Genomic DNA, 144,179 nt, shown 5'->3' with positions numbered 1-144,179 from the left:
TGTTCAACAAGAGAGAATTACGTTAGTAAGGATTCACCTGATGCTATGGTCTGAATGTTTGGCCCCTCCAGAGCTCATGTGGGAGTTTAATTCCCAATGCGGCAGTGTTGAAAGGTGGGGTCTTTCAGAGGTGATTGGATTGTAAGGACTATGCTGTCATAAATGGATTAGTCCATTCATGGAGTAATGGGTTAATGATTTAATGGGTTATCATGGGTGTGGACTGTGGCTCTATAGAGGGACCAAGTGAGCACATTAACAAGTGTTATTGCCCAGCCCTCATGATGTCATTGCCCACATTGCCACGAGACTCTGTAGAGAGTTCCCACCAAGAAGGCCCTCACAAGATGTGTCCTCTGGACTTTAGACTTCCCAGCCTCCAAAACTATAAGAAACAAACTTCTTTTCTTTATAAATTACCCAGTTTTGTGTATTCTGTTATTGGCAGCAGAAAATGAATTAATATGCCAAAGACAGAGAACGAACAGAATATATAAGTATATATAGAGAGAGAGATTTATTTTAAGGAATTTGCTCATGTAGTTGTGGGGATTGACACCTCCAAAATCTGCAGGGCAGGTGCAGGACAGTCCAGCAGGCTAGACCCAGGGAAGAGTTGATGTTGTAGTCTTAAGTTCAAAGGCAGAATTCCTTCTTCCTCTAGGAACCTCAGTCTTTTCTCTTAAGACCTTCGACTGATTGAGTAAGGCCCACCCACATTATGGAGGGTAATCTGTTTCACTCAAAGTCTACTGATTTATGGTTGCCAGGGTTTCAGGGGATGAGAAGGGAGTGAGGAATGAATAGATGGCACACAGAGGATTTTTAGGGCAAAAAACTATTCTGTATGATACTGTAAGGGTGAATACATGATATCATGCATTTGACAAAACCCACAGAATTGTACAATACAAAGAGAGAACCCTAATGTAAAATTGATTTGGTAATATATCAATATTGATTCATAATTGTAACAAATTTACCACATTAAGGTAACATGTCAATAGTAGGAAAAATTATATGTGGGGGGTATGAAAACTATCTGTAATCTCTGCTCAATTTCTCTGTAAAACTAAAACTTTTATAAAAATAAATTTTAAAATGCAAAAAAATTTTTAATAAGGAAAAAAAGCCTGCTAATTTAAATGATAATCATATCTAAAAATTACTTCCACAGAAACATCTAGACTGGCATTTGATGAACACTGAGTACCATGGCCTAGCCAAATTGACGAAAAATTAACTATTACAAGCATGTATCCAGTCAAGTCCATATGTTTGCATGAATCTCTTCTAAAAAGTTCTTCCTGTGAACACCAACCTTCTAGACCTACACTGTTTTTAACCAATGCTAATGTTCTGTCAGTGGGTCATGAATTTTGGGCTTTAAAAAAATAGTGATGGGTTGGTCACCCACCCAGATCTTTAACTGTGTCATGGATGGCAGGATTGTTAACTAGGATCAAGAACTTTCTTTGTTTCTGTCAAACTGACAAAGTCAACAAATCTTGTTCATTCATCCCTGTTAGCACTTGACTGACCATGTACCGATACCTCCTCCTAGAATTCTTAATTTTTTTCTTTGTGGGAGGGTGGTCATGGTTCCCTTTGACAAGCTCATGAAAACAATGGGCTTTCTCCCCAGTAAAGATGCCCAAACATAACATACACACAAAACATTTATCACCCTATTTCAGGGAATTCACAGATCCTAAAACCCATCCATGTATGAACTCCAAAAATGTTTCCTGATTATCCACACAGCAGATACTAGGTGCCAGGGATAAGCCTCACTCTTAAAAGCTCACAGTCTCTAGGGACCAGCAAGAACATGGGTTTTTTCAATAGAGAGACCAAACTGTGGGGGCAGGGGTTAAGGAGCACATTGAAGGGGCATCTAACCCAGGTGTAGGAGGCCAGGGAAGGCCGTCACTTACAATGCATGACTCTCCAGTGCAGTAGCAATCTCAGCTGCACAGGACCAACACAAACTATTCTCCTCTGTAAACTGATGAAAATTGTAGACAAATCTGCAGCCCTATGCTGAGAAACCTCTATGCTGTTTCAACCTTGAAATAAACATTCTTTATGCAGTAGTCTTAGTCATGGTCATTGCTGAGCCTTTCTAAGCAGTTCTTGTGGCTGGCCCTTCTGGGCTGAATCCTTGTTTGAGGATCCAAACTTCCTCCTCCCAGATTTGGATTCCAGGATGGAATTCAGTGCCAAATTTCTGAATGTTTTCACATCCCTGTTGCTGAATTGTTTTACCTACTTATATCTCTTCTCTCTCTCTCCCTCTCTCATTCTCTGTCTCCTGTCTCCATGACATCCCTGCTCTCTGAACTGAGTTTGACTTTCTGGATCTGCAGTTACCCTCCTGGCCATGACCCTCGGCACTCTCAGATCCCCAACATTCCCCTGCTGGGACATTCCCCACGTTCCTACCACCCATCAACAGTATCAGATTGCTCTTCAGCCCTAGGGGGGAGAATAAGGTGTTAGCATTTTGTGCGAAGTACAAGTTCCTGGAGCACTCATGATTTAAGACTGATCCTAAGGAAGGTTGGCGGGTATTGTGAATTACCAGCTGAAGTGGCGCCACCAAGTGGCAACAGTACAAACAGAGTTTAAGATTCACTCTAGCTTTGAAATTGTGTGGCTGGGACTCAATGCCACCTTATTTCAAACGTGTGTAATTCTAATTCAAACACTTTTGTCTGCACTGTGCCTTGACTTGACCAGGGCAGTCATCCATTTATTCAACAACAGTTTAATGTGTACTGACTCCGACAGGAGCTGTGAAGATTCCTGCAAGAGGCAGCCAAACACAGGCTCCCTCTAGGGGAGGGACCAAAAAAAAAAAAAAATACCCATGGGAAACGGACAGCAGGCAGGGAGGGCTTCCCGGAGGAGGTGGCATCTAAACTCATGTTAGGAGAATGAGGAAGAGTTGGTGAAGAGGGGAAGGGAACATTTCTGAGGCGGAGGACACACGTGCAAAATACCCAAAGGTCAGGATGCAGGCTGGAGGGTTCTTGCAAAACTGCAAGTAATTCAGCTGCACATGGAACCAGAAACTGTGGGATGGGAATTGGCAAAAGATGAGTCTGAAGAGGAACAATGATGAGGATAACTCACGTAGAGGCCTTACTTTGTGCCGGGAACCCTCGGCATGTTTCATACGTGTTACCTCAGCCTACCCTCAACACGACCTCTTGGGTTAGGTACTATGGTTACTCCCATTTTACCGATGAGGAGTCTGAGGCAAAGGGATATTAAGTAACTTGCCCAGGTCACGGAGCTAGGAAAAGGCAGAGCTGGAGCATGAACCAGGACCTTCTGCAAAGCTAATGAACTTGGGCTTTCACCTGAGAGCTACAGAAGACCTTTAAGGAGGGAAGGGATCTGATCAGGGTGTGCTTTGAAAAGGGTATAGGATGCCAGCATGTTCTCTGATGCCCATAACAAGATTGAAATGGAGGATGTCTGAGAGTTAACATTCGGATAAGATGCCAGGAAACATCAGAGCCAGTCCAGGAAGCAAGCAGGGGTGTAGGATGGAATTAGGGTCAACTGCCAGGTTTCCACGAACTGAGTGGGGCGCTGCCAGTATTCCAGCCAAGACTGCAGGAGACAAGGGCATGGGGTAAGCACCTAACAGCCCGGGGCTGTTTCTTAAAGGCAGGAACATCCACCAGCCTGCACGAGCCTGACCATACCCATGCCTGACACCAACTTATCTTTTCAGACTTAACTCTTACCTTTTCACATTTATCTTCTTGGTTTCACCCCCGATCCTCCCCCAACTGGAGCCTATTTTGTCATTTATACCCACAAACATTCACAAAAGGACTGAAGGAGTATTACAATAAATAAACACATGACAAAATTGTGTTAAAATATAAGTAAGAATAAATAATAAGATCAGGAAAAAACACACATAAGAGCAGAAATCAAGCTTTAGGGAAGGAGAGATGAAGTACAAATATTCAAGACATAAGGTTTTCCGCCTCTTGCTATAGTTATGCTCAAGTTTGACACTAAGTTTCCATTCAAAGTGAGAAAGGAGACCTGAGGTCATTTGCATAGTTGTTACTGACTGAAAAGAGGAAGTGCACCAGTTGTCCTTTTGTAGCCCTGGGCTAGCAAAGTACCAGCATGGGGTTTCAAACTGGACTGCTTTCCAGTCACTTACCATCCCCTCTGCTTCCCCAGCCATGCCTTTGCACCTGCCTAGTTTGTCAGTTTGCAACTGTCAGTCAAAATTCTGTCCAAATTTCAAAGCCCAGCTTAAGGAGTTTGGCATCCATGAAGATGTCTCTTGTCTCCCTATTCAAATGTTCTTCCCCTCCATTATTTCTCTGCCTTGTTTTCTTTCTTTCATAGCACTCATCACATTCTGTTATAATTCAATGTTGAGATGTCCTTTCTTAGTGAGGTGCACAGCTTAGGGGTTAGAGTGACAGCTCAGGAGTCAACCTACCTGGCTTCCAGCTTTGCACTGACTAGCTGTGTGACCTTAGGTGAATTACTTAATCTCTCTAAGCTTCAGTTTTCTCATCTGTAATATAGGAATTATAAAAGCATCATCCTTCTCTTAGCAAGTGCCTGGCACGTGGTGAACTATCCCATTTTTGTTAGCATCTTCATCACCATCATCTCATCTCCTAGAGTTGTCCGATGCAGTAGCCACTAGCCACAGGCAGCTCGTCAAATCTAAATTAATTATAATTAAATAAAATTTAAAAGTCACCTCCTTTGTGGCACCTGCCTTATTTCAAGTGCCACCTGTGGCCAGTGGCTGCCATATTGGGCAGTGCAGATATTCTATAATATTATAATAGTCTATAATATTCCCATCATCACAGGAAGTTCTACTGAACGGTGCTGCTCTAGAGCAGGGATTAGCAACATTTTTCTGTAAAGGGCCAAATAAGGAATTATTTTAGATTTTATGCCATGAGGTCATTGTCGCAACTACTCACCTTCATCACTGGGTATGAAAGCAGTTTAGACGACACATAAATGAACGGATACGGCTGTGTTCCAACCAAACTTTATTTGTGGACAGTTTAAATTTCACCTAATTTTCAGATGTCACAAAATATCATCCGTCATTTGAGTATTTCCAGCCACTAGAAAAATGTAAAAACTAAGGTTGCAAGCTCTACAAAAACAGGTGGTGGATTATAGTTTGTTGATCCCTACTTATATTTATTTTTTATTATTTTTTTAGTCATTATATGATCCCTACTTTTAAAGTATAAGCTCCATTTGGACAAGTATCCCTTCTGACTCCCGTGCTGCATAGCAGGCTTCTGTTACACATTTGGGACAGTGATGGATACATCGTGACCTCTGTGCTGTGAGAGCTCACAGATCATGGTCATAGAAATGATACCCCCCACCCCCCACCCCCACAAATGCCGACATCGTACTCCTCAAAACCTGTGAACACTTTATGGTACATGGCAAATGGGAAAGAATATTGTAGCTGGATTCGAGTTTGCTAATCAGATGACCTTAAACTAGAGATAATAATCCTGGATTATCTGGATGGATCCAATGTAATCACAAGGGTCCTTCGGTGTTGAAAAGGAAGGCAGAAGAGCCAGCGTCAGAGAGATGCAGATTAGGAAGACTCGACTGGCCATGGCTGGCTTTGAAGATGAAGGGAGGGGCCGTAAGCCAAGAAACGCAGGCTGCCTGGAGATGCTGTAAAAAACAAGAGAGTGGATTCTCCCTTAGAGCCTCCAGAAAGGAGCATAACCCTGCCAACAACCTTGATTCTCACCTAACGAGACCCATTTAGGACTTCCAACTTCCAGAACTCCAGATATTAAATTTGTGTGGTTCTGAGACACTGAAGTTTGTAGTAATTTGTTGCAGCAGCCAAAGGAAACTAATATGCAGCCTAGCAGAAGAGGCAGACATGGGAACAGATGTTCCACACACAGTACATGTGATGAGCAGATGTGTACAAAAGACGCATGTGCAATGTACAGCATTAGCGCAAAGGAGAAGGGGCAGGGTAGGGAAGAAGTCAGTCTTTCTAGACGCACCATTGGAATAGGTGTTGAAAGACGAATGGGAATTTACCAGGAGATGGAGGAGCTGGTGTGTGGTAGACAGGTGAGGACAGAGGGATCAAGTTAGATAGAAAGGGCAACCCAGGCAGCTGCAATAATGAGAAAAGGAGGCCAGCACAGAGAACAGCACAGAGGGCGAAGACCACAGGCAGGTAAGGAACCTGTAAGAAGACTGAGGGTACAGGGCAGTACCGTAGGAGGGGGAAGGCAGGCAGAGGCCAGATCGGGAATGATCTTAGCCCTGCTGAGAAGCCTTTCTTTGCCTAATGGAATTCCAGTTACCTGTTGCCACCTAACAAATTAACCCAATGCTCAAAGCCACGATCATATTATATCTCATGATACTGTAGATAGGAATTTCGGCGGACTCAGCTGGTGATTCTTCTGATCCTCTCATTGTCAACGGAGGTCACTGGGTGGTATTCAGGTGGAGGATGGGCTGGCTTGAAGGACTCCAAGTGGCTTCACTTAACACAGCTGCTCCTGTGGTGGGAAGCATTGAAACCCTGGGCCCAGCTGGGACTCTTGATCGGAGCATAAACAGCGTGGACATCTCAGGGTATCAGACTTTTCCATGGTGGTCCAGGGCTCCCGGAGAGAATGTCCAAAAAAAAAAGGCAAAAGCTTCATGGCTTTTTATGACCTAACCTTGAAGTCCCAGAACATCACTCCTGTCACAGTCTCTTGGTCAAACAAATGACGTAGGCCAGCCCAGATTCAAGGGGAAAGGAATTCAACCCCATCTCTCAATGGAAGGAGGTCATCTTTAATCTGCCACAGCTAGAAATAGGGAGACAGCTGAGGGCATTTTTGATGATATGTTTTTAAGCATCTTTAATATGGAAAAACACAAAAAAGAAAATTCAAATCACCCACAATCCTCTCAACCTAGAAACTATCATGCAACATTTTGAAGAATGTCCTTTCAATACTTCTGATGCAGCCTTTCCAGACTCTCCATAGATCTTTGTGCTTTTCCACTGAAGAGGTTTAAATAGGACATAGACATTATGAAATTTGTATGTTGAAAAATTACTTTGGCATCTGTGCAGAGAATAGTTTGGCAGGGAGACAAATTGAGAAGCTATTGCCACGGTGGAGACAGAGGCCACTCCAAGGCTTGGCTGTAGAAGAACAGGAAAGTGGGGGAGGGGTGGGGGCTGGGCAGCTATTCCATGAGCTTCTCCCTACTTTGTTTTCCACACTACTTTGCATCATTTTATACAGATATTCCAGAATCTAACTTGGGACGCTGGGCAAAGCAGCAAATCAAAGTATCACACAAAAAGGTTGGGTGGGGTTTGGAGGACATTTGTACATTAGAAAGAATAAATTTGTGGAATGAAAAAAAAAAAAGAAATCATTTAACAGTTAAGCATGTAATGAATATTTACTAAATAAATTTTTTAAAACCTCGAGTGTAAAAATGTAGCTGGAGGTAAAATTTATCTCCCAGCAGTTAGTTAAATTGCAGCTAAATTTAGTTATCTATATTTTCCTGATTTTTATGAATAAGACAATAGTTTGAGCTCTCACTATGTGCCTGGCACTGTGCTGTGTGTGAACACGGATGTCTTATTAAAAACACACACTGTCCCCTCTAGGAGGTAACTAGCATCGTATACCCATTATCACTTGGGTACCTACAGCATATTAGATGGGTGACTTCTGCCAGGTAACACAGCTCGTCAGCAGTGGACCCAGATGCCAAACTCAGCTTTGATTCCAGAACGAGTGCACATAGCCTCACCCTTGCTGCTTTCTACAATGAGCATAATTAATTTTTATGATATGAAGATGGAGGGAGAAAGCTTTTTTAAAAGGAAGAAGAGGGGCTGACCCCGTGGTGCACTCGGGAGAGTGCGGCGCTGGGAGCGCAGCAGTGCTCCCGCCACGGGTTCGGATCCTGTATAAGAATGGCCTGTGCACTCACTGGCTGAGCGCGGTGCGGCCGGTCACAAAAAGACAAAACAAAAAAAGGAAGAAGAGAAGGAGCTGGGCAAGGAGGGGAAGAGAATCTCATGATAAAGAGCTTGTGCCTCCTGATGCTATAACAGACTTTAGCCCGATGCCTTTCATGGAACAGTCCCCTGGAAAGCCATTTATGCTCTCAAGTCTCCATAATCATGCAGACAGTAGAAAACCTCGTGGGGTCTTCTCTGCTTAGTCCAGGCATCAGCCTAATTAATGCGACATTGAAACGTGGGCTGATTCCTGGGAGAATCTTTTCACTCGTTTTGATCAATCAACAGCTTACAGAATCACTACACGTGCTATGGACTGTAGGACTTGATCACGAAACTCAAAGCATGTTTCTTTAGAATCGGTGAAATAACAATTTTTTTTTTTTTTTTTAAAGATGACCGGTAAGGGGACCTTAACCCTTGACTTGGTGTTGTCAGCACCACGCTCTCCCGGGCCATCCCTATATAGGGATCCAAACCCATGGCCTTGGTGTTGTCAGCACCACACGCTCCTGAGGAAACCACGGGTAGGCCCTAACAATTTTTTTTTTAATGAAGAAAAGGTAGCTCATCAGACTTCGCAAGAATCATTGGAAGGTTTCTTTACTCACCACGACCCCTCACCTCCAAAAGTTTTAGATATAAAATGAAGTTTCTACTTGTGTGGTGCATGCATTAGCACGATTTTAAAAACACAGGGAGGGAAGTAGAAGAGTTTAAAGGGTCCTGTTTCCAAAGCAAAAGATCAAAGGGTCAAAATAACAAGCGGTCACTAAAAGAGAAATATTTTTAGAAAGCTTAACTCACTAGAAGTAACAGATGTCTTCCCCTTTTTACTTTGCCCTCTCTCTTGTATAAAGCAAAACTACTACTGCATTAGTACGACACAATCCAAGGACATGCAGTAACTTTGAGGTCTGGGATAAAATCTTCACACAATATTAACTCATTTTAGAGGTCACTCAGCATTCAACCATTTGTGGAATGGAAGTCAATCATTGTCTACCACTCTGCCTCTGTGTTGAGCTTACCTTCAAATTTAAACAAATAGTACCGTGTGCATTAACTACTGCCTCTTCCAGCATTTTCCCAAGACAATTTGGTAGGTAAAATAATCTAATTGGCAGAAAGGCAGCCCATAGTCTGCCCTTGAGTATAGCAAATCACAGAAGGTCAGGTTTTTCTTTGGGTTCTTGGTAAAACAGATACTCACGCACCTGCAGTGTGTTTATGTACTCCAGTTCTTTGCTATTATGTTAGAAAATAAATTTATTTTAAAGTGAATAGAGCAAATATAACTTTGCCTTAAACAATTAAATTTAACAGTGTTCCATCAATCACCACATTCACTTTCATGACAAATTCGGGGACATTTTCTCAGTTTGGGTTGTCCCCAGGATCTGAGACTTCACCTACACTTGTTTTCTGTATCATGATGGAAGACATTACTTCTTAATCAGCCCTTTCTTGCTGAGTTTGATGAGATTTCAAAACTGAACCAAATAGAGCTTCCTCAACATGATAAAGGGCATCTGTGAAAAATCTATAGTTAATACTTACTCAGTGGTAAAAGAATGAATGCATTTTATCTAGGATCAGGATCAAGATAAGGTTGTCCACTCTCATCACTTCTATTTAAACATAATGGAAGTTCTAGTCAGTTCAATAAGGCAAGAACAAGAAGTAAAAGGCATCTATATTCAAAAGGAAGAAGTTAAAGTATAGAAAACCTTGTAGAATAAAAAAAAAAAAAAACCACACACATATTAGAATAAGTAAGTTTAACAAGGTTGCAGGACACAAAGTGATATCCAAAAGAATCTGCTCTGACCAGGTCAGCTAAATTACAGTGTCTTGAAAGATCTGGGATAAGTAAGTAATCACATCCACCTGTCCTGGAAAACATTATCATTATCATAAAACCATTTTACTTGGAAGCAGCCGTAATGGCACCAGAAAACCATGAAATAACCTAGAATACTTCTTATTACCCCTACCCTAGATCTCTGTATGTAGGATGTAACGTAGTAACAATCATGTACAACCTGTAGAAAGTCTGATGAAGTAATTAGGCAGAGCTGTCTTTCTCTCTCTCTCTCTCTCCTTTCACCCTTTCCCCTTCTTGTGATTATAAAGTATTAAGCTCTGCTGGCCCTCTTTGGAACACATTTTCAGGGCAACGTGATCTGTGTGTCTCCCAGTTGCAATCATCATACTGGCTCAATAAATCCTTGCTATATGTATTTGGTCTCAGCTTTTTTTTAGGTCAACAAAAGTCAAAATATAAAAATTACTTGTATTTCTACGTACTAGCAATACAGAAATTGGAAATTAACATTTTGAAACTACCATTTATAATAGTATCAAAAATATGAAACTTTTAAAGATAAATCTGGCAAAAGATATGCAAGACCAGTACACTGAACACTTCAACACATTACTGAGAGAAATTTTAAAAGACCTAAATAAATGGAGAGCTATAACTTATTTGTGAGCCAAAATAGTCAATACTCCTAAGATGTCAATTCTCCCACAAATTACTGTGTAGATTCAATGGCAATCCCAATAAAAATCCCTGCAGGGTTTTTTTGTAGACATAGACAAACTAATTCTAAAATTCATAAGAAAATATACAAGACCTAGAATAGCCAAAACAACTCTGAAAAGGAACAAAGTCAGAAAGTTAATGGTACCTCATCTCAAGAGTTATTATAAAGCTCCAGTGATAAAACAGCATGGTATTGGCCTAATACAGACAAATGCAAGTAGATTGATGAACTGAATAGAGAGTCCAGAAACAAATCCACTCATACGTAGACAGTTGGTTTTTAATAAAGGTGCAAAGGAAACCTAGCAGAAAAGTTGGATGCATTTCAACAAATGATGCTGGAATAATTTGATGATTTATATGCAAAACTATGAACTTGGATCCACATCTCACATTGTATACAGAAATAAATTCTAACTAGATCATAGACCTCAATTTAAAACCTAAACTGAAAAATGTGTAGAAGGTAACATAGGAGAAAATTTGGGTGACTTTGAGTTAGGCAAAGATTTCTTATATATAACACCACAGCATGATCTATTTAAAATATTGATCAGTTGGACTTAAGCAAAACTCAGGATAAACAATTAACCACATCCAGATATGGTCAGATATCAAACCAGAATTATAAAGAAATACTTTTTGTTTAGAAAACTTACAGCTTGATCCAAATTGTCTATCACTCTAATGTCAGAATGGTTGGTATCTTTGCTGAAAGCAAATTGTTTATTTGCTGAAAGCAATTCCAAGACATCTGGCTCTTTCTCTGCCCACAGAATGACCTCAGTCAATGCTTATAAGGGAGATGATGATACACACAAAGGCTCCTATTCTGCCCATTCTTTTCACCTTTTTTTAATTATATGGACAATATTTAGTTTGATAACACTAAGTTTGGTCAGCACGTATAAACCTCACCCTTGGTACAGGGTAACTGCCAGAGAGCAAAGGAGGTACAGAATATGAAAACAAAGGAAAATTTAAATTCCTATTTGTTTTTTGCCATTTACGATATTTATTTTTTTCCTCTTGAAAAGCTAGTTAACGCTTCCTTATTACTTCACTTGGAGATGAATTCCCATAATCTCTTTTTCCTACACCATAGCATAAAGTTTTGGAGTCAGATAAAACCGTATTTGAATACCAGTTACATCCCCTAACAGCTGTACATCATTGGATAAGTTATTACCCTCTCTGAGTCTGTTTTCTTATCTGTCAAAGAGTAATAACATCTCCATAAGGTTTTTGAGAAGCTAAAATGAGGACGTGTGCAAACAGGCACAACTATGCCTGGCTCACAGTAAATGGTCAATAAATATCAACTATCATTTTTATGCATAAATTTTAAACTGTGTGCAGTCAAAGCTGTCTGTCTCTTTCCTTATGGCTTCATCTCGCCAATTGCCACTCATCTTTCAAGATCTTACTCAAACATCTCTGCCTTAGAGACATCTACTCTGACCTGCCCTGTCTTCTTGGTCCCTTGGCAGCCTGTGCAGACCCCCACTAAAGCACACAGCACTTTACACACTGTCATGACCCATCTCCTTGTCTGTCTCTGGCTGCACCCGCTCAATTATAAACTCCTTGAAGGTAGGTAGGTCTTTTCTCCCACTTTGTACCCCAGCACCTCGGGCAGTGCCGAGTGTATACTGAGCTCTCAATACACACCAGTCTCCTTTCCCATAATCCACACAGCTCAGTTTAAGTCCCATCCATCTAAGTTTTCCTCATCAACTCAAGCTTCTATTGGTTTTTATATGTCCTGTTCATCTGTGTATCTCCAGTGCCTAGCATATATTGAGTGCTTAAGTAATATCACATGAATGAATGGGTGAATGGATGGATGGATGGATGAGTAAGTATTCCAGGGCTCTAGAAAGATGAAAGACTATGATAAAGAGGAAAAAATCTCTGGCTATCTGGGAATTTGGGGTCAAACATAACATGCTTTAATACATAGGTAAGCTCTAAAGGAGGAAAGGGAAACGTCAGAGGCCCAAATCATGGCACAGGAGAACAGGGCAGATAAAAAGCACAAACACAAATGATGCTGAAAACCAGACTTGCAAGGGGATGAGCTGAGGCTATTACTGGGTAGGGAGACATGGGATCATTAGCCCTGGTAAACGACAGTCTTAGATTTATTGCCTACATAGACATAGAGGTCTAACTATGTCATAGACTAGGACCAACATGAGGTAAGGAATTGAAACCAAGACTTCTAAATAAAACTGAGTTCCTTGAAGATCTACCATCACAGTTAAAGGGTGGAAAATTATCCAATAGCTCCAGAAGACAAAGAGGTGAGTGTCGTCTGAGCTCTGGGTAAAATAGAAAACCTCCCCTGAGAAATTGAACCCCCCAGACTGTATTTCCAGTGGGTTTGGACCTCAAATGCATAGTTCCTGAGTTGTCGGGGAACTCTTGAGCTGGTAAATTAATGTTTAAAAAGATCCCAGGATACTGATATCTCTGGGACACCTAGCAGAAGAGGGAAAAACCCCCCCTGGAAGGACTCTCCCATAACTCAGGCCACAGGGGATTCCTACAGAGAGTGCTACCCAGAAAATGAGCTCATAATAGAAAATTAATGCACAAGGACTTTACATTATGTAACAATTTGGAAAAGACTTTCAATTAAGTATGTTTAAGTAATGAAAGATTTTTAAAATCAAAATTAAGAAAAAAGACTCTAGGATTTAAAAGAATTGCTATATTTCTAAAGAATCACATAACTGCTAGAAATGAAAAATAGAATAATTGAAATTAAAAGCTCAGTACACTAGTTATAAAGCATGCTAAATGCAGAAAAAGAGAAAATTTGTGAATCTGAAGGAAAGATTGATACAATTATATGGAATGCAGCACAAAAAGATTTAAAAATATAGAAAGGAGCAAAGAAAAGTTAAGAGCCGTAGAAGATAAAACAAATTTTTAAAAACATCATATGCCTAATAGAAACTCCAAAAGTAAAGATAAAGAGGAAGAAGCAGCATTTGAAGAGGTGCTGGCTGATAATATACCAGAATTGATAAAAACTATATCAAGTCCCATGAAGGATAAGTAAGTCCAGTCCTGAAATATATCAAAGCAAAACTGCAAAAAATACCAAATACAAAGAGAAAATGTAAAAAACAACAAGAAAAGACAGATGGAACAACAATTATATCCACAGCTGACTTCTTCGTGGTGCTGAGTGGAAGGAATAGAATGCAAGAAATAAAAATAAAAGAAAATGTTTAAACTGGGGATAAATCTAAACAAGTTTTTACTGTTTAAAAGTAATAGCTGTAATTACCAACTTGAAAAAGTGGAAAAATCAACGTAGGAACTAAAATACTAGACAAAAATGAAATATGTAAAATTCAAAGATACAATAACAAAAAATATATAGATATTTAAAAATAAATTTAAAAGAGGGAAAAATTTTTTTAAATGAAAAACAAAAAACATATTAAAAAACAAAAATTTTTTAAAAAAGAAAATGTGGGTAACTGGAGTTAAAGTATTCTAAGTTTCTTGGCTAACGTAGAGAACAGAGAAATCAATTAAGACTAACATAAGTATATTTAAACCACACGGTAACCCACCTAAGCATATTATTGTGAAAGTTCAGAACAATGAATATAAAAGGCACACATATGCAGATACACACACACACATTTCTAAATGGTCATTACAAAGGAACAGTAATCAGATTGCCATATGACCTTTCATCGAAACAGTGTATCCTAGAATGAAATATAATCTTGCCTTCAATATGTTGAGAGAAAAGTATTTTTAAAGTAAGTATCATATTCTAAGCCAAAATACCAACATAAGAAAACATAACAGTCCTTTTCAGGCATTGAAAGATTCAAAAAGTTGTGTTTTAAGTACAATTTCTTAAAGTTTACTTGAAAATATAATCCAGTAAAAGATAAAGATATACCTAGAAAGAGACTAAGACTGTGTTATACGTATTAGATAAGGCATTGGAAAAAAATGAGGAAAAGTAATTGAAAAACATCTACATTTGATCTCATGGGTAGAATAATATGGAAGGAATTCCACGGGGGGAGAGGGTGTATCCGTGCATTTGCTGGGTTGATAAAGAGATTGGAAAAATATCTGGAGTACCATAAACTGAAGAATCCATTTGAATTCAAGAGTTGAAATATTTTCCACTCTATGACATAAAGACTAAAAGAGTCTCACAATGAGTCTTGGTTCTGAAATAAATAAAATTTGCATGACAATAATGAAGCAATGGCAGAAAACGCAAAAGCAAAGATACAGCAGAGTGTGGTGACATAACAAGGTCAAGGGTTCGGATCCCTGTGCACACCAGCTGCCAACAACAAAAAAAGATACAGCTGGCAAAGAAAGAGAATTAGATGAATAAGGAGTGGAGGACAGGGTGTGTTCTGATATCCTCTAGTAGTCGATAAGATTCTGCGCATGATGAGAAAAGAATTCAAGGTTTAAGAGAGTTGCTTTCATATGCAAAGTTAATTACTATGGATTTTTTAAATTACGGTATTATTGAGGAAGAGGATATTTGGGAATCAAACACCAAAATGATACAAAGCCAAATAAAGTCATTGTCTAAAATTTGCAAATGAATAAATATGAAAGTCGTATTATTTAGATATTTTAAAGATTTCAGAATTCAGGAGAACCCAAAACGAAAGACATTAAAAGTAGATATGTACAGTGTGTGAGTTTAGGGTGGGGAGATGCAAAGTAGGGATCCATTCCTTCTCATTATTAGTTATTTTGTATCATTTGGTTTTTTGGATCTTGTACATGCAACACTTTGATTAAAAAAAAAAATAGGGTAATCTCTAATAGAGTTGTTAAAACGTATGAAGGTACTTTAAAAAGTTCATGGAAAAATAGAAGATAATATTAATCTTTCCAACTTTTTGAAGACCCCTCATATAACTTTCAAACCAAGAGAGGTTGAAAGGGGGTGAGTTGGGCAATAATGGATCTTAATCAATGAAATAAAAAGATGCATAAGTAAACATGGCAGATAAAAAGCACAAAATAAAATGACAATAATAAATCCAAACCTACCAGTAATCACATAAAGTGTGCATGAATTAAACTTGCCAGTTAAAAGACACAAACTCTCAGAATCTGTAAAATACAAACTAGCTCTATGCTGTTTACAAGAAGTATACCTAAAATGACATTGAAAAGTTGAAAGCAAAAAATGGAAAAAGACAGTGAGGTGAAAACTAACCAAAAGAAAGCTATATCAATATTGGAGATAGAACACAGTATTTAAGGCAAACAGTGTTAGGGATAAGGAGAGATATTATATAATGATAGAAGAATGAAGTACTGGAAATGTAGTAATTCTGTACTTGCACATACCTGACACATGGCCTGAACATATATGAAGCGGTGCAACAAAGAGATGAAGGACCTAAAATAGACTTAGCAAGAGACTTGCAAGATCTTGCTGAGATCATGGAGAAAACTAGAAAGCCCACTGAATGACATGAGAGAAGCTTTGAGCAATGCAAAGGCACATCATTGTTCTCAGAAAACAAGGCTCAGAAATCACAAAGACGTTGGTGCCCCTTAAATGAATTTATAAATTTAATTAATAAAGGATACTTACAAGGTTTTATATTTGGGTTTTATGCTTTGTCTGGTTTTGTTTTGCAAAACCGGACAAGCGAATTCTAAGGCTCATATGGAAAAATAAATGTATAATTAAGAATAGCCTGGAAAATAGTAAAGATAATAAGGAATTCTGCCCTTCCAGATATTAATAAAGCTACGATAATTGACACATGGAATATGAATATAGATGCACATACACACACACACACATCAATGGTTCTGAATAAAAAGTACCAAAATAGACTCAATCAAAGACATATAGAAATATTGTTTATGATAAAGATGACATTTCAAATAGATGATGGAAGAATGAATTAATAAAGAATTTTGAAACAATTGGCTAGACATTTGGAAAAAAAAATTAAGATGATCTACCTTTAACTTATCATAGGAACTTTTTTCTCCAAGTACAGAAAAGAATGATATATGTGCAAGAATATTCACTAGAAATATGAAAAATATCCATTAACAGGGGGTGGCAAGATAATATATAATGATATATAAACATATCATACATAAAGAATATGTAATATATTATATTACACATTACATATAATAATATGTAATATACAATACTATATAAAGATATACATGATATATAAAGAATACATATATTCCCACAATGGAAAAAGCAGCCATTCAAAAGATAAATGTTCTGATACGGTGGGATTTTTCACTGAACTTCTCTAAAGGATTAAAAACAAGGTAGAGAACAGAGAACAGTGTGTATGGTGTGGCAACATCTGTATTTTAAAAACTTTAAAAAAAGAAGAAAAGGAGAGAGACAATCTCCGGAAGGACTCGTAGGGAACTGGTAACGGTGCTTGTCCCCTGGGAGGGAACCCAAGTGGCCACAGCCCAGTAAAGAGGCAAAGACTTACTTTTCACTATGTGCTTTTCAGTATTTTTAAGTTTTGAATGATGTGCATATATTATCTACTCAAAAATATTTTTTATAATTAAGAAAAAGAGTGCTGGCCAGTTTGCTCACTTGATTAGGGCATGGTACTGATAATACAAAGGTCCGGGTTTGATCCCTGTACCAGCCAGTGCCAAAAAAGAAAGAAAAACTGAAGACTTCCATTTTCTGCAGCATGACAGACTAGACATCCTGAAATCCTTCTGCATCTACAAATACCTGATAATGCTAAACAGAATATGACAATAACAGTTCATAGCCATAGCAAGTGATCTCTTTTTTTCAATTAATTTATTTTTTATTTTAATTTATCAATATACAATGTAGTTGATTTTCATGTCCCTTTACTGATTCCTCTTTCCCCCGTCCCTCTTCCTCTTTTCCCTCGTCAACATCATATCTGTTCACTTGTCTTAACAAGTTCAAGGAATTGTGATTGCTGTGTTTTCTTCGCCGCCCACTGCCCATTTGTTTGTATATTTATTTATTTATTCATTCATTCATTCATTTATTTTTAGCGCCCACAAATAAGTGAGAACATGTGGTATGTGGTATATCTACACAATGGAATACTACTTTGCTATAAAAAAGAATGAAATACTGCCATTCGCAGCAACAGGGATGGACTTAGAAAAAATTATATTAAGTGAAATAAGTCAGGCACAGAAAGAGTGATTCCTAACATACTATCTCCTAGTATTGGTTTGATTGAGCAACCTGAAACATTAGCAAGGAGATACAAGGTTTGAACAATGTAATTTAAAAGCGTGATCTAATGGGTATATCGTAGAAAGCTCAGCACTCAACAATTAGTGCATCTAAATTATTTTTAAACACTATACAACATTTATCACAACTGACCAGGCCACACACCACAAAAATGTTTTAGGCTACAAGGTAAGCATCAACAAAATCTAGCAACCCCCCAAATCAACATCACATCACCACGTTCTCTGCAAAATCTGACATCAGCTTTAAAGGCAGCAACAACAACAAAACACTTGACATGTTTAGAAATGTTTTAATTGTCCATATATATGGAAAATTACATATATATATATATATATATATATATATATATATAAAACGTATATCAAAGAAGTGACCATAATGGAAATTAGAAAGTGTTTAGACCTGAGAGGCAATGAGAAATCTATTGAAGCTATACAGCAGGACTTGGAAAAAACTTTGTGGGTTATGCACATCCTCCTGTTGCTTTTGCTTGATTGGCTCAGTACTATGTTTCTTGAGATCTTAGTGACATATGAAGATTTAATTCATCCATTTAACTGCTGTGTAGACAAGGGCACAGACATCTTGCCTGACTCCAAGGAAATTGCTTCCATCTTTCCATATTAAGTATACTCTTTGTTAGAAGTTTTTGGTAGATACTTTTTATTAGGTTAAGGAAGTTTCCCTCTATTACCAGGTGGCTGAGAATTTTTTTTATCACAAACAGGTTTGAAATGCATCAATCTACTAAGACATCTGGTGAGAGGACTATATTTTCCCCCTCCATCCATTCATACGTCAACATTGTGTTAAATGTATTCATGGATTTTATTTCATTACAGAAATGAATCCAACATAGAATTTAAAATTTAAAACAGACATTTTAAAAAATGTTTATTTACTTATTTAAGCAAGTAGGAAAGCTTGGGGGTTGTGATTTTGAATGTGGGCGTTCTGTGATTTTTATCTGATAAGCTGATTGAGAAACCTTGATGCAGAGCTTCGAGAGGCACCATCTGACACGGTGCCCTGCTGACCACTCATCACAGGGCTGCCACACTTCCTGCTGCCAGCCTTCTCACTATGTGTGACATCAGACAACCGGAGATCACTCAGGCCCCCAGGCACTGCTGTACAACTCACCCGAGCCTCAGATTCCTCTTGTGCACGTACAGAGAGTCCAACTCAGGAAATAACCATCTGTCGGCATCTTCTTTATTAGTAAGGCAGCACACTTCACCTTTTCAAAAACGGTCACAGTGACAGCTGACTCCCTACCGCTCCAAAAACTTAGCCCCAGGAAAAAGTAGAGTTGATCTGACTTGGCGCTCTAAATCGGAAATTTTTCAGCTGAATTGAAGATACCCAAACTATATATAGCTATGTATAATATAAAATGAATAAAAAAATATATTTAATGGTTTTAGAAAAATTAGCAAGAACCATAACATTATCAATGATCAACTGAGTACAAAGATTTTGTCAACATGCATTTCTTTCTTTAAGAGTTCCTTTTCTTGTTAACAAGTTTTAAAACTGAAAAACTAATACATCCATATGTTTAAAAAGCCAAACGATGGCAAGTGGTATAAATAAAGAGTGAGCTCTCTCCCATCCATTCCCCTAATTTCCAAGGCTTTAGGAGAGAGAAGAGGCTTGGAAATCACCTTTCTAATTTTTCTCCCTCTTTCCAGAAATCAACAATACACATCAACACACGTACAATAGATAGGTCAATCGATTGGCATATAAACTGGTAGTTAGATCAGTAGTTTTGTCGCTTCATACTAATTAGTTCTATGTAAGTCCAAATTTAAGTTTAAATGCAAATGTGTACAATGACATTTTATTGATTCTTCTGATATCTGTAACTTGTGAAGGTCGTACAAGAAACCAAAAATTGCATCCACAGAATAATGCTCCTCAAAATTAAAAATGGTTTGTGATCCAGCAGCATTTGCCTAGGGCAGCTGAAATCTCTTTCAACCACCAAATTAACTGTTTCTGGGTTCCCCCCCCCACCATGTTGTGGTGATCTAGCATTCGATGGTAAAAAACAAACAAACAACAACAACAACAAAAACCCCACGTTTTTGGAGTAAAAGAGACTGGGTGTGGCAGTCATCACTCTATCCCTTATTAGCTTTGCAATCTTGGATAAATTATTTAGGTTTTCTGAGTCTCCAGTTCTTTTTTTATGAAATGAGGCTAATAATTCCCACCCAGAAATGTTATTATAAAGAAGAGAGATCATCTTTGGAATATATGGAGCATATAGTACATATTCAATAAAGACACACATTTTTATTATTGTTTTTGTGTGCAGATGTGTCTGTATGTGCACAAGAAATTATTAAATTTTGGGTTGTTTTTTCATCATTCATCATTCACTATGCATCTTGGCCACCTTTGTCAATCTTGAGGAATACGAATATATTTAAGTATTAAGCTAAGCAAAGGATATCGAAGAGAAAAATACAGTGTTTAGAGGTGACATAATTCAAAGGTAAAGAAAAGTATTCCTCTCCACTAATATCAATTATTTGTTCTCAAGGTGTGCTTCATGTATCCCTGGGACTACCCAAAAATCCTTCAGGGTATCTTTAAAGTTAAAACTTTGCAAAATGACACTAAGATATTATTTGCCTCTGTCATTCTTATTTTCTCATGAGTGCCCTGTGGGGTTTTCCAAAGGCTACATGATTTAAGGTATCACCACAGGTAAATTCAGAAGAAGATATGAGAATCCAGCTGGCCTCTGTTAAGCCAGACATTAAAGAAATATGCAAAAATGCAAAACGATGCCTCTCTTCTCCCTACTTTTTGTTTGTTTTGGGGGACAGAAAAAAAATGGTATTAATGTTAACATGTAATGGTTTATTATTTTTTAAATAAATTAATAAATATGTTCAATTCTTCTCAGTTTTAATTTCTATTTCTTAAAATAATGATATCTATAACCCATATAAACAAAAGCTCTTTGGGGCCCTCAATAATTTTTTTTGTTTATATTTAATGGAACAAATTTAAATAATTTTTAAGAGTATAAAGGAGATTCAAAAAGTTTGAAAACCACGAATGTAGTTCATTGACATTTGGTAATAACACTAGTTACATTTGGACAATATCATTGTTCAAGAGAGGCAGAAAAAAAGACACATGATGGAAAGCTAATTTTCGTATGATATCTAAACTATTGATTACGTAACTCAGCCAGCCAGCAAACATTTCATGAGCACCTCCCGCACGGTCAAGCATTGCTCGAGGCACATAAGACACAACGCTCGTGAAGCTTTACCTTTTAGATGAAGAAGACAGACAGTAAACATGGAAACAAAGAAGTAAACAAGATAATTTCAGGTTGTGATAACTTTTTTGAAGGAAATACAGAAGGTAATGTGATAGAAATTTCTAGAGGTGGAAAAAACCGGACTTAAGAACCTATACTATGTTCATGGATTGGGAGACTAGAAGAAAGGAAAATGATGGCCTACTGTGGAAATAGGCAATGTACTAAATGGTGTCAAATGAGTGATTTTTGATTAGGTGTGGGATAAATCTCTGTTGGAAGTGACTCTTCCACTATTCCCTAGGAGATGCCGAAGCAGGCTTCTTTTGAGAGTCCAGGAGAAAGAGACCCCATCAGGACCAACAGCAGAAGTGTGTGTTGACGTTCCCTTGGATGAACGTCATTCCAGAGAGTGACGTCAGATAAGGGGCATCTGCAGATAGAGGCTGACTTAAACCCCCACGTGTGGGAACAGATCCCCAGAGAGGAAGAGGAGAGAGAAGAGCTGAGAGCCTAGGGAAGAACCACTTTAAATATTTGGAGATATGTCTTGTTTGCTTAGTGTTTTTCCTACACACTCTTAAATAGTCTCTGGAACTGAACTCCCATAAAAAATTAGAAGCCCACCAAAGGACATTTCTGATCTCAGAGAGATAATGAAAAGTCCAATCTGCACCCACTTTAGATATGCAGTAGCAAAAACACTCAGCACGATTTTGGAAAGTGTGCATGCTTTTTATTCTTTGTGAGTATTTGCAATCAATAAGGAACACGGGAGATCATGGACATAATAGGTACCAAAATAAACTGGTGCATTCAGTTTTAGCCAATGAGCATTTACCACTTCACATTTCCATTTATAACAGAGGTTCTCACTCATCAGCAATGTGTGATTTAGAGCTGCTGCAGCCAGCTCAGCTCACAAGTCAGCCTCCTTTCTGATAGCGTTCCTAAAATTAAAGGAATACGTGAAACAACAAACCGGGACATTTCATTCCCTTTCTTCACCAGCTGACACATTTTTCCACCATATTTTATCTCCTCTGACAGGTTCAGCTACTGCCTCTTCCCCAGTGTTTGCTGGATCTCTCTCTCAATCCTGTGTACCTACCCTCAGCTCCAGTTACAGAAATCTACTGCCTCCCAAGACATGCTCTCTTTGATGTCACACAGGATCGTCATAGTCAAAGGGACCAAAGATTCTGTCCCCAAAGCTGTTTGTCTTTCTGTATCAGCTGTGTGATTGGCCGCACTCTCCACCCTAATAAGAAACCTGTATAGCAGAGATCCCCAAGCTGAACCTGAGCTTGGATTCTACTATGTCTCGTTGTGTCAGAAGAGGTGATGGTACATTAAGGGGGTTTAGCTAGAAGAATAAAAAATAAAGACGGAAAGAACAGGTCAGAGAGGGAAGGGTTTGCTTTGGATATTAATTACCTAACATGACCCAATGGACTCCCATTTGAGTTTCATGAAGAGAGGACTCTCTGTTGAAGCTCAAAAAGTTCCTATACACAAGGTTTTGTCACCCAAGTGTCCAGTGTGACCCAAAATAGGTATGGGGGCCTTGAGAACATAGTATGGCTTTGACTCAATGAAAGCTCTGGGGACCCACCACTGCTTGGATATTCCAAGGGCTTGCGATTTGCAGGCATTTTATAATACTTTAGTGTTATTTACATCCACAAGGATGGCTGCGGTAATTTGAAAAAAACAAACAGAAAATAACAAGTGTCAGCAGGGATGTGGAGAAATTGGAGCTCTCGTACATTGGTATGGAAATGGAAATTCTTGTACGTGTGAAATGGTTCAGGTACTGTGGAAAACAGTTTTGCAATTCTTTAAAAGGTTAAACATAGAATTATTCTATGGCCTAGGCATTCCACTCCTAGTATTCCAGAGAATTCCCAAGAGAATTGAAAACATGTACTCAAATAGGTACATGTACACACATGTTCATGATATTAACAATAGCTAAAAGGTGGAAACAACCCAAATGTCTGCCATCTGATGAATAAATAAAATAGTGGTATATTCATTAAATCTGCTATTATTCAACTATAATACTGATACATGCTACAACATAGATGAACCTTGAAAACATCATGCTAAATGAAAGAAGCCAGACACAAAAGGTTATATATCATGTGATTCCATTTCCATAAAATAACCAGAATTGGTAAATCCATAGAAACAGAAAGCATATTGCTGGTCGCCAGGGGCTTGGAGAGGATGGATGGGTAGGAACTGCTTAATGGGTACAGGTTTTCTTTTGGAGTGATGGGAATGTTTTCGAACTAGATAGAGGTGATGGTTGCAAAACATTGTGAATGCACTAAATGCCACTGGATTATTCACTTCGAAATAGTTAATTTTGGGGGCCGGTCGGTGGCTCACTCGGGAGAGTGTGGTACTGACAACGCCAAGGCCACGGGTTGGGATCCCTATATAGGGATGGCCGGTTAGCTCACTGGGTGAGCACGGTGCTGACCACGCCAAGTCAAGGGTTAAGATCCCCTTACGGTCATCTTTCTAAAAGAAAAATAGTTAATTTTGTGTAAATTTTATCTCAATAAAAAATTACTCACTGTAATTCACCACATTAGCATAAGATAGGAGGAAAACATAAACGATCATTTCAATAAAAGCACGAAGAGTACTGGGTGAAAACATTTCGGTTTTACCGCAGAGGATACCAACAGGTGGCAGTAATGAGGCACCACTTGCAAGGGCCTGCCATCCTCAGCAAGGGCCTGCCATCCTCAGCAGGAGCAAACATCCCCGCGGGCATACCCTAAAGGGCAGGTTCCTGGATGTGTGAGCCATTTCCAGGGACTCCAGTCATCAGTGGGAAAGGCTTTGAAGAGAGCTGAATGTCCTATAGAAGGTAGAGGCAAGAGCCAGTGAAATCTGCATAACTGGTAACACAATGCCATCTGCGTAAAGAAGCCAATGAGGAAATCCAAGTTACACTGACAACCATTCTACATGCTGACCCTTCTCTCCTCATTCCCACATCTAATAGGCTACTGAGTCCCATAGGTTCTACCTCCACCCCGCAGCCTGAGTTCAGGTCTCTAACTTGGACGGCTGCACCAGCCTCCCACCTGGCCTCTGCCTCTGCTCACCCGTCGTCTCCTACATGCTGTAATGAGCTGCTGAGATGCAAATCTGGTTCTGCAGATCACCACTGCTTACACGCCCACTACAATGCGAGTGAGCTAAGAAAATGTACTTTCCTTTGCCTCGAACCAATCTGGTCTTTCTCCAGACATCTGTGCATTGCCCGAAAAAGTCCAAGGAGGGGCCCTGGCAGCAAGGGAGGATTTTAAGCTCTGATCAAGCTAAGGGAGTCCATAGCACAAATGTTCAGCCAAAAACATGTTAGCAGCATAAGGAACCAGACAGACAAGAGGCAACTTATAAAAATAATACACACTTCTTATTTTTAAAATGTTTAACAATACAGTCCCCACTCTTTTCTTTCATAATATACTGTTTTCCAGTTGGTACATGAGACATTTTAGGTGAGATGCAGTATCTCAGCTTTAGACTCACAAACTTTTATAGTAGGAAGTAATCATTTCATCCAGCTTTTCTTGAACTTTGTCGTCTGGAACACTGGGCTCTGATAACACCTACAGGTAAAGATCAACAGGAATGAATCTTGTCAATGTCAGTTTTATAAACCTCCTGCAGCAAGGGGGTGTGTACACTAAACGAACCATGGGGGATCTCAGGAAGTGGCTGTGGGAAGGGGCTTTGTGTAGGGCTTGCGTTAAGTGATTCTAACTAGGGAACGATAAGAGAAACAGAAATCAGGTCAGGACGCATGTGTCATGAAGCAGAGTGGTTTAATAATTAGGTATCTCAGAAATCTTGGTTCAGGAAGTGGGAGGAATGGAGTGGGCCTGGAGATGGTTTTGATAAGAAAGAATTAGTCACTCAATGTCAGTAACGTTGCAGCTGTGGTGTGGCCTTGGGATAAATACTGATTTTTGCTGGCCTTGCACTGGCCTGGTTTATAACATCCCAGTCTGCTTGTCAGGGATTATTTTCACCTTCTCAGGTCCCACGTGAAGTTAGTAGGTGTTCCTGGAGGAAAACGATCTATCTTTAAGTAAGCCTGGAATGTGCTTGTTAAACAACATTAAATAAACATAATACTGGGTTCTCTACAGCCTTGAGCATGCTAAAGTGAAATGTGAATCTCCCAAGACACCTTCAATTTATTTTCAGCACAGCTGCCTGGGTGATTCTGTTTAAATATAAATTAAAACTTCTAGTGGTTTCTCATCCCCCTGCCCCAGGCCCCACACATCACCATTCAGGCCTCTTTTCCTGTCGTTCGAACCCCTCCTCTCTCTATTCTAGCCACCCTGGACTCAGTGCTGTTCCTTGAGCACTTGTGTTCCTGTGGCCCCAAATGCTTTTCTCCACCTGACTGCATGACCTGTTCCTTCTCTCCCTTAGGTCCTTGTTCAAATGGAACTTTCCAGTGAGGCCTTCTCTGCTCCCCCTATGCAAAATCCACCCTCCCCTCCACCTTCCAACGTGTCCAAACACCCTTCCACTGCTTTATTTTTCTTCTAAGCACTTCTCACCATCTAAGATACTCCATATTTTATTTTTCTTGTTTATGGGCTCTCTTGTCCACGTGGACAGGGATTTTTGTTTATTTTGTTCAGTGGTATATTTCGAGGACCTGGAATTGTAGCTGACACATAATAGGCACTTGATAAAGCTCTGTCTAATGAATGTTTACTCAAACCCCTTCCAAGCTTGTCCTGCAGAAGTGGCGAGGGAGGCCCAGATGTTTTCCATTTATATAGAGTGTAGAGATTTTGGAAAAACACATGAGGGAGCCTTGGGGACTCTTCCAGGGCTTTAGAATCACCTATCCTTGCCGTATCACTCAAGACAGTCCTTCCTTCGAGGTCCATCCAACCTGCGTGGAACTAAATACTGGAGATCACTAGATGGCACTGTTCACCAAGAATCTCAGGTTTCTCAATTAACAGAGTTAAAAGACAACCAACAGAGTGGGAGAAAATATTTGCAAAATATACATCTGACAAAGGATTAATATCCAGAATATATAAGGAACTCAAACAACTTTACAAGAAGAAAACAAGCAACCCAATTAGAAAATGGGCAAAAGAGCTAAGTAGGCATTTCTCTAAGGAAGATATACAAATGGCCAACAGACATATGAAAAAATGCTCAACATCACTCAGCATCCGGGAAATGCAAATCAAAACCACATTGAGATACCATCTAACCCCAGTTAGGATGGCTAAAATCCAAAAGACTCTGAACGATAAATGCTGGCGAGGTTGTGGAGAAAAAAGAACTCTCATACATTGTTGGTGGGACTGCAAAATGGTGCAGCCTCTATGGAAAATGGTATGGAGGTTCCTCAAACAATTGCAGATAGATCTACCATACGACCCAGCTATCCCACTGCTGGGAATATACCCAGAGGAATGGAAATCATCAAGTCGAAGGTATACCTGTTCCCCAATGTTCATCGCAGCACTCTTTACAATAGCCAAGAGTTGGAGCCAGCCCAAATGTCCATCATCGGATGAGTGGATACGGAAAATGTGGTACATCTACACAATGGAATACTACTCAGCTATAAAAACGAATGAAATACTGCCATTTGCAACAACATGGATGGACCTCGAGAGAACTATATTAAGTGAAACAAGTCAGGCACAGAAAGAGAAATACCACATGTTCTCACTTATTGGTGGGAGCTAAAAATTAATATATAAATTCACACACACACACACACACAAAACCGGGGGGGGGGGGGGAAGAAGATACAACAACCACAATTACTTGAAGTTGATAGACAAGCAAACAGAAAGGACATTGTTGGGGGGGAGGGGGGAGGGAGAAGGGAGGGAGGTTTTGGTGATGGGGAGCAATAATCAGCCACAATGTATATCGACAAAATAAAATTTAAAAAATAAATAGATAAAATAAATAAATAAATAAAAGACAAAAAAAAAAAAAAAAGGATCTCAGGTTTCTTAGCCACTTCCCGCCCCCCCACCCCCCCTTTTGAAATCACCTTCTTCCCACAGGCGATGAATTCTGAGGAATGGCCACCACTCCCTACACGATCTCTATACTAGGAAGAAACCTAAAATAGTACAGCACACTCACCAACTGGCCCATGCCCACCGAGGAGTGCAGCTTAACCCTTTGCTTAAGAGCAAAGGAGGTTTTTAAATGTTTCTAGTAATACCCTTGGCAAATGTAAGCAAAGTTTTGATCTGCTTTGAAAAGCTGTAGGACCCCACCATACCCTCTTGCTTGCACTTGGCCTATGGTCCTCTTGGTACAATCCTGCCTCTTTCTCTCTATCCCTTGACTTTTTGTGCCTTTATAGGAGGAAGCACAGGTTAAGAAGTCAAGGCTATTTCTAGCCTTGAGCAACAGCAGTCTGCGAGGCAGCATGAAATAGCAACCTGGGAGCCTCGGGGAAGGGACTGAGCGCAAACGACATCTCCATCACAAACTGTCCTGGGACCTTTGGCAACTTACCCAATATCTCTCAACTCTGGTTTATGCAGCTGTGTGACAGGGATAAAAACTGTTGGACCAGACAGACATAGGTAGCATTAAGTGAGAAGATATACGAGGCTCCAAGCCAAGCTTTCTATTAAGCTTTATTTTCCATTTCCAGGTATCACCTATAATGATACTCTAAAACTCAAGTCAGGATGATTGGCTGACCTGCTGAAGACTTATCTGTATTCTTGGCTGGTCTTAGGATGTCTTAGTGATCAAAAACTCCAGGACTGAACCTCTCTACGTTGTCTTGAGTAATAGACCCTTAGCTCGAGATGTATCAGCAGATGCACATGTAGAAAACTACTGTCTTCCCAACAGCACAGGCAACAAAAGAAAAAATAAACAAATGGAATTATACCAAACTAAAAAGCTTCTGCACAGCAAAAGAAACAATTGATAGAACGAAAAGACAACCTACAGAATGGGAGAAAATATTTGCAAACCATGCATCCAACAAGGGATTAATATCAAGAATACACAAGGAACTCAAACATCTTAACAGTAAAAAAACAAGTAACCCAATTTAAAAATGGGCAAAGGGGCTGAACAGGCATTTCTCAAAAGAAGATATACAAATGGCCAACAGACACATGAAAAAATGCTCAACATCACTAAGCATCAGGGAAATGCAAATCAAAACCCCATTGAGATATCATCTCACCCCAGTTAGATTGGCCATTAACTAAAAGACAGAGAATAATAAATGCTGGTGAGGATGTGGAGAAAGGAGAACACTTCTACGCTGTTGGTGGGACTGTAAATTGGTGCAGCCATTATGGAAAACTGTATGGAGGTTCCTCAAACAAATACAGATAGAACTGCCATATGATCCAGCAATCCTACTGCTGGGTACACACCCAAAGGGGGAATGGAAATCATCATGTTGAAGGGCTACCTGCACTCCCATGTTTATTGCAGCTCTATTTACAATAGTCAGGAGTTGAAACCAACTTAACTGTCCATCAACCGATGACTGGATAAGGAAAATGTGGCATATATTCCCAATGGAAGACTACTCTGCCATAAAAAAGAATGAATTCTGCCATTTGCAGCAACATGAATGCATTTAGAGAAAATTATGTTAAGTGAAATAAGCCAGGAACAGAAAGAAAAATACCACATGTTCTCACTCATAAGTGGGAGCTAAAATAAAATTTAAAAAGGAAAGAAAGAAAGATACAAAAATCACAGTAATACGCTGAACTTTCAAAAGGAGAGAACAGAACTGAGGTTACCAGAAGTGGGAAAGGAGAAGGGGGGAGTTTAATGAGAAATTGGTAAACGGCCACAAAAAATGATTACATTGTATAATGTTGACTATACCAATTATCCTGACTGAGCATCACATATTACGCACAGGTATGGATATTTAACACGGTACCCCACAGATATGTACCATCAATTACGTTTCAATGAAAAACAAAATAAAAACCTTTTTAAAAAAGGAAAGAATGCTACTGTTTTCATGAATGAATATCAGCCAATCAGTGAGTATTTATTAAGAATTTGTGGTTTGCCTTGGTGTCTTAGGAAAGTTATTCTGGGAGCAAAAATAAGACAGGTAAGGGAAGAGAATGCAGATAAAGACACCAATTCACTCTTTAGTGAAATGCCATTGTATCTTACTCTTGAAAGATACGTCAAGGAATATTAGAATGGTTGTTGAGTTTTGCTCCCTACTCCTCCCTTTTTATTCAATAAATCCAGAAATAATGGTTCCATTTTGGGGGTAAGGACACATGACAGGGATTGTTCACTCACTGCAGCCATGCTATCCCACACAGACTGTGCTTATAATTAGGAACCAAAAAGCCCAGTTGTACCTGCTGCTCGGACATACCTCTGGCTCAGGACTTCCTGTTCACCAATCGTATGGAATCATCCCCTTTCCCAGAAATCACCTTGTAACCCAACTCCTCCCCTCCTACCCTCCAACTGTCAAGGTTGACTCCTTGAGCTTCCCTCCCATGGTGACACACTTCCCTTCCTCCTCCCCCATCTCCAGTGTCCCCAGCCCTTCCTCCTTTACCCTTCCTCTCTAAGTGCTACCAGCCATGGGTTCATTATGGTTCAACTCCTTCTCAGTTCATGTTCCGAGTGTTGAGACATCCAGAAAAGAAAGGTAAAGTATTTCCTGTGACTCGATTTTATAAAAATAGAATGGATTTTATAAAAAGAAGAGAGGACAGGAGTGGTTTGTTCACCTAGTACTTACTCTAATTATAGTCGGTCAGGTGTCTTGGGCAACCCTATTGGGTGACAGGAGTGTTGCATCAGACGGGATATCTCATTTCCAACTTCCCCTGTGAATGCCCTGCGGGTGCCCTAATCAGTATTTTTAAATTACAACCTGATTGTTATACAGATAGGAAGTCTTCCCATTAGCAGAGTTGTGGCCTGTAATTTTGTGTTACCAAAGGTGTTTAGTTTCCAGTGCTTCTCCCAGACTTTGCTGACTTACTGTTTCTCTAGAAATAATGAATATTTTTTTCCAGAGTAAAGATAGACATTTAGGTGTTTCAATTGGAAGAAGGAGAAAAAGCCAAAATCTTGTTCCCATGGTGTCAAAGTGTTGTGTCCCCCCCACTCCAATATTCTTTGCCTTTGTTACTTAATAGTAAAAGTGCAGAGACTGGCCAGTTAGGCCAGTTGGTTAGAGTATTGTGTGGACAACACCAAGGTCAAGGGGTTGCAATTCCATAGCAGCCAGCCACAAGGAAAAAAAAAAAGAAAGAAAGAAAGTAAAATAGCTGTTGCAAGAATGTGGAAGGATTAGGATGCCATAAGCCCAACATTCCAATCAGGAGAGTCCTCTCTTACAGAACCTAGAACTAGAACTTAAAAAAAGAAAAATCAGCCTGACAAATGAATTCAGCACCTCTGAATTTACTTATAACCTTTTCCTTGGCTTTTTATACAAATGAACTTCTGGAAACTTTTTTTTTTTTTTTTGAAGGTGGAACCCCTCAAAGCAGCTGCTTATGCCTCTAACGGAGGTCACAAACTGGCCCTCCACATACCACATCCAGCCAGCTGATGTAATTAGTTTGGCCCACATGCTATTTTTGGAAAACAAGAAGTAGTTTTCAACAATTTGTACACAGAAATAAATGTACACAGAAATATAGGTTTATATGAAAATAAACATAGATTTATATAAAAATAGAGATTTAAGCATTGTCTTGGAAAAAAATAAAATCCGATGGGGCAGCCCTGGGATGTTATTCTCCCATGGGTGGTGTCGTGGACACAGAACATGAACCCAGGAACAAACACAGAAGGGGGATCATGCACAGGAAAGATGGGACTGGGAAGGTGACCAGGCTTCCCTCATGCCTGTATCTCTAGGCTTGAACCTTAATTCCAGTGAGTATTCAGTTCTGCTGCTACCACAACATGTCTGAAACTAGATACATCTTCCTAAAGACCTGCCCAGAGATCTGGTTTCTAAAAGCAGCACAATCAACTTCCCCTTTCCTAACCCTGAAATCAGCTTTGCCTCTTCCCCCTTCTTCTTTGCCATTCCCCCTCCCCACCGTTTATTCCCTCAAAACTCCATGGAGCAATGAGGTAGCCACCAGCCACACCAGCACTTGCAATGTGGTGCAGACAGAGGTGTACTGTAAGTGAAAAATACACACTGGATTTTAAATACTTATCTCTAACAAAAATAAAAATCTAATTTAACAGATTCATAATTTTATATTGATTACCTATTAAAATGATATTTTTGACATCGAGTTGAATAAAATACATTATTGAAATTAATTTGCCCATTTCTTTTTACCTTATTTAATGTATCTGCTAGAAAATTTTAAATTACATATACAGCTCACATTTGTGGCTCATATAATCTTTCTACCAGACAGCACTGCCTCAAAACATCTCTTAGATTCGTGCTAACCTTTCTGGCCTAGCTGCCATCAAAGTTATCTAGTGTCCTGCGTCCCTTCATTCCTAGAATTGCACATTAGTTCCCTAAAAACTTCTAGGCCTTTCCCCACTTATAATTTGTTTTGTACACCTTGGCCGAGTTTATCTGCATAAGACACTGCTTTTATCATGAAACACACTGGCTCAAAGACTAATACCAGCTCTCAACTCGGCCCCATAAAGTCCAAACTCTTAATAACAAACTGATAATAAAAGCTTCCACTTTAAAAACCTTATTGAGCACTTTATGCAATTCTCCCAACAACCTAACACCTAGCATGTTAGACTCTGGGTTTTCTGAACAGAACAGAAAGGATTGAAGCATTTAACTGAGATAGGAGCAGGGGAGTTGAAGCACCTTTGCTCTGAAAGGTTACAAAGATGACGCAATTAAAGTATCCAAACAGTTTTTTTATCTTACAATTATAGGACACCTCACAGTCGGCTAAAGATCAATCAGCAACTGTAAATCTATAAACTGAACTATTTTTTACGTCAGTGGAGAGAAAGAATAATAGAGTTGAGAAAAGAAACTGTTATATTTGCATTTCAGAAAACCCACACAGGAAATCCAACCAGAAAAGCTTAAGTGAAATAGTGATCTTTGCTCATCCATTCTAGGTCCAAGGTCCAAAAATATATATAGCTTTGTCATGAACTAGGTAAATTTGACTTATGCCCATTTGAAATGCTGTGGTATAACAATAATTAAAATATTTCATCTCAAAACTTGAGAAGGCATGAATTAAAAACTTGTCAGTAGTTATATAAATCCAAAGCTGGCAGAGTTCCTGTTTCACAAACTGTATTAATGGTAATTCCACGTGGCAACACGGACTTATTTGGGAAAAGAGAGCCTTTGTCAGGATTCATTTCGAATTATGTGAATTTTGAGTCGCGCTATGTCTTCGAGACTGTACCTGTATCCCTTTCATAAACTACACCGTCCTATATATTTTTTCTTTGATTTTCTCGGCTACCGATCAGATAGGTCTTGCCAAGTGCTGTTTAGCAGGATCGTTTAGTGCACAGGTCTTGAAAGCAGACAAATACACTTTCTGCCATTTATTGTTCCTTTAGACAAACTGTTCGGCCGTTCGGTGCTTCAAATTGCCTCTTCTGTAAATTGGGCACAATTACATTTTCCACACAAGGTTTTATACGAATTCGACAAGACGATACACATAAGGCAGCGCCTGGCATGCAGTGAGAGTTCTTAACCCCACGACCACGGTAAGATAACTTCCTATGTGGTCACAGCAGCCCCATCTTATAAACTCCTCTCAAAGCAGCTTCAGGACTCGACAAAAGGGTGGGGCCTTGGCGTCTAACGCTCTCTACTAAACTGTGTAAGTTTCATAGGCAGAGTTACACGTGACAGGGGGTTGGGTGGGGTGGAACGGACGCGTCCGCCTGTCCCGTCTGCGGCCCGGACGCAGATGCCGGACCGGAGCCAGCAGACCCGGCCCTACCGGCCCTCGTTCGTCGCTTCTCCCTCCCCGCTGGGCGTCTCTGGCAGTGAAAACACCACCACGTGGCCTGCAGCCTTTGCGTCATTAGCTTTCACCCAATGGCGAGCCGCGTCGAGGAGCCGGGGGCGGGTCGCCAGCGGGAGGTTCCGCCTACAGCCGCCGCTGATTGGCCAAAAGGGAGGTGTCCGCCCACCGCGGCATGGGCTTGTGGCCAATGGTGACCTGCGATAGGGGCCCCGCCCTGTCAGCCGCGCAGTTCCGCGGGATCAGCAGGAGGAGCACGGAGGGGCGGGGCAACGCGGGCAGGGGCGTGTCTAGGGGCGTGTCTGGGGCGTGTCTAGGGGCGGGGCGGGGCCGCGGACCCGGCCCGTGGAGCCGGAGCCGGCGGGCTGCTGAGGTGGCTGTCGCCGGCTCGGATCTGCGGCTTCCCGGGTCGAGCCCCCGATGGAGGCCGAGGCCGCGGAGGCCCCCCCGGGCGGGGTCGAAGCGGCGCTCAGCTGCTTTTCTTTCAACCAGGACTGCACGTAAGCCGAGGCGCCAGCCCCTTCCAGGGAAGTGGGGGACAGAACGGCGCGACCAAGGGGTGTTGTCCTGTACAACTTGTGGCCAGACAGGCACGGGCCTGCGCCCCGACAGGGCCTCTGCGGGACGGCCGGTGTCAGCCACCTCCTCCGCTCCTCCACTGACATCCGAGAGCCAGCGGGGGGGCCCTAGGGTGACGGGAGAAGGGCTGAGGAACATGGGGGAGAGGGGCGGTGGGACAGCTAGCGACCTAAGTGGGGGTCTGGGAAGGAGGGCAGTGGCCAAAGCAAAGGAGATGGGAGGGGAGGAGGAAGTTGCACATTGACCCAAGACGAAGTAGTTGGGCCCAGGAAGATGGGAACACAGGAAAAACTTTCCCATTTGTCCTCGAGCATCTCAACGTGGCATCTGGGCAGGGCCTCGGACAAAGAGGCAGCCTATCCCTGCGGCCAGCCAGCCCCGTCCCAGCCCCAGCGGAGGGCATCTGGCCTGTCCGCCCTGGATGCAAGAAACCTTTCCAAGTCTCCCAGTGTTGCACATCGCGCACCCAGCGAGGCAGCACCTCCTCGCCTAGTCCAGGAGCCCTTTCTGGGGCCCAGACTGCTTTCTTTCCCGAAAGCAGGAGCTCCACCCTCTTGCTTTCGAGTGGATTTTTCATGTTTTACTTTGATGTGCATATTTGATTATTTTTATTTTTATTGATTGATTGATTGATTGATTGATTGATTGATTGGCGGCTGGCCTGTATGGTAGGGGGACCCGAACTCTTGACCTTGGTGTTACAAGGCTGTGCTCCAACCAACTGAGCTGACCAGCCATCCCTGATGTTCATATTTGGACTTTGGCCAGGGAGCTAGGGATTGCTGAACTGTGTTTCAGGCATATGCAGGATTGTCTTCGAGAAGTACATGCCTATTTTTCCTTCTCTCTTTTCAAGGAAGCCAGCCCTAAGGTCCATATGGAATAATCTCTTTGGAATGTGCACTCTGAGCATCAGGCAGGATGACCACTTCCCAGTTTCCCACTTCCTGCTGTACCAGTTTCTGTGGTGTCCTTGTTCGGAGTCACATCAGGCTTGTGCCTTAGCTAACAGTGACTGAGCTGTGCTAATATTGAACATTCAGTGGTGTAATTAAGGCCATCGTGTACCATAAGCAACTCTGGCTTCCATTCCCTTTGTGTTTCTGTTTAAAACACCCTGCGCCAAACAACATGCCTTTGTTTGAAAAAACTGTATGTGTAATCATGTAATTGAGTAGCTCAACAGCTTGGTTAGAGATGTGACTGTCACGTTTTTCTTGACCACAACCCACAACACAAAGTACAATGTTACAACATCACCCAATACCCAAATACACATAATATCCACAAAATATTATGTGCAATACCCTTTGATATTTTCTATGTCATTTTTTTTGAAGCTGTTTGTGACCCACTGAATTGTTTTTAGGATCCAGTCATGGGTTGAAACAGGCAGTTTGTAAAAATGATAGTATAGATAAAATCCCAATATATCATAAGAAACATTTTGCAAGAGGGAATGGCTGTTGAAATGCTGGGTGATGTTTTCCTTCCCAATTGAACACAGGTTAAGAGGGGAGTTAGGCTGCTTCTAGGGAGCAAATGCTCTAAATTCTGCTTTGTAACATTATTAAATTTGAGAAAAAATTATGTTAATTTTTACTCTAGTTATTAAATAATAAGAGTAAGTTCCAGCTTTCTAAAGTAACTGGATAAAAATGTTATTTTCAAAACTGTAGGGTGCTTTGAAAGTTAATTTCCTTACTCCCTACTGTCAGTTCTGTTTTCTTGGATGAAGGCTCTGTTGGGCAGCTCTGTCTTACCTATAAATAAAAGTTCTTGTCACAGTCAGTTGCTCTGAGCCATGGAGGGCATGACATTGGATTTTAAAATACGTCTAGCCCCTTATCAAACACATTTAGATGTATTGATGTGTCTTTTTCTATAAATATAGGCTGAATTTGGCATCCAGTATTTCTGGAGAAGGTAAGTAGGGACAACTAAATTTTACCAGTCCCCTACACTCATACTTCATGCTTGGCACTGTGCTAAACACTTCGGTACATTTTAAGTTTTGGTTAGTTATATATATTTGTCCCACACTCCATTCCCGTGAAGGGTGATGGAATTTTGTTTCTACAGAAAGGCCTTATAGATAAAATTATATACCTATCTTAGATAGGTCTAAGCCAGAATTCCTTGATTCAGAGTCTTTTGTGGCCATTAATCAATCATTTAAAACATAATAGTGACTACTGTGCCATTTCTCATATATAAAACTCTTCTGTTCCAGGAGCAGAGCTTATGTTTGAAAATTACTTTAAATTGCTAACTCTTTTGGTTAACATTATAAGATTCTAGTTAAAGTTTTTTTTTTTTTTTACTTGCAAGCTTTACAAAATTCAGCTTGCTCCAAAATGTGTGTATATTTATGTGAAAAAGTTTGTGTGAATAAAGTTTAAAAACAGTAGCCACTACAGAGTATATTTTGGAGTTTTAAGCTGTTTGTCATTGTTAATACCGCAGTTCTGGACACGAAACCCCAGTTCTAACTGCACTGCTGCTGTTAGGCAAATGTCTAACACACAGTGTAACTACTCAGCAGGTGGGAGGGCTAAGGGATAGAACCAGCCACCTTGCTGATTAAAAGTTGACTGTAGTCACCTGTTCCTGTGTCCCAGAGAAGAACAAATGTTTGGGTACAAAAAAAAAAAAAAAAAAAAATCTAGGGAAAATCATGTGACCTTCTCTTTTTCAGGTTAGTGAAACGAGAGCCTTGGCCATCCAGGCTTGTAGTAGTAAGTTGCTTATTTTAGTATATGCTTCCCTGTGAAGAACGAATCTCACCTTTGCATATACTTGTCTTGAGTGAAGAAGTTGGACTAACCCATTTTAACGTCCATTGCAGCTCTGACATCCCATTTTCCCAGGTTGGAAGTGCTCAGGGTCCGACTGCTTCTTCTGGGTGTGCGCCGTGTAAAATTCTGTTCATCACTTAGGGGTCGAGGGCAAAGTGGGAGAGAGCTGGGTGGGGGTTCCCCGCGGCTGGACAAAGTTGACTTCATTTGCTGTGATCATGGGGCCAAGGAAACCTGGATGCACACCCTGCCTTGATCTATATGTTGAAAAGTAGAAAATTAAGAACGTCAGATTTTTTTAGCTCACATTTTCCCAGGTAAATGTTGAGTTTTTATTTTGTTGGTTGTGATGATAGCTTCGTCAACCCTGGCTGCTCATTAGAGTACTTGAACTTAAAAAAAACCCTCCAATTAAACTCCCCAGTTGAGTTTATTAAATCCAGGAGTGAGAGCTTCTGGTGGAAAGTATCTGGGATATTTTCCTGGAAACTGATAAAAGGAAACATCTATTAAATTTTGCCTGTTAATGATTTACTGTGCCTACTATGAACATGCACATTTTTTTAAGCAAAAAAAAAAAAAAAAAGTCACAAAGAAAGAAAAAATAATTTATCTTTTGGTAAAATGCCTCTCAAAGAACAAGACCACTAATTGTGTTGGAGGTGGAACTCTTATTAGTATTCTGAACCATTTCATTTTTTCTATATCTGCCCAGCTGGGAAAACATGATCTCTGGTAGCTTTGACATTTTGTTTGAAATGCGGTTTCATGTCTCTTAACCATGTCACTTTTTTAAAGTTGTCTTTGACCCTTTTCCTTTTACTGTTCTTGCCTGCCTGACAAGGCCTGCTTCACCATTCAGGAAGTTATCAAGTATCCAGGCTCCTGAAGATGTGTGTTTACCTGTACCTTATGAGGCTGAGGGGCTGGGGGCAGGGAGTGTCTATTTTTAGACAGCTCTGTGGTTGGGGTACCATACCTGTTGTCATTCCCAGGCTGTCACTGTCTTCCACAGATCCCTAGCAATTGGAACCAAAACCGGTTATAAGCTGTTTTCTTTGAGTTCTGTGGAACAACTGGACCAAGTCCATGGAAGCAGTAAGTGTGTATGTGTGACATCTCAGGAACACTGAATCCTCCCTCTAGACTTTCATCCATGATACAACAGAACTTTCTGCTTTTCCCTCCCTTGACCACCAAACTTGGGTCAGTATTTTTCAAATTTAAATACGTCTTTGACTCTATTGCTTAAAAAACCACTATGAAGCACTTACTAACATTTGGCAATAGCTTAAGTAATGTTTTCTTTTTATATTAAGAAATCGTTTGTTTAAAATCATATTACTGATATGTTTTCATATACTTATGTGCACAGTCATCAATTTTTATAATTGTCAAACCAAAAGGTCACTTGTGACTCCTCTTTGTCATTTTATTGGCAGCGTAGAATAGTGATTACATTCATTCAGTCACGGAAGTCTTTTCTTTGGATTATAAAGCAACACTATCCTGTTTACAGAGCCCATACCTAAGATGTGGAAGTATTTCTAGTGAATATTAAAAATAATTCAGCTTAGGAATGTGGCTCTTTTATTTTCCCAGGGTAATAGTTTATGCCATCATAATAGTGAAGAATATACAAGCTTTGGGGTTCCTGGAAAGAAAGTGGTTTGGCAAATAATATTCTGGGCTCCTATTTCATTTGTAAAATGTTCTTTTTATTATACTGTTTTCGTGAGTACTTTACTCTGTATCTGCCCATGTTACTCCCTATGGGACTTGCCCAGGCATAAGACCAATGTGCATAGGAAGAGAACGTTCTCAGAAAGACACTGAGGCATCACCAACGGCTCAGCAGGCTTGCTGACTCACCTTCTTCCTGAGTACGGAAATACTTTCCTGGTCCTGATACTGCTGTCCAGATTGTTTTCAACAGGAAAGGGGTTCCAGACATGGCTAGGGAGCACAGCAAGATGGGAGGGGGGCACAGACTTAATGATGTCACTGCCTCCCCATCGCAGTAGCCACCAGCAGGACAAGCAGAGTTCTGAAAACAGAGGCTCCCCACCGAGCAGTCTTTCCACTGAGATCTCTCACAGTGAAAGGGCAGACTGAGATGGCCCAAACCTTCCAGATATACTTTACAGAGCAAACTGGGGAGCCCTAGGGCGGGGAGGGGTGATCCCACCCTGGGGACAGCGTCAGAGGTGCTCTGGCGATGCTGAGCTTGTGTTCTAGTCACTAGCATCGTCTTTACTCTCGGTATCTGGAAGGGGTGCTGACGCTCAGGCTTAGCATCCTGAGTGCTACCTTGGGAGACGGTTGACGTTCCCCTGGTGGGGTGGGGGGTTGCACTAGAACATGGCAAGTGCGTGCCAGTGGAGGGCACCCTGTCAGTAATTCCCAGAGAACATTCCTAAACCGGCATACACTGTGCCTAGTGTCCAGGAGACGGAAATCCCTCTCTTGCCGTGGGCCACCCCGTGTGACGACCTGTCGCTCTCCCTCCCAGATGAGATCCCCGACGTGTACATCGTGGAGCGCCTCTTCTCCAGCAGCCTGGTGGTGGTGGTCAGCCACACGAAACCGCGGCAGATGAACGTGTATCACTTCAAGAAAGGCACGGAGATCTGTAACTACAGCTACTCCAGCAACATCTTGTCCATCAGGCTGAACCGGCAAGTGAGTAGGGGAGGTCCCTCAGGGCCTCGGGGCCTCTGCTGATTGGAGCCCAGGGAAAGAGTGAACCTGTTTAAAGATGAATGTCTTGAAGACAAGCGTCAAGTTCTAAAGAGGTTTGTAACACTCAGGCCTCGTATCCTCGGCATACTGTGAAGAGTCTACTCCATGAACTTGCTTTAGTGGCGTGTCTTTCCTGCCCTCTGCCTTGCATTCCCTCTCCAATGTGGGCTAACTACGCCCCCTCTCCTGGGTGCAGGCTGGGCACCAGTAGGGACCCATCATAGCGCTGGCCCAGAACTGTCCCATGGGCTCCTGCAGGGGCACCTCACACCAGAGGACCACCTCCTCTGGTTTGGGCCCTAGATAGTGGCGTTGACCCCACTATGGTGGTAATGGCTCTGAGAAAGAGATGCCTGAGGACGAGCGTGGTCCTCCGGGGTTAGCTCTGAAGCCGTCAGTAGAGCTGCCCCTCTCCCACCGTCCACCTGGGCTTTCCTGGAGCACCAGCGACTCCATCTCACACATCCATTTTTCTTTTTCCCAGCTAACCCTTGAAGATTTTTTTCTTGTATTGTTGTCTTTGTTGAAGAAAGGATTATTCTTACACTAAATATGGAATGTGTTCTCTTTGAAAATATAAATTCTTGTTAAATAAGTATTTGGGGTATTAGCAAATTTCCCCTTGAATTACCAGATTTTATGTCCTGTGACAAAGGGGACCATGTCAGTTCTGTTCACTGCTGTAAGATCTTTTAGAAAAGACAGTGCCGGGTAGCAAAGTGCTCTTAAATATCTGTTTCCTGACTGACGAATTCATACATAAGTAAACAAAGAGAGTCTTTGTGTGACCCTGCAGATCTATCTATTTAACCAAGTATTTCCAGGGGACGACGAGGTTGTTGCCTTCAATGAGGACAACGTTATCTTCTTTCTTTGTGTCTAAGCTAAGTGCTAATTAATTTTTTAAACAAATGAGACAAATAAAGTGCTTCCGTGAGTTTATGGGGAGGCAGAGATTGTTTCTTTAAGGTGATCAGCTATCTTGACTGCATGTCCACTTGAGTCCCTATAAGGCAGAGTGGTAGAAAAGAGCCTGAGAGGTACAAGGCGGGGATTTTGAAGTGAGAAGTGGAGGAATAAAGAAGGAAAGAGACCAGGGTCTTGGCAAGGGAGGGAAAGGCAGTTTGAGAGTTTTCTACTTGAAGGCTTTTAAGCGAAATTCTTGGTTCGAGTGCTTTCTCTGAAGTCTGTTGATAGCATGTTAAGTTTTGTTGCAGAACTTTTAATCTTTGCTTATAGTAGTAGCCAATATATGAAGGTTAAATGTCTTTTTTGGCACCTGATTACCTTTTTAAGATCATTTAGGCAAATGTTCTATATTGATCAGAACCATCAAATAGTATCTATTACATTTACTTGTATAATTTTTCTCTTTCTCTCTGGTATTTTCATTGGCAAATGGGACAAAGAAGGATCATTCAGGTGTCTGAGTCTGTTAACCTTTAGGTGCCAGCCTCCCCCCAATGGAACACTCATTAACTTTCAAGGCCCCCATCTTCTGTATTAGTCAGGGTTCTCCAAATGGACAGAACCAATTGGATATAGATAAAGATACATAGGTATAGATGTAGATATATGAGAGGAGATTTATTAGGGTAATTGGCTCACATGATGGAGACTGAGAAGTCCCGCAATAGGACGTCTGCAAGCTGGAGACCGTGGGATGCTGGTAGCATGGCTCAGTCCAGGTCTGCAGGCCTCAGAACTAAGGAAGCTGATGGTATAACTCTGAGTTTGAGGACAAAGGCCTAAGAATCCGGGGGGCTGCTGGTGTAAGTCCAAAGGCTAGAGAACTTGGAGTTCTGATGTCCAAGTATAGGAGAAGAGGAGTGTCCCAGCTCCAGAAGAGAGAGAGACTAGAAATCGCCTTTCCTCTGCTTTTTTTGTTCTACCTGGGCCCCCTCCAAGTGGATGGTACCTTCCCACAATGAGGGCAAATCTTCCCCACTTACTCCAACAGCTCACGTACCAGTCCCTCCAGAAACACCCGCACAGACACGTCAGAAACAATGCTTTACCAGTTTTCTAGGTGTTCCTTAATCCAGTCAAGTTGACACCTAAAACCAACCATCACACCTCTCTTTTTCTAAAGGACATTAGTGTACCTGGAACTACTCTGCAATTCATGGCAAAGCTGATCGCAACCCAGATCTAACAGTTCTCCCTTTTATTAGCACTTCTTCTCCTAAGAAAACGATTTGAAATAGGTTTGGAAAGTGTTTGGGGTTTGGTTTTCTTAAAATTCCTTAAAGCTTTCAGGTTTGGGTCTTAACTTTTAGGCAACCCACCTTCTGCAGCCCCTCCTTGCCAGGTAGGGGTCCTGCGGTGCCCAGCAGAGCTACCCACCTGCAGGAAGTGAAAAGAGGTCACAGCAGCGTGTCCTGCTATTCAGTGCTCAGTCCACCACTTCCTCAGGTCCTCAGACAGTGCAAGTCCTTTTTTGAAAAAACAAAAATAGGAAAAAATTAAAGATTTGTGTTGGGAGTTATGAGAAAAGAGTCCTTAGGAATTGATATGTTTTATTTTTAGTTGACATTATTTCCCTTTCATTTAGTTGAGAAAATGTATTTTATGGCACAAGACAATAAACCAGGTGTGCTCAGATGTGTGAACTTCTGCACTTCTAACATCTGCTCCGAGGGGCCCTTGTCACCCAGCTGCAGGTTGATTGGATCGAAACCTCTGAGGTCAAATCTGTGAGGCTCAAGGACAGATGCTACAATTTTTATTTTTAATTGATTCATGGAATTATCCCTTATAAAACCTAAAAAAGGTAGATGAAAGTGACAGGGAATGAACAGAGTCACAGGCAAGGCCGTGGTCCTGCTGAGACTGTAAACTGATTGTTAGAAAAGCAGTTGCCAGGGTGTGCTCCTCCCAGAAGCGTGCTCTCACGTGAACCTAGACGAAGCGCCTCCTGTCCCCTCCCCGTGTGTTCTGTCTGTCTCCCTCCCTTTTTATTCCTGTCTGCAGCCAATGTGGGGCTGACCTGAAATCCAGCTGAGTGGGCCACACAGAGCAGATGGTGCTGCTGCAGCTGGTGGGGAAAGATGCAGATCAGATCAGACAGGACAGATGTACACGCTATTCCTGCAAGAGGCAGACGTTGGGGTGCCGCTATCCTGGGAACTGGGTGTGAGGCTGGGAGGGGATACAAGAGGATGTCTGAAACCTCAGAGCATAAACCAGCAGAGAATAATATAGTCAGGACATGGTACGTGCTGGCCAAAGGCAAAGTGATCAGGTAAATCAGAGAACAAATATTTCATGAAGAAACACTAATATTTGTCATCAATTTGGAGACCCTGTTAGAATTGTTTTTACCTCTCAGCACCCAGTCTCAGACCTGTGGCCACATGGCCTTGGTTAAAATAGAGCAAAGTGTTTAAGCTTCATTTTTCTGCTTGGTTAAAGTTGATAGTCTTTGTGTTTCCGAGCTGTGAGGAGTCTTACTGGGAAAACAGTAGAGCAGACTTTTCCCAGGAGGAGAGCCTGCCACCTTTCTGTGGTATTTTTAGGTGCCTTCCCTTCCAACTGGTCTTCCTTGGAAAAAAAGGAGCTGGCCTGGGAGCAATGGTTCTCAGACCTTGGTGTGTATCGTAATCACCTGGGGTACTTGTTTAAAAACTCCTCGAACCAGAATCTTCAGGGAGAGTCCAGGCTTGTTTCCTAGGTGATTCCGATGCTCTTCCAAGTCTGAGAAGCACTAGCCAGGGGGAACCGAGTCAGGCACACGCAGGGGCTGTAGGCAGCTGCTCAGAGTGCGGAAAGAGCTGCCGGCCCAAAAATACTCTCCTGGCACCTCCCTGATCACCAGCACCCGACATCTGCACTAGTGCTGGCTGTGCATTAAATTCCCTTACGCACCCAACACATTAACCCCGTGGTCTGTTTTCAGTTAGTAGAGAGCACCACCATTGGGAAGAGGCTCTGAGCCTGACACGCTTTCACTTGAAGAAGGAGGGAAGGGCCCGACAGCATTGGGGAGGAGAGCCCAGGGAGAGGAGCTGAGCCCAGGGAAGCTGCGAGGGGACATGGGTCACTAGGGTGGGGTGTTAGTATGAGGCTTCTCCAGTCCCCTTCACCAGGGCTGCGGAGAGTGGTGCAAAAGTGTATCTGGAGGGGAGTTTAAGTGGAAAGAAGTTAAAGCTCATGACTGTTTGGAGAAAGGAAAAACGCAAGATTGGGTGATACAGAGACAGCAAAGAAACCTACATTTGTATAAGAGGGAGACTTTTGCTATGAATATCAAAAGGCAGCCTGTCAGATGGGAATAGGAACCAAAGAGTTTACCCGAAATTGTCTGAAATGGCAAGTGGAGTCTGATCAGGATATGTCCAGGAATCCCTATTCTAAACAGAAGGGAAAGTACGAGAGAGAGAGAGAGAGAGAGAGAGAGAGAGAGAGAGAGAGAGAGAGAGAGGAGAGAGACAGAGACAGAGAGAGAGAGAGAGAGGGAGAGAGAGAGACGGGGGGAGGGAAGGGAAAGGAAGAGAAGGGAAGAGAAAGAGAAAGAGAAAGAAATCTCAATCTCTAAATAAAATTTCTTAAGATCTTGTATTTTATGCTTCTGTTCAGGCAGATAATGGTGTGTGTGTGTGTGTGTGTGTGTGTGTGTGTGTGTGTGTGTGTGTGTGTGCGCGCGCACACGCGTGTGCATACATAAATATAATGTTCAAAATGCATCATTAAAATTCTTTCTCCTTTAGGGCAGAATCAAGTTAGGAGTCTTGAAAGATGAGTGGTTTGGATGTGTTCAGCCCCCTTTTAAGGAATCAGTCCAGTAGACTGATGAGTCTGTGTGATTACAGAGGCTGCTGGTTTGCCTGGAAGAGTCCATTTATATCCACAACATTAAAGACATGAAGCTGTTGAAGACCCTCCTGGATATTCCTGCCAACCCAACAGGTGAGCTCCAAAAACAGAAATACCACCCAAATCACACATTCAGGTGCTCCTTTCCCAAGCTGTATTTCCACCTAAATTGAGAGCCTGAGGCAGTGTTTGTGCTTTATAAGTCCTAGTGGTGTTTACCTTGAAGCTATGTTTTAATGGTGGCAGGTTCAGTTGTGTTCGCTCTGCATCCTGCACAAGGGCTGTGTGGCCTGCATTGCAGCCCAAGAGAAAGCCTTTTGTCTAGGACCCATTTTGGCAAAAATGCGTGGAGGTGTTTAAGGTAGACACAGGAGATTTCAGATGTTGAAAGATGTTGACCTGTAATTCGTTTTTGTACAGAGTAGTTGTGATCCTCAGAAGCAGGTTTTGACTTGGTGTGTCTGCATGGCCAGGAGAAAGACAATCCAACCTCAAAGAATGTGTTTTATTACATTGCAAAGAAATCGCTCTGCTTGGGTGATATGCTAGGATGCTGGACTTCACTAAATTCTCAGGATTTAACCCTGTTCAGTACATTTCTGGTGTTTAAGAATATGAATAGTTTGGATTTGTCAGTTTGAAATAGCAAATGATGACATTCTAGGAATTCTTTAAAGTGGACGTAAACAAGAAAGAATTCCTTTTTTGTGTGGTGGGGCGGGGTGTCCTCACATGAGAACAATTTCTAGTGTATGGAATGATTCAGGTTAATATTTGTAAATTGTATTTCGATTTAGTATCATTTAATGACCACTTCCATTTATTGTAGTTTCCTGATTTTTTGACTTGCACTGAATTTAAAGATCTGTGTGGCCCCACCCAAGTGATCTAGATGTTTTGAGCCTCGATTTCCTTATCTGTAAAATGGTATAATAACACCCACCTCACAAGAGCAAGTATTTCCTCTGCCTGGTTTCCTCTTCTTCATCTCAATTATATTGATGGCCCTTTGCTGTGGATGTCAGGGCTTTAAAATTTCAGCCATTGAGGCCGCTATAAAGTTCTATGAGATAATGACTTTGAAGGGTATTTTGCAAAATGAAAGACGGTAAGTGAAGGAGCTGGGCGTGGTCAGTTTTTTGTTTTGGGAATGAGAGGTTGAAGTAACCTGGAGAAGCGATGATTGAGGACGTTCTCTGTGTCTACTGCTACCACAGTGGACACCGTCAGGTGCAGACATGGCAGCCACACACCAGGAACCCCAAATCTAGCCGGCACTAGTTCCCTGAGACAGTCCGTTCTGAGACAGTACGAGACAGGCGCTCCAGCAGCCTTCGGTGGGGTGGAACCGGAGTCTTACTGTGGGGCACGGACAGCTGAAGGGAAGGTGTGATCTGCGACAGGACACAAGAGGTGCCCGAATCCCGGCAGAGCTGGCAGAAGGAGCAGACCTTGCTGCCCTTGACAGATTTGGAGAGACACAGCCCGGCACCCAGCAGGCTGCAAGCTGCCTTCGGCTCGCAGCTGGGCACGGTGAGGGTCCTGTCCAGCAGAGGGGTCGCGGGGTGAGCGCTGCATCCGCCTCCCCCCTCGGCCCTTTCAGGGACAGAGGACAGGGCTGCTTGAGGACTGAGCACACTGCCCCTGTGGAAAGAGAACTTTCCCCCCATTTACTCTTCATTTTTAGCAAATATAGTTGTCTTTCTTCAGCTCAGAAAACTCATTGGTCACTTCACTCTTGGCAGCTTAAACACAGAGAAAATAAGGTTTAAACGTGTGGGGCTATTTGTGTTTCATGCTAGAGAGAACGTGTATTGTTTGTGAAGGGAATGCTTTTCATCTTCAGAAAAAATGAGAAACAATGGGAGGCGTTCGTTTCTGTCTTGGATAAACATTGTAAAAGGATCCAGGGATAGATGGAGCATTTCCTTCTGAAAAAACGAAGGCAGGCTGGCCAAAATGTCTTTTTAGACTTCTGATGTTCCTTGGAGAGATGACCCAAGACTCTTTCAGATGCTCAAATTTGTAATCATCACCTTATCGTCTCCTGGGCTCCCTTTCCACTTCAGTAAAATGGGGGTGTCATGGGGAGATGTCATGGGGAGGATTAACTGAGGTCATGGCGAGAGCGAGCAAAGGCGAGTCTGCAGCATCCACACGGTCGGCTGGCTAGGTGCACTCACTAGCCCCACGTGTGACAAAGCTGCCTGTCAGCGACATGACCAGTGCCCAGCGGGGCAACCTTAAGAGGACCCTCAGCTGTCAAAACCACGAATATACAATGCTCAGAGGCAAGGGTCTGCTGTTCATTCTCATCCTCCGGTTTATCTTCTGAACAAAAATATGAGATGGAAACCTTGGCTCTTGACTTTATAAATCCTTACTGGATATACAAGGAAGATAGAATCACTTATCTAATTGGCTTTAGCACATGAATTCTGAATGTATCTCGGCCTAGTGAATGACAAATAAACTAGATACACAGAGTTCTCCCGTTGCTTCACATTCAGTATCTAATGCGGCTGTAAATTTCCTTCCTTCTGTCTGTGTTTGTGTCATGCCCATTCCTGTTGTGTCAGAGATTGCAGGCTGTTTCCTTTAAAGAGGTTGGCCAGATGGGGCTTGAAGTTAATTTCCTGCTAGCACAGCAGTCTGTGCCCTGAGCAACCCAGAGTAGAAAGCTCCCTGGAAGTCCTGCCAACTGCAGAACTCAGGGGGCGAAAGGGGGTGTCACAGACCTGACCACCTTTTATGGACTATTGAGAGAGCGTTCTGTACCACGCAGCAATGTGGATCACAGAACGGTGTTGTGGTTTATTCCGCAGCAAGTCCTCTTTCTGAAAATGGTAGTACAGGTAATGCAGACAGCTCCCTTTTGTAGTAGCGTAGAGCATTTGCAGTACAGGGAAGATTTCTTTCTATTTCTGAAAACTAGACAGCATATTTCGAGGCATTAATCAACTCAGAGAGAACTGCATTTTGTCAATTACTGTTAACTTGCCTAAAGTTTGACACGTAATATTATCAGTACCAACAGGAGAATGATTTGGAATCACAGAACTTCCTTCTAACTCCAGCTGATGACGCCACTGGTTCTTGAATTGATAGCAGGCACTTCTTTTCAAGCTATGGAAGAATTACAACCAAATAATTTCAGTGAAATTATAGCTGACAATGACTTATGAAAATATGTGCTGTCTAAAACAAGTCCAAAAGCCACATCAAAACCTCATTCCTATGTAGAAAAAAGACTGGAAGAAAATATGCTCATATGTTGAGGGTAGTAAAAAGCCTCCGGGTTTTAGAATTATGGGTAGTCTTTTTTTCTCTTTCTTCATATTTTCTGGACTTTGCAAATTTTCTACACCATCACTTTTATATTATAAAATAATATCAAAGAAAAAGCCCATGGCCTTCCTTAAAAAGGTGTCATGTGACACCTGTGACTGGAAAAGGAGACTGGTAGAACAGTAATAGCTACTAAGCCTGAAAAAAGTCTTCCTGCTTCACAAAGTAAAAGGACACATTTATGTAGCTAGTTGGATTTTCTGAGACTTGGACCATTGGAAATGGAAGGAACTCACATTCAACATTTCTGGGGACTTTCGTTAAGTCTGCGAGGGTTGCTATGCAGGATTCCTTGACTAAATCCAGATGGATTGATAGAGGAAAGATCCCTAGATCACTGTAACCCCTTCGTTTCACAGGTAGGAAACTGGGCCAGAGTTACACAGTACAGGGCAGACCTGGGTCTTGAATCCATGTCCTCAGCCTGTCTCTGCCAGATAAATATTCTTAAAACCCTGCCTTTAAAAATGAAAAACAAAAACTAGCTTTATTGAGTTAAAAGCACATGCACCCATTTCAAGTGCACTATTCAAGAGCTGTTAGTGTATTCAGAGTTGTGTAACTATCACTACAATTAATTTTAGAGCATTTTCATTACCCCCAAAGGAAACCCTGCACCTCCTAGCCATCACCCTCTATCCCCCCAGCCCTCGGCAGCCCCTAATCTACTTTCCATCTGTATAGATTTATCCATCTGCACACTTCAGATCAGTGGTCTAACACAATATGTGGTCTTTTGTGACTGGCTTCTTTCACTTATGAAGTTTCCAAGGTTCATCCATGGTGCAGCATGTATCAGCACTTCATTCCTTTTATTGCTGAATAATATTCTATTATCAGCACAATATTCTATTATCCGCATAATATTCTATTATCAACCACATTTTATCGATCCATTCATCAGCTGAGGGACATTTTGGTTGTTTCTACTTTTTGACTATTATAAATAATGCTGCTATGAACATTCATATGCAGATTTTTGTGTGGACATATGCTTTATTTCTCTTGGATATATACATAGGAGTGGAATTTCTGGGTCCTGTGCTAACTCTGTGATTAACTTTTGAGAAATCACCAGCTTGTTTTCCAACGCACTGCCCATGGTACATTCCCACCAGCAGTGTATAGGGTTCCAATTTCTTGATATCCTTGCCAGCCCAAGTGGGTATGAAATGGTTATCTCCTTGTGGTTTTAACGCTCCTTTTTTAAGCATATGTGCTCAGAGCCTTAGTAGTTACCCACTGCGTTTGTAAGATCTTCACTCTGTAGTTTGGTGCTCAAGTCCTTCTACAGTTGTCACATTCTATTTTAACATCTTTTCTGCTAACTGCCCCTATGGGAACTTACCACGCCAGCTAGCCTCGTCTCCTGATTGCCTTCCCTCCCCAGTTTCACAAGACCAGAATGCCTCTGCCTGCCTATCTGGTCTTGAAATTACATTTGATGGCAAGGAACTCAGATAAGTCAGGGAATTGGGGTTCCCAGAGCAAAACTGGGATGGTATGAGGGGCCTCTTCTAAGGCCAAGACTGGGAATGAGCTGTACAGGCAAGGGGGTTGCAGGGGTGCCAGAACACGCCATCGAGGGTGCTGGAGCACGACCCCTTTACTGCTGAAGTTCTGCGTGGCAAGCGATAAGAGCACAGCCCTGACTGTGTGCTCGGCCAAGCCAGAGCAAGAGGTAGGGCCCGGGTTCCAATCCTAAATGTTTGGGTTTTCTCTCTCCTCTCCTCCCCCAGCAGATTACAAAGGGTACATTTTAGCCTGACCTAAAGTTTTTCTTACACTTTTATAAGAAACATACTTAACAAACTAACGTGTAACAAAGATGTCAGTCACCTTTGTTTAAAAAGATGTCTTTCTTGCATAATCTTCTCAAAGTTCCTATTCTGGTCATGCTTTAGTTCTACAGAATTCCTTGAATTCAGTACTATCGTGCATACCTCTATTAAACTAAACCATTGTTGTGAAAGTCCTTTACTGAAATTTTAATGGGATTTCCCCACCTTGAATTCCCTGTAAATAGAAATAATTTATGTTGGTTCAATGGTTCAATTGACTGCTTACTCTTCCAGAATACTGTAGAAGCATCTTAAATCCTAAATGTCCCCTTTGTTTCATGTGTTTCCACAGCGAGGTACACCAGCTTAACTGCAGAGGCAGACCTCACATGAACATCTCCCTCCTTATCAAAGGAGAACATTCGGCTCAGAAATGAGTAGCAGTTTCTAAGTAGGTCCTTTGCTGCTCCTGTTCTCCAACTTGAAATTACTGGCCAACCATATTTAATCTCCTGCAGAACGGCTAACACATATTGACCTTTCACAGTAGGAAAATTTATTTCAGTTATGAGTAAATTCTCCTGTAGCCCTAGAGGGTAATGGAATTGGAAGAGAATTGGATGTTGTTTCAGAGCCCTGGGGTAAAATGTGAAGAAGAGCATTTTCAATATTACGAATTCTGATTGCTTAGCTGTGGAGAGAACATGGCCACTGTTAAATCAGGAGGTCTTCCCCTGTGAGTTTGCTTTATTGGAATCCTTGATTAGAATAATAACAGAAAGTAAATGTCTACCAAGCCGTTCCTCCCCTCACCAGTAGGTGGCACTGTAGTTGTACTGTTTTCAGATGCCCTTTCCAACCGCACAGTTCCTTGGACACTGGCTTTTCACCTCCTGTTTATTCTTTGTCAGGTCTCTGTGCCCTCTCTATCAACCATTCCAATTCTTACTTAGCCTATCCTGGAAGCCTGACCACAGGCGAGATCGTGCTTTATGATGGAAACTCCCTGGTAAGTTGATGGCAGCCCCAACTGACCCAGCCCACCTACCTGGGCTGCATGGCCAATGAAATGAGATAAGGGGGTCCTGTCGCGGTGGGGTGAAGAGCGGAGGCAGAAGCAACACTGGGGGAGTTTGTTCTGGCCACAGCGGTGGGGTGTGGAGAAGGAGGCAATGATCTTTGCCCTGGGACCTGCCATCAGTCAGCATAACCCTGAGGCAGCGTGCCAGGCCAAGTCAGGCATCTTCAGCATAATGGAAACCACTTGCCAGCTGGTGGCCGACCGTCTGCTTGCATGTATCCCAGTGCACCATGTCACAGGCTGAGACAGTATGCAGCTGTTTCACATTTCCTGCCCTCTGATCTCTCAGCTTCACAGAGCGGGACAGGATTGCTGTGGGAAGTCCCCTAAAGAGGCATGCAGGGAGAGCCTACCACAGCACCACGCTGCATCAGGCACACCGCTGGTTGTCCACCTTCCTGAGGGCAGGAAAAGGGACAGAAGTTTAATGGCCCTTGGAGCAGAATCTTGATACACCAGAAAAGTACATACAGTTTATATGCAATAAAATGTTCCTTTTCTGCTGGAAAGAGAGACAGAGGGAGCCCTGCAGACAAGGGAGAAAGGAGGAAGGAGAGGGAGATGAAACCCATCTTCTCTCTTCCCCAGCAACAATATCCACTTTTCCTTTTCACCAACAGAAAACAGTTTGCACTATTGCTGCCCATGAGGGGACGCTGGCTGCCATCACTTTCAACTCCTCAGGCTCCAAACTAGCAAGTGCATCGGAAAAGGTGAGTGATCTCCCGGTGCCTCTTCCCGTCTGGAGGTTACAGAGATCTGCTGGAATGAGACAAGATAGGAAAATCTCCTGGTCTCTGGCCCTACTCAGAATTTATTTTAGTGTGAGAATTTCCAGCCCCTGCGTGGTGTAGTACATCGATGCATTTGTTAATCAATAGGAGCTATGCAAGATGAAGACATTTGGTGTAAAAACTTGTGGTCTTATTAAGAAATGTACATGCATGTCATCCATAGATAGAGATAGATGCTATGTTTCATAAACACGGTATAAACAAAATGCTTTGCTATTTAGCAATAGAGATGGATCTCTTCTGACTGGAAAAATCTGGGAAGGTGGTCAAGTTGAATTTCAAATGCCATGAAAAGCAGGTGTATTATAATAGACAGCAATTGAATATTCTAGGAAGCCATACACACAAACACACACACACACACACACACACACACACACACACACATACACACATACAGAACCTTGGGCAGGATGGGCAGGGAAAAAGGAGACAATGTTTCACACCTGTTCCAAAAATTGCCTAATGACACATATACAAATAAAAATGCCTCGATGCCCAACACTCTGCGTTTCCTGCGCAGAGACAGATGTTCAAAACCAATAAAACCAAACTCCTCTCTAAAGGGACTTCTCCATGTGAAGTAATTAATAGTTAGGAAACGTCCGCCTGCTTTCTTTTCCAGGGCACGGTCATCCGGGTGTTCTCTGTACCTGATGGGCAAAAGCTCTATGAGTTCCGGAGGGGGATGAAAAGGTCTGTGTTCAATGTCAAACCCGTTTTAAGGTCCCCACAGAAGTCCCGCGGTGGCCACTGGCAGCCAACCAGGGAGGACAGAGAGTGGCTCTGTGCCCTCCTGTCACCTCGAGGAAGTTGTAACTGTATTTTCTCAGGTAACTGACTTTGAGGCTCCGCTCAGGGCTTAGTGAAACGGAAAGCAGAGATGCAGCTTTCACACAGGAGTTCAGCCATGACAGTCCTTTTTGATGTGTGCGTGAGAGGCCAGCACAGGAGAAATGAGAGCACCGGCCAGTCACGATCCAAAAATAATTTCTGATGTCCTTGCATGGAAGTAGAGGGCGATGTAACGTGTGATTGTTTGGGATGTTATCGGCTGTAGGGTTTGCCGCTGCATGGTGCACAGAGCAGCTGGAAGACCTCAAACATGACAGGAAGGAGCCGTTCTTCCCCTCTGCCAACAGAGAGGCAGGGCTGTGCCTTGTCTCTTCTCGCAAAAGACCGTGACCCCTTGTGAATCTTCCTGACATTAATTTCTAAATATGAATAACGTGGTGTGGAAGGGATTTTAGAATACACAGGCACTTCGAGCTACCTGCAGTTTTCTTATAAAGCTGATCTTTGAAGTGTAAAGCAACAGCCCTCATTTTTCTGGCTTACAGTCCCTGTCCTGCTCTGTTTCTAGGTACGTGACCATCAGCTCTCTGGTTTTCAGTATGGACTCACAGTTCCTCTGCGCCTCAAGCAACACGGAGACCGTGCACATCTTCAAGCTGGAACACCTCACCAACAGGCAAGAACGGCACCGGACATGACCCGTTAGACCGAGGGAGTCAGGCCCTGGGTATTCTGCCCCCAGAAGTGATTCCTTTCCTTTTTGAATACCATAAACTTGGCTTTACTTGTTAGGTCTTCACCAAAATAGTGGAGCGTGTGTTAGCAAAGCTTTTGCAAAAAGCACAAAATTGGGGGCCACACCCCTGAGTTCGCATCCCAGTTCTGCCCCTTATGAGCTGCGAGATCCTGGGCAGATAAGTTAGTATTTCTGTACTTCAGTTTTCTCATCTGTAAAACAGGCAATTTTAGTACAGTCATGCGCTTCCTAGGGACATTTCTGTGAACAACGGACTGCACTTACGACACGAAGGTGGCCCCATAAGATTTTAACGGAGCTGAAAAGTTCACATCGCCTAATGACATCACAGCTGTTGTAACATCGTGGCACAACACATTACTCGTGTGTTTGCAGTGTAAGCCAACCTACTGCAAAATATGCGGAGGACGAGCCCCTGGCTTACCCACAGGGGACTCTCCCAAAGGTAGTGCAGACCTTTAGGGTAGAAAAAGCCAAGTATTTGATGCACTAGGTCTGACCCCACGTGAAAGGGTGGTTATCTACTTTAGAATTTTGGCATTTTTAAATGGTTTTCACCCATCCCCATAGTCAAACAATGCCTAACAACAGTTAGCTAACACTCCCTGAGCACTTGCTGAGCCTCAGGCACAATTCCTACCTGTAATTTAATTTTCATAACTGTTTAGGGATGGTGTTCTCCTAATCCCCATTGAACAGACGAGGAGAGTGAGGCACAGAGAGACTTAGGAACATGATCAGAGGCCCACACTCATGCAGCCAGCATAGAGAATAGGAAGATTCATTGTCATTCCCTCTTACCATACACTTTCGCACGACACAATGACACAATTGCCTGACGACGGATTTTTCTCAGAGTGCGTCCCTGTTGTTAAGTGACGCGTGTCTGTATCTGCATTTTAGGCTTGCTGTGAGGACTAAATTAGTTTGTTGACCTAAGCATTTAGTACAGTGCCCAGCACAGGCTCACAGTGAGCACTAACAAGTGTCAGCCAGTATAGCCGTGAGTATACTAATATGTTTATTACTGCTGTTACTGCTTCCACGGAGTGCTTGGCAGACATTCCGTGCCCAGGAGGGTGACTGGCAGGAGCAGAGTGAGGGTTGGCCCTGTGTGTGTATTACTCTTCCGCTGCTGCTGTAACGAATCACCACAAACTGAATGGCTTCCACCAGCACACATTTGCTGTCTCACAGTTCTGTAGGTCACAAGCTCAGGATGGCATGGCTGGGTCCTTGGCTCCGAGTCTCACAGGCTGAGATGGAGGTGTCAGCCAGCCACGCTGTCCTCTGCAGGAGCCCCCTCCAAGCTCCTTCCTCTAACGGGCAAGCAGGCAGGTCCTCGCGGCTCTAGCTGTGAGGTCCCCGCCCGCATTCGCCTCTTCAGTCCTGTGCCACCAGTCACCCCCTCGGCCACGTCTTTCACATCTCCTGCTGCCCCCTTCATCACCTTCTATTTGGTCTCACTCTTGCAAGTCTCTTTTTACCAGTCTATCCTGTATCTTCTTGCTGCGTTAATCTTATGAAAATGCCCCCTTGAACGTGACACTTCCTCCTCCAAAACCTTTATTCCCCCTTGTCCCTGGGAATAAATTCCCAGCTCCTCTCCCTCCCGCCGGGAGTCAGGCCAGCCTGGAGACCCCCCGGCCACCACCCTGGAACCTCTCAATCCCACAGCCTCAGAGGCACCCACAGAGAACCACCTTTTCCATAGCCAGGCTGTACTCTTTCATTCTCCCAGCAAACCTGTCAGGGGGAGTCCTATGATTATCCCTGTTTTCCAATGAGGAAACATGGAAACCAAGGTCAAGGAACCTCCCCTTACCCCCCCCATCCCTGTGGCCCTGGAATAGCTCCTGCCCCACCATTTCTGCAGCACCATACATTGACTGCTCAGGTGATTCTTTTCATGTGTCTGCTGTGTCTCCACCTTGAATGCAGGGGCCGGATGTCACACATGTTTGCAGGGCTCTAGGGCAGTCAGTACAGGTACATCTCATGATGCTTCAGACCACAGAATCATAGTAGCACATCTAGAAGGGTCCACTTTCAGCCGAGAACAGCAGGGCTCAGAGAGGTTTGTCCAGAGACCCCCTAGCCAGTTGGTAACAGAGACCTAAAGCCCAGAGCTTCTGAGCTACCGTGTCAGTTTCCCACCAGGACCTAGTCCCGAAGACAAGCGCCCTCTCAGCAGTGCCCCGGGAATGCGGGTGGCAGCCCTGGTCCTCAGTGTGTTGCCCACTGTGCAGAACACAGAGAAGGGGTTGTCTCTCTCCAACAGAGCAGCCACCCCCTTAAATGATGGGGGCCTCAGGGTGAAATTTGATGACTGTAGTGGACGTACTAGGTCCCTTTGAATTCTCCCCACTGTTAGCCAGATACCTGGGTGGCTCCAGGGCTGTAATCAGACACCACCCAAAGTGTCTTGCCTGGACATTTGCTTCCCACTCCGTCTGGCTCAGGAGGCCTTCACGTTGAGATCTGTCTGTTCTTCCGTGAACCCAAGGCAGGCTTGAGCTTATTTTACCACGTCCAGTTATCGATTCCATCTCATTCTCTACCTTAAGCCCTCTTTGGGAGATCTAGGAATCAGATTAATCATCAGATACAACTTGCCTAATGTAGCAAAGCAGTAGCATTGGGAACCTTTTAACAGCTTTACAATGGCTCTCCTGAAGGACAAACAAGCCCTCAGTGCTCTTTTGTTATTGCCAGAATAGTATGTCCCGAGTCGTTCTGGGCGGCAGCACACGCTGCTGAGGCCTGGTTTCCGCCTGTCGCAGTGAGCGCAGCTCATGAGGCTCGGGTGTGTGGATTGCCGGGTGCCTGCCCAGCCCTGCAGCTCAGTCCCCTCTCTGCCTGTGTGTTGCTCCCCTAGCCGGCCGGAAGAGCCTTCAACCTGGAGTGGCTACATGGGAAAGATGTTCATGGCCGCTACCAACTACCTCCCCGCCCAGGTGTCGGACATGATGAATCAGGACAGGGCTTTCGCCACCGGCCGCCTGAGCTTCTCTGGGCAGAAGAACATCTGTGCCCTCTCAGTGTACGTACGATGCCACCCACCCTAAACAAGTGCACGCTTTTGTAAATTTATTTTCCCAAAGCCCAAAATCCCTCAACATGTGAAAAGAAAAAGAAAAAAATGGCCAGAAAAAAAGTGAGCAGAATCAAATCCCTGCTTTTCCTAGCTGATTTTAATATGACTGTCAGGGAGCAGCTGGAAGCTGGCGTGGAGATTTTAACCTTCGGGTTATAATGACACCGTCTTGAAAACAGTTCTTTTTTTTTTTTATGTAGTTGTACAAAAAGCCTCTAGTTCCATTGTCCAGGTTTAGACACCTATGGGGCTGACATGTTTTATCTAAGAAGTTTAAAGGAATTTATTAAGTGGAACATTTAAAATATTTTATAAAACTAACCCACAAAGACATGAGCCAGTTGGACACAGTCTGCCCTTCCTGTCAGCTACAGGCAGAGACACACGTAAGCAGAGACCTCGTCCCACTTTGTGGCTAATGTGTTTGCTGGCAGGTGCCTTCCACAGGATCATAGCATCTGCACGTTGTTTTGCCTTATCAGTTTTCGAACAGTTGTGTTCAAAGACAAGAAACAATCCTGAAAATAGGTCACTAGGTCAGAACACGAAGGAACAGCCAGAAGCCCAGGCTCTGGATCAGTGGGCTGAGGGCTTGTCGATGGCAGGAGGAGAAGCTGGTGACAGCTAGGGTCAGTTGAAGCTAGTCTAGGGCCCATCTTCACTATAATCATGTTTCACGTTTCCTTGACTCTTAGGATCCAGAAATTGCCGAGGCTGTTAGTTGCATCCTCCGATGGACACCTTTACATCTACAATTTGGACCCTCAGGATGGAAGAGAATGTGTCTTAGTCAAGACCCACAGGTGAAGACGCTAGTTTTCAAAAGACAGCCTTTCCAGAGCCGGTGTAGAGTTGTCGCTTCGCCAAGAACTAGGACGAGCTTCAGTGCTCTTGCTTTTATTTCCTCTTCGCTGGTGGTCTTGGTGGCCGACCTCTACCTAGCAGGCATCAGCCATGTGCTGGCCTCTAGATCAGGTGCCCTGGGCATGCTGCTCTCTTCTGGAAAAGTGACAGGATGAAGAACACGCAAAATGGAACGTCTCCCCGCTCGGCCTGCCCTCCTAGGACAGCCCCTAGTGTATAGTGGGTGCCCAGGACTGTCCACAGAATTGAGCTGAAAAGTTCTCATGACCTCTGTGACCAGGGGCAGGCTGACCTCTTTGCCTGCTGTGGACAGGTCGCCAGGAGCCACCACTGCCCCTTCGCTCACGTCTGGCGTCCCTGCCTGGGGGGGTCCCAGGAAAAGCAGAGGGCCAATCTTTGCTCACTAAGTGGAAGAGAAAGGGGCCGCTTCGAAATTGTGTGACTGACCCCTGGTAGTTCCAGGTCCCTCCACACTAAGCTGGCAGTGTACTGGGAGGTCCGTAATGTACACTCGAGTAGCCGAGCGCGAGCTTCCTTGTGCTTTTCCTGCTGAAGGTGGTCTAGATGTGTGATGATTTCTTTTCTCCCCCCACTCTCTCTTACCTGCTGCAAGCAGCTTGTTTGGCTCAGGAACAGCAGAAGAGAATAAAGAAAATGACCTCAGACCTTCCTTACCTCAGTCTTATGCAGCAACCGTAGCCAGACCAAGCACGTCCTCAGCCTCCACGGTGCCAGGTGAGTGGATGTGCGGGCCCACGGGGGAGCTTCTCTAACAGGGGACCTTCTCCTCCCTTCACTGCGTTCTGGGGATGGTGCACGCTCCTGGGATTTATCTGTTTCCTTACAGGTGAGGCCATGGTAGTGGCCTTTAAACTTGGGTCCCTAACCCTGTCAGGCATGGCACAGGATGGCCATTTTCCTAACCCTTTGCCTCTTCGAGAATTCCAAACAGGGGAAAGTCTCAGGCATCTGGGGTGGAATGGTTGCTGGGACCACCTGTATGTCTCTTAGAGGCTGGAATTGGTGGGGATTTGAACTCATTTGCAGCACAGTCTCTCCAGACGGAAGGCAAAGACGCCCTCCAGGGTGTCCTTCAATTCTCCCTTTTTCCAAGGTCCTGCTCCCAGGTCATGGCGTCAGAACAGACCTCGTGGCTTGTTTCACTTCTCATTCTTGATTTCCAGGGTATTCGGAGGACGGCGGGGCGCTCCGAGGAGAGGTTATTCCTGAACATGAGTTTGCGACGGGACCAGTGTGTCTTGACGACGAGAATGAATTTCCCCCTGTGAGCATTAGGAATCCTTAAAAGAGCGGCTCAGTCTGTATGTTTAGAAAGGAAACCTTCACCTCACACAAGAGGCGAAGTCACTTTCCCTGTCTTCTAGTCTATAACATCTAATCCTATTCTCTAATATTCAGAAAGCCATAGGATGTTTATTGTACTGTGTGCTTCCGACCCTACAGACTAGCCTTAGGTGTGGTGCTGAACACTGACAGCGTTAGAATAACCAAATACTAATCCAGGGAGTCTCCGGGCCTCACTGCAAACAGAGGCCTGGAATCCTTTCTTTGCTTCTGTAGCACTGACTTGCTGCTCATAAGGTAGGAACTTATGTCTGTGTAACTTATTTTCCTGAGGCTCTTAGGATGCTTTTGCAGAATGCTGTGTTCCTTGTGCTGGAGGTGCTAATTTAGCAGGGAGCTCGATCCTCACCCACCTCCGGCTCTGGCAGGGCAGACCAAAGCCTCCCCAGCAGCTGCAGGCTCTCATTAAGAATCAACTGTGGGGAGGGCAGGAGCCGAGGTACTCGTCTGGGCACCTTTAGCTGGGTTTCCCAGCATCCCGCTCCAGCCTTCTGGCAGATAGGTCCCCAGGGCTGGCTGAGTGAAGGCTCAGCTTCTTCTGGCATCTCTATCTGGAGAAAAGATTCTCTCCCTGGGTGGCTGCCAGGGCCCCCTCAGCTTCTGATTCTTCAAGCTTTCATTTGGAGCAACATATAGACCCCTCTTGTGAGCTTCAGTTAGAAAACATCCCAGATAGTCAACGTGAAATCATTTAGAGACAGAAGCAGTGTTTGGGCCAAGACTTGAGGACCAACTCCTGGAGCCAGAGAGGAGTAGCCATGTGGGCACTGAGGCAATGCCCATGAGGCCTTGGTATGGAATATTTTCTCCTGATCATTATTTGTGTCAGTTGGGATTCCATTTGTAAAAGGATGGAGTACAGGTCTGGCTTCTTTCTCCCACAGGTCCATGAAACAATCTAGTTTGCATATTTGGCAAAAAAAAAAAAAAAAAGAAGAAGCTGTCATGGGGTGGGGCCCTTTGGGCATGACTCGGGGGCGGTGTTGGTAGTTTCCCATATTGACTCTGGGTTAGAGCTGGAGATTTACATTTCTGGCTCTGAAACAGGCAGGTTGCCAAATACATTGCCAACAAGTGAAGTTTATATTTTAGTGGTGGAGAGTAGCAGTTCTTAAAAATACTAATATAAATTTAAAAACATCTGTTGGCTCTCTGCCTAGCTATAAACCAGCTGTTTTGCCTTTGGGTTCTCATGGCCCCAACTAGCCATAAAGGGAGTTTTTCTGTCTCCCCAAACATTAGTGGTTATTTACCCGAAGTTGCATCTTTCAGGAACCAGAGCACTTTAGGTCAGATTCAGTGGGACGAATGTGAACATCCTACTGCATCAAGGTTTACAGCTTCCAGACATTCATCAGGTTCCATTTCAGGAGTTTTGGTAAAAGTCTGTGACCACTATAAAAGATTATGAGGTTGTTAATTAGATTCTTAATACTAATCAGAGTAAATCTTACAACCTCTTCTATTTTCAGAATTGGGGTAATTTGGATATTGGCATTCAAGAGATAGTCCCTTGCCAAAGAAAAAACCTGTATAAAATAATAGGTACCCTATGTAGAACATTGGTTTGGGGTTAAAAAAGAGTTGGAGATACTTAATGTAAGAACGAGTGCTAAAACTTGTCACGAGGCCTGTTCACCTGTACACTGCCAGGAAGTTGGGTACAAGCCAGTTGTCCTGTCTCCCTCTTAAGGACCAAATGAAAGTTGGTTTAAATTATGTCAGGAATTTTTATTTACACACAAGAAATGCTTCCTGCCAATGAGAATGTTGGTCGCCGAATAAGACCCCTAGAATGGTTGTTGGATCCCTGCACGTGTCAGGCAGCCACTATGCAGGGCTGGTGCCAGGCGTCATGCCCTCGAGCCTGCGGGCAGCTGTGAGGAGGGGACAGCGCTCCCACTGAGCTGCTGACTCCGGAGCAGGCAGGGGCTCGGGGCATAAGTGCCACCAGGATGCTCTCTCAACACGACCCATCTCAGTCATGCCTACATTGGCAGAAATGTTCAGCTGGGGAGGCTAGAAAACGTCTTATCTCTGCCTTCATTCTGAATTGTCATGCCTATTGCAAATATTTGTACAGAATCCACATCTTTACTCACATTCCTTAAAGCTCCTGGGATCACAAAAGGATCTCAGAGTCTCAGCTTGGTTAAAATCACTTCTCTTTTTAGATATGAACCTAGGCTTGCCCGGGTAGTCCACATCAGTCAGGGGCTTCCTGGGCCTTTGATGTAAGCACATGGGTCATCACTAGTGATCTTTTTAAAAATGTACTGACACCTCGCTGCATATGATCACTCTGACCTCTCTGGGATTTACTTTGCTCCAAGAACAATGAAAGAAAGAGAATTGATCATTTCCGGAACCTTAGAAAGATGCCGTTTTCGGGAGGGTGAGGAGCTTTTGTTTCAGGAATAAGCCAGCCTTTACAAGTCTGCATATTTTGGGAGACCAGTCTCAATCTTGCGATTGACAGTAACTGACTTTTTAATAGTGATTTAGCCGTCTGTGTTTACAAGTAAAATGAGCCTTTTTAAAAACTACACGTATACATATAAATATACACACACACATATTTTATATACAGTCAGTATTTTCTGAAACTGTGCCATACTCATCTGCCCCTGACTAAGGTGGTTGAACTTTCTGTGGCCACAAGTGAGGGTCAATGCGTGGTCAGATGGCAAAGCTCCGCAGTGCCCAGCCTCTCCCTGCTGCCCCTGCATGGGCACAGACCTGCTGATGACACAGCCCACCTGCCAGCCTCTTCCTGGAGAGAGTAAGGCCATTCTGTTTTGATTTTGGTAGATAATCTTGTGCCGTGGAAGTCAGAAGGGCAAAACGAAGCAGTCATGATGAGACGCGCATCTCAGAAATCAGGACCTCCCCTATCAGGTGGTTTTGGAGAAAACAAGGAAGGTGGAAGAATGGAGAACCGTTGTGTGAGCAGAAAGGGGGGCAGGAGTCCCGGGTGCGGTGCTGCCTATGCCACAGGACATGGTTAAGTCCTCACCCAGGTGCCCTCAGCCCCAGCTGCCAGGGGGCATGGAAGACGTTATATACACATTATACCATTTAAAGTATGTTCAAACCAGAGTGCAAATGCTAACTAACCATATTGGTATATAACCGGAATTTTATATTAAAAAGGGCATCCTTTTTAAATGTATGCTGTGTAAAAATGTACGTATAGGAAAATCTCTTGGAATTGTACTTCTTGTATATTACATACATATTTAGAGAGACTATTTTAGCCAGGCAAAGTATTTTTACAGTGATTGGGATAAATCATGTATTACCTTTGAGTCCCATTTAGGACACTAATAATAAAATCATGGCAATGCATTTTTGAGGTGTTTAAAATGTATTTTATTTAATATGTTCAGTTTTTAGGGGGGTGGGAAGAGCTCCTAAAATCTTTAAAATATAGTCATTTGACCTTTATAAGGGGCTATGGGGACAGGGCCACGTACTCATCTTGGATTCTTCTGCTCTGAGACCTGGAAACAGACCTAACTTGGTCTAGTCTAGACTCACGCTACTCAAAGCCTCCCCTGGGAGCTTGCTAGAAATGCAGGATGTCAGGGCCCACTCGAGACCCACTGAGTCAGCCACATCTTCACAAGATCCCACGTGATCTGTGTGCCTATTAAAGATGGAGAAGCTCTGCTCCAGGTACTGGTGGGAATGAATCTGTGCTAAAATGACCAGAGAACTGGGGACATAAAAATGTACCGAGTATCTGCTCTGTGTCAGGTAACATGCCAGGCGTTTTCACGTATTGCCTTATTCAATCCTCAAGATCACCTCATGAGTTAGTGTAAATAGCCACCCAAGTTCAATAGCTGGCACCTGAACCTCGCCTGCCTCCAAAGCCCATGTGCTTTCCGCCACACCACGCTCACTATCCCGGGGCCAGCTTGGCTCCGCTGTTCTCTCTAGTTGGCATGGAGAAGGACAGGGTGCAAAGGACGTGTGCAGAGGCATGAGCAAAATTCTGAGACTTCTTTTTAAAGCATGTATTTGTAAAGAGGGTAACACTGAAGTTTCAGAGTGAACTTGCCCATCTAATTTCCAGATACTCCTGTGGAGAAACCGGTCTGTTAGGCGGTGTGGCAGCGGCAGGCAGTTTGGTAGGGATTACAGCAGGGAGCCACGGAGGGATCTTGAGTGTAATCCGCTCTGGAGATGTTGTCATCGGCCATGTCTTGAAGGACATCTGTGAGGGCCTTTCTGACCTTGGGCAACACCGTCTGGTACTGGGCACCGCCCCTGTCTAGAGGCACACGTTCTGCAGGATCGTCTTCTAGACTGAAAATAAGGGGAGGCTCATGGCGCTGCTCTGGCCCGATGCTCCCATCACAGGCTCTGGCTCCACCTACAGAGAGGATGACAATGAATGCCTCATTAAAGCCCACCGTGGCCTTATGTTGCAAAGAGAAGAGCTGTGATCGATTCTAAATTAATTCAAATATGCCAGAAGTTGAATATTCAAATGATTTCTCTCTGTGTCAAAGAAATTACCTTGAGAATCTACTGTCTTCTTCCACTGGTGAGCCCCCTGTCCAAAATGAATTGGAACTTCTCATTGGACTTGGCCTCAGAGCCCGGAGAACATCCTTTCACATATCCTTAGTCTCTTCCCTTTGGGAGTAAATTTGATCTTTCTGAAGACTGATTTCTTGAGCACCAATGGGTGAATTAGGTGAGAAGGCAAGGTGAGTCATTTTACTTTGGGTTGAAGATGAGCATCTTATACAGATTGTAATCTGGCTATTCAGGTAGTCCCAAAAGAAGTGTCAAAAGTGTTTGGAGCAATGACAGCTTGCTTGACTCTTAATGATTCAAGTGACAATTTTTTTTTTTTTCCTTTTCTATACAAAAAAAGTTAAGGTATCTGGTAGAAATAAATATAATATAATATAATTGAATAAACAAAGGGAATTAAGGCAAAGGATAGCCCCCAGAAATATAGGACTCCCTAAACACCTACTTTACAAACATTAATAAGAAAGCAGCTTATCAATTGCTCAGGAAGAAAGTACTTTCTCTGGCCCTGAGGTCTGAGAGAAATTTTTCCAATGGCTTCTCCTACAGGGGACCCCTTATGATGTAATGCCCAGTGACTTTCTTTTGAAAAACACAACCGTGCAATTAGGATAAACTAGCTGATGATATTTGAGCACACCCTTCACTACAAGAGGAAGCAAAATGGCAAAGTTCAGTTCAGTAAAAGGAAATCAACAGGGGTCAAAGCCATACTACCTAAGGACGCAGCTTTCTGGTCCAATCTGAGCAAAAATAAAATTCGAAATATTGAGAAGAATGAGTTGGTCACATAGCCTTTAGGCAATGCTCTATTAATGGTTTTCCTCCTGAGATTGAGATTCAGGTTGTTCAGCAGAGATGAATAGTTACTGTCTTTGCCTAGAGTTTGGAGTAGAATTTGGCTATTCTTCATTGCCAGTAAAGGGCAATGACATGAGCTTTGACAATCAGTCAAGCAAAAGTTGGGGCTGACACCTCTTATAAAAAATAAAGAACTCCACTCAATGAATGGCGGAATAGTTTGTATACAGCTAATCCTCCTCTAGATAATAATTATAAATTCTAGGCAACATATTTTTAATTATGTTAGAAATAACCATAGAAAATAGTTATTTTCTAGAAAATAACCAAGACAGAAACTGGAAGGATCTGACCCTTGAAGGAAGGAAGTCACACTGGTTTGAATCTGAGTTTCAAAATTTTTCCTCTGGGGACACAGCCAGGGGAAGTCAGTACAGCATGGAGCAGCTAGAACGCAAGAAGAAAGCTGAGGTCTCTTTGGCCTAGGTGTCAGGACAGAGTTCAGGGCCACCACAGCAGCTGAAAATTGACGGGGGAAATCCCAGTAAGAAGAGAATCATAGAAGGGAAGCATCAAAATCTGCATATAGACTCCCTTCAAATCCTTGGCCAACCCCTGAACTGCACATGCACAGGGGACAGATTCTAGCAAGAATGGACAGATTCCAGCTGAAATAGGCCAGCAGGCATTTCTGCTGCTACTTACTGCAGGGAAGATAGAGTTTAGAGTGTGAGTTTTATTAAATTAGAGAGGCTTGATAAATACCTCACATTTTCTACTGAAGTCCCAAAAGGTTCATGCTGGTAGTAGAGACCATGTCCCAGGACTAAGGGATTTGCCTAAGAGTAAAAGCAAAATCTGGAAGACCAGTCCAAAGTGTAAAACCGAGCCTTCACAGGTCCAAAGGAATCCACTACTAACTGCCTGTGAGAACAAAAATCAACACTCTCAGATAACAGAAATCAGAATCTCTACAATACATCATCAGCAATTTCTAGTTTGCAGTTTTTAAAAACTACTAAATAGGAGACTTCCAGTTTCCAGTCTGGCACATAAGGAGCTTGGAAGTCACCCCTGCATTCTAACAATAAGTAAAAGGCTGAGCAAACTAAAAATTGAGCACTCTTGTTAGATCTGTCATAGAAGTGAAGTCACAAAGCAAACCACTGCCCCCAAAATTGGAGAGACAGACAGGCAAATAGAATCACAGCTTACCAGAGTAGAAACCCACAAGCAAGAACCTCTGTGGGAACCAGTGCTAGGGGTAAGGAAGACCTGAACTGTAATTGACTAATTACTGGAGGCTCAGGGAGCACAGGTCTAAGAGAGAAAAACCCCAGGTGGACCCCATCATCATGGGTCCCCCACACTTTTGTGAGTTTTACCTCCAGGAGCTCAGCCATGTTCTCAAAGCAAATACTCCAGGAGGAGAAAGGCAAAAGTAATTCTTAAACACACCAGAGCATTCTATTCTTTTTCACAAGGTCTGCCCAAAGGAGAAAGTATTTTACCAGAGTCTAAATTATTGAGGCTTTCTTTTTTTCAGAGTCTCACTGACCTAGGGGAAGGGAAATACCCAAGTCCAGCTCACTCTAGCCATCCTGTTCTAAGGGGGTGGGAAGACTAAGAAGCACTGGCGAAGTTCATGGTCCGTGGCACAGGCTCACCGAAAGACTCAGAGCTGACCATAGGACTATAGAGCACTTCCCCTCCCCCCACACCTTACTACATCACTAAAATCCTATTTTCCACAGTTCCTTTAACCCCATACATTATGTTCAGCTATCAAGGAAAAAGTCACAAGCATACTAAATGGCAAAAACAGTTTAAAGAGATAGAGCAAGCATCAAAACCAGACTCAGACATGGTAGGGATGTTGGAATTATCAGACCAGGAATTTAAAACAACCGTGATTAATATGCAGAGGGCTCTAATGGATAAAGTAGACAATATGCAAGAACAGACAGGCAATGGAAGCAGAGAGATGGAAATTCTAAGAAAGTCAAAAAAAATGTTAGTGATCAAAACCCATTAACAGAAATGAAGAATACTTTTTGGTGGGTTCATGAATAGACTGGACATGGCTGAGGAAAGAATCTCTGAGCTTCAGGATATCTCAATAGAAACTTCCAAGCCAAAAAGGAAAGGGTCAAAAAAAAAAGACTAAAAGCAGAGCAAGATATCCAAGAAATGTGGGACAACTACAAAAAGTATAACATACATTTAATGGGAATAGCATAAAAAGGAGAAGGAAAGAAACAAAAATATTAGAAGCAATAATGACTTGAGAATTTCCCCAAATTAATGAAAGGCACCAACCACAGATCCGAGGAGGTCAGACTACATCAAGCAAGATAAATGCCAACACCAAAAAGAAAACCTACACGTTGGCATGTTATATTCAAACTGAAGAAACTCAATGAAAGAAAAAATCTTTAAAGAAGCAAGAGGGAGGGAAAAACCTTACCTGTTAAGGAGCATACATAAAAATTACACTTCTTTTCAGAAACTATACAAGCAAGAAGAAAGTGGAATGAAATATTTGAAGTGTTGAGAGAAAAAACCTACCAACCTAGAATCCTGTACCCTGAAAAATTAACTTTCAAGAATGAAGGAGAAATAAAGACATTCTCAGGCAAAAAATAAATTGAGAAGATTTGTTGCCAGTTAGACCTGCCTTGCATGAAATGTTACAAAAAGTTCTTCAGAAAGAAGGAAATTAATATAGGTCAAAAACTTAGATCTACAAAAAGAAAAGAGCATTGGAGTATGAATAAACGAAGGCAAAATTAAAAGAAAATTTTTTCTTTTTCTTAATAACAGTTTGTTCAAAATTATAATAGTAACAATGTATTTGATTAGGTATGCATATGTACACATATGCTTATGCATGCTTATTATGCTTATATATAACTGAAATGAATGACAGCGATGCTACAAGGGATGGGAGAAAGGAATTAGGATTATTTTGCCATTATAAGGTACTTGAGCTGCCTTTGCATTGGTATAACATTACTTGAAAATGGACTTGAGTTAGTTGTAAATGTATACTGCAAATTTTAGGGTAACCACTAAGAAAAAGAAAATTTAAAAAGAATAATTGATATACAAAAAAAAGGAGAGAAAATGGAATAACATAAAATGATTAACCCACATATAAAATGATTAAAACCACAAAAGGCATAAAAAGAGTGGAAGACAAAAACAGAAAAAAAGAATAAAGGCAACAAATTGAAAACAGTGACAAATATGGCAGATATTAATCCAACTATATCAATAATCACTTGGAACATTGATGGTCTAAATGCACCAGTTAAAATACAGAGATTGTCAGAGCAGATCAAAAAACAAGACCCAATTACATGTTGTCTACAGAAACCCACTTTTTTCTTCATCCGTGGATGAAGAGAAATATACCATGCTAAAACTAATCAGAAAAAAAAGCAGAAAAAGCTATATTAACTTTAGATAGAGCAGACTTCAGATAATAAAGGGGTAATTCTCCAGGAAGACATAACAATCCTTAATGTGTATGCCCCTAACAACGGAGTATCAAAATATATGAGGAAAAAGCTAATAGAACTGCAAGAAGAAATAGATAAATCCACTGTTACAGTGGGAGACTTCAATACACCTCTCTCAGAAATAAACAGACCTAGCAGGCAGAAAATCAGTAAGGATTTAGTTGAACTAAATCACACCATCAGTCTACTGGATAAAATGGAAATCTACAGAGCACTTCAGCAACAGCAGAATACACATTCTTCTCAAGCTTATACGGAACACTCACCAAGAATGTTCTGGGCCATAAAGTGTTCCTTAACAATTTAAATTTATAGAAATCACACATTGTCTGCTCTCAGATCACAATGGAATTAAACTAGAAATCAATAACAGAAAGCTGAAAAATCCCCAAATACTGAGAGTTTAAACAACGTACTTCTAAATAACACAAGTCAAAGAATGAATCTCAAGAGAAATTTTAAAATATTTGGAATGAAATGAAAATGAAAGTACAACTTGTCAAAATATGTGGGATGCAATGAAAGCAGTGCTTAGAGGGAAATTTATAGCATTAAATAGATATATTAGAAAAGAAAAAAGCCAGCTCCTCCCCAAAAAAGAAAAGAAAATATATCTAAAATAAATAATCTAAGTTTCAATATTAGGAATTTGGAAATAGCAGAGCAAATTAATTTCAAAGTAAGCAAGAGAAAAGAAATAATAAAAATTCTAGCAAAAATAAATGAAATTGAAAACAAGAAATCAATAGAGAAAAATCAATAAAATCAAAGCCTGATTGCTATGATTTGGATGTGGTCTGTCCCCGCCAAAATTCATGTTGAAATTTGATCCCCAAACTGGCAGTGTTGGGAGGCGGGATTTAGTGGGAGATGTTTGAGTCATGGGACCGGATCCGTTATGAACGGATTAATGTACTCCCATGGGGGTGAATGAGTTCTTGCTCTTAGGAAAATGGATTAGTTTCTGCAAGAACAGGCTGTTACAAAGAGTCTGGCTTCCGTGGCTTCTCTCTCTTGCTTCCTCTCTCCCCATGTAATCTCTTTTCACAAACCTGTTCCCCTTCCACTTTCTGCTATGAGTTTAAGCAGCATGAGATCCTGACCAGATGCAGCTGCTCAATCTTGAACTTTTCAGCCACCAGAACCATAAGCTTCATAATCCTCTATTCTTTATAAATCCCCCAGCCTCAGGTACTCTTTCTGTTATAGCAACACTAAACAAACTAAGATACCGATTCTTTGAAAAGACCAATAAAATTGATAAGCTTCTAGCCAGGCCAACTAAGAGAAAAAGAGGACACAAATTACTAATATCAGAAATGAATAAGGGGACATCACCACAGATCCCATGGACAATGAAATGACAATAAAGGGATATCTATAAACAATCTATGTCCACACATTTGTTAACCTTGATGAAATGGACCAATTCCTTGAAAGACAATCTGAATGCACATGTATCTATGAAAGAAATCAAAATAATAATAATCTTCCCAAATAGAAAGTACTAGACCCAGATGGCTTCACTGGTGAATTCTACCAAACATTTAAGGAAGAAATTATACCAGTTCTCTACAATCTCTTCCAGAAGATAGAAGCAGAGGAAATATTTTCTACCCCATTCTATGAGGCCAGCAATACCCTAATACCAAAACCATACGAAGATATTATAAGAAAACAGAACTACAGACCAATATCTTTCATGAACACAGATGAAAAAATCCTCAGCAAAATATTAGCAAATCAAATCCAACAATGTATTTTTTAAAAGTATATACCATGACCAATTGGAATTTATCCAGGTATGCAAGGCTAGTTCAACATTCAAAACAATTGAATGTAATCCATGACATCAAGAGGTTAAAGAAGAAAAATCACGTGATCATGACAGTAGATGCAGAAAAACCATTTGACAAAATCCAACACTGATTCATGATTAAAAAAAAAAAAGAAAGAAAACTCTAAGCAAACTAGGAATAAAGGGGAACTTCCTCAACTTGATAAAAAAAAATCTACAGAAAGCCTACAGCTAACTTCTTACTTAATGGTACTTAATCATACACATTCTTCTCAAGCTCTGTAAGCTTTATAAACTTTACTGCTAAGATGAGGAAAAAGGTACAGATGTCCTCTCTCACCACTCCTTTTTAACATTATCCTAGAAGTCCTGGATGATGCAATAAGAAAAGAAAAAAGAAATAAAAGGTATAATGATTGAAAAGAAAGAAATAAAACTGTCTTTGATTGCAGATGACATAATTGTCTATTTAGAAAATAAGAAAGAATCAACAAAAAATTCATGGAAGTAATAAGTGATTATAGCAGGGTTACAAAGTCAATCAGCATACAAAAGTCAACTGCTTTCCTAATATGGGCAATGAAGAGGTGAAATTTGAAATTAAAAACACAATACCATTTACATTAGCACCTCCTAAAAGAAAAAAATTACTTATATGTATATAAAAATACGTGTAAGATCTATTTGAGTAAAACTACAAAACTCTGATGAAAGAAATAAAAAAACTAAATAAATGGAGAGATAATCTATGTTCATGGATAGGAAGACTCAATATTGTCAAGATATCAGTTCTTCCCAACTTGATCTATATATGAGGGTACTTCAAAAAGTTCTTGGAAAATAGAACTAAAAGATAATATGAATCTTTCCATGAGCTTTTTGAAGACCCTCTTGTATTCAAAATCCCAGCAAGTTATTTTGTGGATATCAACAAACTGATTCTGGAGTTTATATGCAGAGGCAAAGGACTCAGAATAGCCAACATAATGCTGAAGGAAAAGAACAATATCAGAGGACTGACACTACCCAAAATTTACTATAAAGCTACAATAATCAAGACAACATGGTATTGGAGAAAGAATAGACAAATAGATCAATGGAACTAAATATAAAGCTCAGAAATAGACCCAAATAGATATTGCCAGCTGGTCTTTGACAAAGGAACAAAGGCAATGGAGTGAAGAAAATCTTTCAACAAATGGTATTAGAACAAGCAGACATCCACATGCAAAAATAGATCTAGAAGCAATCTTTACACCCTTCACAAAAATTAATCCAAAATAGATCATATACCTAAATGTAAAATGCAAAATTATAACACTCTTAGAAGATAGCATAGGAGAAAACTTGAAGACCTTGGATATGGTGGTAATGTTTTAGATACAACACTAAGGGCACAACCCATGCAAGAAAGAATTCATAAGCTGAACTTACTTAATTAAAATTAAAAATGCTTGCTCTGCAAAAGACATTGTCAAGAGAATGAGAATATTTTCAAAAGACATATATCATAAAGGACTGTTATCTAAAATATACAGCACTCTTAAAACTCAACAATAAGAAAATTAACAACCTGATTAAAAAGTGGACAAAAACCTAAACAGCACCGCACTAAAGAAGATATACAGATAGAAAAATCATATGAAAAAATGCTCAACATCATATATTAGGTAATCGCAAATTAAAACAACAATGAGATGCTACTACATACCTATTAGAATGCCTAAAATGCAAAACTTTAATAACACCAAATGCTGGCAAAAATGTGTAGCAACAGGAGCTCTTGTTCATTGCAGGCAGGAATGCAAAATACTATAGCTGCTTTGGAAGACAATTTGGCAATTTTTTACAAAAAATAAACAAACTCTTACCATATGAATCAGCAATCACAATCCTTGGTATTTATCCAGATGAGATGAAAAGATGTCCACACAAAAACCTGCACATCAATGTTTATAGCGGCTATCTTCATAATTGCTAAAACTTGAAAGCAACCAAGATGTCCCTCAGTAAGTGAGTGGATAAACTGTGGTACATCAGACAATGAAATATTATTCAACATTAAAAAAGAAATAAAGTGGAGGATTCTAGGCAGATAGTGAAGTAGGTAACACCAGAAATCTCTCTGCCCACCTAAAAAACAACTGTACTAGCAGAATCTGTCTGATGTGACTATTTTGTAACTCTAGAATCTATTGAAAGCTTGCAACTTCCTGGTGAAGGCTTGGACAGTAAATTGAAGTTAATTTCAGTTAATTCCAACTGTTAGCCCAGAAGCAGCTACCCATTCTACATCCCAGCCCTGTGGCAAGCAGATGTGCACATGTCCTTAGAGCAGCTTGCATGCAGCTTGCAGGAACCAAGGGGCACAAAAAGCACCCCATCTTCCAAATATCAGGGATCTGTGTTCTGATCACTGATTGCTGCTTCTGATCACAGACATGAAGACAAAGAGGCAGTGGCCATTGTTGTTGCACCTACCTTTCACTCCAGCTGAAGAGACTTCCAGAGGATTTAAAGGGCTTGCATTCTACACACACACACACACACACACACACACACACACACACACACACACACACACAGCCTCTTCATTTTTTTCTTTTTCTTATTTTGGGATCCAGACATTAAAGGCTAAGACATTCAAAAACACTTGTTTATATGGGTAAAATTAGGAAGTGAATGCACATGTCCAGGGAAAGGCACAGGCTCAGAAAAGACCTGAGAAGACCTTAAGATTGCACTTCAGGTTGACCCTTGGCAGAGACAGCCTACGACAATCAAAGACATAAAAAAATAAAAAAAATTAAAAAAAAACAGCAACAACAAAATAACAGCAAACTCTGGGAAGTATAAGAATATGATTTCCAAAATGACTACATTATTATAGTCAAATATCCAGTTTTCAACAAAAAATCAAAAGGCATAAAAAGGAAAATGGCCCATTGAAAGGAAAAAAATAAATCAACAGAAATTGTCTCTGAGAAAGAACTCATGGCAAATCTACTAGACAGACTTTAAAACAACTGTCTTGAGCATGCTCAGAGAACAAAAGGAAGATGTGGAGGAAGTCAAGAAAACAATGAGTAAACAAAATGGAAATATCAATAAAAAGATGGAAAACCTAAAACAAACAAGAAAAGAAAAGGAAGAAATTATAGAGCTGAAAAGTACTATAACTGAAATGAAAACTTCACTAGAGGGATTCAAAGACAGATTTGAGTAGGCAGAAAAAATAAAAAATGAACTTAAAGATAGGAACTATGGAAATTATCAAGATGGAAGAACAGAAAGAAAAAATACTGAAAAAAAGTGAACAGAGCTTAAGGGACTGGTGGGACACCATCAAGCAGACCACTATAAGCATTGTGAAAGTGTGGAAGAAGAGAGAGAGAGAGAAATGGGAAAGAGAATTTTTGAAAATGTTCCAAGTTTGATGAAAGACATAAATTTAAATATCCAAGAAATTCAATGTACTCCAAGTAAGTTGAAATCAAGACCCACACTGAGATACATTGTAATCAAACTTTCAAAAGCCAGAGACAAAGAGAAAATCTTGAAAATAGCAAGAGAGAAGTGACTCCTTAACTGTAAGAGATCCTCAATAAGATTATCAGAATATTTCTCATCAGAAACTTTGTAGGTCAGAAGGCAGCATGCCAATATATTCAAAGTGTGAAAAGAAAAGGAAAAAAAACCCTGTTAACCATGAATCCTCTATCTGGCAAAACTGTCCTTCAAAAGTGAAAGAGAGGGCCAGCCTGTGGCTCACTCGGGAGAGTGTGGTACTTGATAACACCAAGGCCATGGGTTTGGATCCCATATAGGGATGGCCAGTTAGCTCACTGGGTGAGCGTGGTGCTGACAACACCAAGTCAAGGGTTAAGATCCCCTTACCGGTCATCTTTAGAAAAAAAAAAAAAAAGTGAAAGAGAAATTAAGATGCTCTTAGATAAACAAAAGCTGAGGGAGTTCATTACCACTAGACCTATCCTGCAAGAAATGCTTAAAAGAACATTAGACAGTAACTCAAAGCCATATAAAGAAATAAAGATCTCAATAAAGGTTAATACATACGCAATTATAAATGCTAGTATTATTGTAACAATGGTTTGTAACTCCACTTTTTGCTCTCTACTTGATTTAAGAAACTAATACATTTTTTAATAAAAACATTTATTAGTCTTAAAGCTAGTATTATTGTAACTTTGGTTTATAATGCCACATTTTGTTTCCTAAATATTTTCAGAGACTAATGCATTTAAAAGAATTATTAGTTTATGTTTTGGAACACACAATGTGTAAATAGGTAATTCTGTAAAATCAACAACTGAAAAAGGTGGGGAGGAAGCTATAAAATAGCAGAGTTTTTGTATGTTATTGAAGTTAAACTAGTATAAATTCAAATCAGAGTGTTATAACTTTAGGACAATAAATGCAATCCCCATGATATCCACAAAGAAAATAGCTATAGAATATACACAAAAGGAAATGAAAAAGATATTTAAACATTTCACTACAAAAAAAATAAACTAAACACAAAAGAAGACAGTAATGTGGGGAATAGGAGATTTTTTAAAAAACTGTAAGGCACAAAGAAAACAAAAAGCAAAAATGACAGAAATCCTTCCTTAACAGTAATTACTTTAAATGTAAATGGATTAAATTCTCTAACAAAAAGAGATTGGCAGAATGTTTAAAAAACACATGATTCAACTATATGCTGTCTACAGGAGACTCACTTTAGATCCAAGGACAAAAATAAATTGAAAGTAAAAGGATGGAAAAAAAATTTTTAATAAAATTTAAAAATATATACATATTAATAAAGCAACACATGATTGACAATCAACAAAAAATAAAATAAAATAAAATAAAAATAAAGCTGTGATAAAGTTTAAAAATAAAAAAATTAATTGGACATTTAAAATAATAATTCTTTTCTATTCAATTTGTTAGATTAATTTTCTAATCATGTGAACATTTTTATTAAAAAAAAATGGTTAATTTAGGAACGAATGGCTCCACTTTAGAAATGTTTGTTTCATATGAAAACATTAGTAATTTTAGTAATGGAATAAATGAAACTCACAAAATAAAAATAAGTGTAATAGAATAAAGGTCAAGCATTTTCTTAAACCTTCATAATACTGAGAATTGCAAGAATCAAGCTAGCCATCAGGATTTTTACATTTTTGTAACCTGAGGAAATCTAAAATTGCAAAACATAAAGGGCAGTTCAAATAACAGGGGAATTAGAACTGTTGTCTAAATGAACAATGCCTTAAATTACAAAGATAAAAGTTCCTTTTTTCTACTAGTCTTCTCTGAGGCTAAACAAACAAACAAAAAAATACCACCATTAGAAAAATAATGCATGGCTTTGTTCAGTTTTAAAAATTAAATACAGTGAAAAAAAATTAAATACAGTGATAATTAATAATGTGTTTATTTAGAGAAGAATGTTTACAGTTCCTAAAAAAAAAAAGAAAGAAAACTAGAAAATCCACAAAGTGTGTAAACTAAGCGACACACTCTTAAGCAATAGCCAAAGAAGAAATCACAAGAGAAACTAGAAAATACTTAGAGGTGAATAAAAATGGAAACACAGCATACCAAATAGTACAGGACAAGGGAAATTTATACCTATAAACACTTGCAATAAAAAACAAGAAAGATCTCAAATAAACAGCCTAACTTTACAATGTAAAGAACTAGAAAAAGAAGAACATATAAGGAAATAATAAAGATTACAGCAGAAATAAATGAAGTAGAGAATAGAAGAACAATAGAGAAAAGCAATAAAACCAAGAGCTGGTTCTTCAAAAAGATCAATAAAATTGACAAACCATTAGCTAGACAGACTAAGAAAAATAAAAGACTCAAATTACTAAAATCAGAAATGAAAGTGAAGACATTAATACCAATTATAAAGAAATAAAAAGAATTACAAGAGAGTACTGTGAAGAACTGAATGCCAACAAACTGGACAACCTAAATGAAATGGACAAATTACTGGAAACACAAAACCTACCAAAACTAAATCATGAAGAAATAAAAAATCTGAATAGACCTTTAACTAGTAAGGAAACTGAATCAGTAACTAAAATCTCCTGGCAAAGAGAAGCCCTAGACCTGATGACTTCATTAGTGAATTCTACCAAATATTTAAAGAACTAATACCAGTCTTTCTCAAACTTTTCCAAAGAAGTGAAGAGGAAGGAACACTTCCTAATTCATTCCATGAGGCCAGCATTTACCCTGATACCAAAACCAGACAATGACAGTACAAGAAAACTAAGACCGATATTCCTTATGAACATTGAGGAAAAAAGTCTTCAACAAAATACTAGCAAACCAAATTTAGCAAGCTATTAAAAGGATTATACACCAGTTGGGATTTATCCCTGCAATGCAAGGACGGTCCAAGAAACATAAATCAATCAAGGTAATACAGCACATTAACAGAATGAAGGAAAAAACACATGAGCGTCTCAATTGATAAAGAAAAAGCATTTGACAAAATTCAACATTCTTTAATGATTAAAAAGCACCCTTTCATGGTAAAAACGCACAAAAATATTACTAACCATGTTTTAAGGATGAGGAAATTGAGACCCAGAAAGGTTAAATAAATCACCTGGGACAGAGATTCAAAGCTCTTTCTACTGTACCATGCTGCCTCTAAATGCAAAAGAAAACCAGAAAAAGAAGAAGAGAAAACAAGGAAAAGGAAAGGTGAGGGTAAAGAAAAAAAAAAGAAAAGAAAAAAAACAAAGTAGGAATAGAAGGAAAGTACCTCCACATAATAAAATAAAAGCCATATGTGAAACACCTACAGCAAACATCATACTCAGTGGTGAAAGACTGAAAAGCTTTTCCACTAAGGTCAGAAGCAAGACAAAGATGCCCAATTTTGCCACTTCTGCTCCACATGGCACTGGAAGTCCCAACCAGAGCAGTCAGGCAAGAAAAAGAGATAAAAGTCATCCAAATTGGAAATGAAGAAGTAAAATGATTTCTTTCAAAGATGATATAATGTTATATGTAGAAAACCCTAAAGATTTCATACACACAGACACACACACACAAAACCCTGTTAGAACTAATAAATGAATTCAGCAAAGTAGCAGGGTACAAAGTCAACACACAAAAATCAGTTGCATTTCTATACACTTACAATGAACAATCTGAAAAGGAAACTACAAAAACAATTCCATTTATGATAGCAACAAAAAAAAGAATAAAATACTTAGGAATTAATAAAAAAAAGTGAAAGACTTATACAATGAAAACTACAAAACATTGCTGAAAGAAAAGATATAAACAGAAACACATCCCATGTTCATGGATTGGAAGACTTAATATTGTTAAAATGTCAATACTACTCAAAGAGATCTACAGGTTCAATGAAATTCTTAACAAAATCCCAATGATAATTTTTGCAGAAATGGAAAAACTCACCCTAAAATTCACAAGGAATCTCAAGGGACCCAGAAAAGCCAAAACAATCTTGAAAAAGAAGAAAAAGGCTGGAGGACTCACGCTTTTTCATATCAAAACTTACTACAAATCTACAGTAATCAAAACAGTATGGTACTGGCATAAAGACAAACATATAAACTAATGGAATAGAATAGAGGTCCTACAAATAATCACTCACATATATGATCAAATGCTTTTTACCAAAGATGCCAAGACTATTCAATGAGGAAAGGACAGTTTTTCCAACAAATAGTGCTAGAAAAACTAGACATCAACAAGTAAAAGAATGAAGTTGGACCCTTACCTAATACCACATGTAAAACTTCACTCAAAATACATTGAAGACCTAAACGTAAGGCCTAAAACAATAAAATTCTAAGAAGAAAGCAGCAAAAGCTTCATGACACCGAATTTGGCAAATGGTTTTATGGGTGCATTGAATCAAACATGAAAGAAATAATACCAATCTCACACAAACCCTCTCAGAAAATAGTGAAGAAAACAGTCCCAAACTCGTTTTATGAGGTCAGCAAAACCCTAATACCAAACACTAACACAGACATTACAGGGAAGGAAAATCATAGGCAAAATCTTAGCAAATCAAATCCAGCAGGATATAAAAAGAATAACACAGTATCATGTCCAAGTGATGTTTATTCAGGAATGCAAAGTTGGCTTAACATCTGAAAATCAATCAATGGAATTCACAGCATCAAGAGAGTACATAGGCAGGTACATACATTCATAAAAATTCATCGAATTGTACATTTTAGATCTGTGCCTTTTGCTGTGTGTAAAGTTTGCCTTAATTACTTATAAAAAGGAAAAACAATAAGGTGCCTTAATTCTAGGCCACATACCAAAACAGACTAGTTTGTCTTTTAAGGCCATTCCTAGTTCGTGACCATAACATCACATCCTCAGCATAGAAGAACACATCCTTCTCTGATCTACTGTAGTAGATGTCAATTCCTCTAGCTTATCCAAAAGCAGTTTTAAGGAATTAAGATGCCAATTTTAAAAGGGAGATGAGGCGGGAGGAATCAGAACATATCTGTGTTTCATCTTTTTCCCAAATTTCTTCTGATGTGTAGAGTTCAGTGTCCCTCACCCTGATTCTCCTGCAAGTTTGGTGACTCCTCAGAAGAACAGATTTCCCCTGGGTATTATAATTCCTATCTGATTGTGATCATTTTAAACAGCCCTATTACTTCATAGTAACATTTAAGATTCCAATACTGTGGTGCCAAGGGCTTTCTGGCAGGGTTATTACTTCTGAAATTAACTCAGTCTGGAGGTCCCATACCTCTTAGATAATGTAATATAAGGACTCTAATCTAGAAACTTTTCATCTGAAAGCATAACAAATATCTGACCGTTCTGTGTTTTAGATTTCAGAGAATCAAAGATTCTTGTGACATTTTTAATACTCTTTGATTTATGAACTCCAAGAATTTGTTTTGTTTTGATGCCATGTCTTTTTTGGGGTCACTTATTTATACCAGGGAAAATAATTTTTGGTTTTTATTATAGAATTCTTTGAAAAGCTCCAACTTTAAATAACTGAATTAAATTGGAATCTGCCTGGGCTTCCAGATTGTGCTTTTTTTATCTTTTAATTTTCATTCACTAAGAACATTTCAGGGTTCCTACTAAGTGCAAGATATTGTGCCAAGCACTTCAGGACAACAAAAATTAAAGAGCTTAAGGAATTCTGAGTTTAGGGAGCTTAAAACTAGTAGAAGAAATAAAATGTACGTAGATGACTGACATATATAGTAGCATGTGACAGATATCAGAGTTCTCCTACCCAGCTGAGAAGATAAAAGAGAGTTTTATGATCAAGGTGGCATTGATTTGGGGCCTTAAAAGCTGAGAGGGATTTTAATATTAGAGGCCAACAAAGAGGGATGTTGCTCTTGGAGAACTAAGGCTGGAGAGGTAGAGGGATCCAGGACTGAGAGTCTGAATTCAGTTGGCAACAAGAAGGTATTGGAAGATTTCAAGAACCTTCCTGATCCAGTAGGACTTTTCTAAAATATGCCTTTAAGATGGTCACACAGTGGACCAAGAAACAGAGACTCCTGTCGGTTTGCTAACTAGACCTCCAAAGTCTATTTTCGGAAACAGTCTATTGTCAAGTAAATTACACTTTGAAATATCTCTAGGCTTGCATTTAAAGTTCAGCCAAACCAGCGCTGCAAGCATAACAATGGAATGACACATTCTCCATGTGAAAAGGAGCTGAGCAAGTGTGCTGAACAGGCTCTGGGCTTGCTGGAAATTGAGGCAAACAGTAGAATGTCCTTGTGTGCGTATTGGCAGGTCTGGAAGGCCTGAGTTTGGGGGTGGCACCGTCAAGAGATGCTGAGAGCTCCCCAAAGAAGGGCAGCCACGCTCACTCCCGCAGGCCTGAGTTAAGAGAACTAGGGGCCACCATCTAGGGAGCGTGCATGAGGCAGGGCTGAGCAGCCCCTCACTCACCGGTGACATAGAAGGCCTTGTAATGCTCCAGGCGGACAGTCTGCAGGGCTCCATATTCTCCAGCAGCCCCGCTGTTGGGGTGGAACAGCACCTGAGAAATAAGAAAACCATGCTAGATGCTCCCTGGAAAGCACCGCTTTCTTTGTCGTGTTGCACCCTCTCCATCTCCATTGTGAATTACAATTCTGGACCAGCAGGTAGAAGGTCACGTGGGTAGAAGTTCAGATTCCTAAGCCCAATATCTGCTATGTAATTTGCAGGATCCAATTCAAAATGCGAATGAGGGATACCTTGTTCACAAATTAAATATTTTAAGACGGCCACAGCAGAGCTCTAAACCAAATGCAGCATCCTTCTAAGCGTAGGCCAGCCCTGTCTGAGCCCCATCCTTCAGGTTCAGGAAGGGACCCGGGGATGTGCATGTTTCACAAATATTCCCAGGGATTCTGATGCACATGATCCTCAGATCTCTTTGAAAAATGGCTTCCTCCGCATCAAGTGGCTTTTCCAACTGTCCCTTGAGCAAGGATGGTATACGAAGGCATCTAGATTTCTCCTAGAACTGCACACGGCCTAGCCCCACGCCCACCTATGACTCAATCCTGCAGTACTTGGACTGAGAAAATCTTTCCTCATCAGGTCATAGATGAAAAACATTACCCTAAAGAATGGAAACACCAAATTCAGGGTTCCCAAGGGAAGGATTCACTAGGAAATAAAAGGCCTTGGTAGGTTGGTGGGTTTGGGCTGGAAGCATAAGGCTGCCCTGGTATGAATCATGACGGTATATACGGCTGGAAAGGCACTTCCGTGATTCAGAGTTTCCATGGGGCTTAAAAAAAAAATGAGAAACAGCTGTTGGAGCAGTAAACAGCTGTCCCCCCAAGTTTCACAGCTCTGAGACGATGCCGCCGAGGGTGGGGCTCCCCCACACCTGCCGCTTCCCCACTCTCGTGACAGTCCTGCAAATAACCCAGGCGCGCGTGATGACAGCAGAGTCCTTCCAAACAGGAAAAGAAACTGTAACTGAAAACCCTCACTTCTTCCATCCCCACAGAACGCCAAGCCTCTCACCGCAGGAGACCGTCTTGTTTCCTTCTTGAGATGGCAGGAAGTGGGAGACTTGGAAAACCTATTGTCAACTGATCTATGATATACTCAGACATGCAGAAGATGGGAGTCGAGGTTTGCCACTTCAAATCATTGATATTATTTGGGTATCAGTAACAGAAATTCCATAAGGGTGGACTGCCAAATTTGGAATATTTATGCGGCGTTACCAGAGGCAACATCCAAAATCCAAGAAGCAGCAAAACTGTAGAATGGCTCATTCTCAGAATCATGGATGGATCTTGGAGGACTCACACATGCACTTTTTTTTTCCTTTGAGCAGACTGATTATGGCTAGCTTGTTTATATCAACATAGGAAGGAGGTTGGCACATTTACACATGAATCACAGCTGAAGATATTTCCTCTCCAGATGCCTGGCCCGAATTTCAAAGATGACTTTATCTTCTGCAAACTAGTGCCTTCTTGGTTGTCTTTCTTACCTATGTGTCTACTTGCTTTGTTTTATTTTGTTTTTTTCTTTTTTAAGCATGCAAGTGTCCCCTTACATTTGATCCTGGAGGTCAGTCGAGGGTCAGCCAGAAGGTATCATTTCCAGAAGGTGGGGTCTTTCACCCCTTCAGGTGGGGGTGCACAGCTCCCAGCCTCCAAAAGGGAAGGATAAAGCATTCACCAGCCATTCCGAATGAAGGCTTTCACCACTAGGGGCCTCCCTAAGAGAGGTGATCGGTGTCCTGGAGACTAAAACCCAGCTTCTGTTTCCTCCATGTACGGGCTCCAGGGGTGTGCAATGCATTTTATGACCCACAGCAGCCCAAACTTGGTTGGGTTGGGCAGATACAGAGCTGTTAGGGAAACCTTGCCTTTGGTGACCATTTTTGGACCTGGTCATCATGACCTGGGGCTGAAATACAACTTGACTGGTAGTGACATTACAACCTCTAGCTTCCATCTGGGGGACACTTGTTTCTGGGCTTTGCAACCCACCTCTTCCAGGCTCTCATCTCTTTCCTTGTGGTTCCCCCACTGCCTAGACATGGACTCATCAAGATCAGAAGCGAGAGGTTGGGCAGACACAAGAATATGCAGCATGGTGCCAGCTGCTGTTGGTTTTGCACATCACAGATGCAATGTCCCTAGAGGTGGATGAAGCGCGTCCCGAGAAGACCCTCCAGTTTGAAAACAATTTGCAATACACCTCTCAACATAAGGCCTGGGGAGGTGGCCAAAGAACATGTGGCCCTACGTTGCTTATCTCTTCAACTCTCCCTTGCTAGATTTGCAAAATAGGGAATAACCCAATTGCTGAGATGCGTTTGTATATTTCAAGCTGAACATTGAGCAACTACTTTGAGCTTCCAGAAACTGAAATGGTTTTCTATACCAACCAATACTGGAATCCTTGTAAGACCAGGACATAGCTGAGGATGAGCACAATTATGTTTATTTAAAAATACATATGATGTATATATGTGTGTGTAGACACATGTGTGCGTATGTGTACATATACATATAAAATTATTCATATTTTTACCTGCTGGCCTCACCCACAGCTATTCCAAATTTGAAATAATTTAATCTTTTTAGTCCTATTACTTCACTTCAGGGCTAGCAACTACCCATGTCCTCAAACTGCAAAGAGTCTTATCTAAAGTGTCTTTCCCAACACTGCAGGAATCTACTACTACGGGAAGTTGGCTATGGCCCGCAGGTGCCAGCACCCATGTCCTTTTGAAGATAGCAGCAGCAGCTTCCTACGAGCAGTGGGTGTGGCTTTCTTTCTGGGCCATGGGTTTTGGTTAGGGAGCAAATCAGCCCCACTCCAGCTGCATTAGCACACATCACATGTCCCCAAACAATGTTGTGACTTGTATCTGTTCTCCTCCCTAGTTCCTAGGCCAAACCCTCTTATGCACTGGCCTAAGACAGTCCCTCCATGAGTCTGCACAAAGCTACAACTAGAGAGTTCTCTCGTCTGAGAACGGAAGTTAGCATGCAAAGGAGCTGGATTCCACAGGCAGGACAACACATCAAGCAGACAACAGTCCTTGAGGCACTTCCTGGTGACCCCAATTAGTCTATTAGTAGCCATGGTAATATGCACTCAGGAGCATCTCTCCACTGACGTCCTCAATCACCCCCCAGGGTCACAGGCTGCTAACTTCCAGCCTCAAGGCGGAAACCATTTTCCTGCTCAGCTGCTGCCCAGCACAAGGGCTGGGCCTGGAGCATGCTGCAGCTCTGGAGGTGCAGATATTCCGGGGAGAAGCAGGACTTCTTCAGAGAACCTTGCAGGCCTCATCCAGCAACCCCTAAAAACTGCATTAATGTGCACAGAAGCGACAGTGGCCCATTGAGGGCCCATGCTCTAGTTTGCTGGGGGAGGCTGGGTGGGAAGGGTGGCTTCAATAACCACCAGCCACCGTACACTTGAGCACATCTGAGTCACTTCCATGTAACCCTTGGCAAAGACATAAATAGATTCTTTGAAGTGTCTGTCCCTAACCGCAGAGCTGTGCGCTCACGGGGCCTCACAAAAGGAGCTCCGTGCTCCTCCGGCCTCCTTTCCTCCTCCCACTTCCTCTGCCTTTTGGTGAAAGGAAAACACATGGAAATGACAGGGAAAGGCCATCAGGTCTGACGTTTCCTGGATGTTGCCGCCTCTGAGTGCTTCGGAGCACACTGAGCAGGGGTCACGGAGGAAGTGATGCGGGGAAGCGGATGCCAGAAGCAGGTGCCGGGAGCTGCTTGGTCAAGAACAGGCTGCAGGGCATGTGCTGAGGCCCTTCCGGAGCTGGAGGAATGTTATGGGCGTGATGACCTTGCTGGTCCTGCTGCCCAAGAGGTCTTCCATTCATTGATTCATTGGTTCATTCATTTGTTTATCCAGTTTGCATGGACTGAATGCTGGCAGGGTGCAGGCGTGGGCAGACGAGGAGCACTGAGAATCCAGTGAGGAATCTGACAGCTGGGATCTGTGCCCTCAGGAAGCTTCCACCCTAGTTGGGGAGCCCCGCAGTAAACAAGATGCAGACACCAGTCAGACCTCTCATCCAACAAACACTTACCGAGTGCCCCAGTTGTTAAATTAATCACATGCGGGGGAAAAAAACAATCTGTTATAGGGATAAGCACCCAGGTACACCCACCCTAAATCAAATTGTTAAATATAAATCTGCTTGACAAACTGGCTTGATTGCAGGGGGAGGGGTTAGAAACAGAGGTTCATTTGAAAGAATTCACGCCCTGGGGTTTCTTACACTGGGTCTGAACGAGCCAGTTGCATGTATCTTCTGAGGATGGTTCTGTCTGCACAAAAGCAGCCAGGCTCCAATGAGTGGCAGCAGTTCAGCTCCCGAAGAGCCCAGGCACAGGCACATACCTTGTCCACTTACCGTGTGCCCAGTCTGCGAACGGCCAAAGAGTACCTCAGAGGCATCCCGACCATCAAAGTGCCGGCTTTGGGGCAAGCTGGCCCGGGCCAGGGCAACCACGGTGGGGAAAATGTCCAGCACACTGCAGAAAAAACAAAACAAGAGTTGGCCTCCATGCTTGCAACTCTCACCCTGGCCCGGCCGTGGTCAAAATCCACTTGAAGCAGCCCAGAACAAGCATCAACAGCCTCCCATCCAGCCCATCCTTTCTACCTGACTATCTTTCCTTCGGGTTCCAATTTGATTTCTGCTCCTAGGAGAGGCAGAAAGGGGAGGTGGTTCAGTACCCAGGCTCTGCAGCTAGATGTGACCTGGGCTCAAATCCCAGCTCTGCCACCTAACTTCTCAATGCCTCAGTTCTCTATTCTCTAAAATGGGCATGTTAATAATAGTGCCTGCTTCACAGGGTGGCCGTGTGGATAAAACACACAGGTAGGGCCCAGAGAAAAGTCTGGCACAGGTCTGGTACTCAGAAAGTGCTTATTGGATATTTATGTTATAATTATTCACTGGGGCACCTCTATGAATCTAAGAACTAAGGGGTTCGGCCTGTCACCAGCTAGGCCACAGCCACTGATGTAGAGGGAGCAGTGTGTGGCAGGTGTCTGCAAGAGAACATTCATTTCGTACTTCATTGGCTGGGTCTCTGTATTGTAAATACCTGGTATTTGTTTAGAACGCCATAATACGTGAAACGTTCACCTCCTTTATTTTAGCTCTTTTTGCCCATGACAAAATAGTGAAAGTTTTGGGCAGAAAAAAATTAAAACATCCAGAAATATAAAAGAGAGAACAACTCACAAAGAGTCCATCACCCAAAGGCAGCCATCATTCACACAATGGTGGATTTTGTTAATGTGATTGTTTTTAAAGTCACACGGTCAAATTTTACCTATCATATGACACATGTCCCTCCAGCCTGCGTGCTCATGTGGGAAAAAACTCTTTGGCAAGGAGAGGCTGCTTTTTCAACAGAGCTGTTTGTCTTAGGGCCAGGCCAATTGAGAACCAGTGGGACCGGCTGGAGCTGGGAGATCTAGGCCCACAGGAGGCTGGCATTGCTGCAGCTAGGCACTGTAGCCTCAGACTTCAGGCTCATGCTTGGGGAGGCCTCAAGGGCCACACCTGCCCACCCTGAGGTCTGGGGAGGGGCTTTCCACCCTCCAAGGGGACTGCAGGAGGGACCTGCCCTGAGGTGGCTGCTCCTCCAGTCGCCAGCCTCCTTCTCCTCTCCAGGGCTCTGCCTACGACCCCTTGCAGAATCGCCATGTGGACGGCAGTCCAAAGGTTTCTGTTTGCCTTCAGCTTTCCCAGTCCGCATAGCTGGTGGGTGGCTTATCTCTTGAGATCCGTGCCCCAGGAGCTGGCATCTCACATAGTCAAGGAGTGCCGAGTCAGCACCCACAGAGTACAGAACAGTCCAGAAACCTGTCCAGAGTCCAAGGTTCCTGCCACAAACCGGGAAGCACAGAGGACTGCAATGCAGTCTGAAAAGGCCACAGTGGTTTGGGGCTGTTTGTTCGAGTTTTCTCTAAATTGTGCCCCTAGAGAGATCGGAGTCAGGGATGGGTCAAATCAGTGAGCCAGAAAAACAGGATCTGCGTTAGGATTTTGGAAAAGATTGTGTGACTTCTTTTTCCATCTTGTTTTTCCCTCCACTGCCATGAGGTTTAGCATACTAATTATATAGCACTAAGTCCAATGTTCACGGAATCCTAGTGTCTCCAAGTTTGTTTGTGTGTTTTCTGGTGGCTGGCTGGTACAGGGATCGAACCCTGGACCTTGGTGTTATTAGCACCATGCTCTAACCAACTGAGCAAACCAGCCAGCCTCTAGTGTCTCCAAGTTTGGCAGGAACCTTAGAGATACCAAGTCCACCCATAAAGAAAAAGCTCTGGTGATTTAGGCTGCCCCAAGGTGGCCCAGTCCAGAGTTGCCAAGCCTGGCCTGTCAAAAAGTCCTTCCTTAAGTAACAGAGGAAGCCCAAGCCACTGAGGTTAGCCTGGAAAGATGGCAACGCTCCCTGGCACACAGTCCTGATGCCACCCCAGCCTGCATGTGAACTTGGAGAAAGCATCTGTCCCACAAAGACTACCAAGGTACCCCGACTACTCCACACCTCAAATCTCACCTAAGAAATTGGTCCTGGGAGTCTCTGAAACATTGGAGAAAGAGACAAAACAAAACAAAACAAAAAACCCCCGCACTTTCAAGTTTCCACTGTTGATTTTGATGCTTAACTTTCAGCAGAGCCGCATTCTGACTTTCCCAGGGCCTGGGCACTTTTGCCTTTGCAGGTCTGTTTCTCCATAAAACAATATTAAAAATTACATTTTACAATTGCATTGGTATAAAGATCAATATATAAACAGTGTTTATTAAAACATGTTATCCCACCTAAAGGTCCTTTTCTTCTTTTAGATTTTAAAATAAATTTAAAATTCATGGGCCCTGGCAGCGGGCCTTGTGGGCCTGATGGAGAAGTCAGCCCTGTCTTCTGATGGGAGGAACCCCACTTCAGTGAGCCTTTTGGTTATGAGAAGGGCAGCCAAGCCTACTCAGGAGAGGAGAGTACTGAGGTTGCCCTGCACAGTGGCATGGAAGGCTGTCCCAGAGTGGGCAGGGTGACGTCTTTTCAGGTCCCACTGCCCATATGGAAATTTTTTTTTTTTTTGTCTTTTTCATGACCGGCACTCAGCCAGTGAGTGCACCGGCCATTCCTATATAGGATCCGAACCCGCGGCGGGAGCATCGCTGCGCTCCCAGCGCCGCACTCTCCCGAGTGAGCCATGGGCTCGGCCCTGGAAATATTTTCTTTTTTCTTCATGGCTCCAGCCAGCCCAGGCTCTGAAGTTTGTCTGTAGGAAGTGCACATACTTGTGTCCTTATCCAAGGAGCTGCAAAGGAACCTGGGAGTGGAGGTTGGACAGCGGTGAGGAGCTTGCAGAAGCCCTGCCCTCCGGACTCCAGGTGTGCAGGCTGGGCAGGGAGCTGCAGGCCACGAGGGGCTCTCTCCAAATGGAGCAGCCCTGGGCTTCAGGGCATAGGTGATGGGAGTCGAGGTGCCATGCTGGGCGGTCCTAGGGTGGACTCCATCCTTGGTGAATGGAGGAAATGGAACGAGGGTATTTCCTACAAGCCAAGGACATCATATCTGGGGAAAAGGTGGATCTGATCAGGTAGTGAGAAGAACAAGGGGGTTGCTCGGGGATGGATTGGAGGCATTTGCACCTGGACAGAGACAGAGGCTTTTTGTCCCTCCTTCCTACATGAGGGAGCGGAGAGCAGAACTTCCTCCAGGGGGAGAGTCAGAATGGCCCCTAGGATGTGGGAGCAGCTCCTACTTAGCATTTAGTTGTAAGTTTCTTCCTGCATTGTCATGCCCTCTCATTATCCACCCCTTCCTGGTCACAGCCATGGGCTAGCCTATATCCGCGTTTAGCTGGACAGCTTCCCCCAGCACCCTCACCTCTCCACCCTCAGGTCCCTCTTAGAGTCCAGCATGGCTCCGAAAGCACTGACTTCAGGGAGAATGGGGTATCCAGACCATCGGGGGATGCCCAAAGCAACTGTGCATGTCCTCTCCAAAGCAGAGAGAGAAGCCATGAGTGGGGGGTGAGGGCAACACCACCTCCTTGTCTCCTGCGACCACCGTGCACTGCCCGATCCAGGAAAGAGGAGGGGACCTTGAAAGGGGACGTGGGGCTAGGTCCTGCCGAGGGGGTGACATCTAAACCATGGGGCACTGACATGAACATGGTCTCCTTGAAGCTTTTACATCCAAGACATGGTTCTGTGCTTTGTGGGAGGGTCATGTGCAAGACCTTCCTTTAATCTTATGACATCACCCAGCTGCCTGCCAGAATATTCACCTTAACCACTGGGATTGGTGTGGACCCTCTCCCCACTGTCATGCACATGCTTTTTTACTTTTCTGTATTTTTGTGAGTATTTATATCAACTTGACGACTCCCCGATGCCCATAATTTCTCAGGGCCATGGGAAGATAGGTTTAAGGGACTCTGGCCTGAGCTCTCAGAGGCTTAAGGGAGTTTTCAGTGACCTGAAAGAAGATCTCTATCTTTCTGAGGAGTAAAGTACTGGAATAGGTGATAAGCAGTCAGGGCGGGGTGCTGGGCTGGCTCCCAAGAACATGAAGTATTAGCATCAGTTTCTTGAAGTCAGGTCATAACATCACTCTCCTGAAGCTGATCACGAGGGAGTCACAGGAAAGGGTCCCAGATACATGGTGGCCTGTCCAGGCAGTAAGAAAGCCCCACCCCAATTTGTTTCATACAGAGTCACATGGGGAAATAGCAAGAGGGTGAATCTATGGAGGTAAAACTGCCTGGCCGCAATCTGGACTAATTTAACACCAAAAAATATCCTAAGAGGGGCTGATATGATGTATTAGTATTATCCTGGTAAGATTCCAGGGGCCCTCAATTATCCACGAGATGATGCCATTTTATCATGGGGCAGTCGCTGACTGTTGGTGCAAACACCGTTCTCCAGTGAGAAGCGACTGCTCGGTGTTCGGTGATGACACTTGACAGACGGCTGACTTGTTCGTGCATGTGCAGCCCTGCCTGTGAACGCTTGGCCCCTCCCGATGAGCACTCTGACTGTACCAAGTCAGCCCTATAAAAAGCAGCCCGTCTGGCCCTGGTCCTGGCCAGCCTGACATCACAGATTCCAGGCTTCGCTGTTGTTGTCACACCTGCTGGCACCCGCTGACAGCACGCTACCCCCTCCTGACCGTACAGGGCTGACCCGGGGTGCTGCCTGCCCACCCCCTGCTTGGCCATCAGTTGTTTAGCCTTTCTGTCCCCGGGGCTTGAGTCTCTCCCCTTCTTCCCCATGGGGTCTGGGGACACCAGAGGGTGCCGATGATGCTTGCTGCCTCTTCTCGGCTGTGCTTTTGATGCCAGAACCCAGTAGGCTAATGGTGAGGAACTTCTGAAACTAGGAAATTCGTCTTCAACCAGATCAAATCTCTGAGCACATGATCAAGCACTGGCTTCTGTGTAGAGGGTTCCCCTTGTGAGTAAACACAGGGCAGAACCACAGACAAGAAGTCCCTGTCTGAATTAGCAAGAAGTCCCCATTATAAGCCATGGTTCCATAGCTGTGATGGCATTGCTTTCAGACTGACACACCACAGCCAAGTTCTTTGCCAACGAGGTGACCTCCTGGATGTGCCCTAGTATGGAGATAAGAGTGACGGTGAGATATCACATGTACAGTGGTCCTTCTAACAAAGGAAGTGCTCCTCGCAGAAACTTAATTGCCGGAGATAGGACATTCTTTCACTTCTGGCCTGGTGGGGCCACCTTCCTTCTCCACCCCTCTCCAGGGCAAGTGGACATCTGGACTCCTTTCTTGGAACATGTGATTGCCAGTGACATGCTGGCTTCTCACAGCCACACCTAAGACACCTGCCCTACCCCCAGGGATGGAATAATTTGGGCTAAAATTATCTATTCCCTTCCTGCCCCTCTTCCCCCTGTCAGTTTGTCCCAGGGCAAGGAGGAAATGATACTGCTGCCTTCTGTTCAGCAGACAGAGCCAGGACTCAACACTGAAGGATGTGGAGCTGACACCATCCCTCTTCACTCAGGCATTAGCCCAGAGGACGGCTTGAGTCCCACTGCACTACTGCATTAACTCACACATGGAGTTGCCTACAGGCAGATCCACGCTGCTACAATCAGAGTTTTGGAAGTATCTGGGGACATCTGGCAAAGACAGGTGGCAAATGAGCTTCCTGAGGTCTTGGGACACCCAAGAGTCCATGACTTTTCTTGCTCTAAACTCCAAAATCTCAAGGTAGTTTGGGTCTCATACCTTAGCAAGGCAGTGCTGGTGACATTGACTGGGACTCTGCCAGGCCAGTAAGCCAGTGCTGGGACCCGGTGCCCTCCTTCCCAGGTGGTCTGCTTGGCTGGACTTCCCCCTGTGAGAGGAGGGGAGGCAGTTGGTTCATTAACAGTGATCACTCAAGACTTCTTTTAGCTAAGAATGAGGATCTGGGAGAACAGTCCCTCTCCAAGAGTTTCCAGTGATCCCAGCAAAGGAGTGACTTTTTTTTTGTTTGTTTGTTTGTTTTGTTTTTGGTAACCAGCTATTTTACATGAACTAACTAATATTTTTCAATACTTGCTTTTATTTTACTGGACTTAGCATATGTAAACATTTGCTTCCCTCATTCTATTAAATCCTGTCATTTTATCTCCTTTATGACACTGTCACCACTTTAAGTGATCTTGTATATGGGCTTATCCTGTGTCTCACACTATGAGACTTCATCAGTCTTGTGCACGCAAGACATAGCATAGTAGATGCTTAACAAATCTTTGTTGAATACATGAATTTGTCTTCCTGCAGATCATAATGTGACTGTTTAGGATGAAAAAAGGCAGAAACTTCCCCAGTTGCTTAATCTGCCCAATGCCCAACAACCAATCTGTCATGAATTTTATTGTTTTACTTTGCTTTTCTTTGTTTTTCTTTGAATTAATGATGTTTCTTGTTCTGATGTTGTGGAGACAGTGTCAATAATAGCTCCAACCTTTTGCCTCTGTGGGGTGGTGAAAACCATCTACGTGCAATCTATGAATTTCCACTTTGGTAATTAAAGGAATTATTTTTGTAACCACTAAGTCAAAAGTGACCACCAGTAGAATGACGGCCAGCGGGCTGGAAGAGATGAGGTCATGTTTTATGGAAACATCCTGAATACACGTTGCGTTGAATTAACCATGACCCTCCCCACCACTCCCACACATACCCCACCCTCATCCTGGTTGAGCCAGAGGCCAGGATTCCACATAGTTAGCGTGTAAAAAGCCCTTCCAAGGCACACGCTGAATGTGGCTCACACATACTGTGGACATGCAACTTCCCCATGTTTGGCTGGTGTGAATAATAAAAGCAATCGGGGGTGGGGGGCAGGGGGACAAGATGAAGGTTTCTGTCGCTCTGTGCTCACGCTGCCGCCAACAGGACCTTTGATGTCCCTGGCCCAGCACACCACACCGGAAATGCTCAGCATTCTTGGGACTTTCTCATAAACAGCTTTGGAGTCCCCCCAAGTGTTGAAGCAAGAAACAAAACACAAAACAACTCACGTCCTATGGACTGTTTATGTTTAAGGGTGTGGGGCTCAAGAAACCGATTGGAATCTCTGCAGGTTAAGTGAGAAGCTCTTTGATCTAGCCCAACATTTCTCAAATACACTCTTCCCATCCAGAGCCATATCTCCCATAAATACATATAGCGACCACTCCGATTACTCACGCACATGGAGCAGAGAATCCAGACCTTCAACAAGCATAAAACACATTTCCACGCAGCTCAGGAATGCATGACTTATGCTTCAGCTTAAGGCCAAGGAGCGGGGAGGAAGCATCCGCAATTGCACATATCCCAGTATGGAAATTCCACCGCCCCGAGGGGCATTTGCGTGGAAGCTTGGGGTATGGGTGGGTGAAAATATGGAGCTTGTTTATTTGCACGCTCATGGTGCACAACATTCAAACGGACTTGCTTAACCTTTGAGGCCAGATGCTAGGAAAGGTTAAAGCTTTAGTTCCAAGAAATTAGCCTTTAGTTCTGACAGTCAAGCAGAAAGCAAGAGCTATTTCTGCACTGTGGTAGGCAATGGGCAACACGGTCAGCATACAGGATTTGGTCTCTGGCTCCAGGATGTTTCCAGAAGGGGAAACCGGCCTCAAATTAATTTTCTAATTGGTCTTCACCCCTGGAGATTCTGCTCGCTTGCCTCGACCTTTCATGTTGCTCTTTTATAGGTGACTGGCTTTCCTAATACATTTTTCAGAGAAAAATATGTCCACGTGTTTGTCTTATTTCAGCAAAGAGCTGAAAGCTGGAGGGGTTAGGAGGAATTCAGCCAGATAGAAAACATGCATATGTCAACAAAATGGACAATCCACTTGCAAAGATTAAGAGAAAGAGAAAAGATGGGCTGAGACAAGCCTGTAGTGTGGACACTTAAGAGGCAGTCTCTTTCTTGTTGTCAAGACCGGTCAGCTCATGCTGACTGCACCTTGGATTCTGGCTTTAGCAGAAAAACACACATATATTCCAGCCCCGCAAATGATCACAGGCCCACAGACCTTGTACTCAAGGAAATTTATCTTAAAAGAGTCCAGAGTGGAGGTAAGAAAGTATTAAAAAAACACATATATCACCCTCAACATGGATATCATCCTGCTTCAAGTGCAGGTTTCTCATGGCACTGCGAGGAGTGGACAAAACTTAGAGAGATCCAACTCAGTTCTCCGTAGGTCCCCAGGGTTGTGGAATGTAATTATCAGATGCATGTGCCTGGATCAAACAGTGTTTGTTGTGGTTTATCTGCACCAGCAAAGGCTGAACTTCAGAATAGCTACCTCTCACTTCCCAGTCCTCTTCCGTGATACCTGCTCCTACTAATAGAAACTCATTCCAAGTTAAACGTAATAATAACAGTAATAATAATCATATCTCCTATTACTGAGCCCTTACTAAGTACTAAGTGAAGTGCTCCTGAGCACAGCCCTATGTGCTTTCCTACATTATCTCATTGTATCCTTATGACAATATTTTGAGCTAGTCGCTATTATCCCCATTTTTCAGATGAGAAAACTAAAGCTCAGAGAGGTTGAGTAATTTGCCCGAGGCCACACAGCCAGCAAATGGTAGAGCCAGGATTTGAATCCAGGTCTAACTATACAGCTAGCACCTTCACCCACTAAACCTTCTAGGGCAGCAGTTTCCTTCCCCAAATGCATATTAGAACAATCACTGGAGGAGTTTTTTAAAAATGTCCATGTCAAGGCTCCTTTCCCAAAGATTGTGATTTAATCAGCCTGGGCTGGGGCCTAGACTTCAATATCTTCTAGAACTTTCCTGGTAATTTAATGTGGAGAGCACCCATTCCTGGGGAAAGGCAAGATGGGGAGCCAGACGCATACATTTCAAAACTAAATGTAGCATATGTGCTTTTTAATCACAGGCTTTCTACTGCCTTTACACCTTTAAGCCACAGCATCATAAATGTGACCCTCTACGTTACATTAAGTAAGAACAACAGGGAAGTCCACAAATTAAACTTCGATGCACTTTTCAATTTCAAAACCTATTCGTTAGTGTAGATAAGACTTAATTCTTTGATCCGGCAGGTACTGGCGCATTAAAAGTGTGAGCTGCATTTGGCTTTCTCTTGAGAAATGCATGTCTTATGGCCGTGAGAATGCATTTCAATGCACTTGTGGTTAGTTATGACTGTAATTAAAGAAGAACTTCTTACTTAAAGCAATAAATATTTAGCCTCAGCAACCAAAACACAAACAGAACCATGATTCATGAATTTGCTTACTCGTTCTTCCCTGGCTGAGGAAGTGAAGTGGCATTTCATGATGCATCGAGACAGGGGCAGGCCAGGGAGTCTTCACCACTGCCCACGCTCAGGGACAGCGGCCTTTCTCGGAAAGGACCCACCTGCCATGTTTCACTGAGTCACAAAGGCAGCGTAGCTAATGAGGAGGTTCGCAAACTTCTCCATACAGTAGAATCACCAGGACGGAATTTATTTTAAATTTGGATTCTTGGATCCTAGCCCAAGACATTCTAATTGAATGTTTGGGGTGGGGCTGTGATTCTAGGTGCTTCTGATGCCAGTGGTCTGAGGACCAGAGTTGGGGAAGTATTTATTGGCAGAGTGATTAGGAGGTACCTTTGGAGCCAGGCAGATGCAAATTTCAACTCCAGTGCTGCCCCTTCTAGCCACGTGGCCTTGGGCAGAACTCCTAACCACCCTGGGTGTCTGTCAACTCAGCCATGCAGGGAGGGAATTGTGCTTATCTCATGGGGCTGTGGGAACAGTTCCATACGACAATGCATATGAAGTTCTAAGCAAGGTACTTTTGCATAGTACCTACCATGAAAGAGCCCCACAAGTGCAAGCCCAAAACAAAACAAAAAACCCAGGTTACCTATGGATAGAAAATAGCAGAGGTCACAACCTGGTGGTTGACACACTGAATTCAGCCCTCTGACAGTTTGGTGTGGCATACCTAGTATTGGTTTGAAACTAATTTTGAATGTCATTAGAGAGGGCCCTCTCTCTGGTTTATTGAATCCCTAACACTGCCCACAACTGACAAAAATGAACTTTTGTCCCTTTATATTACCTGCCTGGCCTGCAAAGGCAATCACGTTTGTGACCTGGGGAAAATAATTCCTGTTCTAAGGAGTGCACATTCTATGACCTTCTAAAGAAGCAGGCTTCATTTCTAAATATAAACATGTACCCTTGCCAAGGATGCCTGAAGCTTGCTAGTTTTCTAGAAACCAGGGCAGCCAGGCCTCCGTTCGGACCCAGGACTTGGCTGGCCTAGGATAACCCTGAGTATGGTGATGGGGACATTCCATCAAGTCCGGTGACCAGTGGAAGGAGACACAATCTGACTTCCCCTGGGTCCCCGCCAACAGGCCCTGCCCCCAATTGGGGCCAACAGCCAGTGTCCCTTGTCCCTCCTCTCTGACCCTGCAGCATCTCTGACCTTTCCCCGCCCCACCCCCTACCCCAAACTGGACAGAAAGCTGGGGATGCAGAGACCGCTTCCCAGTGGGAAAGGTTATGTAACAACCTGATAGCATCAAATTACAAACAACCAAGGTCTCCTAGAAGCGAGGATGCCAAATTCAACAGAATGTTTCCTCATCACCCAGGGAGAGGAAGGAACAGTTCTGCACTTCAAATAAAACACGAAAAGATTTTCCAGACAGAGAAGCAGTCAGTTAGGGGAAAAACAAGGTGTCAGTTCTGTCCTGGGTAGGAAATAGGTCTGGAGGGGAGAAGGGAGGGCGGCTGCCAGGAGCCTGGCTGTGGGCACGCGGCTCATGCCCTTTTTCTTTGAGAGAAGACAGGGCCGCTCTGCTCTGCCCCTCCCTGCCCACCCCCGTTCTGTCCCTCCTCACCCCTGCAGGGCCCAAGCCGAGCCAAGTGGAGCATCCTTGCTCCAGCACTGCATGGGGCAAAAAGATGACTCCAGGAGACGCTGCCTCATCCCATCAGCTGAGCTGGGCAGCTTGGCCAGGAAAGGAAGGGGAAGACAAGGAGGGGGCCTGGGGGCCCCGGGAACAGGGGAACAGCACGTGGCCTGACGTCGCAGGCTGGCTTCGGGAAGAAAGAAGGAGGGCTCCGGGTACTGTTTGTCCTGCTCTGTTGCAAAAACATTGACCATCTTCTCTCTCTCATCTGCTCTCGAGACTGGTCCCCTTACAGCAGGATGTGCAGACATACCACTGACGAGGAACCTGGGTGAGGAAGAGCCGGTGGTCCAGAGGGCCCCCAGCCCCCTTGATCTGCAGGGCTGGCCCCTACCCAGCTGCACACAGGACCGTGCTGGGCTTCCCAGAGTCCCCAGCAGTGTTCCAGGCAGAGAAGAGGAAGGAGGCTGTGGAATAGGTTGGCGGGAAGCTGGTTTAGAGAACGAGGAAGGGGAAGTGTTTACCCAGGCAATAGCCTCTCAGGCAAAGTTTGCTTTTAGACTCTCCTGGAGAAAAGATGAGGATGGCATCCAGCCCCGGCACTAGTGCAAATTCCAGTGTTGTCCCCTACAGATGCCATATCAAGCCACGATGTTTGTGCAAAAGCTTTGCCCCCAAAAGAGTGTTATCTTGAGATGACTGAAATCTTGCTTCAGGGCAAAGTTTGCCAAGACAGAGGCCCAGAGCCCTTTAAAAGTTATCCAAATATTATTTAAGTTGCCCGGTACTTTAGTAGGAGAATCTCTCTCAGGGCATTTTCCGATCCCCTTCCAACTCTCCTCTTGGTGGGCTACACTCAGGTTGTTTCGGCTAGGAATGAAGAAACTGGGTTTTATTGGGGTTATTAGCAGAGGCCAAGCTCAAGGCGGGGTGCCTCCTGGCAATATCCCTGTTGATTCCCCCAACAGTCCACGGAGCTGGGCCCAGCACCCCCCATGACAGAAGAGGAAACAGCTTCCTACATTGACTGAGTAGCTGAGCCGAGATTCAAGCCCAGCGTGGGTCTCCAAAGCCATTAGCTCTTCCCATCTCTCCACTCTGCCTCCCACAGATTTCAAAAGATTAAGACTGTCACGGGGGGCTACAGTCATTTTCCTTGACAACTATGAGGTTCAAAAAAGCAAAACAGGATTTTCCAGACGGCTGAGCAGTCAGTGGGGTATAGCCCAGGTCTGAGGAACAGCCATCATGGGGCTGAGCAATGAGCCAGCTGTGGTCAGACCACGCAGCCCCCCGAGCGCTGGCTGACCCTCCAACCTGCTTAGCCTCAGTTTCCTCTTTTGGTCAACAAGGGGTTGGAATGAAGATCGCTGAGATCTCTTCCGACTCTGGCATTCTTTGACTGTAGGGACATTCATGGAGATTTTGTCACTGGCTTCTCTCATTTATAATTTTTGGCTCAGGAGAAGTGAGTCTAGGACTTGCCCCTCTCCCTATTTGCCACGCCACTGATGTTAGAGGGACCTTTCAAAATTGAACGATGTGCGGGGTGATGGGGGGGGGCAGTGGGAAATGGGAGCAACTGTCCGAAGGGTGTGGGGCTTTCTTTGGGGTGATGAAAATAATTTGGAACTGCAGAGACATGGTGGTTGCACACCATTGCGAATGTGCTAAATGCCGCTAAACTGTGCAACTTAAAACGGTTAATTTTATGTGATGTGAATTTCACCTCAATTTTAAAAATCGAATAATGTCATTTTCATTCTTAAAATCCTTCCAAATTAAAGCCAGAATTATTTGCCTGGAAGAAAACTGGTCCTGTCTCTCTCTCTCTCCTACCTGATGACCACAGCTCCAGAAACAGACACCTGGGCAGCTCCAGCGATCAGCTCCTCCTCTGCAGTGAACTTCCCACCCCTGCTCAGACAGCTGCCTCTCCCAGAACCGCCTTCTCTACAAATCCCCGGTTGCCTCCTGCCCTCTTCAAAACCCAGACCACCTCAGGGAAGCCTATTTGCAGTGTCTAATACGGTAGTCACTAGCCACATTGAAGTGTAGAGAGCGTGACCAAGGAATTTAATTTTAATTTTAATTAATTTAATTTAAATAGCTAAGTGTAACAGACTGTGTAGCAAATTTTAACCTGCATCAGCATCACCTGAAGGACTTGTTAAAACAGATTGCTGGGACTCATCCCCAGCGTTTCTGATTCACTAGGTCTGGGGTGACGCCCTAGATTTGCATTGCTAACAAGTTCTCAGGTAGTGCTCACAATGCTGGCTCAGGGACCACACTTTGATAACCACTGGTCTACAGCTGAAACTTCTCGACTAGGATGATTCTAAGGGCTAGACAGGGATGTTCTAGATTGGTGGTTCTCAAAGTGTGGTCGCTGGATCAGCTATATCAGCATCCCCTTGGAGAGTCTTAGAAATGCAAAACCTCCATCACCTTCCCAGGCCTCCTGGGCCTCCTGCATTTTAGCAGGATCCCCAGGGGACTGTCTGTACATGAAAGTCTGAGAAAGCCTATTCTAGACTGTCATTCCTCAAGGTCAGGGGCTTTGTTGGTCTCTGTATCCCCAGCACTAAGCACAGCTCCTGGCACACAGTAGGGGCTCAACAAATAAGAGGAAAAGGAAAGAGTGGGTGCTCAACAAATACTTGTAAGAGGAAGGAAGAAAAGGACAGATGGAAGCTACCCAGCTAGCAAATGCATTTCACATAAGACAAGGTCCTCCTTCCTTGGAGAACTGTGCCCCAGTCCCAACCTGACTCACTGTTTCAAGACTGCCCCATAATGGGAGAGAGACAGAGAAGGCAGCTCTCAGGAGATCAGCAGGTCATCTCCTTAGGGGACTGAGAGCTCCTAGAAACTTACGATTCTTACCCCCGAGTCCCAGGTCTCCACCCTTCTGGCCTGTTTCCCTTGAGGGTTCTGATTCCTGGCTTTCTATCCGAGCACTGAAGATGGCAGGCTGGCCCAAGGGTGTCCCAGATACAGAGAGGAGGAAATATAATTAGCCAATGCAACAATTGTATAACAATAGTGCAATTTCTCTAGGCTATTGTTGCTTGTCGACATCAGACACATCTCCATCCACCTCCAGTCCTCTCTCGCATCTTCTACTGACCCATCTCTTTCCAGGAATCAGAATTAAATCACAGTATTCTTGAACTGGAGGGAACCAAAGAGATCAACAGGGAGAAACACCAATACCCCAAGAGATAAAACAGTCTGGTCACTGAGCAGGGTAGGGGGAGGTGGTACTCAATTGTCTTGACTAATTTCCAGACACCAGGCATGGCCACAGTTGGTCAGCCACTCACTTGTAAAGTTCTCAAGGGATCTAATCCAAGGGATGCCAAGTTAACGCTGAAAAATAAAAATGAATGATCAGCATTTCCTTCTTGCCACCAGACACAAGGTGCATGAATGTTTCAGTTTCTAGGGAACTACAAATATCCAGCCAGACTAACACAAAAGGGAGAGTGTATCTTCTGACCTGGAGACAGCTGGAGGCCATAGCTCAGGAGCAAGCTGGACAACAGGGAAAAGCAGTCCTGAGATTTAAAATTCTGCCGCAGACGTTCCTCAACAGGAATGATCCTGCCAGGCCCATCTCTGAACCTCTTAGATATAAGCACCTTCTAAAATTTTTAATTTTTTGTGATACAAATAATACCAGTTTCTGGTGGGAAAAATCACACTTAACCCTCCTTCCCCTGCCCAGTGGTAACTATTGCTAATCTTTTGTACCTTTCGTTACATTTTTCAAGATATTTCTGAGCATACGCTTATCTTTATAATAATAAAATGATACTTTACATATTGTTCTGTAATTTGCTTTGTTCATTGAAAACTATTTAATGTGAAAGTTTCCGGGTCAACAAATATGCATCATTTTAGTGATTTTTTTTTGGTATTCCTTTAAATGGATGGATCATAATTTCTTCAAGCACTCCCCTCTTTCTGGACACTTAGGTTATGCCCAACTATTAAAAACACCTACTGCAATGAGCATCCTTTTCTATACATCCCTGTGCACTTGGCTAATTATCTCCTTAAGATCAATTCTTACAGGAGGGACTGATGCATCAAAAGGCACACATATTTTTCCAGCTTTCAGTCCATATGCCACATGGTCCCCAGCATGGCTGCTCTCTCAGAAAGTGAAATCCAGGTCCTTCTGGGGAAGTTTTCCCACAGCAGACGGGAGCTGAGCCAGAGGAGAAGGATGCTTGAAGAGAGAGCGAGGCAGCTGTGAGAGGCAGTATGGTGCACTGGGGAGCACATCGACTTTAACTTCAGTGGTGTGCCTGGCTCATCCTCACAAGCTGTGTGACCTTGGGCAAGTTACTTAACCTCTCTGTGCTTCTCTTTTTCTTCATCTTTAAATGGAGCTATTACTACCTCTTTTTCACCACTGTAAGGTTCAGAGACAATGTATATAAAAACCTTGTATAGTTGTGCACTAAATATTTCTTGAAGGAATAAAGTAAATTAATGGTTGGATGGTGGAAGGAGAACTAAAAAAAAGAAAGAAGGAGACATAGCAAGGGCAGCAGGATGAAGGTAAAGGTGAAGCATATTTGCTGGAAGGTTCGTGGACTGGCTTGTCGGGGAGAGGGCTGGTTTCTGGGGACGTCCTGGGAGAAAAAGGGAGAAAGGGTTGGTCCAGGCTGGAAAGACACTTTCTCTCTATTCCAACTTGTTTCTTTTTCTCTGGGAGCTGGTGGCTGGTGAGCAATTGTGTCCCTGCTTCACAACGATGCCCAGATATAAGTTGGCCCTCCCAGAGGCAGAATCCCACACCCTAGCCTGGACTGAGCACCCGCCGTAGGATCCACCAACCCCAGCCGAGCCCTCTACCTTGATGAACTTGCCACGATCCAGTGAAGGGACCCACACTGCCCGCCAGCTCGCACTTCTGAGTCCATGGGCCGTTGTCTCCTAGAAACCAAAAATCCAACACATAATGGTCAATAGGCTGGGTAGACACTTTCACCAACTCTCCCTCTTTGGCCCCCTATCCATGTGCACAGCAGGGGTCTGGACAGAAGAAGGACTTGTAAAAACACACATGATCCCCACCCTTGAAGAACTACCCTTGATGTGTGGTCTGTCTCTCTTGCGCTTTCAGAGAAAGGTGGGCTTTCCCTGTCCCAAGCTAGCCCCATATTGAGCCTCCTGCTTTATATATCCCTTTGCTTTTTTATATAGTTTTAGCAATCCTATTACCATTGTCATCAGCACCAGCCCAGCACATAATGCCTCACATACATCATCTTATAATCCTCCAACATGCAATGGAGTAGATTCTATTATTAGCTCAGTTTGGCAGATGACGAAATGGAGGCTTAAAGATTAAAGTAACTCTTGCAATGGTGGAGTACAGATTCAAACTCAGGTCTCTACTTGATACAAAAGCAGTGCTTTTAACCACTGCCTTCACTCCAGACACAGGCATGAGTGGGCCTTTTAAAGGGGTCATAGGTCAGCCCCTCTAAGACCTCTCAGCCAAAAGATGTGATCTGGTGACTGATGGCAACTGTAGTCTTTGGGACCAGGAAGGATGGTGAAGAAGGAATCTTAGAACTGCCCGAGGACTACAAAAGTTCACAATCTCAAAGTCATTCATTGGCAATTAAGAGCAATGCCCTGATAGCCCTAACAATACACAAGGGACCAGCAAGGTGTCTGCTCTGTCTGCACACACATTTCCAGGGGCTCAGCCTTGGAGGACCAAATAGACAGGTGCTCAGCATTCAAGCCAACAAACACTACTGGGTCTCCAAGTTCAAAGTAGCCCTCTACCTTGTTAAAGAAGATCACTTGATCAGACTCTGCCCTTCGGGGGGTGTGCGCAGGGTTATCCATTAGATCACAGTCAAGCTGGCTGGTTTTTACCACTTTACCTGTAAACCAGAGGAATGTGCTTTCTTTTGCTGTGTGGTCAACTTTGTCTTTAATCTGGCCCACCAGACTGTCCATCTCCCGGAGACCTGCATTGTAAGGCCTTGGGCCCTGTGGGTCTGCTGATAGCTGGGTCACAGATAAGGGCACGTGCATGTGTGCCAGGCCCACATAGAGCAGAAAGGGTCTTCCGCTGGCACTGAAATGGGAGAAGCAAAAGGTCATTCTGCAGAAGGTGCTCCTGGCTTGTCCAGTGCTTCTCTGATCCTCCCAGAAAATCCCCAGAAACACTTCTTCCCTATGGGCTCAGGGAGGACACATTTATCTACAACCTTCCAAGGAAATGTGGAAATCATCTGGTTAGCCAATTAAAAATGAGAATCATTGTAATAATAGTTACTGCCCCTTAACATTTACTGAGAGCTTATTACATGAGACTCACATTGTCTGCATTCGTCCTCATAATAACCCCCACGTTCCCTTTTTTCAGATGAAGAATCAGAAGCTTAGGGGATTAAAGGTCTTGTGCAATTAGTAAGTAACAGCATCTGGATCTAAACCCAGATCTGGCTGAGAGCAAAGCCCTTGCTGTTAACTACTGCACTCTGAAGTCCAAGGCAGACATGACTTTAAATTCTGTCTACTGTTTTGCTGTATCCAGACTATCGTGTCCATTCCCAGCCTCATGCCTTTCTAAGAGATGACGGATGGTCAAGGTGACCACAGAGAATTCCAAGGACATACATGACTGCCAGAGAACCTCTAGATCAAGGCTCTGTCATAGGCCCAGGCACCTGGCTGCCTCTACACTAATCCTGATTCCCCTGGAAGGTGCAGAATAAATGGCTTGAAGGGAGCCGGGGTGGCCTCCAAGCAAAGGCCCTGTGGCCTGTTACCACTCAGAGTTCCCTGTCTGTCCCCACCCCCATTCCCAGGCAGTGGCAACCACAGAACCACAACCTTGTCCCTTCCACAGCAGCAGGGACCTTCATGGAGGCCCCTCGCCCACAAGCCACACCCACTGGGGGGTTCTTTCAGAGGACACAGAGTAAGTGAGGTGGGAGAGCTCAGTCAAGTACATCCAGAGAGTGTGAGAGAAGCGTGGCCCTTTTTACACCAGTTCACCCAGAGATTCAATTTTCAAATTGGCCCCAGGCCTTTCCTTAGCTCGCCCTGGTTTACACCACCCCACAGCCAGAGCTGTGCATCAGACTGTGCCCTTCAGAGCCCCCTGCATGCCACTTGCAGGGACTGTGCTCACAGTCAGCTCTCTTTGGCAGGCATCCAACCAGGACACAAGTCTGGAGACAGCGGCCACTGCCTTCCCCATTTTAGTCAACAGTTTCTCTGCCACATTTCTAGAGCCAGTGCAGTAGCCACAAGTCACGTGTGACTATTTAAATTTAAATTACGGAAAACTAAATAAAATTAAAATTTCAGTGCCTCACATGCTACAACATGGGTGAAGCTTGAGGACATTATGCTAAGCCAGTCACCAAAGGACAAATACTGTATGATTCCATTTGTATGAGGTACGTAGAGTAGTTAAATTCAGAGATGGAAGATAGAGTGGTGGGTGGCCGGGAACTGGGCGGAAAAGAACATGGGGGATTAGCGGTTACTGAGTTTCACTTAGGAAAGATGAAAAAGTTCTAGCGATGTGTGGTGGTGATGGCTGCAGAACAACGTGAATATACTTAGAACTGTGCACGGACAATGGTTAAGATGGTAAATGTTCTGATATGTAATGCATAGACACACACAATAAAATACACACACACATAGACATAAATTCAATGTCTCCGTTGCCCTAGCACATTTCAAATGCTCAGTAGCCACAGGGATCTAGTCCATCTTGGACAGCACAGATAGAGAACATCGTTGCAGAGAGTTCTGCTGGATGCACTGATTCAGAGCGTCTATCGCCCACTCTCCCAAGGCCGATCGTGTCCAGTTGTGTAGGTTGTGTCCTGTGTGAGGGTGTCCTGCTGAAGGGGTGAGTGGGAGCTTATGTCCAGCTCACAGTCCCCTGGCTGAGCATCCTGCAGAGGCCAGTGCCCACCCAGAGGGGCTGCCTTTTTCTAATTTGCTGGTGGCTATCATATTGCAGTGGTGCACGGGAGCTGGCTTAAATCTCAGGAACTTTATGAGCCAGTTGTTAAACATGCCTATCACTAAAAATTAAATTATATAAACTTATAATAATTAAATCAATTATATTGAAAACAAGGGTAATACATTCCCACAATGTAACACTTCTGATTCCTACATTTTACTATTATCTGTTCTCTTGAGGTTATTTACGTCTATTGTATCTGTGTGGTAGAAATACCATCTAAGGGTAGGCCACTGCCCTTCTCTTCTCAACTCCACGTTCACTGACATCTTGGTCGCTTGAGAGTATTTACACCACAGAAATTGGCACATGCTACAGATCAGGGCCGCTTTCTCCCAGAGCCGGTTTAAACATGTACCAGCTCACCACTAAGCATGGGTGAGGGGTGGTATCATTGCCCACCTTTGTCTCATCTCCCATCCTCCTCCTCCAAATTCCCATATATTATCAAAGTCCGATTAGCACCCCGGGCCAGAGGCTAAAGAGACATGCCAGAATGCGAAACAGGGACTGACGCAGAACATGGGCTTCGGAGATCTGCATCCAAATCCAAGGGTTTTTTATTTCGTGGCTGTGTAAACCTGGGCAATTAACACGATCTCTGTCCTTCAAAAGTGGGGACAATCATACCTTCCCAACAAGGTTGTTGTGATGTTTAAAGGCCCATAGTAAATATTTAACCAATGGCAGCTTTTTATTAATAATTATGACTAATGCATGCCAGCAGTAGTAAGGATAAACGGTACCCAAGGATCTACCTCTTTTCCTGCATCCTGATGCCAGGCTAGCATTTGCAAAGATGACATCATGCAGAGCCCACCCAGGCTGGTTCCCTGGGGCATCTGTCCCCTGAGACACCTCTTCATTACGCACCTCTGCTGAATGGAAATAGAGTGGGGTAGACCTAGTGCTTTTTTAAAAAAGCAGATTATAAGATAGTGTGATTCCATTTTGGTCTAAAAAATATGTTTACTTCAACTATACTTTAGTAGAACTGGGGGAAAATATGATTATGTTTTTGCACCCAGCATAGAATGAGGCTGAAATAATATATTCAGATCTATTAAAACAGGTTATCTCTGGGGTGTGGTGTAATTTAGGGTAATTTTTTTTTCTGTCTGCTTGTCTCTGTTTTCAGAGAATTCTAAAGGGAACACAAATTATTTGCATGGCAACCAAGTGGAGCTGCGAGCAGAGAATTTAAAAACAAGAAAGATGCTGGAGGGGACGTTCCAGGAGAAAGAGGGTGCGGCAAGGCGTGGAGATGATCCGAAGATTAAGACTCGGGAACAGCCAGGTCCTAGAAAATCACCTGGTCCACAAGGGAAAACAGCAGGCGAGGGGCACCCAAACTCTCAAGGAGCGTCCCCAGCTGATGCCTGGCTGGGGACAGACAGGCCTGGAGATGGAAAAAGGGCTGCCCTCCAGCAAGAGGATTGGGTACTTGTTGGCTCTCCTCAGCGTCTGACCCTCTCACCTCTACGACGGTGGCCCCCTGGGGTTGAATGGACAAGGGGTCTCTCTGGAATGGACTGCTGCAACTGTCCCATGCCCCCACATTTTGCCATCTCCCTCTAGGCTTTGGCATGACGACAACGTCCTCAACCCAGACTTGATCTGAGAGTTCCCTACTTAGACACCTACTGGGGCTCATTGCAGCCTGCGGGTCAGTCCCAACTCCTCAGCCTGGCATCTGTGACCTCCCTGATCTGGGTCTCTTCCAGTCTTACCTCCTTCTCTCTCAAAATACGCTCCTGGGTATCTTGCCTAAAATCACTTAATCAATTCTCAAGATCCAGCTCAAAAGCCACCAACTCTGGACACTGGAGACACTCGTCCTCTGCTCTCAGGTCATGGTTGGCTTCCTCCTCCTGCCGCCCACCCCTGGCAGGTCCCCTCCCCAATCCCTTACAGTATCGCTACGATACAAGCAGCTTGCTTGAAAGCCAGGTTTTTACATGTTTGCTTGTAGCCTGGGAGGTTCTCAAAGGCAAGGACACGTCTAGTTCACGTTTGCCTCCCTAACACTGGCACATCTTTGGGGCTGGGTAGTGTGACTCACTCATTTATTCATTCATTCAGTGAATATTTATTGAGCTTTAACTAAAACCCCAGGCACTGGGGCTGGAGCAGTGAGCACGATAGATACGATTTTCACCCTCTTGGAGCTTAACATCTAATTGGGAACAGAAAAGAGAAAAAAGCCAATGGAAAAACTAATGAGATGATTATTTACAAATGTAATAGGAGTGATGGAAGAGAAACACGGGGTGCTGTGGAAGGATATAACAGGGGGATCAAACCGGGTTTGGGATGAGGAGGTGCAGGGGGAGAGGCCTGAGACAAGAGACCTGAAGAACAAGAGGCTACAGGGGGGCCATGCATGGGGGCCACACGTGGCAGAGAGAACAGAAGAGGAAAGTCACTGCAGGGGGAGGCGTTCGAGGTGACCACGTGGCTGTTCATTAGTTCATTCACTCACTCACGCGTTATCCATCCCTGCATTCAAACAGGAGAGAGAAGAAGGGCATGGGGAGAATGGTCTTCAGGCTGAGCCTGGATCCCTCCTGTGGGTTGCAGGTTGGTGAGCGTTAGGGGGAGCTGAGTAGAGGGACAATGGGGAGGCGCAGCACTAAAGCTCTTAGACAAGACGGGGACAGCAATGGGGGGCAGGGGGAGAGGTCAAGTCAAAGAGAGAAGGTTGCAGGTCCTCAGCTCCAGCCCATGAAGGCGGGGCTTGTTTTTCATCTGTGCATCTCTGGACCTAGTTCTGAATGATGAACACCCTGAGCCTGAGTCAGCTCGGGCTGCTATAACAAACACATCACGCGTGGGGTGGCTTAAACAGCAAACATTTATTTCTCCCAGGTCTGGAGGCTGGAAGTCCATGGTCTGCTGAGGGCCCGATGACCGACTTGCAGACATCCGCCTGCTCACTGTGTCCTCACATGGCTGAGAGCCAGCGAGCTCTGGTCTCTTTCCCTTCTTCTAAGGACCCTAATCCCATCATGACAGCCCCACCCTCATAGCCTCATCTAAACCTAATCACTTCCCAAAGACCCCACCTCCTAATACCATCCTATCAGGGGTCAGGGTTTCAATGTATGAATCTGGGGGTGGGGGGTAGAATAAACATACCGTTCATAACATCCTGGAATAGTGACCATCTGCTGCATTTCCCAGACGGCTCTGATTTCAGATATCCTAAGCCACTGCTCATCCATATGCCCTACACACACATCCTTATCAAACCCTGTGTCCCCTACTGAGGTTCACTGCACAGTCACAGACCCTGGAAGGAGCCGAGGATGGGCTCGTTCTGCGACCCAGGAGCCCTGCCATCTGCCCTCTCCTTTTTTTCCTGTTCAGAGCTTTGCCTGCTGCTGACAAAAAACAAATGAAGGATTAGTTTTCAGCACTGCTGCTCGATTAATGGTCTAAACTTCAAGTAAAGACCCAAGTAAAAACTTTCAAAGACGTCCTAGGGTAGGCCCCCTTGCCAAGGAAGAGCAGGCAGCTGCACTCTGGGGACATGTGGTAGTCTTGACAAACAGGTCCAAGTGGCGGGAGGGGCTCCAGGTGGAGGCGGGGGATCACAGAGAAAGAAAGAACACAGATCTGGGGGCATTTTCTGCTGGTGCTCAGAAAATCATGAGTGAATTGGCACATGCAATTCAAAAGAAATCAGCTGAGGATTTTCTTCTGTAATGTTAAGAACTAACAGGACTCGTGTGACTTTTCACTTAAGAACTAACTAATAAATTAGCAAACTCTTTACTTTCTTTGTATGATAAGGAAATGGTTAGTTGATTTGTCTTCTGACCAATAAACAGGTGGTGGTCTAGGTGCCACGCCTACTTAAGAGCAGGCATTAAACCATCTCTTGTCCCCAGCCAGCTGCCATCCCTCCCCCTCAGGATGCTGTGTGGTTTGAGGCACTGTGAAAGCTGGAGCGGACTGTCCCCCCAGCCACGAAGCATCCACCTGCCAGGAAGCACAGGGGCCTGAAACGCTCTCAAAGCTCCAGGGAGCTGGGAGATGGTCAACCCTCCAGATGGGAGAAGGGGCTTTATGCTTTTTACATCAGCAATCCATGAAGGAAGGGCAGCGTTTCCCAAAAATCCCGACAAACTGTTAAAATGCAATTTCTGATGCCCTCAGAGGCTGCTCTTGAGATTAAGGCCTTAACTTGATTTTATCAAGAAAACATGGCAACTGGATCTCCTACACTGCTGCTTCTGCCCTCCCCGCTGTGGGGTGCACATTCAAGGAGCCAATGTGATCGTTGATCACAGTGGAGTCTATAATCCACTTTTAACTCTGCACCAGGAGACAGCCGTGCAGCACACTTTTTCTTGCCCGCTTAAGCTAAGGCTGTGGAAAATACCAAAGGATCTGCTGGAAACTACTCCATTGCCCTTGAGCAGTTTACAATCTTGGGGGAAATAAGACGAACACACATGGGGTCATTAGAGAGCAGCGCAAGGGCAGTTATGAAGGGTCAGGACAAGTCCTGGAGAGAGAGGGAGGAACGTGTGTGCATGTGCACGTCTGCGTGTGTGCACCCAACATGTGTGTGCACAAGTTGGGAGCTGTCCACTGTTTCACAAAGTCTGCTCTTCACCCTGATCCGACAGAGATTGCAAACCAACAGCCCTCACACATATGTGGTTTGTTTGAGGTAAACTGTGATAAGGTTTTGTTTTGCTTCTGATTATTTTGAATTATTTTTAATTAGTAGTTTCTAACATTTAAAGATCGGGAGATTTTACATATAAGAGCCAGGTATCCTGTCTCTCTTGTAAAATGGAGAGATCTGATATTCCAGGCTCACATGCCCACAAAGAAGCAACAAGCAGCTGGAGCTTGGTAGCTCCCAGAGTTTCTACTTAGAAATTTCAGCTGCTTACAAGTGCATCTCAGGCCCACCACTCCCTAACGCCTTATACTCAGCCTGCTTTCCTCTTTAAGGTGACCTTTTTTGGCCCCCTAGATGCTGGAATTTGTAACCTCTGTATGGTAGACTGAATAATGGCTCCTAAAGATAACCTAGGACCTAATCCCTGGAATCTATGAATGTTACCTGATAGGGCAAAAGGGACTTCGCAGATGCGATTAGGTTAAGGATCTTGAGATAGAGAGATTATCTTAGATTCTCCTGGTGGACTCTGAATGCAATCACAAGTGTCCTTATAAGAGGAAGACAGAGCGAGATTTGACTACAGAAGAGGAAATGGCAAGGGAAAAACAGAAACAGAGGTTAGAATGATGTGGCCATAAACCAAGGAATGTCAGCAGCCAGCAGCCACCAGAAATTGAAGAGGCACAGAACCATTCTTCTCTGGAGATTCCAGAAGGAAACAGCCCTGCTAGCACCTTGATTTTAGCCCCATAAGCCTCACTGTGGACATCTGGCCTCCAGATTTGTAGGAGAACAAATTACTGTTGTTTTAGCCACCAAATTGGTGGTCGTTTATTACAGCAGCGATAAGAAACTAACACAAGCTGCCAATTAACAAATTCAACAAATGCCTTGAGTGCCTGGAATACAGTGGACAGACCCTACCCTCAAGCAGCTTATACCCTAGTAGGAGACGACAAAGTGATAACACAGTGGTGCATAATCAAAGCAGGACATGGGTAAGCCCCAGAAATCCTGGGTGCAAACCTGACGAACCTCTAACCCAGAACTAGAGATTCCTGGGGGACTGTTTTCCAGTCGTATTTACAGGAGACATACATAACTCCACCTTTGTTGAGCAACAAAACTGCACGGCCTTAAGGTTGCAAAGGCCAGGGGCATTGTGTGTGGGGTGGGTGGGAGCAGGGGCCGGCACTGGGAGCAGGAGGCTGCTTACCTCGCATGCTGGATGAACTGGGTTGCTTTCTCAGCATACTTCTGTGCAAGGCTGCTCAGGTTCACGGGCTGCTCCACGATGTTGAGGTTTTCATAGAGAGGAAGGGCCACGTCAGTGTAACAGTCTCTCTCGGAGTTCCTGTGTGGAAACCACAGAGGTAGAGTATTCATTTCCACGGCCTAAGGAGTCATGGAGTAGAACAAAATGCTTTAATGCAGCAATGCACATGAATACAAAACACTCAACAGCAACCTGACCCAGATGATTTCACCAGTCTGCCATTTCCTCCAAGAGTAAAACCAATATATAATACTTTCATCCAGTCCCTTTAAATAGACGTGTATGCTCTTGGACAAGCAAACCATTCCGTAAAGCTCTCAAAGACTCGTGTGAGCTAGGAGCATTATTACTCCCATTTCCAGGGAGAGAAACTGAGGTCTAAACAGGCTAAATTATCAATTTTTTTTTTCTTTGAGTGGCTGGCCGGTATGGGGATCCGAACCCTTGATCTTGGTGTTATCAGCATGATGCTCTAAACGAGTGAGCTATCCAGGCAGCCTCCAGGTTAAATGATTTCAAACAGAGTCCCATAGCCAATCAGTAGCCCTGTTGCTAGTTTTCTCCCCTGTCCAACCTAAACGATGACCTCTGCGCATGACGGGCTGCACTTGACATTTTCCAAAGTCAACGATGGGGGACTGTGTGTGACACAAAGTCTGACAATAGGACATAATATATAGATGGCTTGGGACAATTTTAATTTTAAACCACGTATGGAGAATTGGGAGAAACTTTAGTGATTGGAAAAAAATGCGAGTCGAACCAATAACATCTCCTGGAAGAACACACTCGGCCCTTGGTCTTACAGACTGAAATGAATCTACACATGGCTGCCCCATCAATGCGGGCAATTACTCTGATCATGTTCTCGGGCAAGTTACCTAAACTCTCGGAGCTGGAGTTTCCTTATCTGTAGCATGGGGCTGCCTGTGCCCCACCTTACAGAGGTACTGGGGGATGAAAGGAGATAACAAATGGTTAGTGCTTTGCACACTGCTCAGCACACTAGGATTTCAGTAAAATCTCAAGCTCCCTGCCCTGGTTACACAGAGAACCAGGAAAGAAGCTGAGAGCAAAGGAGAGAGAAGGGGGTAAAAGGGGGCCTCTCCAGCAGATAAACTGGCCTAACAGAGCAGGAAGGACCTGTGAAGAAACCGCCACTCCCCGTCACACCAACGTGCACACACACCCCATGATAGCAGCTTAGGAGATAAGGTAAGAGTGGGCAGATAATTGCCAAGAACCACAATTTTTTTTTTATTATTTCTAAAAATTTTTTTGGATTTCTAAAATTTAAAAAAAAAATTTTTTTTTTTTTAGTACACATCATGACATTCAAAGGAACCACAATTTTTAAAAAAGAGAAAAAGAGCTCTCACCATGCTGGGCATCGTAACACTAATCCCATACTTGTGCTGAATTTTTCTGCTTTTTATTATCTCATTGCAAGTCCACCATCATTTTTTTCCCCAAGCCAACCCTTTTCTTTTTTCTGTGTGATTTAACATGGGTTCTTTTTTTCAGTATGATTTTAACGTGGATTAAAAAGAGGCCAGCTGACATATGTCACACCTTGATATGGCTACATGTGATTACAGGTGTGAGCCACCAAGCTGCCACTGGTAAGGAGGGCAGCTTCTTTAGCCTCCCTTCTCACACTGTAAAGTGCACACAAATCACCTGGGCATGCTAAAATGCAGACTTCAGGGTACGGTCTGAATTTCTACATTTCTAACAAAGTCCCAAGGGATATCCACAATGCTGGTTCATCGACCTCACTTTGAGTACAAGGATATGGAAGACATGGGTTCCGGACTAAGAGAGATCCAGACTGGAATCTCCATTCCTGCCTCTGACCAGATCCAGTACGACCTGGGCAAGGTCTGCTTTCTTAACTGTAAAATCTGGTATTCTGCCTCACACAGTGGTCATGTGGATGACAGATAAGTTTAGGGAGTGGCCTAGAATGTAACAACGTCTCAATAACTATTGTGCTATTAATTAATGAGCCAACCAAGACTCACTCCTCCCCACAAGGCTCCCACACCTGTGGCCCTAGAAATAACTAGTGCCCTTGGTCTAAGCAAGTGGAGCATATGGTTTGAGCGGCTTTATTACCTGAGTAAGGTCTACCATTTTTCTGATCATAAATGCAATACGAGCTCATTGCAGAATATGTGGGAAATACAATGAGAAAAAGGAAAATGAAAACCCTTCGTCCCACAACCAGCGTGAGCCCTTGAAAACATTTCGGCATATCTCATTTGAGTCTCTCGATGGGGCTACAAAGATAGGGATACAGACGTAGTTAAGATCAGGCTGTTGATGACTTGTTTCCTGCTTTTCTCACTTACTGTTATATCATGAGCATTTTCCCACTTCGTGGAATATGTTTTAAAAACATCCTGTTTAGTGTCTGCACAGCATTCTAACGTCAGAATGCTGGCTCACTTGTCCGGAGGAAAAGAAGCTCAAAAGGAGCCCTGTGCACTTTCTCTCTCTCTCTGTCCCTCCTTATGTCCAGCATCTGGGCTGGGGCAAAGCCAGCAGGCAGAGAAGGAGGTAATGTCCTACCTCCACCTGTGTGAGATCTTGGCAGCACAAGGCTGTCCCCAGCTGAGCTAAACAAGCCAAGAAACCCAGAAAATTCCAGTAGAAGAATTTGCAGACTTCATCTTTACTGAAAGTTTCCCTGCACTCTGTACAAATAATGCATTTACATTTGCACTGAATGAACACTCAGTCTTTTGTTCTCGTCAGTGTCCCCTGTCTGCATCTTTCAGTTACTCCTGATGGACGGAACCCTTAGGACTTCACAATGTTCTGGAGCCCATAGCAAATGTACTGGATAGCATTACCTTGATGGTCCATCACCCTGCGGACATGCAGGACAAGGAGGGTGGTTGTAGCCCGGGGTGTCCGTACAGCCCATATCATGGCTATATGGGATTCCGAAGTAGTAATCAAAACCTGAAACAGGAGCGACTCGTGAGCACCCCCAGTTGGCTGCCGATGCCCCCGCCTACCTTCTTACACCCACGACGAAAACCTAATTTCCCATGATTTAACATTGTGGGGCTATGGAATATGTAATTAAAAGAGGATTTGATTAATATCCCTTTGTAGTATGCAAAGAAAACCACTTTGCTGGGTTCTGGCCGTAAGACTAGATTTGCAAAACATTCTGTGATTAGAGTTAACTCAGACTGGGAAGAAGTGGTGAGAATTCCTGAACACCTAACATCCCAGTGCAGTAAGGACACATTCATTAAGCATTTGGTGAAAACGTACCACATTCATGACGCTTTCAGTGATGAAAGAATAAATTCTGCCCTCAAGAGACTTGCCAGGGAAAATATGATACATAGATCAAGCGATAAGAGCTGGAGAGCTGAGCCAACAAGAGAGATCAGAGGAAGAAGTCACTCCCAGACGAAAGGTGCGGGACAGGGTCGGGGCAGGAACCTCAAAACGCTTCTTGAAAGAAACAGCTGGGACTCGGAAGGATTAGGGCTTGGCGTGGTGGACTGGGGGTGAGGGAAGGAAGGATGTGAGCATTGACATCTGAATCCCGTGTGCTGAATTTTTTTTTCTGAGATCCTCTCCCATCCTACCTCTTCTCCAACCCAAGCTTTTATCCCAAGGATATAATTACACATGAAACTGGCGTGTACAAATTCTCCAGAAAAGCAAACCTTCCCCAATTACTGGGTAACTGCTTAAGCTTTATTTCCCTAGAGGTAGATAGAACTCAAATCTCCTAAAGAATTGCTACTTATCAGCACCCTCAAACTCTAGGCCCCGTCGACAGGGAGAGTATGTCCTGCCGTTCCCTATGCCTCTGGCCCTCTTATGAGCACATTGCCGAAGTTAACCAAGTTACCTTCAGTCCCCGCCACCCGCTTGCCTGGAGCTCCCTTCTCTGTGTCTCTCCCAGGTGCAATTGCATCAGTACTGTCCAGCCCAGTTCTAGTGGGAAGTTTCCTATAGAACTTCCTTACTCCTCACTGCATCCCACCTGCCCTGCCCTGCCCTCCCCTCCGTTCTATTCAAATTCCTCGTACAGCCCGTGGACTTCCTACGGTCATGGTGACACAGGTCTTTCCTATCAGTGATACACTCCTGGAGGTAGGACATTAACTCTTTGTCAACCCAATATGTGGTGTATATAAAACGGCTCGTAAATATTGGTTGTACTGAAAAAAAAAGTGATGTCTCCATGTTACCCTGGTCTGTACAAATAGTTTTCGGTACTTCATCATAGGTAAATGACATCGCCCTGAGACATTACTGCATTTGGTGTCAGGATGCAGCAAACTTTCCTGTAAAGGATCAGACAGTAAATATTTCAGGTTTTGCAGGCCATGTGGTCTCTGTTGAGGCTACTTAAACAACTCTGCCACTGTAGCTCAAAAACACCCAGAGATAATAAGTACGTAAATGTATATGGCTGTTTTCTAATAAAAATTTACTAGAGCAGGTGGCATGCTGGATTTGGCCGTAGTTTGTCAACCCCTGGGCTAGAGCATAGGTATCCTCAGACGCCAGAGTTAGGGAGAGGTCTTGCGTTGACTGGATCCCTGATCAGAGAAAGAACCGAGGACAGCAGGAGAAGTCTGGATGCATAGAAGGAATGGGTGACTGTGTTTGGAACGATCTAGGGTGGGTTTGGAGGGGAAGCCAGGAGGCCGATGGGGAGCCAGGGCAGTGCACCACAGAGAGGGCACAGAGGCAGGATGGAATAGCAATGAACTTGGAGAGGACAGCAGGAGAAGTCTGGATGCATAGAAGGAATAGGTGACTGTGTTTGGAATGATCTAGGGTGGGTTTGGAGGGAAAGCCAGGAGGCCGATGGGGAGCCAGGGCAGTGCACCACAGAGAGGGCACAGAGGCAGGATGGAATAGCAATGAACTTGGAGATGGAATCAGGAAGGCTCAGAATGTTCAAGCCAGAAGGCTTTTGGGGACTGTCTGGTCCAAGAACAGCAAATCCTCACATGCAGGAGGTGCTCTCTCTTCCCGCTTCTTATTGCCATGGCAGACACCACAAATCCATCATGGCACCACTTCCTGCTGAGCAGGACTAGTCTCAATACCCCCCAGCACAGGACTGCAGGAGTATGCACCCAAGGTGTCAACACCCTGACCTAGTCCAACCCCTCATTGCCAAGTGAGAAAACTGAAGACCAGGGAGGAAAAGGAAGTTCTGGAGTCGCGTTTAGTCAGTGGGGGGACCTGTTAGCCAGGTCTTCACTCCCCCCATCTGCCATTTTTTTAAAAAGCATGGAATCTGCCATTTTTTAAAAAAGCATGGAAGATGTCACGGCAGCCCACTAAGAAGTGAAGCCAAGGGAGGAGGACGGGAGAGATGAGCACCAGAGACGATGTGGGAACTGATGGGATGTCAGCTAATGGGGCTGCTAGCTGGGGGGCCCTGCTGAAGGCTGGCTCCAGGCCAAGCCTCCGAAAGTCATCCCAAGTGCAAAATCCTTCAGATGCATGCCTCCCGCCGGGTCTAGGACAGAGCAATGCAGCCCTTTCCACGGAGAAAGATATCGGGGCAGGGCAGGGGAGAAGTCTGCAAAATAGAGGACCGCATTGAAGGAAAAGACCGCCCTTTGCTTATAAAATGGCCGGAGAGGATGGGGACACATACATAGGGCCAGGGGCAGTGGAGAAGCTACAGAAGTTGAGATGATGGTAAACTGCTTTTCACAGAAAGTCTGTGGATTCCCATGTGAAATGGAGAAGGTCAGGGAAAGGGCAGTGGCACAAACGACAATTTGAAAAGCCATTGATTAGGTGAACTGGACATCCAGAGGATCCGACATTCAGCAAATGATTTCTCAGAGAATTGGTTTTGGCAGCTTGACCCTGGCCTACCTCTCCAAGGCCAGAGGGGAGAGGTCTGAGGAAGACAGAGGCTGCAGGAGGAAGCCAGAGGCAGCGTCTCCTGTTGGGGTCCTTGGCTGGGCTCCCTGCTGTGGAGAGCCCATCTGGCAATTTTTACTTCATACCAGATTAGCTGAGTCTGGACCTCGTGGGGGCCGGGTAAGTCCCCAAGGTGTGAAGACCTGGGAGACAGCAAGAAAATGGATGGGCCCACGTGGGGCAGCCACAGGACAGACAGGCACCCATGGATGGTGCTGTTGAGGTGGGGGACAGCCCCGGCATCCCAAATGCACCCCAGTGACCTTGTGAGCAAAGATGTCCTCACTTAGCGAAGATGTCCCCCAGGGACAAGATGGCTTAAATATTAACAGAGTCCTTTTACACAGAGACCTTTATTTTCCATTTCCCACCTAACAAATCCCCTAAAGAATTCTTACCACGAAAGTTGGGGTGGTAAGAGCCGTGGTGCCCAAGATGCCACTTGCCTGTAGAAAAACAAGAGCGATTTTCAGAGAATTCCCCATGGGGACCCCAGGCCCTCTGAGGAGCTGATCACACGCGCAGCTCTCCGTGGGCTTTGGCCTGTACTGAGGACAAGCACGGAGAGGCTGCGGGTGCGTCCTGGAAGCCAAGCCTTGCCCTTTGGGGCCAAGAGGGTGTCCACAGGGACACAGACAGAAAGCAAGCAAGGAGCCATGTAGGAAACCCACAGAGAAAGGGAAGACAGGCCGTCACCAGGAGCCCAGAGAAGCCAGCAGCTGAGCTCCTGCCCCTCCAAGCAGGGTCAGCAGCCCAGCCACCCACATAGCCAGTGCACCCTCCCGCTCCTGTGCTGGGTCCTGTGAAGGCGCCGGGTGGCTCAGGACACAGGTGCACCGCCCACAGTCTCAGAAATGCCCGTTTTCCGCCTGGTTTCATCATCTTCCTCTCTGACGTCAGCTGCCTGCAGAGGCTGCACGAGAGAGCGCCTCCCGCTGCAGTTCAGGCGTGGAGACACCTGCAGGGCAGCAAATGAGGACACACAGACACCCCACTGCTCCTGCTCCGTAGACGCCTTCCATCTGGGTGATCACTGGGCACTGGGTGGCAAGAGCTCGGACAATGTCGGAACTCTCTGATCTGCTCATTCGCTCTGCGGAGTAGACCCCAGGGGAGTCACCCCCCAGGTAAGGGGCCAAGAAAAGAATGTGGAACAAAGATGGAAACAGTAAACAACACCAAGGAGAGAAATTAACAGGCAAGCCAGGCGTGTGGATAAATAAATTATCTGATGTGGCCTCAATAAATACGGTACCACCAAACTGTCTCTTAAAGACAAATGCACTTAGGAAAAACGAATAATCAGTGAATCTGAATGAAGGGTACGTGGGAATCCATTATTCCCTTCTTATAACTGCTCTGTAGGATTGGGGGAAAAATGTATAAAAAATTGAGGGAAATGGATTAAGCATTCCATGGAAATACAACATTATATTAAAATTATAAAAATTATACTAAATACATGGGAATATAAAATCATGTGAAAGGGAAACAAAGCAGGGCCAAGTGGTAGCTAGGTAGCTAGGTGAGACACATAAATACAGGCCAAGATTAGAGGCATGATGTGAGTGGAGCAAAAGGACTTGCGATTCCTTCGATAGGTTTTTTATGTTTCCTCTAAGTGTGCTTTAGCTCATAATTTCAATAAGTGGATGTGCATAAATATCCTCTCCAGGACATGCAAAAGGCAGCGTGATGGGGGCGGCGCTAACAGTCCACGTGGAACCAGTTGCTTACTTGGAGCTTAAAGGCATGAGGAGTAAGGAGCAAGCAAGACCACGTCCAGCGGAAGCAGAACCAGCCCTACTGCAGCATAAGGCTCTGGCGTCAGGCAGCCTGGAACAAACCCTTCCTGGCTGTGAGGATGAAATGGAACAGGTCTAGTAAGGATCGTCAGCACAAATGGTCACTTTGGTGTTGACACTGTTAACATAATTGTACTTCAGGGCATGGGGAGAGAGGGGTTGGAAAGAGAAAAGGGTTGGCCCTTAACTCGTTCCTCCTCCTAATGACGGGGGGCTTGCCCCTCTGGGACGATGAATGCCACACTCCAATCTGAACGTCTGCAAAAGGATGTCAGGCTCTTTAACCCAGCGGAGGAGGTGGGGCCAACAACCAGGGGCGCCCGCCCTTGGTCTGGGAAGCACCAGATAACAGATAACACAGTTAGCCCCAGGCACCAGTGACATGCCCACAGGGACCCTCACGGTCACCTCTCCTGCCATTTCATGTATAGTGGAGAGAGGCAGGACCCAGCTCTTGGAGAGTTAGACTAACAAGCACGGGCAGCCTGAGGATGCTATTGGTACTGACTGCTGGGTTGTCTTGGCCTCTGCAAGGGAGACCAGCAGTGAAGCAATGCAGGAGGTCAATGCTGGGGCCAGAGACTCCCGTCTAGATCTAGTGCTGTGGGTGAAATGTGTCCCCCAACACCAGAGGTGGGAAAGGGGGACAGGGATGAGGGACTAGGGAGAAACTGGTAAAGGGCCACAAAAAATGTTTACATTGTGTAATGATAAAATTTTTTTAAAATGAAATTTTTAAAAAAAGTATTCCCCAAAAGTTTACGTACTAGAAACTCGATCTCCATTCTAACAGTGTTACAAGGATGGAAAACCTAATTACAGTATTTGAAAAGTGGGATCTTTAAGAGGTGATTGGATCATGAGGACTGTGCCCTCGTGAATGGATTAGCCCATTCATGGAGGAATGAGTTGTCATGGGCACGATTCTGATGGCTTTATAAGGAGGGCAAGTGAGAAGGTGAGCTCTCTCTTGCTTGGCCCATTCTCTTGCCATGTGACACCCTGTGTTGCTGTGGTGAGCTACCACCAAGAAGGCCCTCACCACATGTGTTCCCTGGACCTCGGACTTCCCAGACCTCAAACTGTAAGAAATCAATTTCACTTCTTTATTAATTACCCATTTTCAGGTATTCTGTTATAAGCAACAGAAACTGACCCATGCATCTGCCTGCACTGGCTCCAGGCTAGGCAATGTGAAGCAGGTCTCTTCACCCATGTGAAACTCAGTTCTCTCACCAACACAGGGAGGAAAATAATAATCTCAATGCAAATGAACACAGCCCAGTGCCTGGCACATAATAAATGTTGATAAGAGGTACCTTAAAAAAATGTAAAAGGAAAGGAAGTTGTTGGACAATATGGCAGAAGCTGCTGGTTTCCTGCCCAATGCCCATGGTTCCATTTATCCTGAGAACCGAACTTTGGTTTTGTTCAGGGGGTGGGAGATCACCGTGCCTACAGTCAAGTCAGTCATTATAATCCTGTCCCCAGTTTTCCAGCCTTTCTTGCAGCGGGGTGGCCATGTGAGCCGTTTCTGGCAATAAGACTTAATTGTATTTTGCTGGGGGTGGGGGAGGGTCTGAGAAAAGATTTGCTTTCCTAATACAAGTGGACGGATAAGGCCAGCTCCACCTTACCTCTCTTCTTCCTTCCTTGAGCCAAATCGTGGCGAAGGACACTGACACTGCTATTTGCAGCCATGAAGTAGTAAGCGGGAGGACAAAAGCCAACATGCTAAGGACGATAGAGCAGAAGATGAAAGTGGCTGGTGCCCAGTGTCATCTTTGAGTGACCAAGCTAACAAAAGTGACCACTTACCTCGAAGCTTGTTACAATGGGAGGAAGATAACTCCATATACTTGTATGTTTCAATCCACTGTTAGATCTTTTCAGTTACTTACAGCTGAAAGCATTTTTTAGTTAAACTGCAAGAACTGAACTAAAAAGCAGACATGGGCAGAAGAGACGACAGTGCACAAGGGCTTTGCAAACACAAAGCAGCCACCATAGTAAGTGCAGTGGGCAGGCGGGGTCCGGTGTTACCTATCATCCCGGTGACGTAGCCAGCCTGCTGCAGCACCTCTGCCAAGGTGGTCTCATTGAGCGGAAGGCCCCCCACAGAGGTGACTGCAAAGTTGTGCGTGACTCCATTGCGCAGGCCCAGGCGGCCAGTGAGCAGGGAGGCTCGGGAGGGCGAGCAGGTGGAGGCAGCCGAGTGGAAGTCCACAAACCTGCTCAGAAAAAAAAAGTGATCAGGACCCCGCCAGCCACAGGAGGCCAAACCTCGAGAAAAGGCGATTTCCACTCAGTATATGGTGTTACGGTGCTGGGGAAAAGCTCAAAGATCACCCAGTCATGGGGCGGGTAAGGCAAATTAAGTCCAGAGAGGTAATGCAACTAGTCCGAGGTCACACAGCAAATTGAAATGGATTCATCCAAGATATTCAGTCTATCCTCTTTATTCACAGATTCCATATTTCAAATTCACCTACTCACTAAAGTGTATTTTTTTTCACTCCAAAATCAATACCTGAGGCTCTTTAGGGTCATTTGCAGACATAGGTAGACCTGCAGAAAATTTGAGTTGTCCTGATGCACACGTTCCCAGCCAAGGCTGAACAATGTGACCCTCTGCCTTCTTGTTTTAGCTCTCATACTATAAACAAGTGTCCTTCAAGCAGTCTACTTAGTGCATGGTTTTTTGAATTTTTGTGCATTTTGTTGGTGATTTTACCACCAACAGAATGGCCCCCTATGTAGTGCTGACTAATATTTCTAAGCACAAGAAGGCTGTGATGTGCCTCACAGAGAAAACACATGTGTTAGATCAACTTTGTTCAGGAATGAATTACAGTGCTGTTGGCCATGAGTCCAATGTTAACGAATCAAAAATATATATTAAATAAGGTGTCTTTAAACAGAAACACACACAAAACATGGTTATGTATTGATTGGGTGACGAAAATTTTGTGACCAGAGGTCACTCAAACCTAACCCTGTATTTCCCCTAGGAACAATGGTTCTATATTCACTTATTCAGTGTTCACAATGACTTTATAGAACATAACTGCTGCCAATACATGAATTGACAGAATCTATTACATTTTACCATATGTCCAGCCCTTTTTAAAACATTGTGGAGAAATATAAAAGGAGTCTAGCCATTGTCCTACCCTCAAGGAAAATGCAGCCTCACTGAGAAACAAGACATGAGCGAATTCAAATAGCAACAACGCAAAACACTGTGTAATTGAGATCCCAAATGGGTGACAGAAACCATGGGAAATGGTGACAAAGGATACCCCAGGGTTGAGAAAGGGGAAAGAACTTGGTAAAGGTTCAAGGATCAGAGAAGGTTCCACAGAGGAGGTGGACGGAGATTAGAATCTAAAAAAAAAAATGGAACTCTTACAAACACTGTGAAAATCTCAAGGACAGGCATTCCCAGTGGAGGAACAGCAAGATATTCTTATTTTTGCAAAAGGAAACGGTGTAAGGATAAACCAGAAGCTAATAGAAAATGGTTTCCCACAAAGGGTGGGAGAAATGGCACGTGGGGAAGAGGGCTGGGAGAAGGTTCTCTGGGATACGCTTTTAGGCAATTTGACTTTTGCACCATGTCAGTGTTTGTTCTAGTCCAAAAGTAAAATTAAATCACAAAGGAAAAACAAGCCAATCCTACAAGAACAAACAAAATTGAAGCCAATGAATCCACTTATATGACAAACTGCTAATATGACCACACAGAGAAAAGAATCATTTCAAGTGACATTAGCACACAGCATTCTGGCTGTCCATCCTTAGTGGGATATAAGGTAAGGACAAGAACTGTAAGAAAAGCTTAAACTTCACTCAATAGCTGTGTATTGGTAGAAATATTGGTATTGGGATTTTGAAACTATTTTATGTATTTGGTAGAGTAAAAAAAATAAGCAATTGTATCAATGTTCCTAATAGGGAAGCGAGATTTTCAGCATAAAAGACAAAAATAGGGCCGGCCCATGGCTCACTTGGGAGAGTGTGGTGCTGATAATGCCAAGGCCACAGGTTCGGATCCCATATAGGGATGGCTGGTTGGCTCACTGGCTGAGCGTGGTGCGGAGAACACCAAGCCAAGGGTTAAGGTCCCCTTACCAGTCATCTTTAAAAAAAGATAAAAATATAAAATAAAAGAAGGAAAAAAAAAACCGTATGTTTAAAAATTAATAAAAATGTCATTATGAACTCATAATTTTTTAAAAAATATATTTCCTAGCTATTATTGTACCAGAAAGGAAAGACCCAGGAGCCAACTTGAAGGGGCTCCTGCAGACCAAATTTAGGACAACTTGGGCATCAAAAAGAATAATTACTGTAATTGATTGTAAGCCATTTTCTGTTTCAAGTCAGTCCATTTTCTATTGCTTATAATGGAATAACTGAAACTGGGTAATTTATAAAGAAATGAAATTTATTACCTATAGTTTTGGAGGCTGGGAAGTCCAAGGTCCAGGGAAAACATCTGGTGAGGGCTTTCTTGGTGGGAACTCTACAGAGTCCCATGGTGAACAGGGGATTGCTTGGCAAGAATGGACTGAGCAAGAGAGAGCTAAACTTCTCACTTACCCTCCTTATAAAGCCATCAGAACCACGCCCATGACCACCTACCAATGGATTCATCCATTCACAAGGGTCAGTCCTCACAATCTAATCACCCCCTAAAGGCCCTACCTTTCAATTACCATAATAGGATTTCCCACCCTCTTCAGACTGTTGCAGTGAGGTTTAAGTTTCCAATACATGAACTTTTGGGGGACACAGTTAACCCATAGCATCCACGAATAAATAAAAGTCCACGAGTCCATATGGCACTGAAAAGAAGTCATTTGCCACCATTGGAGGAGAACATTATACCAAACCCTACCCTAAAAATTCAGAATCAAAGGGAAAGAATGAAGCATCTATCCTGACACCTTAGAATGACCCATAGTCATCACGAGGTGGTGAGGACAAGCACCCTTTTACAGGAGAATGGCAGCTGACAGGCATGGAAGGGATGACAGGCTTAGGAAGTCACAATTTTTGCAACACCTCCCCCATAAAACAATTGACAGCCAGTGGAGATGTTGGGAGTGGGTGTTTACACTGTCCCAGTGTCACCCCCAAGTCATTCATGAATTGGACAAAGCTGGCAATCACCGCCTTATAAAGCAATTAAATTTAGTGTCACTAATAACGGGCACCCTGACCTGTGTGTCTCCTGATGAGATGCAATATGAAGAGTCAAGGATTCCTGCCAAAAACATTTAACCTGAATCTAATCAGACATCTGGACCTAATTTCCAGGTTTCAGGAAGTACAGCTAATAGAATAACAAATTAAATGACACCACGAGGAAATAATTTAGCAAACCAGGGTCTAGACATTGTATGCGACAACTGGTCTAATTTCTTCAAAAAGTCGTTATCGAAAAAAAGGGATTGAAGGTGGGTAATATTCTACATAAAACGAGATGAAAGAGACACCAAATGTAATACTCTGTGCTTGACTGGATCCCAGTAAAAATAAACTAACAATACATTTGGGGGATAATTAAGGAAATTTTAATATGGACTGGATATAAGATATAAGGGAGGTCTTATTCATTTTCTGAGTATAATAATGGTATTATGGGCATATGGATCTTCTTATTCTTAAGAGATGCATACTGTAGGGACATAATGTTTGCATCTTTCAAATGATTCCGAGGAAAAAACTTATTTATAGATAGAGCAAATACAACAAAACCAGCAAAATGTTAACAATGAATGAGTATACTGGTGTTTATTTTACTATTCTTTAAATTTTCCTTTACATTTGAAATTTTTAATATTAAAAAGTTTTTTAAATTATGGAGGTCTGGAGTCTAGAATGAATGGGGCAGTGACAGAGTCCATGGCCAGGGGCTCTGCTTGGGGGCAGGGTCTAGGGAGGAGCAGCTTAAAGGAGAGCAAAGCATCTCAAAACCTCGTTGCGTCCAGGCTCTAGGGAGCTGTGCAGGCAAACTCAGCTACCATGCTGGGCAGAGGGGAAACGTGCGATCAGAGAGCAGAAGGGACCGGCCCACAGCAGAAGGGACCCGCCCACAGCAGAAAGGTTGAAATGTGATGTTTAGAATCCACTGCACTCAGACATCACTTAGGTGGCCTCTCTCTGGCCACCAAGACCACCTGTAAACTAAAATCCTGTGAGTTTCTAATGTATTCCCACCCCTCAGAGATGCCCCATGGAGACAGTCCCAGCCTTGTTACAGAAAGTGGGACCAGAGCTCCTGCCCTTCACCATGACCTTGGCATTTGCAGAGGTGATGGCTCTGGAGGGCAGTAAGGTCTGAAGAGCAACAGAGTGGATTTCTTCCTTTGTCTTCCTTTCTTTTTTCTTTTTCTTGTTTCTTTCTTTAAAAAAAAAAATATATATACATATATATATATATTACTCTCAAGCCTACAGATCATAAGGCAAAACCATTTAAAACCTTACAGACTAATTACCACATGACCCAGAAATTCCACTCCTCCAAATTACCCCCCCAAAATTTAAATCAGATTCTCAAACAAATACTAATACACACATATTCACAGCAGCACTATTCACAATAGCCAAAAGTCCATCAACAAATGTCTATCCTCAGATGAATGGATAAACAATGGTGGTATATCCATACAATGGAATATTACTCGGCAATAAAAAGGAGTGAAGTGTTGAGACCTGCCGCAACAGGGACAAACCTTGAAAACATTATGATGAGTGAAAGAAGCCAGATAAAAGGCCACATATTGTATGATTCTATCTATATGACATATGCAGAATAGGTAAATTCATAGACAAAGGGCAGACTCGCCGATGCCAGGGGCTGGAGGAAGGATGGAAAAGGGAGTAACCGCTTAGTGGGTGCCGGATTTTATTTTGGGTGATGAAAATGTTTTGAAACTAGACAGAGGTGGTGGTTGCAGAACATTATGAATGTACTAAATGGCACTGAATTGTTAATAGTTTTAACAATTTAAAACAGCTAATTTTATGTTATAAAATATCATCTCAATTAAAAAAAAAAAATCTTGCTGACTGAGGAAAATGCCTAAAGAGAATTTCTCAGGCAGGGGCCAAGGCCCATCAAGCTGGGCGTCAGGAGGTCTTCAGATGAGAAAGTTACTTATTTATAACTAAAGGGCTCATGGAGCATTTCATTCACTTGTTCCAAAAATATTTACTGAGCAGTAACAGCAACGAGGGGCAGCCCCTGTGACAGATGTTAAGGAAGCAAAGAAACAGTCCCTGTCCTCAGTGACCTTACTGTTCAGTTTTCAAACAAAAGTCCCATGAGGTCATTTCTGTTTTACTACTACTAGCGAGAACCACTTATCTAGCATGAGCTCTGTCACAGCACTTCACTGTGTTAACCCACTTAACCCTGACAGCAGCCCTAGGATGTGCTACTATGAAGATTCTCGGTACAGATGAGGAAACTGAGGTGGAGGGAAGTTAAACAACTTTCCTCCCACTGCTGGTAGTGACACTGCCACAGTCTGCACTCAGGTATTCTGCCCCAGTCCACACCGTGCCGCCAGATGCCCAAAGGCACACCTCTGAACTCAAGCCCGTCTGATTCCAAATGCTGTGTGTGTGCCTCCAGCAGGAAGTCCAGAAGCTCGTCTCAAAAGTCAAAGGGAAAGGGCAGCGGACACTCACCCCGTCCACAGTCCACAGCCAGTCTCGGGAGGGTGAGGGGTGAGGGGAGAATCCGAAGAGACAGAGGGAAGTTTTACAGTGGAGAGGAAAATGTGCCCGGTGCCCCAGGCTCAGTGTAAAGCAGATGAGAACAGTGTGCCCGCCTGGGCGTGACAAGAGGTCTTGATGCTTAACCATTCAAAGACCGGTGTGGGTCACACACGCGCACTCCGAAACACACCCGTGGATGACGCGCACGCAGACACACGCACCTCCAGGTGCAGCTGGATGGGACTGAGGGAACTGCTATTTGGGCTTAGGAAGAGCCTCTTGAAATAAGATCATAGAATGGGTCTGGCCCGTGGCTCACTCAGGAGGGTGTGGTGCTGATAACACCAAGGCCACAGGTTCAGATCCCTGCATAGGGGTGACCGGTTCGCTCACTTGGGAGAGCGTGGTGCTGACACCACCAAGTCAAGGGTTAAGATCCCCTTACCCGTCATCTTTAAAAAAAAAAAAAAGAAATAAGATCATAGAAGCCAGGGAGCCTCCCACATCGAAAAGCCTTCAAGAGCAGAGCCAGGCACCTGTACACCTGCTGGTCTTCCTGGGAGACCTGCCTGAAGTCAGGAGGCTGCAATGCTGCAGCCTCGAGGTCCCTTGAGCGGGCCTTGCCGTGCTTCTGGGGATGCCACTGTGGAAAGAAGAGCCTCTGCTTAGCTTCCTCATCTCCAGGTGTGCATTCAGGGGGTGCTCATCCAGACGGCTCCCTTCTTCTGGAATCCTTCCTCCTTCCTCTCCAGGACCTGTCTGCATCCTCCTCGGGCCTCTGTGGCAGCTTCTCATCTACCTACCTCCACGTGGGCTTGTCTTCCTTGGTCCATCGCTAAGGTGCGGGAGGTCCCCAGGCCCCCTCCCCAGCCCCCTTTTACTCCTAATCCACCCACACTCCCTGGGAAGTCCCAGACAGCCCACTCCCTAAACTATGCCCCAAAGCTGATGATTCCCAAATCTGTACTCCCAGCTCAGACTTCATGTAGAGACCACCTCACGCCCCTCCCCTCCTGGGCGTCGCTCCCCGGCACCTTTTACGCAATTATCCAGGGCTACCCTCATTGTCCTCACTCCCAAACGTGCTGCCACCTGCCACCGTGGTGAGCAGTGCCCCACACCCCACCCCAGCAGAGCACGCAGCGGGACAGCCCAAGTCCTCTCTCTCACTCACTCCTCACGTCAAACTGGTCACGAATTTCTATCAATTCTGCTGCCTCAATAGCTCCCAGATCTGTCCCTGCTCTCTGCCATCCACTGTCACAGCCTCCAAAGAGGTTCTTGGGAGTGAGTCAAAACCGTTATAACAGCCTGGTCCTCCTGCCACCTCACATCACCCTCCATGCTCATGCAAATGTCTTTCTAAAATGTAAACCTGATCACGCCGATCCCCTACTGAAAAACGCCATCTCTGCTGCTTCTCTAGGCTCATCTGCTGTCCCCAACCACTCCACGTCCTTGCTGCCCAACATGCCATATTACTCCCACACCTCTGTGCCTTTGCACGTGCTGTTCCCAGTGCTGGGAACATCTCTCTCCCATATCCTACCTTACATTGACTGACAAACCCCAGCTGTCTTCAAGGCCTAGGTCAAATGTTCAAATGTCACCACCTCTATGTCACCTGACTCCCCCCTCCCCCAACCTATCTGCAGCATCCCCTCATGTAATTATACGGCCTTTGGCATATCCCTTACACAACAGAACTATAATTCTTTGTTTCCATGTTTAGGGCAGGTTAAAGACAACCACAAATTCTTTGACATGCTTCCCTGATAGATGGGGTCTGTGTCCCCTCCCCTTGAATCTGGGTGTGTTCTGTGACTGCTTTGACCAGTAGAATAATGTGGAAGTGACACTGTGCCAGTTTCTGGGCTCAGGTCTTACAAGACTGGCAGCTTCCTCTCCTGAAACACTCTGGGAGCCGCCGTATAAGAAGTCGGAATATCCTGAGACCACCACGCTGGACAGGTTGTCTATGTCGGTGCTCTGGCCAGTGACCCCGGCTGAGGCCATCCCCAGCGAGATGTCAGCCATGAAAGTGAAGCCATCTCAGACCTCCAGTCTGACCATCCGCTTGCTGAATTCCACCGAGCCACCTTAGTCAACACAAATGCAGAAAAGAATTGTCCAACCAAGAGGTGCCTGAATCCCTGACCACAAAATCATGAGCTGATAAAATGGTGGTTGTTTTAAGCTAAGTTTGGGTAGCTTGTTATTCAACAATACCCAACCAGAACAACGTCTGTCTCCTTAGACAATATTTGGTTCACTATTAAGTCCCCTGCACAGCACGAAGTGGGTGCTACCAAATGGGTGCTGGTTGGATTGTTTTTGTACAACATAACAAGTCTTGCTAAAGAGACCTAAGCCTCGGTCCCAGAGATGGCTTAATTTCCTGACACGATTTTTCTATTTCTCTTTTTTGGGGGTTTTGTGTGGGTGTGTGGGTGTGTTTCAGATACATGGTATGCAGCCATCCCACAGCAAGGAAGGGACATCATCAAGGAGCAGTGACATCGCACTGTGAGATCCCAGCCCTGCTCGTCTGGAAGCCTGGCCTGGCCCTGAAGCCACACTCCTGAAAGCAGGCTGTGTGATCCCTGCATCTGACAGAATGAGGGCAGGGACAGCGTGGGCACCAGCATGCACTGCTGGGTTTGCACGAGCTGTGGGCCCTCCCTGCAGAGCCTCAGGGAGCTTGCGGCTCACCGCTCTGGCTTACCACCCCTGCCAGCACTTCCTGACCCTTCCTGTAGCCTTCCTTCCCTCAATCGCTGGTGCCTGGGGCAAAACATCCTAAGCACAGGTTCGTTTCAAAGCATCCTCAGCAGCAAGACACACTGGGAAACAAGGGAGCAAACTCCTGGGGCAAAACCCAGTGCCCTGGATGTCGATGTGGCCGGTAGCTGGCAACGGCTGCCCTTGGAATTCCAAACCGAGCTCCAACCATTGCTCACACCTTTGCTCTGCAAACCGACATTCATCTCTACCCAGCTTTCCTGGTTTTCTTCCTCCTGAGATTTAAGCACAAGGACCCTCCTAACTCACACTCCTAAATGGTCCTTATGAGAATTCTCATTACTCTCACAGCTAATGCTCATGAAACCCTTACTATAATCCAGGCACTTCTCCAAGCACTTGACATACATTAAGTCGGAAGCATCTGTTGCCCCAGGATTCATTCTGGTTTGAATTTGCAGTTCTCTATGGGCTGGTCCAAGCTTGACAGTGTCATCATTATCCACCACAGCAGGGTCAGCTGCACAATTTTCAGGGCCCAATGCAAAATGAAAATTCAGGGACCCTTGTTCAAAAATGACTAAGCATTTCAAGAGGGTTACAGCAGAGCATTAAACCAAGTGCAGGGTCCTTCTAAGTGTGCATCTCTGTGTGACTGCCCAAGCCACATGCCAGAAAGCTGGTCCTGCACAACAGCCTCAGCCCCACCCAAAGCCGCAGTCACCACTCAGCCTGCTGGACTTCCCAGAGCCAGGAGAGAAATGCCTCTGAGTGTCACAGGCCCCAGACTGTTCTGTGTGGCATGTGGTTGTTTCTTGTGCCACTCTCTGGTTCGTCTTTAGATTTTCCCCTTCATACCTGCTCCACTGCTACCAGTCTCCCCTATCTCAGTAAATTGCATCATCTCCCACCCAGTTATTCATGTCAAAGAGTAATCTGTGTTTCCTCTCTTTCCCTTCTCCCTCTCCATAGCCAAACTATTAGCATGTCCTATCAAGTCTACTTCCAAATACATCCAGTATATATCCATTCTTCATCTACCTGCTAATGTCCTAGTCCAAACGACTATCATCTTGCACCCAGGCCATCCAGTCTTCATATTATCTCCCCAGGGCTGCATGTGACATAACCCTAGTGGACCATTCACACCATGGTCTGGAGTTGAGCAGTGCACAGTCCGCCCAGCTGTATGTGGCGGTCCTGCTCCCCACTTCCAGTTCCTGTTCCTAATTCTCCCTCCTCGGGGTGTCCGGGTTAGCTGTTGGTTAGAGCACAGGCTTGTAACACCAATTCTCCCTCCTCTCGTTTTCCATGGGGGGGGGACAAAGTAATCTTTAAAAATGTTCATCAGCCAACATTAGTCCCTGGCTGGAAACCCACTAATGGGTTCTCATTGCAATCTAAGTAAATTCAGAGTCACCATGGTCTACAGGCCCTTCATCAGAGCTTCCCAGCTGGGGAGCTGGAGCACATGAATTAGATTTTCTGAGACAGTGTTCCTCGCAGTCCCTGGGGGCAGCCAGGAGGGGCCGCAGATAACTAGAGATGCCAGGGCTAGCCCATGCTGGCTCCATCTGTGCTCTGCACAACTCCAGGGAAAGCAATCCTCTTAGTGCACAATGTGGAGAGAGCCCTTGGGGGATGGACACCAGGCTGGCCACCTCCACTGACAGTAGCCTCAGTGGAGGTCCTTGGAGAGGGGCACAAATATCATGAATTTCCTTGTGTGACATGGCACAGGAAAGGTGGGAACTTGCTGCCCCAGTGATCTGGACCTCATCTGACATCAACCCCATTCTCTCCAAAGCTCTCTCCTCTCCATCCACATTGTTTGAGTTCCTAGAACACCCAAGATTGTTCCTGCCTCAGGCCTTTGCTGTGTTCCCTCTGTCCCCAACACTCTGCTCTGGGCTGCACATGACTGGCCCCCTCTGGTCAGCTGGGTCTTAGTTCCCATTTCGCCTCCTCAGGGAGGCCTTTCCTTATCCGGTCACCTTCCCCCACATCCCTGTCCTATTTGTCCCTTGCCCTTATCATATCTGACTTTATCTTATTCATGATTTGTCGCCTTGCTAGCTGCCGGGCTCCCACATTTAGAATGTGGTTTCCCTAGACCATGGATATGTCTGCCTCCTCCCGCCACTGCCCGGGGTTATGATTCCAGACCTTGGGAAAGCTGTTTCTCCACTATCAGCAGCTCAGGTTCTGCACTCTACCTTGTGAGACCTGGTTCTTCTGGTCTGGAGGCACAGCCATAGCCTGCACTGGCTCTGGCTTACTCAACTGGCTTCTCTGCAGGCACCAAGACTTGTATCTCCAGCAGCTGGACAGGCAGACATGAAGACGCCATTGGACATACCTCCCTCTGATCATCTCTCTGCCTCCTAACAGACACGTGCACATCACGGTCATCTCAGACCCTTTGTTTATGAGTTGCTGGTTTTGTTCAACCAACCACAACAGAGATAGCTGGCGAGCTGCAGGGAAGAAACCTCAGCCCTTTTCATCAAAGAGCCTACACTCTAGCAGAAGGGTCAAGACGCATGTGAATAATAAGATAAAATAAGATGAGACCCATCAGGGAAATGTAAAGAAAGTGCTATGGGAGGCAGAGTGATATTCAAACAAATCTGGGTTCAAATCCAGTCCCAGCTATCTTGAAGGTGACACCAGACAGGGAACTTAATCAAAGTCCTGGTATCTTCATCTGCAAAATAGGCATCATCAGACCTACCTCACCAGATTATTTAAGAGAGTCAATGAGATGATGCACATAAAACACTCAGCAGAGCACCAGGCACAGAGCAAGTTTTTCAAATTCACGGTAGACAACGTGATTACAGTCATCTGGTAGAGGAGTAATACGTGAGCAGGATGTGAATGCATAGAATTCCAGGGGTGAGTGGCATTTATCTGCTGCTGGTGCTACACTGGCATCATGTTCACTGCCACATGCATGTCACAGGTCAGCTCAGCCACAACATGCAGGGAACCAAGCTGAGTACCCTCCCTCCAAAAGCCCGTGTCCTTCCACACCATTCTCTAGTCAACCGGGCTAGAAACTGAAGCACCATCTGCAAGTCTCTCTGCCACTCTGCCACTTCCTGCCCCCTTTGGTTCCTTCATTCCCCGTGATGCCACCCAGCATCAACATGGTCACTGTCCCTCACCTGAATCACCCATGCTAGCACACTGTCATGCCAGCCTCCATCCCCAAGTCTTCAATGGCTTACTTCTGCTTAGCCACCATAACCCACCATGCTCTGGCTCAACCTACCTTTTCAGCCTTCTGAGCCATGGCTGCCTGCTATGGGCTGGATTATGTCCCCCCAAAAAGATATGTTAAAGTCCTAACCCTCAGTACCTTAGAATGTGACCTTCTTTGGAAATAGAGTCATTGCAGATGTAATTAAAGATGAGTGGGTCCTTATCCAAGATAAGTGGTGTCTTTATTGGAAGAGGAAGAGAAAACTGTGTGAAGACACAGAGGTCCACGGAGGGAAGAAGACGGTGGGAAGATGTTGGCAGAGAATGAAGTTTTGCTGCCACAAGCCAAGGAAAGCCTGGGGCTACCAGAAGCTGGAAGACAAAAGAAGGGAACTCCCCCTAGAACTTGGAGGGAGTGAGGCTTTGCCAGCAACTCGATCTTGAACTTCTAGGCCCCACCACTGTGAGAGAATATATTTCTGTTGTGCTAAGCCAGTCAGTGTGTGGTGTTCTGTGACAGCAGCCCTAGGAAACTAAAACTTCCCCACAGAACCCCAGAGTTCAGCCCAACAGGGCTCCTGTTCCTGGAACATCTCACATCCCTCCCTCCCCAAAACCCCACACAACTCTCCAACTCAACACCTTGACCCTGCGGTATCGCAGCCCAGCTCTAACGATTGGGCCCACGACCCATGCCCCATGCTGTAGATGGAACATCCCTCTAAAACTCATTGAAGCTTGACCCCCATTGTAACAGTGCTAAGAAGCTGGGAATCCAATAATGGTATTTAGAAGGTGGAGCCTTTTGGAGGTAATTAGATTGTGAGGACTGTACCCTTGTGAATGGATGGACCCATTCATGGAGTACTGGGCGTGGTTCTGATGGCTTTATAAGGAGAGTGAGTGAGAAGGTTGGCTCTCTTGCTCAGCCAATTCTCAGCATGTGACACCCTGAGTTGCTGTAAGGAGTCACCACCATCAAGACGGCCTTCACCAGATGTGTTCCCTAGACCTTGGACTTCCCAGCTTCCAAAACAGTAAGAAATGAATTTCATTTCCTTATAAATTATCAAGTTTCAGGCATTCTGTTGTAAGCAACAGAAATGGACTAATACATCCCAGGCAAGGCTATCAGAATCCAAACCTGGAATTTTCTGAACCAGAGAGTAAGAAATAGTTCTCTTTTCCCCTTTGAAGCTCAAACTCTAAGGATGTGACCCCAGCAGGGCCGAGGCCACATGTCCTGTCTCATGGAGGAGCCAGAAAGAACCAACCAACCTGCTCAGAAGCACGTACAAAAAAACAGTTTCTCCAGAGTTTAGTTCATTAGCCAAACCTGTGTCCCTGTTGTGCCTGGGCTTGTTGAATTGGGTTTCTGCCACTTACAACCAGAGTCCCTATCATGCTGCTGGTGAAACAGCCATAGAAGCCTGGGGCGTAACAGTGAACAAGTCAAATCCTGGCCCTCAAGTTGCTCCTGGTTTGGTAGATAATTTCAGTCTGTGAAAGGGCTCAGAGAACAGTAAGAACAGGATGTTCTGAAAGTTTATGAGGTGTGTGCATGTGTGTGTTGGGAAAGGACTCTCAAAAGAAGTGACAGGAAATCTGAGACCCAAAGTAAAAATAGGCATTAACATCATGTTTGTATTATAATAGCAAAAATAGCTACCATTTATCATGTGGCTACCACCCTAATCTATACTACATATATCATTTCTAATTTTTAAAACAACCTGTAAAATAGGCATCGGAATTCCCACCGGACTGTAAGGAAGCTGGAGTGAGTTTAAGTAGCTTTTCCCAAGCCCACATAGCTGGAATGATCGCAGTTGCTTCTCGCACCAAGGTCTGTCAAGTCACTGTGCTATAATGAAGACTGTAGACCCCTGCAGTGAGGAAGTGACAGAGCTAGAACTGGAACCCAGGCCTGCCCAACCCAAATCCCCATGCTCTTTCCACTACAGAGCCACCTGCGGAAACGCCGGCCAGAGCTGGGCCAGTCTGCAGGGGTATTACATTAACTAGGTCATTGTGTTACAGGAGCTGGTATTTTACTAGGAAGGTTCCAAGACTCACTCTTGGTGGTGCCAGCCCTGACTCACAACCACATAAGCCACGTGAGCCCAAGAAAGGCACAGGAATACCCATGTTGCAACTGACATCCAAGGATGGGCACAGGAGCCAGTGTCAGCATGGTCAACATATTTTCTGCCTGTACACAAGTTACATGGGGAGTCAGAATACGAGATATGACTTGGTGAATGTGGAGTCCACTAATGCTACAGGAATTCAGATGGATCACGGAAAAAGTCCTTCAGCTTGCTAAGCCTAAGGGACTTTTGTTCACTGGGCACTGAACTTTGACATTAGGTCTCAGATATTCAAAGGCTTTTGACTACCATTTCTTTTCGCCTGGAGCTGTGGACTGAATGTTTGTTCCCCTCACCCCTACCCCCAAAATACATATGTAAAAGCTCTAATCCTCAATGTGATAATATTTGGAGGTGGGGCCTCTGGGAGGTAATTAGATTGAGATGAGGTCATAAGGATAGCGCCCTCATGATGAGATGAAGGCCTTTATGAAAAGAGGAGGAGAGACCAGAGCTATCTGCCATGTGAGGACACAACAAGAAGGCAGCCATCTGTATTCCAGGAATAGGACCCTCACCAAAACCTGACCCTGCTGGCAGCCTGATGGCAGATTCTCAGCCTCCAGGCTGTGAGAAATAAAGGTTTGTTGTTAAAGCCACCCCTGGTCTACGTTATTTGTTACAGCAGCCTGCACTGACTAATACACAGGGGCAGTGCCAAAAATACTGTGCCTGAATGTTATCCCTCCTTCCCCTTTTGTAACGACTGCCCTGAGTGTGGTTCCCCTGGGACATGTTAATGCCATCATCTGGGGACCAGCTGAAGCACATTTCTATAGCAAGATGTAGCTTCAAGTCCCTTTGCAGATGGCAGGTTCTATGAGGACAGAGCTTAGAGTTGCAACTCGAGCCCCAGGCAGAGTGTTTTGGTGGGGCGGGGCTGCTGCGGCAATACCTGGCGAGTGAAGGAATAAAACTTGGAGAAACACAGGTCGTTTGATTGGAAAAAATGTGTTAGCCCATTTTGCACATAATCACTTAAGCGGATGCTTGAAGGGCTCAATTCCTTCCCCACGGTGTGTTAAAGTTCATAGCTTAACTCTCAGAAACAATCTTATTTCCTTTATTTCCAAGTCTTTCGAGAGCTCTGACTGAATCACCACCTGTCCCCCCCCCCCACCAAAAAATGCAGCCTTATGAACTGACCTGCATGTCACCTTCTTCCCCTCTCCCGACCACTGTCTCCATTTGCTAGGGACTAATTAACAAACAATAAAATGGTCCTATTTATTTGAAAAGCTTTTTGTTGTTGTTGTTTTTTCCCAAGTCTATCTGGGCAGGCTCAGACCAGTCCACCAATAGGGGTCCTAATTAAAGTCTGAAAATACATTGTAAAGCAAAGCTGGAAATACAGAGCCAGACATTGCAGCAGCCTGCTAACAAGAAAATCAACGTAAATTAAGACACAGCCAGACAGAAACCAAAGCAAGTTGCCATTGCATAAATTACGTAGATTAGAATCAGGGAACGTTAGCGCTGGAAAAGCTGCCACAAAAGCCCTGGAGAGACATAACGTTGCAAAGTTAAGCATGTCCAGCCTTCATTTACAGGGAATTGAGAATAGATGATGAAGCTTTCTGTAGCAGCTCTCTAAATTGCTATGTGACTGGAATAAAAACTATCCTTGCTTCATTCATAATTTAAAGACTTAGAGGTGGAAATAGATTTTAAAAATCATTTGCTGTGGCCTTTGCATGTAAAGGGACAGCATTGGGAGCTGCTGGTAGCTGGATGCTGAAGACAAACGGAGAACCAGCTCAACTGGTCAGGCTCCATGTCTCCTGTTAAATGAGAAGACAGCTGACTCACTCCACAGAAGTTTGTTACCTGGGATCATTGAGATAATGGACACACAGGTCCTTCTGAACCGACAAGCAAGTGTGGTAGCAAATACTGAAGCTGGTGCGTCTCATTTACACATTCATTCATTCATTCATTCATCACTCATACAAGATCTTGTGTTTTTCAAATAAGGATTCCTTGCAGCTGAGTTTGGTGTGGTCCTTGGCAAATTTCTCCTCTTTTCACATTCTTGTTATGGATACGTGCACATTCACACAAAAGAAGGGACACACGCAAAGTATATGACAACAGGACATAACACATTCATCTCAGTGCCTCCTGGACCAACATCTCTCTCCACTGCCACAACCCTGAGTCAAGACTTCCTGGTGACCCCACCCCCTGCACTCCCAGATGCCAGTGTGGGCCATCCCTGGTGAGCTGGAACACTCTGTCTCAAATTCGTCTCAACTTCAGTCTTCTGGGCTCCCAACTGCCTTCAGGATCAGGTCCAAACACTTGAGCAGGTGCATGACGCCCTTCACCAGCCGCCCCCTCCACCAGTCCAGCCTCACGCTCCCTGGTCCAGCCACCCTCAACCACTGTAATGCAAGCCGCAGGAGAGCCAGGGCTTTTCACTGTTGGGAGCACGGATGTGTTCCCAGCACCTAGGACAGTGCCCGAGGGAGGCTTCAGGAATACTTGTTGCATGAATGGGCACCTTTCGGTTCTGGTCTTTGCTCTTGCTTTTTCTTCTGCCTACAACAATCTTTCCTCTCACTTCATCTGGCCAATTCCTACTCATCTTTAACATGTCAGCGTTCAGATCATGACAGATAACATCTATTGATTATCTCTTGGCTTCATGCTAGAGAAATAGCTTTTCTCCTCCCATAGCCCCACTGTACTCCCTTTAACACACCTCTCACCCCAAGCTTTGTCATCCAAAAGGTGGGAAGCCCCGCACAGGGCCTTTCTCTTTCTTGGCTGAGACCAAGGTATAAGTGATATGCTAATTCTATTCCCTAAGCTGTCAATTCAGTTACATCCAACTCCTGTTACAAAAGCATTAGGGGTAGGAGATATGGCAGGAGTTTCTGCTCTTACAGCACATTACTCGCCTACATTCTAAAGGCTGTTTTTTTGGTCTTTATTTGCCATCAGTTATAAATCTCTTAAGGGCAGAGCTGCCTAGAGTCTCCCAGCATTTGTCTCATGACCTGCTCTTAGTAGAGATTCACTGCTGAATGACTGTGTTTGGAAGGCTTAAGAGATGAACTAGTGATAGCAATTGCATGGGCTACTTTGTACTTGCAGTTGGTTAAGTAGACTGGCGCCAAGGCCCTAACGGTTAATATTTCAGATCCTTTTCTTTTCTCTAAGGCCAGCTACCATCTAGGTCATTGTGTTTCTGCATGGCCTCATCTACTTAACAGAGCTACGTGGTGAAAACCTGCAGTCCCTTGTTTAGCCTTCACCTTGTTCCAGTTGATAGGTGGGCATTGTATGACTTTTCTATCTATTTGACCTATTTACCCAAGTGCAAAGATGTAAAGCTGCCTGTCTCACAATGCTGAGAGCTTACAAGAAGATAGAATGACACCTCCTAAAGCAAACACCTGAGTTAAAGGTCATCGGACAAGAGGATTTCTCCCCGGTGAGGGTCCTACCAACCCTGACTCTGAGTTACTGTGTGTTGGGGGCGGGGCGAGGTGGTTAAAGTCAAGAGGATTACACAATGGGAGGAAGGTTCTTTCTTTTCCTAATATCACTCTTGCTCAGAATGTTCTTTCTGTCCTAGCTCCCATGACATCAATACCTCATCACAATCCCCCACAGTATGAATGCCAGCCTAGTTCTCATCTTCTTTTAGGGTTACTGCAAATGGCCCATGGCTGAGAAAAAGCCAATTCAGAGAACAGAAATCAAACCAGGTGTTTGGCTGAATTGACAGCTCAATTCATTTCTCACCAAGGCCCTTTTTGAAAACAGCTGCAAATCCCCGGGAGCCTCTGACCTTCCAGTGGTGAATACTGATCCTTGATTCCTAGCTAAGCCACTGCCTACAATCCCAGCAGGAGCACTGACTTAACTAAAAATTAAACTGGGTGCAGAGAAGGGAGACAGCAGTGAGGAAACGAGATCAAGGTGCAAAGTTAATACTCTGCAAATCCCCTACAGTCCTCCACTCTACCAGCTGAACTATCAAAGAGAGCAACATACTGCAAATCAATGCACATAAGTAAATGCAATTACAATATACTGTCAACTGCACTTCTCAGCCAGCCTGGCAGACAATTCAAGTGAGTGGGAAGTATCTGGGTTTTGCTGGCTGTGACCACCTCTCTCTCATGATTACTGGTCATTTTCCTCCTCTCCCCCAAGAGACTTATCAGTCATTACTGCTCAGGAGCTCAAACCCCTATTTGGAAATCCTAGGCCATTGCTTGAATTCAGCCACCCAGACAGGAGACATAGGTAAGGTACTTTCCAACCTGAGAATTTTCAAGAAATGTATTGCTTGTTATCACAAGTGAAACCAGCAATGACCTTCCCTGGTTGTGTTGCCGACAAGAACCAAACTAGCACTGCACTTTCAAGATTATTCACTGGGTGCTCAGAGTGTCTTAAACACTTTCAGACTGCGTGAAGAGCTGGAAAAGATGCCAACGGAATGCATCTGTCCTCTTTTTCTTTTTTTTGGTGGCTGGCTGGTAAGAGATCTGAACCCTTGACTTTGGTGGGATAACACCACACTCTAACTAACTGAGCAAACCTGCCAGTTAGCTCTTTTTTAAAGCCAGAGCAATTCATTCCTCTGCCCCCTACTGTAATGCAATCTGCCTTACATTTCCCATTTTAATTGCTTGAAATTTTCAAGTTTTAGTTAAGTTTGAAGTCCCTGGCATTGCACTTAAATCCCAGTGTTTCAAAGTTCTTCTGGCTCTCTTATTCTTTTTAAAAGCATAAATGTTTGATAGCACTGCCCAGCTCAGATTTGCACAGGACACTGGCAAAATGATGGCCACGAGGTCAAGGGCAAAACATGTCGGCTGCTTAATCTACTGACAAGTGCAAAGGGCCTTGCTGTCTTGCCGCACACATGTGAGCAATCATTAAACATTAGAGAGCCCTCTGATTACGTTCTCTGATTTGTGTGAGCTTTCATTTTTTAAACACAAATCATTGTTCATCATTATTTATTGTATTTTTTTTTTTTTTAAGATGATCGGTAAGGGGATCTTAACCCTTGACTTGGTGTTGTCAGCACCACCCTCTCCCAAGTGAGCGAACCGGCCATCCCTATATAGGGATCCGAACCCGTGGCCTTGGTGTTATCAGCCCCACACTTTTCCAAGTGAGCCATGGGCTGGCCCTAAGGTTCATCATTATTTTTAACATGATCAATGTACAAACTAGTGAACCTACAAACTAGATAATCAGCCCCCCACAGGTGGAGAGCTGACTGTAATAGCAAAAACACCTCCATTCCCTCTGGGCCTGTTTTTCCTGTGTGATCTGTTGATATGGGTGCTCTTTGACCTGGGCTACTGCAAATGAGCTCAAGGCCACAGTGGGGTGTTAGGCCATGATCCCCATTTTATCTCCATGTAAAGGGAATTTAGGAAGTCTGAATGGGGACACCAAAATTCAGAGGCACTGGAAGGGATAGTCCCCAAGGACTCCTTTGTTCTACAACAATAAATGGCACCACACTGTGTTGTAGATGGTGCCCTTCCTATCCGCACAATGGGCATACTGCAGCGACCACAGCTAGGTTAAGAGCAAAACAAAACACAATGAATGGTGAGTGCCGGCAAGGAAGTAAAAGAGAAACGTTGCAGAGACATTTAAGTGTGGCATTGGGGATTCAGTCTAGAGTAGAAGAGAGCAGATTCTGAGAGGACACCAAGTTCTATGGCTAAGTTTAGGGAAGGTAGGGGTTGAGGCACAGACAGAGCAAGGTGCTTTTGGAACATAGGCTGATACAATAGGCATGACCCTCCATCCAGGGTAGGGGAATGTGGAGGAGAACAGGGGAGCAGGGCCCAGCGTTACAGGGGATAGTTAAGACCTAGCACTCATCAAGCACCAGTACGTGCCAGGGACTCTTTCAATGCTTTACATGACTTAACTCATTTCCTCCTCACAAAAACCCTGTGATGTAGGTGCTATTATTGTCCCATTGTAGAGATGAGCAAACTGAGGACCAACAAGGTTCAGGAATTATCCCAGTGTCCCAGAGTTAGCAAGTAACAGACCAGGCAGTCTGATTCCAGATCCCATGCTGTGGTTAACTTGCATATGCATGCCCAGAAGTTTAGATCCAGAAGTCCAAATACTCGAACAAATTTGTTTGAGCCAGGCATTGTTTTAGCCACTGAAGACATGTGCCAAGCATTGTTTTAAGCACTGGAGGCATGAATGAAACAGATAAGGTTGCCTCTCTAAGGAGCTGATGCACCAGCATGAGAGACAGGCAATAAAGTAAACCAAGAACATAATGTCAACAGTGATACAGGTTGTAAAAATAAAACAGGAGAAAGCGTATGGGGTGTGCATGGGGAAGGGAGGTGACATAGTTTGAATGTCCCCCCAAAACTTATATTGAAGCTTGACCCCATTGTAACTGTGTTAAGAGGTGGGAAATTCCAACTATGGTACTTGAGAGGTGGGGTGTTCAGAAGGTGATTGTATTGTGAGGGACATGCCCTCATGAAAGGATTAATCCATTCATGGATTAATGGGTTAATGGCTTAAAGGGCTATCAGGGAGTAAACTGGGGGCATTATAAGGAGAGGAAGAAAGTAAGTGGATATGCTTCTGTCTCCCTTGCCATGTCCCCCACCAAGAAGGCCCTCACCAGATGCACCACCTGGACTTTGGACTTCCCAGCCTCCAATACTGTAAGAAATAAACTTCTTGTCTTTATGAATTACCCAGTTTCAGGCACTCTGTTATAAGTGACAGAAAGCAGACTAATACAGGAGGCAATGTTGGAGAAAATGGTCAGGAAAGACCTCTTCAAGTACATGACATCTGAGTGAAGACCAGAAGGATTGAGAAGGGACCAGCACTCAGAGCTGAGAGGAGAGCTTGCCAGTAAGAAGGAACAGCCAGTGCAAAGGCCCTGAGGCAGAGAAAAGTGTGTGTTTGAGGAACAGAAATAAATGTTAGGAGCATGACGTGGGGGTGGGAGATGAAGCTGGAGTAGGTGGGGTAAGATCACAGGCATCTGCAACGGTGCCAATCACACATCCCCAGCTCTTCCAGCCTCCCGACCGATAATTGCATCAACTCTCCAATGACTGACATCTAAACATTTCTCAGGTGGCCTCTTATACTTGGATGGCACAAAAATCCTTCATCAGCACCAAAGAAAGAAAAAAATGTAGCGATTCCAATCTTCTTTTCAACAGCTCTGATGGCAAAGCCAGCCTGAACTTTGATGGATACTCTGCAATCTGCCAGTTCCTCCCAGCCCTTAAGGGTAAGGCTCTAGAATGCCAAGTCTAGGTTTGAATGTTGGCTCGCCACTCACCAACTCGGGGTGACCTACTCAACCTCAACTTCCTCATCTGTGAAATAAGAGAAAGGTAAGGGATGATGCGGCTTGCCCAGAATTGCAGGAATAGAAAATGGCAGAGCCAGGATTTGAACTCCTGTCTCGCTCCAGAGTCTGCCCTTGTAAGCATGATATTTAGGTTCCAATGCAGCAAACATTTATTGAGCACCTGCAACATTATAGACTACGTTAGGCACAGAGGAAAAGAGAGATGTAATACAGCTAATTGTACCGCACTGGGGAGTGTTCCTCCAAATTTCATGTCAATCCAGAACCTATGAATGTGACCTTATTTGGAAATAGGGTCTTTGCAGATACAATCAAGTTAAGATGAGTCTGTACTGGATTAGGGTGGGCCTTAAATCCAATGATTGGTATCTTTATTAGAAGAAGGAAGTCTGGACACAGGCATACAAACAGAATACTAGATAATGCCTACGGCCATGCCACCCTGGATGTGCCCGATCTCTTCTGATTTTAGAAGTTAAGCAGGTCAGTACTTGGATGGGAGACCACCTGGGAACATTGGGTAGGCTTAAAAAAATGTCATGTAACAGCCGAGGCAGAGATTGGAGTCTCTAAGCCAAGAACACTAAGATTGCCAGCAGGCACCAGAAGCAAGGAGACAGGCATGGAACACATTCTCTCTCAAAGCTTCCAGAAAGAACCAATCCTGCTGACACCTTGATTTCCCACTTCTGGCCTCCTGAACTGTGGAAGGATAAGTTAATGTTGTTTTAAGCCACGCAGTCTGTAGTAATTTGTTCTGGCAATACTAGGAAGATAATATGTTAATAAAAGAGCAGACAATGGAAAAGTCACTTTTTCTCAAGGAACCCCTAGACCCTGTTTGGCAATAGGAGGTCATGTCTGAAAGTCACGGTGACTGGCCATGAGCAGGCATAGGAGAAGCCAGTGATGAATCAACTCGTGGCCTCACAGGAAGCCCAGCTTTCCTGTCAACAAAACACAGAATGAAAAGCTGTCGACCTCAGAACAGAGAGACGTCCACCTGGCCCCTGTCACCAGGCTCAGATGAAGAGACTACTTTCACAGAGGGGAGGAAAATAGGAGAGCCCTCCAAAGTGTGTTTGCACCTGACCCGCAATATGCCCTTTCTTCTCAGGATGAGTGAGCTGCTGGGAAAAAGCCCAGGCCTTGCAAATCTCAGCTTAAATAAAGGGCCTGCTACTTCCCCCACTAACCCACTGGACACTGAAAGCAGAAGTTCTTAAGCATTAGGCAACCCAGCTCCTTTTGAAGATCTGGTAAATGCTATGGATGGATTAACTCCCTCCCCAGAAAAAAAAATTCCTACAGGCAAAATTTGGGATGACACTTCAGGGCATCTTGAGTTCCTTTCAAAGCCTATTTATTGATGAATAAATATTTATTTATTGCCTACTATATGCCAAGCACTGTGCTACGTGCTAGCAACATAAGGGGAACAGACAATCACTTTTCTTCCTGAAGTCCAGAGCTAGAAAGGAGAGGTAGGACTTTTCTGCAAATGCTACAGCAAATTACCACAGACTAGGTGGCTTAAAACAACAGAAATGTATTGTCTAACAGTTCTGGAGGTGAAAAGTCAGCAGGGTCGGTTCCTTCTGGAGGGTCTGAGGGAGAATATGTTCCATGCCTCCCCCTGGCTCCTGGTGCCTGCTGGCAATCCTTGGCGTTCTTGGCTTATAGGTATCTCTCCAATCTGCCTCCATCTTCACATTAACTTCTCTCTCTGCCTCTTTGTGTCCTCTCCTCTTCTTAGAAGGACACTAGTCATTGCCTTTAGGACCCATTCTAAATTAACTATGATATCATCAAAATCCTTGACTAATTACATTTACAAAAACCCTATTTCCAAATAAAGTCACGTTCTGAGGTTCTGGGTGGACATGAATTTTGGAGGAACGCTATTCAGCACCACACAGGCAGTCAGAGGATTACACGATCACGATGAAAAGCAGCCAAGGGCAATGGCCAGATACCTGAGATATCCCAACAACCTTTCCTGAGGACCTCGTGGGGAAATGAATGGAAACTAATTAAACAGAGGAAATGGAGAGTGCCCCAGAAAGAACTCATCACACAGGGGAGGCCCACACCAGGGCAGGAAGCAACCAAAAAAACAAAAAACAAAAAAACAAAACCACCAAAAGCTGGAAGACAGAAGGGGCAGCGAAGAAAAGCAGTTTGATAGAAGTACAGAGATTTTATCCTTAGGGCTGTGAAAAGCCTTTGAAGGATTGGAAGCAGAGAAATATTTTTAGAGAGTTCACTGTATTAGTGTATTTCTGTTGCTTATAACAGAATACCTGAAACTGAATAATTTATAAAGAAACAAAATTTATTTCTGACAGTTTGGGAGGCTGGGAAGTCTACAATCCAGGGGGTGCATCTGGTGAGGGCCTTCTTGGTGGTGACTCTCTACAGCAACGCAGGATGTCACATGGTGAGAAAATGGGCTAAGCAAGACAGCTAACCTCACATGCTCTCCTTATAAAGATATCAGAACAATGCCCATGATAAAGCGTTACTCCATGAATGGATTAATCCACTCTTTTTTTTTTTTTTGTCTTTTTCGGGACCGGTGCTCAGCCAGTGAGTGCACTGGCCATTCCTATATAGGATCTGAACCCGCGGCGGGAGCGTCGCCGAGCTCCCAGCGCCGCACTCTCCCGATTGCGCCACGGGCTCGGCCCTTGGATTAATCCACTCTTGAAGGCACAGTCTACACAATCTAATCGCCTCTCAAAGGCTCCACCTTTCAAAAACCATAATTGTAATTTCCCACCTTCTTAACACTATTAAACCGGAGATCAAGTTTCCAACACATGAACTTTTGGGGAACATATTTGACCCATAGCATTCACCTTGGCTGAGGTGAGGACAGACTAGAGTGGGTGAGCCCACATGCAGGGATCCCCCAAGGGTCTGTGTCTGAGAGGAAAAGCTCTGACCTTGAGCACGCAAGTGGCTGAAACTCATGGCGATGCTCCATGCACGACCCTAACCAGCTGGCTGGAATGATTCCCACTGAGCCAAATGGAGCTAAGCTGGCCGGTCAGATCCACATTAGCCCCAAAGAAAACCCAGAAGTCTGAAAGCTCTGATACTTGTTCTCCATGTAAGTGGGAAAAGGAGCTAGGCATGTGAACAAAAATCTACGATGGCTGTTTTATAAACACATCAACCCATCAGACGCACACCCTCTCCCCTTTTGCAGCCCCTTAGAGTTAAGTGCACCTTAAATGCCAGTCATGTCTTGCTTGTAAGTAAATTTGTGTGCCCCGTGGACTACATTACTCTACAAAGGCCTTCTTCTCCCTTGAACCCCTGGGCTGGGTTCCACACCCTCCCCTCTGTACTCCAAAAACTCCCGATGCAGGCTTGTGTGCTACTTGATTGTAATTCTTACCTTCCTTTTAACCTGTCTCCTCTGCCAATGAGTGCTATGGTTCAAATGTCCCCTCCATACTCATTGAAGCTTGATGCCCATTGTAATGGTGTTAAGAGGATGGGGCATGAGACTACAGGATTTGAAAAGTGGGGCCTTTAAGAGGTGATTAGATCATGAGGACTATGCCCTTATAAATGGATTAATCCATTCATGCATTAATGGGTTAATGGTTTAATGGATTATCAGGGAGTAAACTGGGGGCTTTAAAGGAGAGCAAATGAGCACATAAAAACGGTCTTGCCACTCTCACCACATCATGCTCTGTGTCGCCATGCGGGACTCTGGAGGAAGCCCCCACCAAAAGGAAGGCCCTCACCAGATGTGCAGCCTAAACCTTGGACTTCCCAGCCTCCAAAACATGAAGAAATAAATTTTGTTTCTTATAAATTATCTAGTCTCGGGTATACTGTTACAAGCAATGGAAAATTACTAATACAATCAGTAACTTGACAGCAAGAATTTTTATCTTGTTTACCTCTGTATTCCCAGCTCCTAAACACACATGCACACATAATAAATATTATCAGATGATGGATAGATGGATGGATGGATGGAAGGATAAATGATTGGATGGATGGATGGATTTCTTCATGATACTGTACTGGCTTTGAATCAAATTAATTAATAAGTTAGTTAAATACACATGGATCCATCAACTGCTCTTTAAGTGCTTTAACTGCCCCCTCCCCCACAAGAATCTGGGCAAGACATCCAAAGAGACGCTGGTTTGACATCCTCCAGACTCACCTCATTCCTTCTGAAGCCATCTTATCCAGGTTGGCAGTGTCCTTTGTTTCTGCCCAGTTGGCTCCCAGGTCACCCCACCCCATGTCATCAGCCAAAATGATCACGAAATTTGGTTTCTGGTCTGTCTTCCCACTAATGCTGAAATCCACAAGAGGATAAAGAAATCCTAAGAAACTGACTCCCACTAACAAAACCTTTAGAAAAAGCCAGCCCATGGTGGAGAGGAGAGGATTCCAATTGTCTGGAGGTATGGAGGCCTACCACCAGAGGTTATTCTGAGAGATCCTCTTCTGTTCACTTTCAATACAGGCAGTCACTGGGAGCAGGGGTGAGGTTTCAAGAAGATACTGGTGGCAGCAGTGGTGGCAGTGATGATGGCGACAGAGATGCTGGGGGCTGCAGAAATGAGGCCCCCATCTGGAATCCTAATTCAAGAGTCAAGAAATTTGTAACCCCTCATTTGGCTTGACCCTCTATAATAAATGTTTCCCCACCGCAGCTCAGTAAGACAAATGACTGTGTGCAAGTTAGACATCAGTGTCAATGACTGCTCTTTTGCCACTTAGAACATGACCCCTCTGTAGTCAGGGAGGTTAGAGCCACAGCACAAGCTTTGCATCTGTTTGAGACTCCGTCTGGTGACTACAACATCAGCTCTCACATCTGCAGAACACCTGGATGTTCTAGAAGCCGCAGCCAGCCCCGAATGAGTTTCTGAGCTCCAGATGGTTGAGGGCTTCATGTTTCTGTACGGTTTCCTGAAAGAACAAAAATTGACAAGAAAACAGAGTTAAAACTGCCAATGCAGCCTGTGTTTTACTCAGTAGCTTAGGAAATAATCACTTTTCCATGCCAACAGATGTTTTCTTTCTTATTCAAATATTTAACTGGTTCATCAGTTTCTCCACCTGAAAAATAATGATGATAATAATATTTGCAGTGGACCTATAGTGACAGGGTTGGA

At 43.9% G+C, this 144,179-nt stretch overlaps 2 protein-coding genes and 1 non-coding gene across 3 annotated transcripts; 1 reads left to right on the top strand and 2 right to left on the bottom strand.

Moving 5' to 3' along the window:
- Positions 1–33,499: 33,499 nt before the first annotated feature.
- Positions 33,500–61,344, top strand: WIPI1 (WD repeat domain, phosphoinositide interacting 1). Its single transcript, XM_063081013.1, has 13 exons — positions 33,500–33,680; positions 37,573–37,655; positions 39,070–39,239; positions 44,111–44,207; positions 50,155–50,252; positions 50,945–51,037; positions 51,744–51,814; positions 52,482–52,589; positions 55,549–55,713; positions 56,463–56,570; positions 57,248–57,366; positions 57,816–57,916; positions 60,808–61,344. The coding sequence occupies exons 1-13, from the start codon at positions 33,601–33,603 to the stop codon at positions 60,853–60,855; spliced, it is 1,341 nt and encodes a 446-aa protein (XP_062937083.1). The 5' UTR covers positions 33,500–33,600; the 3' UTR covers positions 60,856–61,344.
- A 758-nt stretch (positions 61,345–62,102) lies between these two features.
- ARSG (arylsulfatase G) lies at positions 62,103–143,430 on the bottom strand. Its single transcript, XM_063081239.1, has 11 exons — positions 143,216–143,430; positions 117,871–118,058; positions 114,421–114,468; positions 110,950–111,061; positions 108,032–108,169; positions 100,060–100,256; positions 99,014–99,094; positions 88,991–89,099; positions 83,105–83,225; positions 78,640–78,730; positions 62,103–62,377 (listed from the first exon to the last, which is right to left on the bottom strand). The coding sequence occupies exons 1-11, from the start codon at positions 143,428–143,430 to the stop codon at positions 62,103–62,105; spliced, it is 1,575 nt and encodes a 524-aa protein (XP_062937309.1).
- Positions 84,897–84,970, bottom strand: TRNAI-AAU (transfer RNA isoleucine (anticodon AAU)). The gene has a single exon. It is a non-coding gene; the product is annotated as a tRNA-Ile (tRNA).
- Positions 143,431–144,179: the final 749 nt, after the last annotated feature.

Source organism: Cynocephalus volans, chromosome 16, assembly GCF_027409185.1.
Source record: "Cynocephalus volans isolate mCynVol1 chromosome 16, mCynVol1.pri, whole genome shotgun sequence".
In the NCBI taxonomy this organism is placed as follows: domain Eukaryota; kingdom Metazoa; phylum Chordata; class Mammalia; order Dermoptera; family Cynocephalidae; genus Cynocephalus; species Cynocephalus volans.
The sequence above is the reverse complement of the archived record's forward strand: the minus strand, read 5'-3'. Positions and strand labels throughout refer to the sequence as shown.

Excerpts from the sequence above, each read along its gene's own strand:
- WIPI1 (XM_063081013.1), top strand. The coding sequence starts at position 33,601 with ATGGAGGCCGAGGCCGCGGAGGCCCCCCCGGGCGGGGTCGAAGCGGCG. Across the intron at positions 50,253-50,944 it reads TTTATGATGGAAACTCCCTG|AAAACAGTTTGCACTATTGC; the intron begins GTAAGTTGATGG and ends TTTCACCAACAG. Across the intron at positions 51,815-52,481 it reads TTCCGGAGGGGGATGAAAAG|GTACGTGACCATCAGCTCTC; the intron begins GTCTGTGTTCAA and ends CTCTGTTTCTAG.
- ARSG (XM_063081239.1), bottom strand. The coding sequence starts at position 143,430 with ATGGGCTGGCTTTTTCTAAAGGTTTTGTTAGTGGGAGTCAGTTTCTTA. Across the intron at positions 114,469-117,870 it reads CTACGTCACCGGGATGATAG|GCAAGTGGCATCTTGGGCAC; the intron begins GTAACACCGGAC and ends GTTTTTCTACAG. Across the intron at positions 111,062-114,420 it reads TTACCACCCCAACTTTCGTG|GTTTTGATTACTACTTCGGA; the intron begins GTAAGAATTCTT and ends CTCCTGTTTCAG.